At 38.9% G+C, this 144,179-nt stretch overlaps 2 protein-coding genes and 1 pseudogene across 2 annotated transcripts; 1 reads left to right on the top strand and 2 right to left on the bottom strand.

Moving 5' to 3' along the window:
- The first annotated feature begins 37,572 nt into the window (after nt 1-37,572).
- MED21 (mediator 21) lies at nt 37,573-39,863 on the top strand. Its single transcript, XM_078998490.1, has 5 exons — nt 37,573-37,817; nt 38,094-38,403; nt 38,679-38,756; nt 39,080-39,131; nt 39,624-39,863. The coding sequence occupies exons 2-5, from the start codon at nt 38,119-38,121 to the stop codon at nt 39,698-39,700; spliced, it is 492 nt and encodes a 163-aa protein (XP_078854616.1). The 5' UTR covers nt 37,573-37,817; nt 38,094-38,118; the 3' UTR covers nt 39,701-39,863.
- An 879-nt stretch (nt 39,864-40,742) lies between these two features.
- Nucleotides 40,743-44,581, bottom strand: LOC145050191 (polyadenylate-binding protein RBP45-like). Its single transcript, XM_078998483.1, has 7 exons — nt 44,189-44,581; nt 43,155-43,629; nt 41,810-41,871; nt 41,602-41,732; nt 41,411-41,507; nt 41,137-41,313; nt 40,743-41,007 (listed from the first exon to the last, which is right to left on the bottom strand). The coding sequence occupies exons 1-7, from the start codon at nt 44,498-44,500 to the stop codon at nt 41,005-41,007; spliced, it is 1,257 nt and encodes a 418-aa protein (XP_078854609.1). The 5' UTR covers nt 44,501-44,581; the 3' UTR covers nt 40,743-41,004.
- A 5,437-nt stretch (nt 44,582-50,018) lies between these two features.
- On the bottom strand, nt 50,019-107,740 carry LOC145066905 (uncharacterized; annotated as a pseudogene).
- Between the last annotated feature and the right edge of the window lie 36,439 nt (nt 107,741-144,179).

Genomic DNA, 144,179 nt, shown 5'->3' with positions numbered 1-144,179 from the left:
ACACCCTATACATAACAATCTCTTAGATACCATTCCATACTCAAAAACCCTTCATGGGACAATCTATGTCAAAGTCAAAGTCAACATCCAGTCAAAGTCAACCCTGAGTTGACTCAACTCGTCGATTCACTCCCTGACTCGCCGAGTTTCCATACTACTCACAGTCGTAATAAAAACGAGTCAACTCGTCGAGTCCTCCTACAGACTCGCCAAATTTTGTCCTTCATAGAATCGGGACAAATTGAACCAACTCACCGAGTTCCTCATGAACTCATCGAGTTCTTCTGTCTGATGCTACATCTTAATGGAGTAAGCCTCTATTCTTCAGATCAAAGCTCCATACCTCACATGTACACTGGAAATGCCCTTTTTAAGGGTAAAGTTTCCAACTTTAACCGCTAATACCCTCATAGAAAGGATTTAGCTCAAACCCTAATTCTTTAGGACCTAGATTTGGTCCACAAGCCAACAATACTCCAAACCAAGGCATATACATTGAGATCTACACCCTAGATATCTAAATAACACGAAAATCTCTCAACTTTCCATCCATGCATGGCCTTTTGGAGCTTAAAAGGCCAAAGTAACATAATATAGCTTGCATGGGGCTTCAATAGCCATAAAGTTTGCACCTTTATGCCATGAAAGCCCTTCATGGCTCTAGATCTGAAACTATACATACTTGGGATGTTCAATTCCCAAGGATCAAGCTTCTTGGACCAAAAACCCACAAGAAAAGGTAGAAAGGAGATCTAAGAAGCTACTAAGAAAGTTTGAGACTTGCTTACCAGAAATCATGAGGAAGAAATGAATTCTCTGGATCTACTAGCCCCTTCTTAATCCCCCTTGATCCTCCTTCAACAAGCTTCAAAACACACAATAATCACTCAAAAACAACTCACAAGCTCATACAAAGCACGAGGGTTTCGTGGATTAGGGTTTAGGACTTGGAGGCTGGAAATGAGGCTGATATGTGGGGATTAAGATGCTTAAATTGATAGGTTTTGAGCATTACATCAATCCTATGTGCGCATGCAAACCCTAAAGCTTTGGATCTCGGTTTTTCTGATTATACATGTAAATCATTCAAAGCTTGTAGACCCTAATACTAGCATACAAAAATAAAAAAACAATAACTAAAACAAGTTTAGATTATTACCTTTCAATTGTAGCAAGAATCTTCAACCCTTGAGAGTTTTAGTATCACAAGTGTAATACCTCAAATTGATCACAAACACCAAGGCAAGTTGGATGATATTTGGAGACAGGGGAAGGAGGCTCAAAATCGGCTCTGGATCTCTAGGGTTCAAGGTGTAGCTGATTTGCGAAGCCCTGGAGTCCTATATATAGGTGAGCTGCTAGGGTTTCAGTCAAACCCTAATTGGATTGCTTAGGCCTTAAGCAGTCCAAACTCCAAAGGAACCTTCCAGAATGAGGCCTTGGACGAATTCAAGGTGGGCTTCCCTCCTTAATTTCGTCCACCCCTTTCTAAGGATCCTCAACCCAAAATCCAATTATCTTATAATTGGAATTCTAGTCCCCTAGGTTCAATTAATATCTTATGATCGCAAAATTAATTTCTTAATTAATTCTTGACCAATATTAATAAACCAATATGATTTCTCTTTTAATATATTATTCATATAATATATTAGTAAACCATAATAACTTTTTTCTCCATTAATCATCCAGTCAAGTTGCTCTGGTGAAGTCAACACAAAAGGACCATGCTACAATTGGGTCAAGTACATACCAAATATAGTTATGGGCTTAGACACCTAATCCAACAGTCTCCCACTTGGATAAGTCTAATAACTATAGATGCAAGTACGACTTCAAAATCCGATTAGCAATCGTAGCTCTCAAAAGCCGTTGTCAAACTCTGACACGTCCTTTAGATAAGGGATCGTATAGTCCTCCTTTCTCAAGATATCGTGTGAACAATTACATGGAACATAATCATATTTATTATCCAGAAGTTTGTTTCTCGATCTCTGATTCGTCTGACATAGAACTTAATTGAACACATTAATTCAGTCCTGATCGAGCCCGTCACATAAGTCAAACCAAATCATCGAGGGGCCCAAGATATCGCTTTTACCCTCGTAGGATAAAAGGAATAGATAAATTTCGATTTATATTCATTTACTATTTACTCATCAAATCATACACAACAATGTGTTTTATGAAATCAAGTTACTGATGCGTTTACGCATTATCAATGCACAACCAACTTGCAAACAATAAACATATATCTAGGTTTAAAAACTATATGATACTATCGTCTCACAATCACTCGTGATTAATTTCATGAAGTGATTCAAGTGAGCGCGGGTTTAATACAATACTCAAATCATATTTCAAGAGCACTTATAAACGTTGCAACAATCTTTTGCTTTGACTAAACACTTAGATAATCTACAAGCCAATTCATGATAGACTTCTTTCATACCTACTTCCAAAATATGAACGACTGTGGATAGTTTAAATAATCTTATTATTTAGGAAGTCAAAACATGCAAAGTGAATTAATAGTAAATAATTGACACAAGACAGTAACATTACTTACAAATAATACTCCTTTATTTAATCATCAAAATATCAATTACAATTTATCTATTACAAGTTTCTATGGCTATCTAATTACTAAAACCAATATCGTCCTTCAGCCCAATGCTCCTAGCGTGCTGCAAGTGCTTAACCCTACTCAGTCCCTTCATAAGGGGATCTGTCGGGTTATCCTCGGACGATACCCTCTTCACTACGAGGAGTCCCTCTTCTACCCTATGTCTAATGAAATGATTTTTCCTGTCGATATGCTTGGATCTTCCATGATCCGTCGGTTCCTTGGTTAAGGCAACCGTACCTTCGGTATCGTAGAAAATCTCCATAGGCTTCTTTATGGTTGGCACAACTCCAAGGTCTCCGATGAAGTTCTTCAACCATATTACCTCCTTTGATGCTTCGCTCGCTGCTATGTATTCTGATTCGCACGTTGAATCAACTACAGTCTCCTACTTGGAACTTTTCCAAGTCACTACTCCTCCATTTAGGGTAAAGACCCAGCCTGACTGAGAGCGAAAGTTGTCTCGGTCGGTCTGAAAGTTGGCATCACTATACCCTCGCACTCTCAATTCATCACTCCCACCGAGGATAAGAAACCATTCCTTAGTCCTCCGAAGGTACTTAACAATATTCTTGATTGCGGTCCAATGTGCTCTACCAGGGTTCCCTTGATATCTGCTGACCATGCTCAAAGCGAAGACCACATCAGGGCGAGTACACGTCATAGCATACATGATTGAGCCAACTGCGGAAGCATAAGATGTTCTGCTCATTTATGCTATTTCTTGGACTTTTCCATACTAAAACGCTTTAGTACCTTATCCAAGTAAGTACTTTGACTAAGTCTTATTAGTCTTATACTCATGTTTCTTACTATCCTTATCCCAAGAATATAAGCAGCTTCTCCGAGGTCCTTCATAGCGAAGCACATCCCAAGCTAGGACTTAACTTCCTGCAGGGTTGGGACGTCGTTTCCTATGAGTTGTATGACATCGACATACAAAATGAGAAAACTAACTATACTCCCACTAGCATTGACATATACACAGGACTCATCCTCGCTTCGCAAGAAACCAAACTCTTTGACTTTCTCATTGAAACAGAGATTCCATCTGCAAGACGCTTGTTTCAATCCATAGATGGATTTCTCAAGCGTACACACTCTATTAGGGTGTTTTTCATCGACAAAACCCTCTGGCTGACTCATTTAAACATCTTCAGCCAACTTCCCGTTAAGGAAATCGATTTTGACATCCATCTGCAATATTTCATAATCATGAAATGCAGTTATGGCTAGCATAACCCTTATAGACTTTATCTTTGCAACTGGTGAGAAGGTCTCATCATAGTCAACTATAGGAGTTTGATTAAAGACTTTCGCAACCAATCGCGCTTTATAAGTGTGTACTTTCCCATCCATGTCGGTCTTCATCTTGAAGATCCATTTGCACCTGACCGTCTTACGACCCAGTACATTGTCAACCAAGTTCCAAACTTGATTTTCATACATGGACTGAATCTCGCTGTCCATAGCCTCTTTCCACTTTGCAGACTCTAGGCCTGCCATGGCTTCCATGTAGCTATTAGGTTCATCCAAATTTACTAGTGTACTATCACTAATAAACGTATCACCCTCAGCAGTTATATGGAAACCATATTGTAACACCGTAAATTTTCAAATAAAATTTTCATTTAAAATCGCATAATTCTCATAACACATTTCACAAAAATCTCCTTTATTTAAATTACAAATCGCAACTGTACAACTATTTTATTTTAAATCCAGGATCTTCAAAACATAACTCTTTCACTGGTGTGTACAATCAAACCGGTGCCTTCCAGCGATCCTGAGAAAACCTGAAACACATAACACGGTAAGCACGAACCTTAGTGAGTTCCCCAAAGTACAATGCACAAATAATTAGCCACTCGAGGCTATAGCTCTGTAAGACCCTCTGGTCAATGTGTCTCAGTGGGACCCTCCAGCCCCACTACTCGTTGGACCCTCCAGTTCGGTCTAAGTGAGAACCCTCCGGTCTCATAGCTTGTTCGACCCTCTGATCCGGTCTCGGTAACACATAACATAGCATATATATCACACAGACAAAATGCATAACTCAAGTAAGCACATAAGACCCTCTGGTCACACATAAATACCACTCAAGGTAAAGTATAGTGAGAAGACTCACCTCGCAAGCTAGCACGTAACAGTCTCGTACTCGAAAATCTCGAACTAGCCTCCGCCTAACACATAGGATAACATCTATAATTAATACTCTATTCATACTCAAATACACCAAAGGCTATTCTTTATCTCTGTCTAACTCTTGAAGTGGATAAAAGACCATTTTACCCCTCCATGGTCTCCATTACTCGTGATTAACCCAACCTCAAAGTCAATAGAAGTCAAACTCGAGTCAACAGTCCATGTTTGACCCGACTCGCCAAGTGCACCTATGTGACTCGCCGAGTCCTCTCGTTTCCTCAGAAGTATCATGAAGTTCCATCTCAACTCCTCGAGTTGACCCCCAACTCGCCGAGTTATCGCACGATCAAGCTCATCGAGACAAACCCTCACCGACTCGTCGAGTCAGGCCATGGACTCAGCGAGTCCCTTCGATCAGATTCCTCACTCAGACGATTTAAAGCAAATCCATCACTCCAAACACTAGATCTACCATCCTAAGGGTCGATTGTCACGTAAAGCTCCAAGCTTTACGTTTAAGCATGGCATATAAGACTCATAAATCCAAAACATGCTCCCACAAGGGCTAGATGTACAAAAGCTAGACTCTAGCTCAAAAAAGCTCGAGTCTTTGGACTCACAAGGACACTTATAGTCCAGATCTGATGTTCCAATATCAATCCATGCACCAATCACTCTATGACACAAGATAAATGGAAGAAAACCCTAAAGATTCCCTAAACAATATCTCATAAGGAAATGATCAAGCTAGCATTTGTTTACCTCCAACTGAAGCAAAACTCTTAAGAACCTCTGGATCCAAAAGCCTCCTCCTTATCTAAGCCTTGATGCTCTCCACTTCTTCCTCCAAAAGGTCACAACATGCCCAAAATTATGTCTCTTCTCTCTTTTAGCTGCCTCTAAGCGATTAGGGTTTCTCTCTAGAGGTAAGGAGGTTGATGAGGCGGCTTAAGGTCCTTTAAATAGGACCCAACCCCAAGAAATTAGGGTTTCTCTGCCCAGCACCTACTCGACGAGTCGAATCTCTGACTCGTTGAGCCCATTCATTAATGTCACGCGGACAACTCGACTCTACTCGACGACTTGGACTCACAACTCACCGAGTCACTCCACGAATCTCAAGTTTAAACACCTTAATGCACCTGAAAGTCTGGATGTTATAATTCTCCCCCACTTGAATTAGATTTCGTCCTCGAAATATCTTCTCAACAACACATAGATCGAACCCAATAACCCGAAAAGCACCACTGAAAGGATCTCATACCACACATATGTGTTTTTCCATGTACACCTGAATCCAAATAGGAACTCCCAAAACCGGAATAAGACAGACCCTTCTGCCACTACGATACCCCCTTCTGACTCTCGAGAATCTGGAAACTCTAGTGGCCTATCCCACTGCTAGACCACCCTCTCAAGATATCACCATGTTATTCTCTCTTCGAATGATCGACCCCGATAACTCACTGCCCCTCTGATTCTCTCGTTGTGGCTTGATAGAAAAGGTCAAAGCCCAAAAATTGGCTACCGATCACTCATACCAGACATACAAAACAATCCATATCATACTCCAAGAACGAAAAGGTCAAATTACACCAGAGACCCATCCACTGTACTGCAATTGAAACCCATCTGAAAAAAAAACTCTCAACACCCTGTCCTCAGACACAAGAAAAATGATCATGCTTTCTCAGAAGTATCGTGTGACATCTTACAATCATAATCCCTAGCTCCCTCTCAGATATCCCTCTCAACACTGAGCATCAGGTCAACCCCTGACCCAATAGGTGGACCTCCATAGCTTACCCTTCGCATGCCCCAATACGTCTCACTGACTTACTTCTAACAACAATTATCTCGGCCCATTGTGACACACAAGTCACGAAGTCCGCTTTGCCCCAAGCGAATACTACATACCCAACTGAAATCGTCTCACCCTCGACCTTTATCGTCTACTACTCATTAGCTCCATGCATCTCCCGGTCCTTCCCATACAAACAAACTGACCCACTCAGGTCTAACACATCAGATGACGCAAAATACCCCTCAAAATGAAACCCATATTTGAATCAGGGATCTCATTTGCCTATTCAATACACCACCAAAGCCATACTCAAACTCGAGAGTCTGGTCCGGAACTGAATTGGAACTACTCGTCCTAATGAAGAACTCAACTCATGACCCATGACCCGCAACTCACGCGTACATCACTTCTCCAATTCCTTTCGATTGCGATAACCACAACTTAACTCAGAATATAACGATTCCTGAAAAATATGGAGTCCTCAGTCATGCCCCTGGTCTGATCACCCCGAAACTCAAAGAATAAGGCTACCCAAGCCTAAAACTCTTCTGTGCCATCCTCTGACTAGCGAATAATACGGCTCCCCGTAGAATCATAATATTCCCTCTCACTAACCCATGAAGGCTACGGCCCCCCGCAGGCCTACGACACTCTCTTACTAACTAATGAATACTACGGCTCCCCGCAGTATCACCACACTCTCTCACTGACTGGGGAACACTACAGCTCCCTGCAGTATCATAACACCATCTTGCTGACTAGTGAGTACTACAGCTCTCCGCAGTATCACAATACCCTCTCGCTGACTAGTGAGTACTACGGCTCCCCGCAGTATCACAACACCCTCTCGCTGACTAGTGAGTACTACGGCTCTCCGCGGTATCAAAACACCCTCTCGCTGACTAGTGAGTACTACGGCTCTATGCAGTATCACAACATCCGCTCGCTGACTAGTGAGTACTACAACTCCCCGCAATATCACAACACTCTCTCACTGACTAGTGAGTATTATGGCTCTTCGCAGTATCACAACACCCTTTCGTTGACTAGTGAGTACTACGGCTCCCTGTAGTATCACAACACCCTCTCGCTGACTAGTAGGAACTACAGCTCTCCACAGTATCACAACACCCTCTCGCTGACTAGTAGGAATTAGGTCACAACATTCACTAACTCACGCTTCACAGTCTAACATAGATAGGTACACACACCCACCCAGGTTAAACATCACTACTCCTGACGACCACTGTCGGGACAAAACACTTTTTCTCTCTGCAATTCACATTCTCAGATAACCCCGCTTAATGTCAATTAGCTGAAAGGGATCCCACTGGAACCGTAGAAACCTGATACGCCACTCGCCATCTCATAACTCAAGTCCCAAAATAATCCGAAATTTAGAACATCATACTCGAATACCTCGTTACACTATCACAAAACCTCACAATGTCCTGCCTCATCCACCGATCTCCTACTTACGGCATCATACACAGATACATCAATGCATTCCTTCAAAATCTCATAACTAATCTTCATTCACACAACACGTAACTCCGGAATATTCCAACTCTCAAATGAATCACGGAAGGAGCGTCAACGAATCAGAACACATTGACGAACATCTGAAACTCCCTCCTCTATTTCTCAAAATCCCATGCAATAATACCCATACCGAACCAGAAACTGGTTGCCCAATCAACTCCTACCCTTCCCAAAGTGCATATAACAACCCATACATTGAACAAGAAATTATCAACCGTCGAAACTATCCTTACGAGCAATCACACGGTCTCGACCGACAGCCACCTACTGTGGAGACACTCATCCTTCCCTTAACACATACAACATGCATTATCTCACTCTGCCCTCGCCTCGACCCCAATAACCCTGGCCTCATGTGTTTGCACAGTAGATCTCCATAACCATTTCTCTAACCGCACTTGAACGGATCGCTGATCCCCTCAATAGAATACCCAATTCTCCCCCACTCAGGGTTCGAACCATCACCGATTTGCATGCCAACAATCTATTACATAGACTGTTTCACCAGGTATATCACACTTGACTCTTGAAAAGTACTACGCAATTACTCAAGGACCTTCCCAATGGAACCAATCAATCTCCAAATATCCTGTCACTAACCAAAAATCTCGAAATCCTCCCAATGCGGGAATAATCATAAAAGCAAGAGACCTCACTCTCATAGCCGATACACAACTTAGGCAACGAAAGCCACCGCCCCAAAAATGCTCCGCTTGATTACCTGGCACTGCTGCTAACACATGCCCTACTATACTCAAATAGGGTATATCCTTGTCCTTGATCATCTCAGTCACCACTGATGATCCTCTCTTACTATAATACTACCTTGCGGTAGACATACTGCCCAGATACTCTGGTGAAACATCGCAACCAACGCTACCCCACAGGGTTTACCTCCAAGCTCAGAAACCGAAAGCTCAATAACCCTTCTGCTTCTCATAGAAAATAGCACAACTCTGGTCACAGAAAGTGGCATATCCGCTATCGGCCGATTGCTCAACTTAGATCGTAATCCTCCAATAGGCACCATCTATACTCTTCCTTGAGTCTTACACCTCCAACTGACATCTCACCAAAAAAAATCTCTCGGAAACTAACTCGGTTTCCCTATCAGGGTATGCTCCATTGAAACTCGTTCAGCATGGCCCTTTGGCCCCACACACTATCACATATTATATCAGTCTAATCAATCACAACAGGATAACTTGTAAAACCAGAAGCACTAACCACTACGATTAATGGTACTCGAACCATGTGGCCACCTCTCAATCTGCTATGAATCATGGTACCTAAACCATGTTATCTCCTCTTAATCTACTACGAATCATGGTACTTGAACCATGTTTTCTCTTTACAATACGCTACATAGAACTTCTGGAATTCTCCCTGTTTCAAGTACGGGTCCTCTGCTTTCAGTAGTACGGGCCCATACTACCTGCCACATCTACCCATACTTTCCACACGGATTGTCCCAGATTTCCTAAGTAACCGCTCAACCTTCTCGATCACCAATCCCGTTAAACCTCGTCGCTCCCCAGCGAATACTTTCCTTTATTAGTGCACTCAGCTGACTATGGTCACTCCCTAGGCTCATCCTAGGTTCTCTCACTCTCTGCCATCAGTTGCTAAAGAACTCCTTATGATGCCAGCCATCTACCTCCTGAATATCGTCATATTCACTTAGTAGCTGACTCCCATCATAAAGAGTTCCACAAAGTACGAAGCAAGCGGCATTTTGGCATCGAATAATCTCTACCAACATGTAAAACCACTCTAGGTTATTACTCCACTTGCTCTACTCACACTTAAAAGGTATCACCGAACTCAAGCAACTCTACCCCATGCGGGTGTCTGACTACTCTCTCAGTAGGCTGCTCCAATGCTCATCTAGGTATCTCTCCTAGATTACTCCTCTAATAAAGCACCTTCTCTAGGTGATCTCTACTAAATACTCATACTCAACTCATACTCAAAGCAAATCACAGATAGCAGCAACTTCTAGGCTAAGGCATCACAAATCAGGCCACTCTAGTCCTAAAATATGAAATACCTAGCCTATTCTCTAGCATGCATCACTAATATCTCAATAATATCTCATAACACAAAATAAATAAGGGTATTTTGGGAAATCACCGTTTGGGCTCTGGCTGATTGTACACACTACTCCAACTCATTTTCTCTTAAACTCTTTCTCATTTTTAGAAAAATTATATCTTTTGAAAAATTTTCTCAAATCCTCAGTTTAAGTCCAAACATACTTGGAGGTGCATCTAAATCCCTCAAACGAAGGCTCTGATACCAACTTGTAACACCATAAATTTTCAAATAAAATTTTCATTTAAAATCGCATAATTCTCATAACACAATTCACAAAATCTCCTTTATTTAAATTACAAATCGCAACTCCATAATTGTTTGATTTTAAATCCAGAATCTTCAAAACATAACTCTTTAACTGGTGTGTACAATCAAGTCGGTGCCTTCCCACGATCCTGAGAAAACCTGAAACACATAACACATAACACGGTAAGCACGAAGCTTAGTGAATTCCCCAAAATACAACGCACAAATAATTAGCCACTTGAGGCTATAGCTCTGTAAGACCCTCTGGTCAATGTGTCTCAGTGGGACCCTCCAGTCCTACTGCTCGTTGGACCCTCCGGTCCGGTCTAAGTGAGGACCCTATGGTCTCATAGCTCGTTGGACCCTCCGGTGCGGTCTCGGTAACACATAACATAGCATATATATCACACAGACAAAATACATAACTCAAGTAAGCACATAAGACCCTCTGGTCACACATAAACACCACTCAAGCTAAAGTATAGTTGTAACATCCCAAGTTTTGGCATTTGTAGTTCTTGGGATTGGATGGGTGAAGTCTTGAAGAGCCTAAGGACTAAATTGTAAGTTTGGGGTCAAAAAGAGTACGTTGCGCGTACATGAGGGTACGCTGAGCGTACTAGGGCGCGCCTTAGTACGCTGGGCGTACACTTATGTACATTGGGTGTGCTCATATCAGGAGGAAACCCTAATGTATGGACTTAGGGGCTATATAAACATTTTTATGGTTCATTTTCCCTGCTCATTCTCAGCCTCCATCTCCCAGAGACATCCCTAAACCCTAGTTCTTGTGTGAGAGTGTGAGTGGTGGGTATTTTGAGCACTTGGAAGTAAAGGCATTGCACCAAGAGGTTGGGAAAGGAGATTGGCTTGAAGATTTGAAGTTGGTGTGTGTTCTAGAAGCTCGAGAAGGTAAAAAGCTTGGAACTTTATTCTTGTATGAGTGAGATCTAGTTATGTTAGCTTCATGGAATCATTCTTGTCCCAAAAGTCCCAAAATGGTGCATGTTATGATTTGGACGAGATGAGTTGTCCTTTCAGGCTCTTGAAGAGGTTTTAAGTGTTAAAAATGAGGTCCCAATGTCTTAAGGTGTCCCATGAATACATTAGGAAGGTCTTAATGGATTAAGACCTTAGATTAAAAGCTTTCTGGACGTCCAAAGTGATAAAATTCTATGCTTTATGGGTCCTAGGAGAATTTGGTCGATGGATCTGAAGTTTGGGCTTAAGTGCTTAAGCCATTAAGCACTTATGTGAGTTTTTGTCCAGATCGCATACGCCCAACATAGGCAGAAGTACGCCGAGCGTATCGGGTCAATGGCCCGTTTTCTGGTCAACAGGAGTCGAAGTACGCCCTGCATACCAGAGGGTTACACCCAATGTATGCCCTCTGTTGGGCTTATGTTATTTGGGCTTCGAGGGGTGGGAAACCTATGGACTAGTTGGGCTTAGACCTTTGCTGGACATTATGGGTAAGGTGTTTTTGACCAAGTCTTGGTGTTGGATATTGGATGTAGGCCCAATTTGACAATTGGGCCCAGTTTGGAAAGTTGGGCCTTATTATATGGACTTGGATCATAGGTTTGGTTTTGGGCCTTGGCCCCAATTAGGGGAAAGCAAATTGGCTTTTATTGTATGAATGATTCTTGGTCAAGGATTATACTCCCGTGTGTTGACTCATTATTTGCTATTCTAGATAGTTCGGGATTGTCGGTGAGTCGGTGGTTCGGGAATCTGCTTCTTCAGTTCAGATCGGCATTTCAAGGTGAGTTATTCTCACTATATCAACAAGGTCTAAGGCACCAAGGTCGGCCCTTTTCCTGGTATATAGGATGGTATATTATTAGTGATCTGCGTTAGGTCGGTATCTTGGTATATAGGATGGTATATTATTAGTGACCTGGGTTAGGTCGGTATCCTGGTATATAGGATGGCATATTGTTAGTGACCTGGTTTATGTCAGTATCCTGGTTAGGATGTTGTTATGTCATATGATCTGTTATGTGATTATATGTTATATGTGCACATGGGTGTTTTTTGGGGGTTGGGTTGAGGCGGGTCCTGCTTTGTGTTGTAGGCCAACATACCCAGGGCGGACCAGATAGACTGCAGACCCAGAAGGGTATATTGTCAGTCCGAAGGCCCAGCGAGCGGTCCGGATAGGCTGAAGGCCCGAAAGGGTGGTCCAGACGTGTCGAGGCTTGGGGAGTGGACCAGGCAGACTGAAGGCCCGGTGCGGGCGGTCCAATCATACTGTAGACTCAGGGAGTAGACCAGGTGGACTAAAGGCCTGTTACGGGTGGACTAGCCACAATGCAGACTCGAGATGCATGGCTGTTCTGCGTTTGTTATATGATATGTTTATGATTATATGAGGTTGGTATTTCGGGGGTAACTGATATTGCCGTATTTATACACATTTTTTAGGCAATATTGATCTACATTTTTATAAATAATTTGGTTATTTGCATAGAATTATGGTACTTATAAGGATAAATTGTTATGTGCAGCCAAATAGAAGTATTTTCAAAGAAAGGGACCAGAAGTGACAATACTTGGAACTTTGGGGGACTTGAAGAAAAGAAGGATGAAAATTCAGTAAACATCGAGTTCACGGCCCGAGGAAGTAAGATTCACGTCATAAACATGGAATTCTAGAAGATGAGCATCCGGGTGAAGGAATCCTTGCCGAATACGATAACATCGAGTTCACAACGTGAGACTCAAATTCTCACGACGTGAACGGGAAATTTGGAGATATTATAAATACCTTTGCCCATTATGAAAAGAGGGACTTTTGGCTGGCTTAGAAGGGTTCCTGGAGACGAAATTTAGAGGAAAAGAAGATCTAGAAGCTGGTTTTAACACCAAGGAAGAAGAAGTTCATAATTTGGTTTATAGATTGGTACACTTAAACATGTCTTTGATTACAGTTTTTGTTTGTTTAGCTATTAGGATGACCAGCTAAATCTAGTTGCTTCTGTTAGCTAGATGAAGCTGGAACTCATGGTTTTAATGCATTAGATTTGACTTTACTTGTTGGTGATATGCTTGTGTTAATTGATTTTACCTAGCATGCTTAAATTAATTATTTGATTACTTTAAATTCTTGTTCTGTGTAGTTAGTGAATACAAATCTGCATGAATTTGAATACCTAATAATATAGTGAACACTAGTTTATTAAAGCTAAGATCAAACTGATCTTAGATAAGTAATTAAATCATTGAATTAAGTTGTGTTAGAGAACTCATATTATGACTATAATTGTGTTTTGATTAATCAATCTTACATGGCTCCAATCTCATTTAATAATTGATTATGTGTTAAGTATTGTGTGACCATACATAGATTTACATGAAATGATTAATAATTAGTAGATTTAGAACTAAATTGCTAATACTTCATTAATTGGTAACCAACAGTAATAGTCATAGCTAATGTATAACCATTGAGTGAAAGCGAATTCGAACTAACAAAAGTGTTTTGTTTATTGATTGAGTTTTTGTTAAAGAATTAAGTTCATCTAAACTTGAAAAATTAGATAAAAACCCTTCCTATGTTAGTAATTAGGTTTGTTTAGCAGTAAATAAATTAATTAGTCAACACCGTTCCCTGCGATCGACACCCGACTTACCAAACTATCCTATAATTCGACTAGGTACACTGCCTAGGTGCATTTTAGTTAGTTAAGTTAGTTAGGTTATAAATTATAAAATTAGTGGGTACTTTCATGCACATCAGTAACTCACTAAGCCTTCGAGCTTATATTTATCAATTTTGTTTCAGGTTTGGCGGATGACCGCAGGAAGGCGAAGGTGTGAGCGTACACTTTCCTCAATTTATGATTATGATTCTGGGAACTCTGATATGAAACTGTTTTGGAAACCTTTCTGTAATAACTATTGGCATTTTAAAAGTTTAAATTTTGGCATGATTTTATGGGTGTTACAATAGTGAGAAGACTCACCTCGCAAGCTAGCAAGTAACAGTCTCGTACTCGAAAATCTCGAACTAGCCTCTGCCTAACACATAGGATAGCATCTCTAATTAATACTCAAATACACAAAAGGCTATTCTTTTTCTCTGTCTAACTCTTGAAGTGGATAAAAGACTATTTTTACCCCTCCATGGTCTCCATTACTCATGATTGACCCAACCCCAAAGTCAACAGAAGTCAAACTCGAGTCAACAGTCCATGTTTGACCCGACTCGCCGAGTGCACCTATGTGAGTCGTCGAGTCCACTCGTATCCTCAGAAGTCTCATGAAGGTCCATGTCAACTCATAGAGTTGACCCCAACTCGCCGAGTTATCGCACCATCAAGCTCATCGGGACAAACCCTCACCGACTCGTCGTGTCGGGCCATGGACTCGGCGAGTCCCTTCGATCAGATTCCTCATTTAGACGATTTAAAGTTGATCCATCACTCCAAACACTAGATCCACCATCCTAAGGTTCGATTGTCACGTAAAGTTGCAGGCTTTACGTTTAAGCATGGCATATAAGACTAATAAAGCCAAAACATGCTCCTACAAGGGCTAGTTGCACAAAATCTAGACTCTAGCTCAATAAAGCTCGAGTCTTTGGACTCACAAGGCCACTTATGGTCCAGATCTGAGGTTCCAATCTCAAGCCATGCACCAATCACTCTATGACACAAGATAGATGGAACAAAACCCCAAAGATTCCTAAACAATATCTCATAAGGAAATGATCAAGCTAGCATCTTTTTACCTCCAACTGAAGTAAAACTCTGAAGAACCTCTGGATCCAAAAGCCTCCTCTTGATCCAAGCCTTGATGCTCTCCACTTCTTCCTCCAAAAGGTTGTTTAGGGAATTATGTCTCTTCTCTCTTTTAGTTGCCTCTACGCGATTAGGGTTTCTTTCTAGAGGTAAGGAGGCTGATGAGGCGGCTTAAGGTCCTTTAAATAGGACCCAACCCCGAGAAATTAGGGTTTCTCTGCCCAGCACCTACACGGCAAGTCGACTCTCTGACTCGTCAAGTCCATTCATTAATGTCACGCGGACAACTCGACTCTACTCGACGAGTTGGACTCACAACTCGCCGAGTCTGGATGTTACACATATAGTACAGGTGGAACACTAACTCTACTAGAACGTCTAAGAGGTTAGGACTCGTCAATCGATTCAACAGGAGTTTCCTCCTCGAGTTAATCGCCAGTGTTCGAGGTTCCCTCATCGCTTGATTCTTGAAGCTCTTCAAGATTAATTTGCCTCCCACTGTCCTCTTGGCATATGAGTTCTCGCTCTCAGAAAACCCCTCTCCTCGTAATGAAGATAACATTGTCACTCGGTCTATAGAAGAGATATCAAAGGAATTCTCCGGATAGCCGATGAAAATACACCACTCACTACGAGGTTCAAGCTTGTCGTGAGTCTATCGTCTTACGAAAGCCTAGCAACCCCAAACCTTGATATGTGCCAACGAGGGAGCTTTCCTTGTCCACATCTCGTGAAGTGTTTTGGCAACCTTCTTAGTCAGGACTAGATTAAGGATATGGGTGGCAGTCTCTAAGGCATACCCCCAAAATGAGACAATTAGTAACTTTATTGTGTTTGGGATTTCGTAATCCAAGAGATCCTTGGCGAATGGAGATGTTACGCTACGTGACAAGCAGTCTTGGTTTGGGGTAGGAAAGGCACCCTGTGAGTTATAATGTTGGGCAGTTATGTAGGGTTGCATGAGCAACTTTTTATATCCTGGAAAGTGGCCAGGGTTTGGACCATAGAATGCTTGTTATGGGAATGGGAAGGTTAAAATTTGGATGGACAGTAAGGGTGAGTTTTGTGCAAGAGGATTATTGGGCACAAGTTGCTGGCATTGCGGGATTATGGTGGACAAAGGTATGCTTGTTACGAGTGGAGGTGTTTGGAAAGCCATTGTTTAGTTGCTCACCATCTGATTTAGTGGTGGTGTCTGGAAAACCACCAGTTGTTCGCCTGCCATCTGGTGAAGCGGTGGTGTCTGGAAAACCACCTGTTGTCTGCATGCTATCTGGTTTAGTGGTGGCGATTGTAAGAAAGTCGGTGTGGCGTTGACATCTTGTAACATCCCAAATTTCAAATCCAAAATTTTCGTTTTTTAATTAAGTAGATTATAAAATATTTTGCTGAAAACATTGTTGATATCAAAATAACTCCATAAAACCATCATACATGTCTCACGTCATAAGTAGCAATAAAATTAGAGTACAATCCCTTAGATCTAAAATGCGGAATCCTGTGTAAGTGTGATGTGCAGCTACCGCGCCGGCTCCTTCCCCTTCGCTGAAGAGGTACCTGAATCAAAACTGAAAACTGTAAGCACGAAGCTTAGTGAGTTCCCCCATCATACCATACATACAATTACACATACTATCAGGCATATTGGGTTGCCCGGCCTACCCCATGCCAGGCATACCAGGGTGCCCGACCTACCCCATGCCAGGCACACCAGGGTCCCCGACCTACCCCGTTGAGCATACCGGGGTTCTCAACTTACCCCTGTCATACATACCGGGGTGTCCGACCTACCCCTCGGTCCTAACAACCAAACTTGGGGACTATTCCCCTCTTACCGCTACTAACATATAAAGCATACCACCTAGCACATAAACAGTTCAGGTAGCAGCACACCTGGATGAATATCATAAAGACAATCATCTAACATACAACTCCTACCGGTGGGCCGACATTGTGGCCTTAGACCCACCGTTACTGGAAGCTAACTCACCTCGTACAGGTGACTGTTGATAAACTGGGTGAGGAATCTTTGTTTGCTGCTCCGGCGACTCTCCGGCTATAATTTCCATAAAGACACTTAATCAAAATATGATAACTAATCTTAGGGTAAAATGACCATTTTACCCCTCTGGCCCAACTGGACATACCGAAGTCCCAAACCTAACTTATTAAGCCCAACTCTCGTGTAGCCCCTTTAACGATTCCCTAAGGGCCCACTGACTGACCATTTACTGAATTAGGCTTTATTCCCTAAATGGCCCAAAATATTCAAGTCCATCATAGTAATTCTCAAGGGCCCAATACTCGAGTCCTAAGTCCTTAAGTCCAAAATCATGTTTCACAGTATGTCATGAGGCCCAAAAGTCTAGGCCCATTTTCTTTGGTCCCAAAAGTCCATTAATTCCCGTACTATTGGCGTATGCGCGGCGTAACGAGCATGTACGCCCAGTGTACACCGTCTTGACCAAAGGTCATGGATTTGACCTAGTACTCAGCGCGTAACGAGGAGTACGCCCGGCGTACTGGCCAGTCCTCTAAAGGCTTAATTTTTGACTTAAACCAGTAAGTCCTTTCGTCCAAACTGTAGATCCAGGTCCTTTATGTAACATCCAACATTTCGAACCAATTTAAACTTTTAAAACATATCAAGTTCATCAAAACATTACAACTTTGTTTTCAAAATATATTGATTATCAGAGTTTTTCCCAGAAACATAAACATAATAGGAGGAGTTGTACGATCACGCCTTCGCCTTGCCGCGATCCTCTGATGTACCTGAAACAATAAGCTGAAACTGTAAGCCCGAAAGCTTAGTGAGTTACCCCTAAAATACCGATACATATACAGTCCACATAGCAATATCAACATTAGCATAGAATATCAATAAAACAGAACAGCATATACTGGGTCTACAGCTTAACAAGCTGGACTACCCCTGGGCCCTCAGTACGAGTCTGGAATGCCTACCGGGCCCTCAACTTGTATCTGGAATGCCATCGAGCCCTCAATATGAGTCTGGAATGCCTACCGGGCCCTCAGCTCGTATCTAGAATGCTCCCGAGTCCTCAATATGAGTCTGGAATGCCTACCGGACCCTTAGCTCATATCTGGCATACTCCTGAGTCCTCAGTATGAGTCTGGAATGCCTACCGGGCCCTCAGCTCATATTTGGCATACTCCCGAGTCCTCGGTATGAGTCTGGAATGCCTACCGGGCCCTCAACTCATATCTGGCATACTCCCGAGTCCTCAGTATGAGTCTGGAATGCCTACCGGGCCCTCAGCTCATATCTGGAATACTCTAGGGTTTGTTGGCTACCGCATGGAGCAGTACAACCTCAACCCAACCCACATAACATATAACATAACTACTGAGTATGCAATAATCATATAACATCACAGGTAGTCCTACAGGTCTACCTAACTGGCATAACCACTAGCATGCAACACAAACTCATACTCAACATGAAAAACTACTAGGATAACATATCCAATGGGTCGGCCTTCGTGCCTTAGACCCCTTAGTATAGTGAGGATAACTCACCTTGCAACTGTCGAACCGAATCACAAGAGCACAATCCAGAAGCACTGCCTCAAACTCCAACACCTACATCCATCAATAATCGTTGATATAAATATCTAAATTACCATAATACCCCTGAAGGTCAAAGTCAAAGTCAACCTTCCTGATTGACTCTACTCGCCGAGTCAACCCGTCGACTCGCCGAGTTCTCATGTCCAGAAAACTCTCATAGCACGACTTAACTCACCGAGTCGCCCCAAGACTCGTCGAGTCCAACGATCTCTGAGTTCCATCCTGACCAAATCACTGAGTCCCCAACCGAATCACTAATCCAAGGCTTTAACTGAAAGAGGTTAGGTTATGCGAGCAGATTCGCCGAGTCCAAGAACAGACTCGCCGAGTTCACGACAATCTTCAATAGACTCGCCGAGTTGTTCTTCCAACTCGTCGAGTCCAAGCTCATCATCATAAGACTCGCCGAGTCACCCATGCGACTCGCTGAGTTACTATGCGACTCAATGTCTGATCTCTAGCCCGACTCGCCGAGTCATCTCCCAGAATCGCCGAGTCCATACATGCATTCTCATAATCTCGAGTCACAGAGCTACTCCTTTGCTCCAAACAATAGATCTGGGTCTCTAGGGTCCATTAGCAACATAAAGTTGCCACCTTTACGTGCTTCTTGCCCCATAATACCAAAAACCAAGCTAGAAAGGTACTTAAATCTTGAGGAAGGGCTTTTGCATAACAACTAGAAAGGCTTTCTGCATCAACGATCCATATAGAACTCAGATCTGGAGTTTCAACTCCAGATCTAACTCATGCTTCAAGATCTCATCAATATTTCTCCAACCAAACCCTAAAACTCCATGAAAATGGAACTAGAAAGGAGAAGGCCAAGGATAACGATTCCTTACCTCCAAAATGATCACCCACTGAAGTATAATCCGGATCTCTTCAAGTCTCCTTGATCCAAGCTTCTTGATCTTCAAGATCCCTTCACAAATCACTTCAATTTGCTTCCAAGTCTTCTCACAAACAAAATTAGGGCTTCTGGATCTCAAAATGGTAGCAAAGAGGCTGAGGGTAGGTTATAATGTGCTTTATATACAGCACAACCCCTGGGATTAGGGTTTTCTCCCTTCAGCACCAATTTGTCGAGTACAAGCCGCCGACTCGGCGAGTTGGCCACTTAAACCTGTGACAAATCCCGCTCCGACTCGGCGAGTAAGCATGCCTACTCGTCGAGTCCCTTTCCTTAATTTACAATTTAAGCCCTTCAACAGCACCTCTGGAATTTGGGGTGTTACACTTTAAGACATCCTAGTCCATAAAGTCATGAACTTTATGTGCTTGCATGAAAGGTTGGGGTCATTACATGACTTTGGTCCATCTAACTAGCCCCAAAGCCCACTAACCCTTGCATGGTTGTTGCTTAACCATCAAGATTCGATTTTTATGACCCCTAGTGCTTCTAGGAGTCCAAAAGGATAGGTAGTATGGTCTGAAGGCGTCAAGATGCAAGAACTCTCAACAATGGAGTCCAAAAGTAACTTTAAGCACTCCCAACAACAAATCTAAAGAGATAATGGTCAAGGTGGGAACTTGATACCTCAAATGAGTCAGAAATGGTGCTACTCTTCTGGATTTACAAGCTCTTGGTGGATCCTTGCTCCTTCCTCAAGTTCCTTTCTCTTCCAATGCCCTAAAACTACACCAAATGCTCTCCAATGGCTAAGAACACACAAAAGTAGGCTGGGGTTTTCGTGATGACTGCTTAAGGGTGTTAGGGAGGCTGGTCCAAGGTCAAAACATGCTTTAGATAGGGATAAGTCCCCAAACTTAGGGTTTAAGGCACTGCGCGCGTACACTGCGTGTAACCTTTGGTACGTTGGGTGTACGCGGTTAAGCCCGCGTCTTGGATCCTGGATTACACTGGGAGTACCTGGGGGTTACACCCCACGTTCGTTCGTCGTCAGCCCTATCGTGAAGGCCCAAAGGCCCAACTCCGAATTTATAAAATCATTTCCCTTAAATAAATACAATTTCAATACCTCATAACTCCCGTGCGCTACACATCTTCCACCGCTGGCGGTGTGGTGCTATTTGATATCACCGTTAATTGGGGTGTTACCATCGGAGTGCTTTGTGTTGATACGACGGCGGGGGAAGTTTTCCCTTCGACAGCCGCTCGTTGTGGTATAGTTGTTGGAGCGGTGGTTACCGTCGAGGCTCCTTTTTGTGGCGTTTCACTGGTGATTACTGTGAGAATCGGGGTGGTGGTTTGTTCCAACGACATCATAAATCTAATGGGACTGGTTGGTGTTCCAATAGTTCCCCCAGTGTCGTCGGACGCCATTCTTTCACCGATGAAGAGTTTGCTTTTGGTTTGTTTTTCGTCACACTACATATGGCGCCAAATGATGTGACCTGGTTCCACAACGATGGTGCTCTATGCCTTCAATTATTCCGGTGGACCTGCAAGGTCACAACGAGAAAGGATCGTCAGCCGTTTTTCTAGAAGGAGGCTTCTGGGAAAACGCTTCAACGGTCAAGTCATTGGATAGACTTGGGGTTGTATTGTGAGTAAACTGAGAGAGAATTACTTACTTTCCAAGGCCCAAGGAATGGGCTTTTATACTGAATCCTTCTTCTAGTCCGTAGGGACAAAGGCGTCAGATCCGACAAGATCGGGGACGCTGATTGGGCGATCATGCTCCTTAATTTGTCAGAGTCAATGATTGGTTCAGGCAGTAATGCTATGAGCATCTTCCTTGTCGCTTGAGACCATTACATTTGTCCCGGAGTGGAAGGCGCCCTTGGCAGGGCCGAGCCTTTCTCCGCGGGCGCCCTACTCTTAGGGGCACTGACAGGCGCTAGGTTCCGTCAGACTTAGCCTACCGGGCGCGACATGCCTTGGGGCATTCCCTGGTGCGACCAGCGTGACTTCTTCGTGTGCATTAGGGAACTTCATTACTTATATTAGTAAATGGGTTGTTTTGAAAAGTTTAAATTGGTTGTGAATTTTGATAGGTTACAAGAGGTCCCTTTATAGAAATGGGAGAAGATCACCATGGATTTCATCACGAAGTTGCCTCAGACTGCAAAGAGTTTAGACGCTATCTGGGTGATTGTTGATCGGTTGACCAAGAGTGCTCACTTTTTTGCCTTTCAGGAGAGCTCGTCGGCTAAAAAGTTAGCCAACATTTATGTTCGCGAGGTGGTTGCTCGCCATGGGGTTCCTACAATGGTTGTTTCAAACCGTGATGTCTGTTTCACTTCCAGATTTTGGAAGAGGTTCCACGAGGGATTGGATACCCAGTTACACCTTAGCACCGCCTACCATCTACATACGGATGGACAGAGCGAGCAGAACATCCAAACGCTCGAGGATATGTTGAGGGCATGTTTCCTACACTTCAGTGGGATTTGGGACTCCTACCTCCCTTTGGCTGATTTTTTGTATAACAACAGCTATCACGCAAACATTGGTATGCCATCCTTTAAGATCCTCTATGGGAGAAAGTGCAAGACCCCGATTTTTTAAGGAGAGGTTAGCCAAAGGGTCATGTAGAGCACAGAGATAGTGCTCAAGATGACGGATCTTATTCAGCAGGTTAGGGAGGAGATTTCACACAACCCAGGGTCGCTAGAAGAGCTACGACGACCGACGTCGAACTGAGTTAGAGTTTCAGGTCAGGGATATGGTACTTTTGAAGGTCTGGCATTGGAAAGGCGTCATCCGAATCAAAACGTGGAGCAAGATCGGTCCCAGGTTTATAGGTCCTTTCCGAGTGATAGCTAGGTTGGGCAAGGTAGCCTACTACTTGGACTTACTGGAAGAGCTTAGTCGGATTCATAACACCTTCCATGTATCCCAGTTATGGAAGTGTGTGGCAGACAAGACCATTGTAGTACCCTTGGATGATATACAAGTGGATGACCACCTAAATTATGATGAGCAGCCAGTAGCGATTGTCAACCGAAAGACGAAGACTCTACAGAACAAGGTGGTGGACTTAGTGAAGGTGCAGTGGCAGCACCAAAAAGGATCGGAGTGGACTTAGGAACCTGAGGAGGAGATGCATACCCATTATCCTGCTTTGTTTGAGACTGAGGACTTCAAGGGTGAAGTCTAATTCTAGTGGGAGATAACTGTAACATCTATTGCAGGTGCTCGATCTTTTAATGTTTGATTTAATTAAGAATGAAAACTCAAAATTTAAGAGGGTCATGGAGTGAGAGATGGTGTCTCACAACATGACATGCGACGGAGACATGTTGCCATTTTTAAGGCTCACGACGTGACACATAGGTACTCACATCGTGAGATCATGCTAACTCTAATCCCATTTTTACTCCCTATTTAAGCGAAGTGATAAGCTAGAGTTTGCATACCCTAAGCATCCATCACCTCCTTCTTGCCCAAAACATTTCTAGCCTCCATTGGTGACCTTAAAGAGCTCATTTAGTGGTTTTTGCCTCATTGAAGAAGAAGAAGACCCCTTGGATATATTCTTTTGGCTATCCAGCTCCTACCTCATCTTATTGTAGTTCCTTTGGACCTTTGTAAGTCATAAATCTCCTATCTTTATCTCTTATGCATGCTAGATATAAGATCTATGCTTTCCTTTTCATGGATGGGTTGAGTAGCAAGCATGGGATCCATAAAGTTAGCAACTTTATGGATTATTGAGGCATTTCCTTTTAGTAGGAGTTCAGGTCTGAATTTTGGAGTTGGTTTTAGACTCCAAGCATGAGTTTTGATTCCATTATCTTCTTATTGACCTAGTTAGTGTTCAAGTCATGCATTGGGCATGCATGACTGAAAAGCTACGATTTTTATGGTCCTTAGGGTTGGGGAAGACCCTCTTAAAAGTCTCAAGGAGTGGTTTAAGGGATTAAGAGCTTAATGCTCAAATTTTTCCATGACGGATCTCACAATGTGAGGATGGCTACTCATGATTATTTTGTCTTTTTTAGTCACGACGTGACCTATAGGTGGTCACGACGTGACCGTTGCCTGAAGTTGACCATGGTTAACTTTTTTCACCATGGTTAACCTTTAGGTCAAACTAGGGTTTTAAGGATGTAGGCTGATAGGGTGTGACTTTACTGTTGTTAGGTGTCTCGTTGCTTCTGTCTGTCACACCCCAAAATCGAGAACGGCGGAAACGTTCTGGGGCGGAGGACGTCATGTATAGTATCACAACACAGTATAATAGTAAACAAGTAAACAACATCATCAATTGCATTAAATATATAATTTTAATACCAGTGTGTTATGTAGTATATAAGACACCAAAGCATGAATCAAAATATAAGATGAGTCTTGTGTGCGCTCCATCTTCTCAAAAGCTGGCATTGGTACCTGTCTACTGATGACCTGAGAATACAAGTTATTTTGAAAGAGTTTATCAGCATTAAGCAGGTGAGTTCATAATTATTTAGTGTTTATGTTTGTATCAAAATGTTTGAACCGTTGTTTGAAGTACGAGTTTGTAAACGTTTATAGTAAAAGTATGTGAATGTTTGTAAGTGTTTGTAAAAGTTTGTAACTCCTAGAAAATCCTATATTTTCTACTAAAAGTAGCCTTCTACCAAGGCACAACTGTTTTGTATGTTTGTTTCTTGTAAAAGTGTGTAATTTTTCCCAAGTGTAACTATCATTATCAAAATATAATTTGTACATTAATGTTTAAGTGAAATGATCACTAAATAAATGTAACGGGTAAATTAATGTAGTACTGTAGTGTTGTATTATAGGAACTACTGTTGTACTAACTACCTTAAACCGGATTTATATCAAGGTATTATGTGATTAATTGTACCATACTATCGACTGGAAAAACACGACAATGTAAGTCATCAAAAGGTATGACATTTGGCACCCGCAGACCTGCAAGTCCGGCTGTAGCTAGCAGCAAGGTGTAGGATAGTCAATCCAGTATATATCTATACACAAACTCACGCTCTCCCTCCAGGAGATTCTGGTTACAACTCAGTCCATGACAATGAAGGCATGCTCCGATATAGTGGATCACATGTATGTTAACGTTATTCTTGTATATGTAATGTATTGTTTCTCATCATATTATCGTTGTATATGTGCTCATCCTAGTATAGTTGTATATGTTTTCATCATAGTATAGTTGTATATGTTCTCATAGTAATAATTAATGACTCATGAATGAACTTACTCTTGTATTTTTCATTGAACTGGAAGTAGTAAGTAGTATGAATCTAAACTATACCTATTATAGTTTATTAGTAAACTTGTTTGTATGATTGAATGTACTGATCTGAGATAAAAGTCTTTATATCTATACATATATACATAACATATAACTAAGGGTTCAACGACACTCGGACAAACAACCGGGTACTTTAAGACCACAACCAAACAAGGATAGGAAGTAAAGTGGGTTATCTCTCCTAAGTCCTTCAAACCTTATTTATATAACTATATATGTAATAGACATGGTTTTAACAATATATAAGTTTGAAAAATGTAGAAGAAAGGTTTAGTATACAAAAGTAAATTTGATAAAGAGTTTGATGTGTAAAATAGTTTGATAAACAGTTTGAAGTCATTTGTTTGGTAAAACAATTTAAAGCATGAAAAATCCATTTGCATGTTAGTTATTAATCACATGTGATTGATCTAATAACTAACATGGTTCAACTTGTATTCCCCCCATAAAGCATTTAAAAACATTTAAAAGCATTTCAAAGGTTAATTAAGGGGTATGAACTCACCTGTAGTGAGTGGTTTGTTCGGAAGTGTCGGACAAGGTGCTAGGTGTCAAGTGAAAACTTGAACACACACAATGGTCCTAGTTAACATATAATAAACATATATGTATCTAATTAGTTAATTAACAACTAATTAATCAAGACAAGACACCCTAGGACATGGAAACACTTTGATTCAAGTGCTATAGGTACCAAAGGGTTGCATCTAAGGGTTGTATGGCATGGCATTGGAGTTTATGGCCCATGAACAACTCCTTATGGAGTTTACGGCCCATGACCATTTCCTCATGCGTTTATGGCCGTAAACTCATGGTACTAAGTGCCATTTTGTGTTTTGAGGTCTTATAAGTCATGATTGCACATCCAATGATCAAGTCCAAGCCTTAGGAAAGCATTAGGGGCACATTAAGACCACTTTGTGGAGTTTACGGCCAAAGGACCATATCCTTATGTGTTTATTGTTGGGTTTTGAGCATTCTAACACTACTATGGTGTACATGCAACCCCATAAACCTTGGATTTATGTTTTCTCTATTATACATGCAAATAAGAACTTTCCAAGGCTTAAATCCTAACTAGCATATTATGAAGCAACTATACTACAAAGACTAGTTAGATGACATACCTTTTGGTGTTGCTTGATGACTTCAAGCTGTAAGAGCTTAGCCCCAATAGTGTGGAAGCCTCAAGTTGAATCACAAATCACCAAAACACCTTGGAAGACTTTAGAGAATATGGATACTTGGCTCTCTCTAGTGAAATCGGCTAGCCCTTTTTAGTGTACCCACACTAGTGCCAATTTCACCAACCAAGGACATCTTTATATAGTGTGGAGGATTAGGGTTAAACCCTAATACCCATGACCTTTCATTTCCTAGGATCCATGGGTTAAATCTCCATGGACTATCCATGAAGACTTAGCCCAACCTAAATGAACTTGGCCCACTACACATATATAGCTAAGAGTCCATATTTAATTAGTTCATTTTGATCACTTAATTAATTATAAATTAATTCTTGATCAATACTAATTAAATAATATGATTATATTAATATATTGGAACTTATAATATATTAATATAAATCATAAATATACTATTCTCAAAATACTATCCATATAAATTGTGTCGATGAAGTGCAACCCAAATGGACCATGCCGGGTTGGGTCAAGTACATATCAAATATAGTTATGGACTTAGACATTAATCCAACAGTCTCCCACTTGGATAAGTCTAAAACTATTATTGAGTATGACTTCAAAACCTAACTGGCAATCATAGCTCTTAAAGCCGCTGTCGAACTCTGATCTTGTCAACGAACTTGTCCATTAGATAAGGGATCATATATTTCTCCATTCTAGATATCATATGGACTAAGACATGGATTATAATCATTCTCTCTGTCCATTTGTTGTTTCCCGATTTCCGATTCATGACGACTGACTGATTGAACAAATCAAATCAGTCCTGGCTTGGCCAAGCACTCACATGTGTCATCATTAAATCATCGAGGGGCCCACATATATCGCTTTTATCCCGAAGGTAAAAGGAATGGATAAACTTCGACTCATATGGCTTGTTCTAATACTTGTTGAATCATACACAAAGGCATGTTTTATAACACCGAGTTACCGAATGCGTTTTCGTGCAATCAATGTACAACCAACTCATAGTAACAACTCATATCTCTAGGTTTGAAGAATATAAGATATTATCGTCTCATGATCACTCGTGATAAAATCCATGAAGTTATTCCAATGAGCGCGGGTTGAATCCAATACTCATAACTTATGAGCACTCATGAGTGTTGTAGCCCTTTGTCCAACATCTTAGACCTCTACAAGCCAACCCATGACAGTCTTAATTCATATCTACTTCCAACATATGACCGACTGTGGATGGTTTGAATAACTTAGTCATTCCAGAAGAATAACCTAGTTTATTCTGGAAGTCAAAACATGCAAAGTGAAACACAAGAATAAATGAATCAAATATGGTATCAAACACTATGAATATAAATAAACACTTTTATTTATCACCATACTGATTACTCATTATTCATTGTTTCGGTTTTATCAACTTTATACTTGAATTAAAACATCAGTTGTACCATGCTCCAAGCATGTACACTATGTTTTCTAAACACTAGTCATGTCACACACCAAGTATGCATACTATGTTTGTCTATGATCTTTACTTTACGAAATAGACCAGTTGAACATAACTTCAATGATTCTCATTTCACAGTCCCAATTCCTTACTGCAAATGCAAGAATTCCAAATTCATGCCATTTACTGAAATCTGTTAGATTATAAACTTATATGCATTGATCCTCTTGTAATGATTATGCACAAATTCACAAAGACTTGACAACAATCATTACAGTGTATTCCAAAGGAGATAAACTCCTTAGAAACATCCTTCTTGCATTAAGTTTCCTAATCTTACAGATTGAATACTTTCTAACTTTGAAACATTTCCATATTCCATTTTGACTATCACTTCCGAACAAGAGTTGCCTCTTTTCAGACTATGTCAATATGGTCCTTCCAAAGTCAACACTATACTTCCAACTGTCCTTGAGCAACCAATCCTTGGTAAACCTTAGATTGTCCTCAATAATTACTTAATCATTTTAGTCATATCCACTTCTAGACCTTTTCCCTTCTTAATGCCCCAGGCATTTGGAAAATTTTAGAAAGGATGAATATAGCACATGTAATCGATCCTATATCCGAAACATATGGGACACGATTCATGATGTCTCACATAAAGACTAAACCAGGCTTTTGCTATAATATTTCCATTTCTATTTTCCAAGTTCTCATAATTCAGATTATGAAAAGGGATGCCGTAATCATAATCGAATTTTAGAACGCAAATAATGAACCCATACATAGAATTTCCTTATGTTAAGCCATTCCAACATGAAATTCATATATATATATATATATATATATATATATATATATATATATATATATATATATATATATATATATATATATATATATATATATATATTCTTGACTAAATACGATTAAGACCTCAATCTAAGCTTTTAGATTTGAGATGAAGTATAATTTCCTCTCCCTTAATTATAGCAAAACAAATTTTCCCAAATGAGACCTTTTGTTTTCTATAATTAACATTGCTAACTTGCAACCTTTATTATGCTCCCACTAACATGATGATTAATAGCATAAGACTTATGCTCCCACTAGCTTCGACATGTACCCAGAAATCAACTGGACTTCAAGAAATCAATACTTTATTGACTTTCTTACCAAAGTTCAGATTTCTGATACTTGATTGCCTTGATAAGACTTTATCCATGTCATACACCTCTCTTAGATAGCACACATGTGTGTCTAAACAATTTCAGAACTATGAAAAAGGATGTCGTAATCATAGTCTAAATTGTTTATACCTTTTGCCATTTCTCATAAGTCAATGTTAGTGTGTCGGTTAACCACGCACGCTCCACTAACGAATTTGAGAACTGCAAATATCACAATTGCTATCTACTTAAAATCTACTTAGTGAAAGAGTTTCCTTACCATCATTTTCATGAATCGAAGAGAAACCTTATGACACTTACATTTTATGGTGTAAGCGTTCCTATCCATGTGAATTTGTCAAAACCATAACCACATGACTAGGTTAGTGACAAATCCTAACTCATATGGATTGAACTTGTGCAATCTTAACTTCTTGCCACCTGGCAGCTCAAGGGCCTGCCATTGCTTCCAAGTAGTTATCCAAACAATTGAGAACATGTAGAACTCAAATGTATAGCCAATTTAACTGGAATGGGAACAGAAATGTTAACACGATATGTTATAAACCTCTAGTTGTGTGCTAGTGATGAAATACATGTTTTTGTTCTTGATTACTTCTTGAAACCCTTTCAGGATCTTTTAGACTCCCACTGTCTCCTTGACCTATAAGATTTTCTTGCCAAATATTCAAGAGATAGTGTGTAGATTCTAATCAAGACAGACACTTAACACAATTAGCCTTAGTTGATCTTTGTTTTATCCAAAACATCACAACTTACCAATTTCAAATGTACAAGAGTAGAAAACTTTTACTCTTACATTTGACAAGTGTTTTAAACCTTCTTTAAGACATGTCACTCAAGTTACAATCATAGAGTATAACTCTATGAACTGTTTTCGAATGAAGTATGAATCATCTTCTTGATTTAACCACTTCAACAATTCATAACTCATCTTCTTAACTCTCAGAATATACTTAGAGGATGAATTGTGATAAGGTCTCAAAATCATTAAGATGATCTTAAAACATGATACTAAGGACTCTCCCATCTTTTCAGATTTGAGAAACTTTTATCCTTCTGCCTAATTTGATTCTTCTTATTCGTTCTGTCATACATTGAAAATTTTTTCAGTGCTTCAAAATTATACTTAAGCTTGTAAGTATAATCATATTTACTAAACCTTAGTAAATCATGACGAATAGTCTTATCCATCTTTTGTGGTGGACTTTGATAAGTGCACAAGAAAGTGTACTTGATCCCTTAGTCCTTCTCTTGACTCACACATCCATGTGAACAAGCAGTTAATCTTAATTTTCCAATGCTCGAAAGTTCTCATTCATCATACTATACAACTTGCATGATTCCAAGTTTCTATCCAACTGAAACTTGGGTGATGAGAATCTTTCCTTATTTGGTAAATTTAGACACTACCACAAATGAAAGACTCAAATTCATATTTCCAATGTTGCTATCAATGGAATCATATAAGCAACATCTTTTCCTTTTTCTACAAATGTCATTGTAAGGATATTTTATAATAAACAAAAATAAAAACTTTTCTTTTATTTTAAAACTTTGTGGAAAAACTAATCCTTACAATGCAAATGTATATGAAAACTTGTTGTTATCTATTCCTAAGCAATCTATCATAACTCTTAAGCACATGCTCAAAATTCTGATCACCGAACCATGCGATCCATCTTCGCGATCAGAATCAGCATATACTTCCTTTAAGTTTCTTTACTTTTCTTTGATTCTTAAAACATCAACATGTGACCCAGCCACATCATGTAATAAGAATCTCCAAGTAGGAACTTAATAGAGTTAGACAATGGAATTTACCTGAAATAAAGTCAAACTTATTGACTTTACCATCCTTAGGTAAGTTTGGCAGTTTCATAACCAAAGCCCCTTCCTTTGGCAATAGAAATATATGGACCTTTAGGTAATAGTACATGGGACTATCTCAGACTTAGCCTTTCTCTTTACCATTTGGTCAACCAAGTTGACTATGGCCAATCCCTTTCCATTGGGAAGAGAATGCATTTCTGGATTTCCTGTGTCACTATTGTCCTTGTCCATAAAGTTTTGGGAAGTTGATCTCCTAATCAAATTTGCTTTACTAGTACATTAAATCATTTCTGATTTAGTAGCACCAAGCAAATAGATAAGATAATTAAGGGTCTTGTCATAGTCTATTTCGTAGGAGTCCCAAAGGAACTCACTATGTGACTTAGAAAGTGATTGAACCACTAACTTTCTCAAGACTTTGACACCCAACTCTCCTGACTTGTCAGCATGTGACTTCATCTCCAAGATGTGATCACACCTAGACCTTGCCTTGCCAATAGGGCTTGAGTGACCTTGAACTTGTGGGTTAGGGAGAATAATTGGAGGAGGTGAAGGAAGTGAAATTCCAATATATTTGGGAAGATCATAGATGTCTGAACTTGACATCTCTTGGGAGATATTCAAGATAGTTGATTTAAAGTCCTTAATATAACACCCAATATGAAATAATAAGGCTAGGACCCTACAAACTATTTTATAACTTAGAAGAGGGATGCCGTAATCCAAGCTATAAAATATTTGAAGGTAGGTGAATGAAGATTCACCAATTTCCACCAAGATAAACAAAATGTATTATTAGGTTTTAATTGGATTTGAAACTCCTAGATCTTTGAGATTCATTGAACTGTTCAATGGCATGTTTCAATCTCGAGTGTGCCCTTCAGGTTTTGTGACTGGGATGCCGAGGATCACAAAACAAGGTGTGAAGTAACCATGCAAATTACTTGGTACCCTTAAGTGTTTACCCCTCAATCGATGTGCCGGTTAACCACACATGCTCCATCGATACTATGATAAACATTAAGTTACCCTTTGCCTACCTTGTTAAATACGAGTTAGTGTGCCGGTTAACCACACACGCTCCACTAACCGACTTAACCAAAGTGCAAAGTGTAATTTCATGGATTAGCACCTTATTCACATTTTCCTAAGTAACTAAGATTGGGTATTATTAAGAGTTTAGTTACATAGTATTTATCATTAATACTTTTAATGAAGGGATAATTATAGTCCTGTCAAACCCGTTCGGCTAACGACCCTCCACCAGTCAAGGAAGCGGTAGGTGAGAGTGGACACCCATTAAACTGCCATTTTATAGGCAGTAACCTTATACCCCCTTATAGACCGGCTTCATGAATGAGGCCTACTAACGGTAAGACTGACTTTACTCTTATACATATATATACATATATATATATATATATATATATATATATATATATATATATATATATATTATTAACTTATAATATTATAAAGTATAAGGGTTGAATTTTAACTCTTTAAAATTCTAAGGGCTTAACTTGGAATTAAAGTATTAATAAAAGAAAACTTTTCAAATTCCAAAACTTGAGGGCAAGTTTTGAAACTATTCAAAACTCTTGGATTTTCATAACTTATGAGTTTTAATTAAAGTATTAAAACTTTTAATGAAGAGACTCTTGGATATCCATAACTTGAGGACAGGTTATGGAGCCATAAAAACTATTTATAAGAAAAGTCTCTTCATTTTTTTTTATAACCTAAGGCACTTTTATGAGTTTTTAAGATTCATAAATGTGACTTTTCATATAACTTGAGGACAAGTTACAAAAACACATTTTATGAACAACTTTTAGATTAATTTGGATTGAAAACATCTAACACATATTTTCCATTAATCTAAAAAATAACTCATAAAACAAGGAAACATAAAACTTTTGGTAATCCATAACTTATCGAGTTAAATGTTTGTTTTATGATGAAACTTTTCATGTTCCATAACTTAAGAATAAGTTATGGAATTCTTTAAAACATTAACACCAAAATTTGTAACTCCATAAAAACTTTGAATCAATCTTTTTTTAAACCTTTTCATATCCATAACTTATGGAGGTTTTAAAAAACTCTTTAGATCAAACTTTTAAAACTAATAAAATAATCATATCATTTTATCCTTTACTAAATTTGACCTAATTCAACTCATATAGCAAATGATTCAAATTTTACAAATAATTAGTTTTTCACATAAAAAAAAATTATCTTAAAATTTGATAAACGTCATGTTTTTTTTCCTTTTTTTTCAACTTTGAAAATAAAACATTTGCATCAATATAACAGAAAACAACTCATGGCTCTGATACCACTGTTGGGTTTTGAGCATTCTAACACTACTATGGTGTACATGCAACCTTATAAACCTTGGATCTATGTTTTCTCTATTATACATGCAAATAAGAACTTTCCAAGGCTTAAATCCTAACTAGCATATTATGAAGCAACTATACTACAAAGACTAGTTAGATGACATACATTTTGGTGTAGCTTGATGTCTTCAAGCTTTAAGAGCTTAGCCCCAATAGTGTGGAAGCCTCAAGTGGAATCACAAATCACCAAAACACCTTGGAAGACTTTAGAGAATATGGATACTTGGCTCTCTCTCTAGTGAAATCGGCTAGCCCTTTTTAGTGTACCCACACTAGTGCCAATTTCACCAACCAAGGACATCTTTATATAGTGTGGAGAATTAGGGTTAAACCCTAATACCCATGACCTTTCATTTCCTAGGATCCATGGGTTAAAGCTCCATGGACTATCCATGAAGACTTAGCCCAACCTAAATGAACTTGGCCCACTACACATATATATTTAAGAGTCCATATTTAATTAGTTCATTTTGATCACTTAATTAATTATAAATTAATTCTTGATCAATACTAATTAAATAATATGATTATATTAATATATTGGAACTTATAATATATTAATATAAATCATAAATATACTATTCTCAAAATACTATCCATGTAAATTGTGTCGGTGAAGTGCAACCCAAATGGACCATGTCGGGTCGGGTCAAGTACATACCAAATATAGTTATGGACTTAGACATTAATCCAACATTTACGGCTGTAAACTCTCATGGGGACTTGTTTTGATTGTTGTTTAAGGTCTTAAACACTTCTAGGAAGGATCAAGGTTGGCATCCAAGGCTTAGGAAGGGACTAAGGTCCATTTTACCACCTTAAGAGGGGTTTACGGCCCAAGAACATCCTTGGCCATAAAATCCTTTGTTCTTATGATATTTGATGATTTTAAAGTTTTATCAAGTTCATATTAAGCACACAAGAAGCTAGGGCAAGTGTACTTACAATATAGAAGCTTGATTTGGTGTTTAAGGTCCAAGAACACTAGTGTGTGTTCTTGGTGTTTTGAAGAACACTTGAAGATCTAGCTAACAATCAAATATGAATGGATGAAATGATGTATAACAACTAGATGTTAGGTTATAACAATAAATCAAGTCGAGAAACACTTACGTTTTCGGAAGATCGGGTGAAGAACGGGATGATAGTTGAGAGAGAATGGGGAGTAAACTTGAGGGTGGAAGTGAGAAATGGGGAGTTTGGGGAGTAAACTCATGTCTAAGCCATGCATTCACGACCACAAGGGAGTTTACGGCCCAAACTCTAAAAGTTTGGCCGTGGACTCCTTATTAGGGTGCATTTGGTGGGTTTGCTACTTCAAGACCCGAGACGGTACTTCCTTTCCTTCGTTCGTTTAAAGAATAAACACTAAAAACACTCAAACGAACTTTTAAATTGGCTAACAATTATTAGAAATGTAATTGACTTTTAATTGAAGCGATTGACTTTAGAGTTTGTCCAAATGAAAATTTCGGGTTGTCACACTATCTACCTTGTATATGAGAGTTTTTTGTATTTTAGCTGCTATCCGCGAGGTGAGTCTTCTCACCACTTTTACCTATGTGGTATTTATGTTTATGACCATATGGGTCTTTATTGATGGTTGTTGTCTTATCTGATTTGAACTGCTAATAACTTTGGGATTGTGAAGAATCCCTAGGGTTGCTGATAACCCCTGAAACTTGTTGTAAATCCACATGGCATGCTATTAGCCCACTGGGATTGCTGATAATCCCCAAAATTGCTAATAACCCATAGTTGTTTATTATTGTTGTGTTGTATGGATATTTTGGGAGGGACTCACTAAGCTTTATGCTTATAGTTTTGGATTAAATGTGTTTCAGGTAGCTCAGATGATCATGTAAATGTGAAGGTGTGACTGTACACTCCGGCTTGCAAATCTTTTATAATTTCCACATTTTGGTACTCTGATTTTGGATGATTGTATTGATACACCTGAGATTTCTTGTTTTGGTTTTTTATGATACTTGGAGGTTTTTGCTAAAATAAAAATGAAAATTGTGTTGTGAATTTTGGGTTGTTTCATGTTAGATCCCTTCTTTTATTTTATGGTTTTACATGCCAGGTGTTGCACGTTTGTTGTTTGTTTTTTTGAAGCGAAAACATCTGAAGTATGTGGACCACATCTGCAAGAGGTGGACAAAATGGCTGCAACATGTAAGAAAAAGTTTGTTTGTTTTTTTCCGTCTTCAGGTTGCTACAATAAACTGAAATTAAACATGCAATGGTTAAAAATAATTCTAAATCAAAATTTTATTTAGTTTAATGCATATAAAAATCAAATATAAAGATCATTGTGATGATGACTTTTAAAGACGTTTATATAAAATAATTAAACATAATATTTGCTAAATAATAATAAATAAAATTGTTAATTTAGCAAACAACATATTCATTTTGTTAAATTTCAAAGACAATGATTATTTTTCAGGTTAGCTTCAATAAAGTTAGTAATTTTAGTGATTAACTTTATAATTTAATACTCCCTCTGTCCCAAAATATTGTCCACAATTGACTTTTGAAGTCTTTCTATGTCAACTTCGACCATAAATAACTTTATTTGTGTTATATAATTGTTGATGAAACTTATAGCAATGAAAATACATTTAAAAACAATCTATTCATATATCTTGCATAAAAAATTATATAACAAAAAGTAAATTATTTAAGGTTAAAGTTGAACAAAAGAGACTTAAAAAGTCAAACATGGACAATAATTTTGGAACGAATGAAGTATTTGGTTATAGATAATTTAACAAAAACAATATTTATATGAAATTTACCAAATAATTTTTGAAATTATGTAAAATATTCTAATTGTTTATAATATTTTTCATAATACTATTAAAATAATAAACATACTATTGAAAAAAAATTAAAACATATCTATATTGATTAATATAATTTAAAGTAAGGTAAGAAGTTTGAAAAGAAGGGTTCAGTGTTGCGCCACACAGCACACACACAACAATTTTTAAATAAAAAGTCTTTTAAAAAACAAACGGAAGCAAAAGATAATCGCAACAAAAGATCAAGTGTTGTACCACTAAACTAAAAATAATCAAAAAGTGCTTTTTCTTAAAAAAAAAAAAAAAAAAAAAAAGGGGGGTGGGGGGAATAACTCTGGAGGGTAACCAATTGCTGCGTTTGTTCTCATTTGGTGATTTTCCTTTTTTGTACCCAATATATCATCGAACTTATTGTTTGTGTTCACCATAACTCTTTTAACCGGCTATCACATGTGATAGTCGGTCAAAGGGTTATGGTGAACACAAACAACAAGTTCGATGGTATATTGGGTACCAAAAAAAAGAAAGAGACCAAATGAGAACAAACTCAACAGTTAGTTACCCTCTTGAGTCATTTTCCCCAAAAAGTTAAATGAAATTAAAGCTACAAAAGTATGAAAGATTGCAACCTTCTTTGGTCATAACGTACATGAAGAGCGTTTCAGAGGGGTAGCTTCGTCAAAACATGATCTATGTTATGCTTACTGTGATTAGCTGTCAACAACTCTCTACAAAAAGATATGACTGTGTATGAGATGTATCTTTATCAACATAAAACGTTTACCTCAAGGTATATTATGGTGATTTTTCTACAAAAGCTGCATGATCTTGTACATATTGATGTTGTATCTTATTCCATGAGTTCAATCTTAAAGCCAAGTAAACTAAAAAAATCACAACACTTGTGATTCCACTCGTTTGTAGACTTGTCCAGAATCCATGATACGATAAATCATTTGATTGGAAATGTAAATGTAGTCATGAAATGCACCTGCTCAATCAAGATTCCCCTAATAAATATTCAAGTGTCTTACAAAGTTGTACATGTATCAATAATGCTCTTTTGTAGGTTATGTTTTGAAGAGAAGTAAGAATGAATCTCATAAAGTCATTAATATGTGCAGAAGATGATGTGAGATTTTTTTTGTAAAGAGTAAGGGGAAAATAACTCATGAATTCGATCTTAAAACCAAATAAACTCAAAAATCACAACACTTGGGATTCCACTTGTTTGTAGACTTATCTGATATCTATGATAAGATAACTCATTTAATTGGAAATGTAAATGTAGTCATGAAATGCACCTGCTCAATCAAAATTCTCGTGGGTTATGTTTTGAAGAGAAATAAAAATGAATCTCATAAAGTCATTATTAATATGAGCATGAGATGATGTGAGATTTTTCTGTAAAGAGTAAACGGAAAATAACTCATGAGGGTAGCCAAGTGTTGAGTTTGTTCCCATTTGTTTTTTTTTTATATCCAATATACCATCAAACTTGTTCTTTGTGTTCATCATAACCATTTGACCGACTATCAAAAGTGATAACCGATCAAAAAGTTATGATGAACACAAGTAAAAAGTTCGTTGGTATGTTAGGTAACCAAAAAGAAAAATAAAATCAATAGTCACTTAAAAAAAAAACAAAAAAAACAGCCCCTATAAGCCCCAATGTTATTGACGCCTTTTAATAAGAGTCCAGCTTAAATCTTTGTTTGTCAGCATCTTATTTTCGCAAATTAATAAGAAAATACACTCTTATTCGGTAACAGTCACCAAAAAAATAAACGTTTCCTAACCCTACCCTCGTCTTTTTGCAGCCATCGAAGAACATAGCCTCCACCCCATCCCTGCATCTCGGACGTCACAGAGGACCGGCGCCGGCGTCGCACCGCACCTCGCACACCGCCGGCGTCTCTCAGTACGTCGCACACTGCCGCCGTCGAGCATATCCGTAGCACAGCACACCTAATCTTCTGAAATCGGTACTCTTCTTCATATGTTCTTGCTGAAATCGGTTCTAAACTTACTGAAATGCTTCTAACCGGTTGTAAAAGTTGCTGAATTGTTATATTATTGATGAAATCGGTTCTAAAACTTGCTGAATTTATGGTTATGTTGCTGAAATTATTTCTTTGGTTTGATTTTGGTGAAATGTTGCTTAAGTAATTTAATTTTTTTGATGTCCTCGCTGAAGTTTTTGATTTCCTAGACGTTATATTGTGGTTCTCATTTGAAATTTGGTATCTGTACTTATACAGCTACGAAGCCTTAAAATTGAAGAGAATGGACATAATATCGCAATTACAAGAACAGGTAAACACCATCGCAGCAATCGCCTTCAATACATTCGGGACATTGCAAAGAGACGCACCTCCTGTTCGTCTCTCTCCGAATTATCCGGAGCCTCCTGCACCTGCTGCCGGTGCCAGTGCCGCCACCGCCACCGCTGCACCGCCCACTGCTACTAACACTGTGGCTGCTAATCCCACCACCGAAGAATCTCCCAGTAATAATATCGCCGAACAACCTAAGCTTCTGAGCGCTGAACTTGTCAAAGCTGCTAAACAGGTGCCATAATTGTTTCCTCAAACAGCATTTTTTTATTTTTTTGTGTTAATTCAATTCACCACTTTTGCTATTGAAAGACCAAATTAAAAATAAGTGTGGGACTATGGAAAGCCTCATTTCAATGACTTTCTTTCTATGACCTATGTTAAGTCATTCTTTTTCTTTGTGCATTAAATAAAAAAAACACCCTGAAAGTTAAATATGATGATTTTCTCTTAATGCCATTTATTATCTGCCTGCAATTAACATATGATATCATATGATGTGGTGTGTAGTTTGATGCATTGGTAGCTGCTCTTCCCTTGTCAGAAGGAGGTGAGGAAGCTCAGCTGACAAGAATTGAACAACTCCAGGTATAAACCCCATCAATGTAATATAATCCTTTTACCAATATACCCAATGCACTTTATTTTTTTACTCATAATAGCTATGTATTAACATTTCCTTACTCTGAGTAGCAACCTACTTTACATTTTTTTTTATTGATAATAGCAATGTGTAACTTGAAAATAGCAAAAAACTTTTAACCGATTATAGCAATATGTATGAGATAAAATACTTTTTTTAAAGTCGAAGAGTTTTATGTTGCTTCAATTTTGCCAAAAGATTATAGTAAAATATTTCAAAAGTATGATTGAAGAAGAATTTATATAGATGGATACTTGTGTGTGTGTAGGCTGAAAATGACCTTGTTGGCCAAGAACTTCAAAAGCAACTTGAGGCTGCAGGTTTGTATTTTTTTTTTTTTTCTATATGGTTTACATAATTGGTTTCTTTCTTTCCTTTTGAGTCCCATGTTGATATTTTAGGGTAAATGCAAGATGAAATAGCATCGTACGTTTATTGATTTGTTTACAACATTGTAGTTTGAGAAATCTACCCGGTTATATAGCAAGAAAATATGATGCGTATAATAATAATTGTTTTACACTGCTATGATTGGTATAATAATGCTTCAATAAGAAAAAAGCTTGCAAAGAAAAAAAAAATTGCAAGTAGAATGAAAATTATATTTTAATAGAATGAAATGAAAGAGCAAATAAATGGAAGCAATGTTAATGTTGGTAATATCCCTTTGGAAAAACTATGTTTAACATTAGAGGATAGTTTTTCCATTTCCCCCAAGTGTGTCTAGTTGTTCTATATATAGTCTTATTCATATTTAATTATTTAATAATACCTAATGCTAATCTTAATGGGTTGGTTGTTGTTGATATCAGAGAAGGAATTGAAACAAGTGCAGGAATTGTTCAATGAAGCTGCAGATAACTGTCTCAACTTAAAGAAACCCGACTGACTAAATATAATTATTATTATTATTATTGCATTTTGCATTTTGCACTACTAGTGATGTAGTAGTAACAGTGTCTGTACGGATGATTAATTGGTAAAAAAAGCTGTGTAATTCACTAACCTATCAATATTAGAAATGTTTAACCTGGTTTGGGTTGTTAAGCTCATGGGCTTTCTGTCTATCTATTAGTAGAAAACTACTAGCCTTTTTGTTTGTAACAGTGCTTGTTTTATGAGCAATGAGACAAAATTTGTAATATTTTGACAAAAACTTGCCTTTTCATTTCCCATTTGTGCAAAAAAAAAAATGTATACACTTCATCCTCATCACTAAAAAAACATCCTTAAAAACTTGTCTGGTCAACACATATAAAAAACTCACTCTTGTTTGTGCAAAAGACATTAATGCCCTATCCATCTTCATCAACGAAATTAGCCTGAAAAAACATGTCATTTGATTCTCATGCTGATCATTGTAAATAGTTCTACAAGGTTCACCCAACGTCTTACATAGCAAACCCGCCCTTCAACTTTCTCTAGTATGTAAAAAAAAATTCAATCTCCCATGTGGCTATGTTCCATTTCAATGCAAAATAAATAAATAATGTCTATGGTTTTTTAATTTGGTCTGTTTGACAGGCTATTGCCCAATTTCTGCTGACTAGGCATTTTTTTGTTTACTGTGTACACATGGACGCTTAGGTGGCAAATGAGACCGTGTATATTTGTAAACACTGCCGAATGCTCCATTTTATCAAACAGAAGGGGCTACTGCAATATATAAGTCGGAATAAAACTTTGCATGTAAATGAAAATTGCAACGAGTTTGAGTAAAGGTGATTAACCCATGTCCAAGCTAATTGGATGGTGAGAATTTCAAATTCCTTGTGTTTTTGGTTTAATTAAAACCCATGTTATGATGATTTTGTTATAGAAGATTCAAGATCCTTTGAACATCATGCCATAGGAGCTTTATTTTGATACTAACTATAAGAAGTTGAAGGTACTTTTTTGACAATTAAAGCTGTGGAATATATATGCGAAGATTAAAACTGTGGATCACCATTTCCATTGTTCAATGCCTTGCTTCAACATAAAAAGTACATCAAGATTTACTTTTGTTATGAATTCCACTTCAAGCAAATAAACAATAAACCAACCCCTAATTGTTAACAAGCAAAACATACAAATAAAAGTCGACTTAAGTAACAGAAGCAACTCAAGAATTTTTTTAAAATGTAGACGATTACTACAATGTTGTATTTAATGCACTTTGGTGTACTTTATCCTTCATCCTTCCACACCATATCACTGCACCATCCAAATTATCACATCAAAATTAAACAAGGTAGGTTTGTTTTTCAAAGTATCATTTTCTCAAATAAATTTATCCAATCATGTTTAAAAAAAATATAGAAATAAATAAAAATGGGTGATTACCTGATGATGTGGCTGTTGTTGTGGATAAGCAGCAGCATATCCAGCATAAGCTCCACCACCATGTCCTCCATAATACATATTATTTGGATCTTGTGGTACTACAGGAGGAGCAGGAGCATACCCTCCATAACCCTCGTATCCATAATATCCTCCACCATTGTATTGACTTTCTTGACCCTGAAATTCAATAAATGCATCATTCAAATCTTATTTATTATAAGTCCATTGTATTGACTATTGAGAATAATACTAAATTAAAAAAAAAAAAACAAACCTGTTTATTTGAAGGACTACGACCCCACGAAAGTCTAACAGTCTGTCCACCTAATTGAGTTCCTTGCAGCATACGCAATGCTTCTTCAGCACAGCTTCTGCAACATATAAGACATATTTATTAATTCTTCATTTATTATACTTGTATTATTTATTCCTTATAAAAATAAAAAGTTTGCACAAAAGACATACCTATCAGCAAATTGAACAAAGCCACATCGTTTTCCAGCAGGGATTTTGACATGGACTAATTGTCCATGTTGGCTGAAAACTTGCCTTAAATGTTCATCTGTAACATTCGGATCCAAACCACCAACAAATATCTGCAACCAAAGTTTTTTCAAACTCATGAGAATTTTGTTTCTATGTCGTGTGGACTCTTTTTAAGCAAATCACTCACAGTTGTATTATTTGGATCCTCCTCACTCTGTGATCCCTGACTAGTATTATTCTGGTATGAAGCTGCAAATAAATAAAAACTCATGTCAACTAAAGTGGTTTCAATTAAAAAAAAAAAAAGTTACGACTCAATGGGGAAAAAGCCTCTTTCTAACTTTTCTCTATTAAGTTATCCTTTCTGCATAGGGTCAAAAAGAAATACATATATATTTATATAAATAGCTTCACAGATTAAATGAAATCATGTTTTCATTTTAGTCAAAAAGAAACAACACCTTCAAGAACTTATACATAAGTAATAGCCATTTGTTGTCAACTTGTTTTATCTAAAGCTAATTTACATTATGCACAACCAGAAGAAGCAATGAGAACACAGTAACAAGAGGACATTATGCCCCTATTCAAGCCTGTAATATATATATATATATATATATATATATATATATATATATATATATATAATGAGCCTACCTACATAGACTAAATAAACCCTGAAACTGAAGAGTTTTCTTTCTCAAATCTCTCAAATATATATGACATACAGCCCCACCCCCTTCTGAAACAAAATAGAATGCATAATGCTAATGCCAACTGCAACTTTTAGCATCATGGGAAAGTGAAACTAACAAGAACAAGATTATGATAAACATGTAATTTAGTGAATGAGAAGTCTTCACAGAAAAGGTAGCTCTAAACTTTAGAGGTGAAGGAAATGAGCATTAAAACCTTAAGAATGGGAAGTAAAAAAAAAAATAGAGAACGATGTAAGCAAGAAGTAAAGCGATAATTGGTGGTTGTTGAACGAAATAGGCGAAAAAAAAAAAAGATCACTTGAATGGAAGGAGGGATCAAAATTAAAAGGACTTGAAAAAAGAAAGTAATTTAACTACAGTATAATGTCGCCTTGAGGAATTGAAATAAAATGGAAAGGGCAATTAAACGGCTTGAAATTTAATACTGACCTAAACAAGGCCACCCACTACAGGGGTAACTATTTCAGCTGAAATCATTGCCACAATCTTACATGATAGAGCCCCTTGATGCCCTGCTTTGAGATAACATGAGCTCTAATAAGTTTATGCATGTTTAATACTTCATAAAAATTTAATGCCCAAAATTGCTCTAAGCACGAGAAGGAAATGACTCTGCCAGCTGGCGATTCTCTTCAAGAAATTTGAACACAATACTGAATGAACTGAACTTAATAAACAAAACTGCAACGTATGTTTTCTAAGAGCTAAGGGTCCAAACCAAACTCCAAAAGAAATAAACATACAAAACTCAAGAATCATATCATAAAGTTGTCAGTGTAATAATACCATGAAAACAAGATCAAGATGTTGTACCTTTTGGATTCTGTTGTCCGCCAGTAGTGTTTTTGTTAGCAGCTGGACCAATGCGCATAGGTCTGGTTGAGCATAAGCTTCCATTCATCTCAGTCATGGCGCGTATTTGTTCAGTTTCATCTCCAAACTTGACAAATCCATACCCTTTTGTGCGCCCTGTCATTCGATCAGTTACAACTTTTGCACTTCTTACAGATTGATAATGAGCCCTAAATGTCTCCTGTAATGTATAATCTGTAACATCAGCTGCTAAGTCCCCAACAAATATGGTGAAATCAGGTGAACCATCTGCACGTTTTTCACCAACTCCAAGAGAAGCCCAGTTCAGTCTGAAGTTTTGTTCAACATTTGGCATGAGAGTACCATTGTATGTCTGTAGATGCCTTTCTGCAGCACCTCGGTTAACAAACTCAATGAAACCATAACCTTCAGATTGTCCACTTTGCTTGTTACGGATTACTTTGGCAGATAGGACCTGCAACCACAGACATCAATCAGGTGTGTAATTCCCCTCTAGTCATAAATACAGCAAAAGATACATGAAAAATGTACTACAGGTGCAAAGTTAGCTTCTATAGAATGTAAATTTGAAGCAATCCTTTACATTGGGGTTAGGTAAACTTTGAACTGCATGTCAGTGGGCTTTTTTCAATTTAAAAACTGATATATTCTACAGTGTTTATGTTGTAGCATGGTTTACAAAGAGAATATTGCAAGAAAATCCTTATTAATGGTGCATTAGAAAAGTTGCGAGCCAATACTGCACCAAATACACACATAACTGACAAAAATAGTCGTATTTGTAACAATATATCAGAATTATTCCACATTCATAAACCCGTTTTGTTACCAGCACTGTATATTTTGCTCACTACAATATGGTATACCTCAGAAAGATAAATTGCTTTTTGATGTGTATAGGGCATATGTGAAAACTGAAAACTTTGTGATCTAATAAACGAAAATAATCTGTCGCAGAAAACTACAAAAAAAGCATAAAAATTAAGAGGTAATCGGAAAAAAATCATACATACCTCGCCAGATTGGGCGAAACAGCTGACGAGGTACTGTTCTTCCATCCAATACTGTAGATCACCGATCCATAGCGTACGGATTTCATCGGCGCTAGCTGGTTGATGATTTGGACCAGCACCTGTAGGTGTTGCTGCTACAGAGTACTGAGGTAGAACGGCCGCAGCCGGTGGTGGTTGCTGGTTGTATGTATACATATGTTGCGGCTGTTGTTGATGGAACTGTTGCTGTGGAGGCGGTACTTGATGTTGATTCATCATCATCCATTGTTGTTGGTACCTAGGATCCATGACCGCCGTTGTTCCTGGTTGCATAACTAAACCCTAGACAGAGAGACGAAAGAGATCAAAGAGAGATCGTGATTTGAGGACATAACGACGACGTAAGTAAGGCGCAAAATCCCAATTTTGTGGATTTTGCATTTTTACCCCTTTGTCTATATTTATCTTGCCATCCTCCGTCTTCTCCGGTTATATGACTAAATTGCCCTTGTGTGTTGTTTTGTTATTATTTACTTATTACTTATTATCTAATAACCGGTAAAAAAAACTCGGGCTTCGCCCTGAGTCGGTTTTTTCATAGTAAAACTATCACCCGAATACTCTATGGTTAATTTTTTTCAGATAATCACCCCTTCTAAAAACTTAATCTAACATTATATTGCTACGTGGTTCCCCAGACGCATGTATGGCTACGCGTCTGTGGGCTTCTTCTAATGAGCAATCACTGCAACACGCGACATGACATTGAAAAATCTAGGTTAGAAAACCATACTGAGGGTGGACCATCGGTATTGGTCCCTGATGCCTAAGTTATAAGTCATATTTAGGGCATAGATATTGGATATAATAGAATTGCGAAGAGTTTGCTTACCTTCTTTGGATTGGGCGGAACATTTCTTTATAGTTGGGGCTTAGACTAGTCCATGGTCTCTTCTTATGGGTTTTACATTAGTCCTTACGTCTAAGGGTAAGACCTTTTTTATTAAAATAGTCTTGTTTTTTCTGTGTTTCCAGGGGATGCTTCATAGGGTGTGTACGCGAGTAGGGTGATTCCTGCCATACGTGTTCGGTATCTGTAATGCCCCAAAAAATACCGAGTAAAAATTTTATTTTTTTAAATAAGTTAAAGTCATTCATTCATTGTTCCAAAAGACGATCAGAGTCAAAGTATTCTCAAAACATTAGAGTAATTTGTAAACATTCAGTGCGAAATAAAACTCTAGGGGATGTAGTGTGATCAAGTCGGGGCCCTTCCTTTTGAAAAGAAGTACATGAAACCATAAAAATAAACCGTAAGCACAAAGCTAAGTGAGTTTCCCCAAAATGTCACATACAATACACATATACATATAACATCACGTGGTTGTATCAGGTCCGTATTAACCCCATATGACATCATGTAGCTGTGTCGGGTCCGTATCAACCCATATGACAACAACTAACTGTGGCGGGTCTGTATCAACCTCGAGCCCATAATGACTCTATATAACAACACGTACCTATGCCGGGTCCGTATCAACCCTATATATATATATATATATATATATATATATATATATATATATATATATATATATATATATATAACATACAACCATAACAGCAAGAGTCACAAAGACGACAAGTACATACAAGCATATCAGTAAGTGTCACAAAGACCACTATTATCCTACAACATAATCCAGTGGGTCAGCATTGGTGCCTTCGACCACAAGCAAAATGAAGAGACTCACCTCAATCTGAGATAAACCGAAACATACACGCGTTGCTACTACCGGGTTCCTCACACTGAACACATCTAAATTGTCCTTAATTAATAGTTAGGACAAATTCCCATAACTCAAGGCCCAATTCATATATCCTCATAACAATTGGTAAAAGGCTATTTTACCCTTCCTATACTTGGCCCAACAAAGCAAGGCCCCAAAATAGCCTAAAATCCATTCAGATGTGTACGCCCAACGTACCAACCTGATACGCCTAATGTACGACACTGAAGCCCAAAATCATCTCCAAACCTCTTAATGCCTTAAGAGAACATGCATAACTTCCATATTTTATTCTTATGGGTCATCCCAAGTCATAAAGTTCCTTACTTTATGACTTTGCATGGCTTAATGGCACCCAAACCAAAGCCTTAAATCTCTAACTTCAACAAAAGACCACCCACTCATGCATGGAAGGAATATAAGGACCAATATCACATTTTTATGGTTCCTAATAACTCCATAATAGATAAAGTTTCCAACTTTATCCATTATAATGGTCCAAATAACCAAGATATTGTCTTTTAGTCTTAAAGGGACCAAAAGTGCATCTTTTTCAACTTAATACATCAAGTTCAAGTCTCCAACATTCAGATCTGAATCAATATGATGTTTAGATGGATAAAGTTTCCAATTTTATCCATAATAAGGTCACAAAATTTCAAGATCTAAACTTTATGCACTAAAGTGACCAGAAGCTCATAATAACCAAGAGTAGCTAGATCTATCAAATGCATCATCAAGATTCAAACTTTATACTTGTAGAAGAAAGATCAAGTAATTAAACCTTTTCTAAAATCTCATTCTTAGTTACTTTAGGAAAATGTGAATTTGATGCTAACTCATGAAATTTCACATTGCACCTTATTGGTCATTAGTGGAGCGTGTGTGGTTAACCGACACATTGATTGGGTGATAAATGACATCAAGAGTACCAAGCTAATTTGCATGGTTATTCACATCTCGTTTGTGATCCTCGACGTCCCAGTCACAAAGTGAGAGCATAATCAAGATTAAACATGCCATTGAATAGTTCAATGAATCTCAAAGGATCTAGGAGTTTCATTTGATTGAAACTGGTAATTGCTTGCCTACCTAAAATAGATTTGAATTTGATTACGACATCCCTCTTCATAATTCGAATAAAAAATATGGATCTTAGCCTGAATTTAAATTTTGGGTTAACAATTAAGAATTAAATAAATCAACTAACTTGAATTTTCTTTTCTCCCTTTATAGATGTCAAGTTCTGACAATTATGGTCTTCCTCATCCTTTTGGAAATAGTTTTCCTTCTGAAGATGATCTCCCACTTATCGATCAAGGTGAAAGAACATTCCCTTCTTCGAGCGTTGGTGGAACTGGAAATCTTCCTCCACCACCTCCAGTGATTCTCCCAAACCCACGTTTTCGTCAAACTGAAAAGTTCAAGGTTACTCAAGCCCTATTGGCATGCAAACACCTAGATGGAAATTTTGTGTGTGCACATGTTCTAAACATGAAGTTGCACATTGACAGATTGGGAATGTTGGGTGTCGTTTTCCCAAAGGAGTTGGCTGTTGACTTGGTTCTTCACTCGCTTCCTGAGTCATGTAGTCAGTTTGTTAAGGACTACTATTTGTTTGACAACGACGTGACCCTTATTGATCTAACATATTTGCTAATTGTTGTTGAAGCAGAAATGCTAAAGTTAAATGGTCAAACATATATGTTTGAAGGATCAATCTCCCAAGTTTCCATGGACAATGACAACATTGGTAGTCCATAAAAGGTTAATTTCTCTTCCCAATGGAAAGAGATCGGCCAATGTCAAACCGTTTGACCATATGGTAAAGATAAAGGCAAATTCTGATATAGTCCCATGTGTCATTCCTGAAGAGTCCATATGTTTCTACTGCCAATTGAAGGGACATTGGATGCGAAGCCGCCCTGTCTACCTGAAAGATCGTAGAGATAGTAAAGTCAAGCTGTATGACTCTACTTCAGGTACATCCATTATCTAACTCTATTAAGTTCCTATTCATAGATTCTTATTACATGATGTGATAGTCACATTTTGATGTTTTGCAGGATCTAAGAGAAAGAAGGAAGCTTAAGAAGAAGAGAGGGTTGAATCTGATCGTGTGAGATGGATTTCAATCACATGGTTCGAGTGCTGATTAGGAGTTGTGATAGTTTAATAGATTGCTTAGGAAATATGTGATTTCCATATATTTGCATTGTAAGGATAATTTTTCCGCATTATCAATAAAGTAAAATTTTGCTTCGTCTTATTTATTTACTTTATATATCCTCGCAATGGCATTTATGAAAATTGGTGGTTATATTTCTATTATTAGAAATGTTAAATATGGATTTGATTCTTAGTTATGTCGTTTGTGGAAATGTCATAATCAACAAAGTGAAAAGGAATTCTCATCACCCAAGTTTCAGTTGGATAGAAACTTGGAGCCATACAATTCGAATTGTGCGATGTATAAGAATCTTGATATTTGGAAGATTAATACCAATTCGTTGATCACATGTTTGTGTGAATCAAAGTGAAGGACTAATGGATCTAGTACACATTGATGTGGACTATTTGGATCCACCACAAAGGTTAATAAATCTATTCGTCATGATTTGCTGAGGGTTCAGTAAATATGGTTATACTTATAAGATTAAGTGTAATTATGATTCTTTGAAAGGTTTCAAAGAATGGCATAACGAATATGAAGAATATGTTAGGCAAAAAGATAAAGGTTTCTCTAATTTGAAAGGAAAGGAAAATACTTTACTATCATGTTTTATGATCATCTTAATGATTATGGAACTATGTCACAATTGATCCTGTAATGCGTGTTTCCTGGTACGCATTTAATTATAACTTATTTACTTTTGTAAAGCTACTCGACGAGTTGGGAGCCCCAGACTCATCGAGTAGAAACGAGATTGTACGCGGGGTTTTAAGCAATCTACTCGATGAGTTGAGAGCCCTCAACTCGGAAATTAGGTCCGCCAGAGTGAAACCCTAGTTTCAAGGTTTTACACCCTATTTAAGCATCTTAAGCCCCACCTTATAGACTCATTTCCAGCCTCCAAATCCCAAACCCTAATCCAGGAAACCCTAGAGCATTTTGTGAGTGTGTGAGCCATTTTTGAGTAATCTTTATGTGTTCTTGAAGCTTGAAGAAGAAGAAGGAGCTAGAAGGTTCAAGGAGAAGATAGTAAATCTAAAGACTTCCTTCTATCCTCATCATTTTCTGGTAATCAAGTCTCTAACTTGGCTATTAGTTCACTAGATCTCCTTATTTTCCATTTTTGAGGGTTTTGGTCCAAGAATCTTGACCCTTGGGATATGGACGTCCCAAGCAAGGGTCCTTTCAGATATGGGATCATTAAGGGTTGTAAAGGCATAAAGGTGCAAACTTTATGCCATTGAAGCCCTCATGTAACCTCTAAGGTGTTGGTTTGGCCTTTTAAGACCAAAAGCCCATGCATGGAAGGAAAGTCTGAAACTTTAAGTATCCATTTGGTGTCTAGGACCACTACTAGAAAAACAACCTTTTACGACGCTCATTGTGCGTCGTAAAGGGCTCAGACGACGCGCAAATACGCGTCAAGGAAGGCCCTGTCATAAAGAGAGACGACGCGCATTTATGACGCGCAATTACGACGCGTGTTTACGACACACAACGCGTATCAAGAAAGGCCCTGTCATGAAGGAAGACGACACGCATTCGCGTGTCGTAACCTTACGTCGCGCATGTTAATGACACACAATGCGTATCAAGAAAGCCCCTGTCAAGAAAGGCCATGTCATAAATGAAGATGACACACATTTTTGCGTATCATAATTTTAAATGTTTAAAAAATATATTTTTTATAGTTTTACCAATTTTCAAATTAAATTTGTATTTAATGTCTCATAATAGAAAATAAAATATCATATACAAAAAATACAATGCATTGCATAAAATTTAATTTCATACAAATAATCATATACAAAAAATACAATCCATTGCATAAAATACAATCCCTAACTATCTAACCTATTATTACATTGCTATTAAGGGACACTTTGTTTCAGATATCATGTAAAAGACAAATCCTCCATGTCAAAAAATTTGTTGTTGTCCATCGAGTGTAGATGACAAATAATGACTTGAACAGTAGCTGAAACCAAAAAACTTTTATTAATCACACAATCAAAAAGCTGAAACCAAAGAGCTTTTAATTACACAAGAAAAACACATCATCATGAGAAACTACTAACCTGCCCTGAATGGAGGAAGTAGTTTTCTCCAGCCAACTTTGTTGGTGTGGACTGATAAAAGTTATAGCATGTCCTAGCAAGCTGCAAATAATACATATCCAAATTATTAGCAACTAAAAAAGCAACAAAAATAACAAACCTCTTCAGCCAGATTCAGGAACTTTCATTGAAGAGATAAAAAGAAAAGAAAAGCAAAGCAACGATGTACTAAAGCAAAGATTCTTCCATAACCAACTGAAATGTCCATATAAGTCTTAGTCCCCATTATTATCCTAGGTGAAACAGTATGATTCTTAAGGAAACAAATTTATTGAAAGCAAAAACTGAATGAATGAATGAATGAATAATTACATACTATCAAGATCAAGAAATTATTTTTTTAACCAGTATTGCAGTTAGCTGATAGATCCCAAAGGGTACGGTACTATTTACTTCCAAACATTGATAATATTGGAACTTGAACCCAAGAATTTGTGAAGCATTAGACTGCAAGAAATGCCCAGAACAGAAGAGATAGGATAATGTACAATTAGCCTTTCAGAAAAGGCTTAGATAATGCATGCAAATTTATTCTGACCTTGGGGAATTAGGAAACTTCCCCAATTAACCTATTTTCACCAAGGGAGATCACCAATCAAAACGTAACTTCCCAAATTTATTCTGACCTAAAAGTAAATAAGGAAACTTTTAAAAACAAAGGAATTAATTTTTTTTGGCAAGGCAACCAAACAGGCCAGCCATGGAAAGGAATCTTAAATTCCAACACCAAGCAAACATGCCCAATGATTGCAATTCTTTTATAGATCTCATCCCTTGAGAAACTATATTGTGAATCATGCACCCTTATAATAGCCTTTTAGTCGTTAATCGAGCATATTTAAGTGTTGTACCTTGGGGAAAACAGGGATCAGGTTCAAGAAGACATTGTTATTCGGCTGAAGTTTGAAACACTCCAATACCTAAATCAGTGAGTACAGTTAACTCAAGTACCTCATTTATTTCAACTTCAATACAAAGTCAAAACAACCATAAAGGGTAGAACTTACAATGTCAAACACTCGGTTTGGATCCAAATTGAAGAGCCCGATTAACAACTGCAAAGAATCAATTAGTGAAAAGCAACAACAGCTGAACAGGTATGGGACAAAGTAGGAGGTCAGAATATTTTTTTAGAAGATGTCAAACCTTGATTATGACAACCGTCGCTGCTGATGTATTTTCAGAACAAATTTCATTTTGTTTCCTTTTCTCATAACATCAATCACATAGTAGATATCTCCTTCTGACTTAGACCTTGAGACTTAAACATCCAGCCAACCTTCTTCATAACGACCACAAATACCATTTTTTTTTGTAAATATATTTTTTATTGGATACAAAGTTGACAAGACACAACAACCACAAATGAGTAGATAAATGTGGATTAAAAAAAAGACGACTATACCCTTCAACAACAACTTTGCTAAAATGACCAAAGGGAGATGATAACTGACTGGAGTAAAAAAGAGCTGCTAATAGCTTTTTTGACTTTTACATTTATAAAAAAGTTTTATAGAATTAGAAAATGTAAATGGAAAGAAACACATTTTTAAGCAACATAAGTTTGATGAAAATGAAAGTAAACAGACCTGATCATTTTATTCTGCTTCTTTTGTAGGGGATTTCCCGGATTCTGATGGTTATTCAGCACCACAGTTTTGTCTACTGCATTTTGTTCTGAATGGATAGTTTATGTTGTTACATTGATCACACTTCCAGCTCCCATTAGGCATATCTCCTTCTGAAAACAAACACGTTATCATTTATGATTTATAAATATCAAAGCTATGATTTCCAAAAACAAAATTTAACTTACTGGAGTTCTTTCCTGACTTTGAAGCCTGGAAACAAATTCAAACAAAAAAAAAACGATTTATCATAACATTTAGTCAATTGTTGTTTAAGAAATACAAAAGATGAAACTAGGTGTAAAGAAAAAAAATATTAAATACCTGAGATCCTGGCTTAGGTGTATTGCATTTTCTCATGTTACAAACTGTCCTAAATGAGAAATTCACATTTCCACAATCAGGGCATACCCAATCATTGTCGCTTTTTCCATCTAAAATATAAAATAATAATAATAACATTAGCCATCTGTTCATCCAAAAATAAAATCGACATACAAAATGTTTTCAACACCTTTCTTTGCTTTCTCTTCTGGATAAAACCCAGGTCGTAGACCCTATCAATTTTCAAGGGTCAAAACAGTCAATTCATTATAAATTTATAACAAAAAGATTTTAATACTTATATAACCATACCATTGGAGTGTGGCCCAAAGGCAAGTATTGGTCCATCATCAGAGGTACTCCATACATACCAACTGCAAATATATATATATATATATATATATATATATATATATATATATATATATAACGATTATAAAATGAGAAAAATAAAAGTTATTATATTTAGTGTACCTATGATTGAGCCACCAGAGTAGGGGGTGGGAGGGGTCTATAGGGGCTGCTGCCTCCAGAAAGGAGAATTCCATAACTATAATGATAAGCAGAGGGAACATGAACATCATAAGGAGATGGCATAGAGAGAGAGGAGCCATAAGGTTATACACCAATATACATTGATGAAGGTGCACCAGAACCAACGTAATGACCAACAGTAGCAGATGAATACCCTTGTGGGGTCTGCATTGCCTTTCCACCAGATTTCTGCAACACAGTAAAACTATTAGTTGTAGTGTTGTACAAGTGTAACAGAAGTTGCAAATTACATAAAGAGGGGACTAAAATGAAACAATAAGGGCTAAATGGTGTATAATTATAAACAAAATGTGAAAATTACAGAATTATGATCTGCTGGTCTAGGTTGTGTACAATTGCGCATATTGCATGTTGTCTTGAAAGAGAAATTCACATTTCCACAGCTAGGGCAAGTCCAATCATCTTCTCTACGACCCCCTGTTTATTAAAATAACTGGTTATGGGTATTATAGAAACACTAAATTACAAGTGAATTCTTAAGTCATCAAACCTTATTTCCTATAATTATAGTTCATTCTAATATTGTGAATTGGTTTATATCTGAAACTGTATAGTTATCGGTTATTCCCTTATACCCAAAGCAACTCCCATGAATTCTGAAGTTAACCAAAGGCATTCACAATCGTCTAGAAAGGACTAAAATTCAGGAGGTACTCCATAAAAAAAAATTCATTTTGTTGCTGCTGATGTATTTTCAGAACAAATTTCATTTTGTTTCCTTTTTAAAAATTGTGTATAAAAAAGTTTCAAAAGCTAATTAATAATATATATAGATAGATATTAGATAGTACACACACAAAGTCATATGAAAAGGAACTGCTTGCATTAGCATTCAAATTGAAAATGAAAGATGAGTTTATATAATCATATAAAATCCCTCAGACATCTGCTTCTAGATGCGAGATCAGTTCACCCGTATACTCTCCAAGATACTCATCTTTGCAGACAGAGTTCTAGGGATATGAAAATTTCAAACAAGTCATTAAATTTGTTATTATAGGCAACATGTATTTAAAACAAAAGATCAACTTTAAACAAAAACTGAAAAAAAACTATCTAGGGCTATTTTCAATGATAAGGGCATTTATGTCTTTTTACCTTACAAGAGACCTACTTAGGCTTCTCTCACCATCATACCTCCCCCATTTATGTCTTTTATGATAATCAAGGTTCCTACTCCTAATGCGGGTCCTACTTTCTCTGTCCCTTCCATAATATTTGTCCCTACTTCTGTTGCGACTTCTCCTCCTGTAGCCCCTGTATTCATCTCTATACCTGGAACTACATCAAGTAAACATCAAAAAATGTCCAAAATGGAAAATGGAAGATGGATAATTGAATTGAAATTTACAAACCTGTAAGTGTTAAACCTGATCAAAAAAATGTAAACATGGAAGATGGAGAATTGAATTGCAATTTACAAACCAGTTTAGCATTTTTCAAGTCTTCTAGTTGTTGTTCTGTATTCTTTCATGGTGTCTTCTTCGGTCTTTGGAACTACCTTCACCTCATCAAATTCTTTTGGTTGATATATCTGGTTGAGATAGATAAAAAGATTAGCATTGTTGAGATATGTTTATGAAAGAGAAATTCAGAAAGATGGAAACCTTCCTCTGTTCACTAATGAGATAAGCAAACTTTTCAATATTTGGAACTGCAAGAAATTAGGGCATGAGATGGTTGTGGAAATGTCCAGGAGCAACTTTCACTGCTTCATTTGCTTTCTCCAGCTTGTCTATGGTCTGAGTTTAACAAAAAAAAATTCTTCAATTCATATTGAATAATAGTAAAGTTTATACAGAATACATAGAGGTAGGAGGTAATTCGGTAAGATGTACCCAACGCACGATGTTAGAAGTTTAGAACCAACTTAATATAATAAAATTGACTAAAATTAATGAATTGAAATCGTGTATATGGTTCTCTAAAGTGATCGCTACCCCTTACAATTAAGATATACACAATTAATTGCTAGAAAATGTGAGATTTTGTTACCATATATTGAGTTGACGCAGCCAACGCACAAATGCTGTTAAGTCGGCATTCCAAAACTTTAATCGGTGTTCCCAAACTTCAATCGACGATCTAAATCATCGTTCCTATGTTCCAGATACACGAATAAAGGTAAGTTCGGTTCAATTTTAAAATCATTGGATCATCCAAGACGTGTTCCCAAGCGTTCGGTATGAAATCGTATCCCATATCCAGTATGCGTTCTTACTATGGTTCAATATACCCCTAGAACAACTTAAAGTTTAAATTAAAGCTATAAGTTAGAGATTTTCACACTTACGATAACAATTACGGAAATAAAGACGTTTGAGATGGAGAAAATAGTGGAGAAAAGAGAATATTTGCCACCGTTGACCGTTGTATAGCTGGTGCTTGGCTGGTGCTGAGCTCCAAAAATATGAAATGGAGAAATAATGAAAGGTAGATAGAAGATAGAAAAAACAAGGATGAATGATAGATAGAAGAGAGATCTAGAGTAGAGAGTATCAGAGAGGGGAGAGTGGATTGCAAGGATGAAAGATAGATAGAAGATAGAAAAAACAAGGCGGGTTTTCAAAAATTTGGGGATTTCGTTTCCCCCTTGTCTAATAAAAACGCGTTTCATTAAAATTATAAAGCGACAGGTACAGACGACGCGCGTTTAAGATAAAGCGCCCTCCGTGTTTTTAATTTTTTTTCTTGAGACACTAATTAAGGGCACGCAATAATGCGTGACGTAAATCCTTAAATTTTTTGGAGAGATAACACTATTTTAAGGGCACGTCCTTTTGCGTATCATTAATCAGCACGTGTCGTAAAAAGCGCGTCATTAAAGGTCTGTTTTCTAGTAGTGGACCTAGATATCGGTTTTCATGCTTTGGGTTTGGGTAATAAGGCTTTTGGACAAAGATCTATGTCCTAAAGAACTAGGGTTTTAGCTAAACCCATTAAGAAGGATTATCAACGAGTAAAGTTTGAAACTTTACCCTTAAAAGGGCATTTCCAGTATGTAGATGAAGTATGGACTTTAGATCTGGAGAATAGAGGCTTAATCTGTTAAGATAGCCCAAGCAGATAGAGGAAATCGATGAGTTGAGTCGTGTTATCTTGTTTCAGCTTAAGGTTGAAGTCGACGAGTCTATGAAGGGACTCGACGAGTTGATTCATCAAATCGTGACTATGAGTAGCTAGGGAACTCGACGAGTCAGGGGGGTGACTCGACGAGTTAGATCGCGATTTTAGGGTTCTAGGACTCGGCGAGTTTATGGAGAAACTCGACGAGATGAGTCAACCCAGAATGTTGACCTTGACCAGGGGTAAAATGGTCATTTTACCCTTAGAAGGATTCTCAGCTTTTGACTAAGTGATTATTGTGATAATGATAGTCGGGGAGTCGTTAGAGCAGCCATCAGAGATTCCTCACTCAAGATTTCAGCAACCATTTTGAGAGGTGAGTTTTCCTCCAGTAGGATGGGATCGAAGGTACCAATGTTGGCCCGTTTATGTATGTTAGCTTATGTCGGACTTAGGTCTAATGTCGGGGTTAGCCCGATGTAGATATATGTTTCCGGACTTTGATTCGATGTCAGGGCAAGCCTAAGGAATGTTTGTATGCTTGATGTCTTCGTAATTCTTGCATGTGTTTGTTTATATGTTCCGGACTTCGGTCCGATGCCGGGGCAAGCCCAAGGAATGTTTAGTTATATGCTATATGTTCTATGTTTCGGACTTTGGTCTAATGTCAGGGCAAGACCGAGGAAGGATTTAGCTTATATTTTCATGGTATATGTTGTGATATGTTATATGTATACCGAACTTCGGTCCGATGTCGGCTGCGATGCCAGATTCGTCCGATGCCAGGCGGGGCCCGAAGTAGTGAGCAAGGCCCAATGTATGTGGTTATGTGATTATGTGTATGGTATGTGGTAGTTTGGGGAGACTCACTAAGCTTCATACTTATAGTTTTCAGTTTTGGTTTTAGGTACTTCCGTTAGCAAGGGGAAGAGCTCAGGATGACTGCATGACACACACCACAACTTTTAGCCTGGGATATTTACTCTGATTTATTTGACATGTGATTGATATGGATACACTTATTTTGACATTGAGATACTATCTTTTATATTTCGAATAATGAATGTTAGTAATTCTGGATTAATTAATGATTTTAAAATCGAAATTTTTAGACCGTATTTCTGGGATGTATCAAGTTGGTATCAAAGCCTTGGTTTGAGGGATTCGGGCACACTCTCGGGTGTGTCTGAAATCAAACTAAGGACTTGGTATAAAAATTTTCAAAGGAAAATCATTTTTATAAAAAGGATCTTGAGAAAAATAAATGAACTTTGAAAAAGAGAAAAGGGTGTGGTGCATGCAACCAGTCGAGCTCAAGTAAGTACTCCCAAATTACCCATACAAGTTTATGTTATGATATGCTTATGAGAACTGCATGCTAGATTAGGACTAAGGATCTAGGAATGATGCCTTATGTTCCTGTTATATGTGTATCAACTTTATGAATTGCATGCTAGTATAGATTAGTCAGTGATATGATGGCATGATTAGGATATGCTTGATTATGTTTACTCGATGCTCGGATGTTGTTTGCTTTGTGCTTTTAGGAGTCTTAGTTATCTTTTGCTAACTAGTAAACAAAATGTTAAGTTACATATTGCAAGGACTAAATAATTTCAGAAGGTTAGGTCTAGCTCTATTTCGTAGCTCTTGTTTGAGTCCAACCGTTGTAGGGTAGGACCTCTCATTTGAAGAATTATCTAGTATTAGTGATATGTAATGGTATTCGCGAGCTAGTTAGGGGGAGGTAGCAGGGACTTCTTATGCAGCTGATGGCAGAGAGTGGGATGGTGATTACCCTAGGGCAAGACTGGGATGAGAGTAGCGCGTGAAGCAGTAGTAGTAGAAGGGACTTGGTGAAGTCAAGGCAGTTCTTGTGGAAAGTATGGATAGATGTGGAAGGTAGTATAGGCCCGTACTACTGAAAGTAAAGAATCCGTACTCGAATCAAGGAAAGCTGAGATGAATCCAAGGAACTTGTAGTATATGTGATCCCTCAAGATATGATTAGTATTATAATGTTTGTTATGATGTGTTTTCATAATGGTGGTATTATGCACTAGACCAGTCGGCAGTTCAGGCGCCGGTGAGGGATCAGTCTCAGGCTCTGGAGCCAGGCAGCCAGACGATCAGACGAGGGAGTTCATCTCCTCTGAGTTCACGCACAATATTCTGGATCAGACTCCTGTGATTCACCGCCTACGTGCCCTTTACGCCCAGTCATTCCGAAGAACAAGGGTATTATGGAGCTTCTGGATGAGAGATTGAGTGCCTTCCACACCGAGGTGGCGGCCATGATGGGGTCGCGCACACTGACATTTAGGGAGTTCAGGGCCTGCGGAGCTCCTGATTACCATGGGGCTCAGGACCCCATTGCAGGTACCAGATGGTTGGCGAATGTCGCCAATGCATTTCACACCAGAAGATGTCCCGAGGGGCAAAAGGTTCGACTTGTGTCCTGTCTTCTGAAGGACAGGGCATGTGAATGGTAGGAGGAGGTCGGATATGCCATTGGTGATGATGCAGCTCTTGATGCTACGACTTAGAGTGACTTTTCGGCCAGGTTATGGGCCGAGTTTGCTCCTGTGATAGAGGTGCAGCAGCTTGCTAGGGAGTTCCAGGATCTCCAACAGACGACTAAGACGGTGATGGAGATCACCGTTATGTTCAGGGAGAGGGCCCTTCTCATTCTGCGGTACGTGGTGGACGAGGGGACGAAAAAGGCCCGATATCATGAGATGTTACAGAGTGATATCCGCTAGTTTGTGAGTCGCTCCAGCTGCAAGACGTTGGAGGACATGATTGCTAGGGAGGGAGAGAGAGAGAGAGAGGGAGGGAGAGAGAGAGAGAGAGAGAGAGAGAGAGATTTGGATGTGGAGATGGAGAGGAAGAGGAAACCCGAGGAGGTTCAGTCAGGGAGTCCGGGCAAGAAGCCCAAAGTATCATACCACTGGCCTAAGAGCTAGCAAGGTCGCAGCCGTTGTGGTAAATATGACAAGTTGCACGAGGGGACGTGCAAGGCAGGGAGTTCAGACTGCTTTAAGTGCGACCGAACTGGACATGTGAGTAGAGATTGTACAACTACTACTACCACCACCACAGTATCAGATCTGATTTGCTTTCAGTGCAATCAGAGGGGATATAAGCGGTCCCAGTGCATGAGTTTAACAGCAACAGGGCAGGTGGTAGCACCCGTTCCTGCTACATTGAGAATTACCGACGGCCGCCAGGGCCGGGCGGATGCGCCAGTGGCGTAGTTGACAGCAGAGGAGGCACGAGCAGTTCCCGACGTGGTGATGGGTATGTATCTTCTCTTTATGTCTTTATTTGTATTGATTATTGCTTATGTTTATGTGTTTGTTATAAGATCTTTCTTAGTGAACGGTATATCAGCCTTGGTACTATTTGATTCGGGTGCCACCCGATCTTTTGTGTCGCCCGCACTCAGCAAGCGATTCACATGGGATCTTGGAGAGCTAGATTGCCCGCTTGATGTGGAGATAGCAAAAGATAGGACCGTCAGGGTTGCAAGAGTTCACCGAGGATGCACACTGAAGTTATTTGATGAGCAGTTTTTGGTAGATCTAGTCCCTATTCCCCTACGAGGGAATAAGGTTATAGTGGGTATGGATTGGTTGAGCCGTAATAGGTCAGTGATCGACTGTGAGTAACAACTAGTGAGGGTTCAGAATCCTAGTGGGGGAGGGTTAGTGATCCAGGGCAAGAGGTCGCAGGGTGGATTAACTCTATGCTCAACAGTGAGAACGAGGCACTGCCTTCAGCAAGGTTATGCGGTTTTGTTGCCTATGTCATGGATACACAGGATAAGGGTAAGGCGACAATCGATGGAGTAGCGGTAGTGCAAGAGTACTCTTACGTATTCTCGGAGGATTTACCTGGGATACCTCCGGAGAGATAGGTTGAGTTTAGGATTGACCTAGTCCCAGGTGCGGCTCCAATAGCCAAGGCACCATATCGATTGGTTCCTCCCGAGATGTAGGAGTTGTCTACGTAGCCGCATGAGCTGCTAGACAAGGGATTTATTAGACCGAGCAGTTCGCCATGGGGAGCCTCAGTCCTTTTTGTGAAGAAGAAAGACGGGTCACATTGCATGTGCATAGACTACCGGGAGCTGAATAAGGTAACAATGAAGAACCGTTATCCCCTCCGAGGATTGATGATTTGTTTGATTAACTACAAGGCGCATCTTGGTTCTCCAAGATTGATCTATGGCCGGGTTATCACCAGATGCGAGTCAGAGATGATGTTGTGCATAAGACAACTTTTAGGACTTGCTATGGTCACTATGAGTTTGTGGTGATGCCGTTTGGGCTCACCAATGCTACAGCCGTGTTCATGGACCTCATGAACGCGCGTGTGCATATCGATGCTGGATCGGTCTGTGATAGTCTTCATTGATGATATCTTGGTCTATTCTAAGACTTAGTAGTAGCATGAGGAGCACCTGAGGGAGGTGTTGGAAACACTGAGGAAGGATAGACTTTTTACAAAGTTCTCCAAGTGTGAGTTCTGGTTACGCGGGGTGTAGTTTCTTGGGCACCTCGTCAAGTAGAAGGGTATTCTGGTTGATTCGGCCAAGATAGAGGCCGTGATGCAGTGGGAGATTCCGAGGTCTCCAACTGAGATTCAGAGTTTCTAGGGTCTAGCGGGTTATTACCGGAGATTTATTCAGGACTTCTCCAAAATCGTTGTTCCTTTGACCAGACTAACCAAGAAGTCGATGACCTTCTGTTGGGGGCCTGAGCAATAGGCAACCTTTGATACTCTCAGACAATGTTATGTGAGGCAACGATTCTGAATTTGCCGATTGAAGTCAAAGATTTCGTAGGTTACCGTGACGCTTCGATTACGAGCATGGGTGTGGTATTGATGCAGCGGGGTCACGTGATAGCTTACGCTTCGAGAAAGTTGAAGCCTCACGAGGCTAACTATCTGAAACATGATTTAGAGTTGGGAGTTGTGGTTTTCCCCCCTCAAGATTTGGCGACATTATCTCTATAGGGTCCGTTGTACCATTTACACGGACCACAAGAGTTTGAGGTACCTCATAGATCAGCCAAACCTAAACATGAGGCAGCGTCGGTGGTTAGATGTGGTGAAGGATTACGACTGTGAGATCCTTTACCACCCGGGCAAGGCTAATGCGGTGGCCGACGCCCTGAGCTGTAAGGTGGTAGCAGCCCCGATTCGAGACATTTAACTGAGGATAACAATGATTACTCTATTGTTGGAGCAGATCATGGAGGCGCAGGTTGAGGGCCTGAAGGAGAAGCGTCGGAAGTGCGAGCAGATCATAGACCAGGTGGCCTCCTTTAATTACGAGTGGCATGGGTTGTTGACCCTACATGGGAGGGTCTGGGTACCGTATTGGGGTGGAGTATGGCATATTCTGATAGATGAGAGCCACAAGTCCAGATTTTCCATCCATCCTAAGGCGATGAAGATGTACAGAGATCTTCACCCTGATTACTAGTGGCCCTGCATAAAGCGGGATGTAGCCTGGTACGTGGAGCGATGCTTGACCTACAGGAAGGTCAAGGCCGAGCATTAGGGCCCCCACAACAAGTTTCAGCCGTTAAACATTCCCAGGACCGCACGTGGAAATGGGAAGACATCACTATGGATTTCGTTACAAATCTTCCTAGGACCGCACGTGGAGTAGATTCGATATGGGTCATTGTGGATCGGTTGACCTAGAGTGCTCATTTTATCCCGATCCAGGAGAGCATATCGGCCGAGAAGCTGGCCGAGATTTACGTGCGTGTGATAGTGGCACGACATGCAGTGCCTGTGTCGGTGGTGTCAAACCGAGATGTCTGTTTCACTTCCAGATTTTGGAAGCGGTTTCACGACGAGATGGGTACTCGTCTTTATTTCAGCACCACTTTCCGCCCCCAGACGGACGGACAGAGCGAGAGGACGATTCAGACTCTTGAGGACATGCTACGTGCATGTGTTTTGAATTTCAGTGGCATTTGGGATCATATCTTCCGTTAGTATAATTTTCATATAACAACAGCCACTACACCAGAATAGACTGACCTCCCTTCGAGATGCTCTACGGGAGGAAGTGTAGGACCCCAATGTATTGGATGAGGTCGGTCAGAGAGTTGTGGGGAGTATTGAGGTAGTACTCAAGACTACAGAGCGGATGTAGTAGCTCCGGATTAGGCTCCGGACTGCTCAGAGTCGGCAGAAGAGCTACGTCAACAAGCAACATTCAGACTTGGAGTTTCAGGTGGGCGATATGGTCCTTCTGAAGGTGTCCCCTTGGAAAGGTGTCTTCCGGTTCCGGAAGCGGGGCAAGCTGGGCCCCATGTATATCAGCCCTTTTAGGGTTATAGCCCGGGTGGGCAAGGTAGCGTACCGATTGGATCTTCCAGTGGAGCTCAACTAGATCCACAACACCTTCCATGTTTCCCAGCTACGGAAGTTTTTAGTGGATGACTCAGCGGTTGTGCCTCTAGTAGGAATGGCAATCAGGCGGGTTCGTGACGGGGGATGGTTTCCCAAACCCGCCCCGATATCTTTTGGGTATCTTATTGGGGCGCCCCATTGGGTTTCAGGTTTTCCCGTCTAGTTTCGGGTATCTTATCGGGTTTACAACAATTCACAATGAAATCTTTATTCCGTTTTAGTGTACCCTGACTTCTTATAAAAAATACATGTTTTAGCATCTCTTTTAAATTAAAAATATGATTCATCACTTTAATAAATTAATTGGACGTTATATTAAAAATTATTTGATTTAAGTTTAGTGTAATATGTCAAAACATAAAAATGATCATTCACACCAAATTGTTAATAACTAAAACGATTGTCGTCAATAAGTATTTTATCTTTGAACGCGTGCAATTAACATCAAAAGATTTCGAACATATATATATATATATATATATATATATATATATATATATATATATATATATATATAATCAGGGCGGGGCGAGGATAACCCACTCCCTGCACGAACCCAATAAAAAACCTGATAACGACTCGTTACCCGACTCGAAATGATCAGGTTTCGGGTTTCCCTGTCAGGTTCAGGCTTTTTTGCCATCCCTAGCCTCTAGAGGACACTCAGGTTGATGACAACCTGAATTACATCGAGAGACAAGTAGCTATTCTCGATAAGAAGACGAAGGAGCTGAGGAACAAGAGAGTTGAGGTGGTGAAGGTGTAGTGGCAGCACCACAAGGGTTCAGAGTGGACTTGGAAGCCCAAGGAGGAGATGAGGGAGCACTACCCGGAGTTGTTTCCAGATGTAGCAGACTTCGAGTACGAAGTCTAAGCGAAGTGGGGGAGAATTGTAACGCATGTTTCCTGGTATGCATTTAATTATAAATTATTTACTTTTGTAGAGCTACTCAACGAGTTGGGAGCCCCAGACTCGTCGAGTAGAAACGATATTAGACGCGGGGTTTTAAGCAATCTACTCGACGAGTTGAGAGCCCTCAACTCGGCGAGTAGGTCTGCCAGAATGAAACCCTAATTTCGGGATTTTGCACCCTATTTAAGCATCTTAATCTGTAACACCCGTGTTTCGGGGCTATGCATTAGTATAGTGATGTAATAGTCAGGTCAACCGTTGTAACCTATTTTAAAGTAATAAAGAAGAATTATTTGAGTATTATGTGAATTATGTGAATTTATATGCTTATTACTTATTTATAAAGTTATATTTAATAAAGGATAAAAATAAGCATCAAAATTTAAGTTTTGAATAAACCTGATATCGATACATGAAGTGGTAGTGGTCGTGACAAGGATTCCAGACATATAAAGAACGACGAAATTCGAGTTATAACGAAGGAGTTGTGACCTGTCAAAGTTTCGCGACAGAACCAGCACAACATTGTGTGACGTAAATAGTGAATTTACGATAGATTGATTTTTAGCCTTAGCAATGTAAACGAAAGTCGTAGTGTTCGTTAAACCGAGAGTGTGCATAAAAAGAACGTCCAAATCTGACTTCGTATGAGGTTGTTATGATTTTTCGAAGTTTTGGCTTAACAATATACAACCCGGAACTCAAATATTAGATAGGACAGTTTTAGCCGACACAACCTAAACGAGAATCGAAGATCTTGTTAATGGCAGTGTAACGGTAAAAAGACAGACGAAAACGGATGTCGGATGAAGAAGTTATGGATTTTTAATGGACTAATTCTGTCCCGGCCTGTTAAAAATATAACTTTAAAAATAAAATCAAAATTAGCTGAAGGAGTCTAAATGAAAGTTGTAGAGTATAGTCCCGCCTACACGTGGATATAAAGAACGTCGAAAACGGAGCTCGTATGAAAAAGTTACAAATTTTAGAAGTCGAGTATGCGATTTTTGAAGCTGTTGCGAGATTGATGATGTGGCACGATCCCATCCGTCCCTTGCTCCCCACGGTCCTCGCTTCCGATGATGACATGTCTCGCTTCGGACGCCCATCATACAGGTACGCTTCGCGTACGAAGCTCAGTATGCCCAGAGATCTCGATTTCCTCGGTCTGCATTAAGCCACGTCTCCCCAGCAGTCGATCGACGCGTGTTGTATTATCTTCGGTGTACGCCCAACGTACCTCGGACTACGCTCGACGTAGTGCGAGGCTAGGTGCCTATAAAAGGCATGCGAGGGTTGCCACAAGTTCACACCATTCCAACCTTTTCTTTCTCTTTCTAGGTTCTCTCTCTAGCCCTTAACCCCCCCTAAAGCCTAGGTAAACCCCCTAGCACCCGAAGGAAGCCCCGAGGCTCCCGAAGCCTCGAGAAAAAGAGACTTCGGTTCGGAAATGCTACTCCAGCGAAGCCCGGTTTTTGATAAAAACCCGTTGTAAGTGAGCTACGCCTACACCATTTTAAATATAGCTTTTATTTTAATATAATAACATTATTATGAACCTATAAATAAGATTTATCAGTGATTCAAAGTCGTTATATTGATTGATCTGCTTACGGCGATGATGTCTAGGTTGTGATTTAGTGATGTATTTAAAGTGGGATTTCCAAACAGTATACTTCGTATACCAAACGGACCTTACCTCCGATATGATCTTACCTGGTTGTTCCTTACTTGATAGATCATGAAGTAGACTCTGAGTTAATGATGAATCTAGACTAATAATTAGTCACAATGAATATTAGACTAAAATCTAGTGATAATGATACTAGGTTTCATCGAAAGAAAATAAATTAATAGAAGCGCAGCGCTGTCTAAGTTCGGAATCACCACCTTAACATGTGAGTGCATAGTTACTTTCATCTTACACATAGATATGAAGTATTTTATATAAATTACGTGCTACGTGTGCATATTGTCTGAGTACTTGCTGTCTATGCTGGATGAAAAAAATTTATACATGTTTTGAATGATAAACTGTATATATATTTTATATCTATAAACTGTGTTGGGTAAAACATGCGTAGATGTAATAGACCATGTGTGATAAATTGATGTGAGGCCTCTATGTTTTAAGATGATCCAGTCGTCTAGTGAAGTATAGATGACATCCACGGACTATTCTAGACAGTCTAGTGGAACGCTATCAAGCTCGCAACCTGTAGGGATTAATTTGAACTTAGTGTTCACCAGCAGTACTCCATCCCCCACCTGGTTGCCTTACTTGACATAAATTGATGAGGAATCCCCAAAGCAGTGTTGTCACCCCGATGAAAGTCCTTAGACTAGGTCCATTGTGTTAGATGTTTTAGGGACGTAAAGTGAGGATAACGGAAACAGGTAATCAGGTTTGTTTGGTTTGATAAAGTTAATAAATTTATTTATTGTGGGTTGAAAACCCTATGTGCTCATCAGGCTCCCAAGCCTGACCCACTCAGTTTCTTGTATTACAGGTAGTGGCACTCGAGCATAGATGTGATGTCTTGGATGAGGGATTACAGATTATAGGCCTGTAGATATAAATAATGTAGTAACGATTATATTGTACTGTTTATCCTTTTGATATGTAATGACATCCAAAGTTTTTAATGAAATACATTTCTTTGGAAATGCTTTGATAAATCTTTATCATGTTTTATTTTGGGAACAAATTCCATAACACTTTTCTTTAAAATGTTACTCTGATTTTTAAACAAGCATAAACAAAATCGGTCTTTTCTGACCGTGAAAATGGGGATGTCACATAATCCCTACCTTATGGCCTCATTTCCAGCCTCCAAGTCCCAAACCCTAATCCAAGAAACCCTGGAGCATTTTATGAGTGTGTGAGCCATTCTTGAGTAATCTTTATGTGTTCTTGAAGCTTTAAGAAGAAGAAGGAGCTAGAAGGTTCAAGGAGAAGATAGTAGATCTAAAGACTTCCTTCCATCCTCATCATTTTCTGGTAATCAAGTCTCTAACTTGGCTATTAGTTCACTAGATCTCCTTATTTTCCATTTTGAGGGTTTTGGTCCAAGAAGCTTGACCCTTGGGATATGGACGTCCCAAGCAAGGGTCCTTTCAGATATGGGATCATTAAGGGTTGTTAAGGCATAAATGTGCAAAGTTTATGCCATTGAAGCCCCCATGCAAGCTCTAAGGTGTTGGTTTGGCCTTTTAAGCCCAAAAGGCCATGCCTGGAAGGAAAGTCTGAAACTTTAAGTATTCATTTGGTGTCGAGGACCTAGATCACGGTTTTCATGCTTTGGGTTGGGGTAATAAGGCTTTTGGACAAAGATCTATGTCCTAAAGAACTAGGGTTTTAGCTAAACCCATTAAGAAGGATTATCAACGGGTAAAGTTGGAAACCTTACCCTTAAAAGGGCATTTCCAGTATGTAGATGAAGTATGGACTTTGGATCTAGAGAATAGATGCTTAATCTGTTAAGATTGCCCAAGCAGACAGAGGAACTCGTCGAGTCCATAGAGGAACTCGACAAGTTGAGTCGTGTTGTCCTGTTCCAGCTTAAGGTAGAACTCGACGAGTCTGTGAAGGGACTCGACGAGTTGATTCATCAAATCACGACTATGAGTAGCTAGGGAACTCGGCGAGTCAGGGGGTGACTCGACGAGTTAGATCGCGATTTCAGGGTTCTAGGACTCAGCGAGTTGATGGAGCAACTCGGCGAGTTGGGTCCACCTAGAATGTTGACCTTGACTAGGGGTAAAATGGTCATTTTACCCTTAGAAGGATTCTCAGTTTTTGACTAAGTGATTATTGTGATAATGATAGTCAGGGAGTCGTTGGAGTAGCCATCAGAGATTCCTCACTCGAGATTTCATCAGCTAGCTTGAGAGGTGAGTTTTCCTCTAGTAGGAAGGGGTCAAAGACACCAATGTCGGCCCGTTTATGTATGTTAGCTTATGCTGGACTTAGGTCCGATGTTGGGGTTAGCCTGATGTAGATATATGTTTCTGGACTTCGGTCGGATGTCGGGGCAAGCCCGATGAATGTTTGTATGCTTGATGTCTTCGTGATTCTTGCATGTGTTTGTTTATATGTTCCGGACTTTGGTTCGATGTCGGGGAAAACCTGAAGAATCTTTAGTTATATGATATGTGTTCTATGTTTCGGACTTCATTCTGATGTCGGGGCAAGCCCGAGGAGGGATTTAGCTTATATGTTTATGTTATGTGTTCATGTTATATGTATACCAGACTTCAGTCCAATGCCGGGCGGAGCCCGATCCCGAATTCGTCCGATGCCGGGCGGGCCCCAATGTAGTGGGAAAGGCCCAATGTATGCTATTATGTGATTATGTGTATGGTATGTGGTAGTTTGGGGAGACTCATTAAGCTTCATACTTATAGTTTTTAGCTTTGGTTTTAGGTACTTCCGCTAGCAAGGGGAAGAGCTCGGGATGATTGCGTGGCACACACCACAACTTTTAGCATGGGATATTTACTATGATTTATTTGACATGTGATTGATATAGTGTAACACCCCGAATTCATAAGGTGAAGAAAGGAAAGAAAAACCCCAAGTCAAGAGGTCTACTCGTCGAATCTAGGGAGGAACTCGACGAGTAGGAGCAGATTCTTACGTCGCGGGTTAAGTGACCTACTCGACGTGTCGGTGGACCGACTCGGCGAGTTGGTCTGGGTTTGGAAAACCCTATGTTCGGGACTTGGTACCCTATTTAAGCATCTTATTTTCTTCTATTGGTCTCATTTCCAGCCTCCAAGACCAAAAGCCACATATCTCAAAACCCTAATGCTTGTGAGCCACTTTTGAGAGAGTTTTGTGTTCTTGAAGTCAAGAAGAAGAAGAGGGAACTTGAAGGCTCAAGGAAAGGCTTGTGGATCCAGAAGTAACTTCCTAATCTCATCACTTTCTGGTAATCAAGTCTCTAACTTGATCATTAGCTCATTAGATCTATTCTTTTCCCCTTTTTATGAAGATTTTGGTCCAAGAATGGTTGCTTGTGGGATTTGGACGTCCCCATGAAAGATCTTTCAGATCTAGAAGTATTTAGGGTGGTTAATGTGACATCCCCAATTTCACGGCCAGAAAAGACCGATTTTGTTTATGCTTTGTTTTATAAAATCAGAGTAATCTTTTAAAGATAACGGTTGCGGAATTTGTTCCCAAAACAAGACATGATAATAACTTATCAAAACATTTCTCAAAGGGAATGTATTTTTCATTTAATAATAAAACCTCGAGATGTCATGTTCCGATACAGACATATAAGCATAAACAAAACTTACATTTAATTACACAATTGATTTATATCTCCTTTAAATCTCTCTGTGAAATATGTCTTCGTATTAATACCTGTGATACAAAGAAAACTGAGTGGGTCAGGCTTGGGAGCCTGGTGAGCATATAGGGTTTTCATCCCACAATGTTATATCATATATTTATAAATATAGAACATTCAAACTTGCACAATTTCACCATATAAAGGCAACTCTTAACCCACCCCATCGATCCTCACAATGACGCGATCTAAACTCTCGTATCTAAAATTTTCCTCTTTACCTGATCCCTACTCATGGATCTAAAACTATCCTCTTCACCGATCCATACTCACGGATCTAAAACTACTTGATCCATACTCACGGATCTAAAACTAACCTCCTGATCTGATCCATACTCCCGGATCAATAATTGTACCCAATCCATACTCCCGGAATAAGTACAATTAACTATACCCTAACCCTGATCTGATCCATACTCCCGGATCAATAACTGTGCCCAATCCATACTCCCAGACTAGGGACAATTAACTTAGTCTTAATCCATACTCCCGGACTAATAACAAGTTTTATCTCTTTACCTGATCCATACTCCCGGATCTAAAATTAACCTCTTGTTCTAATTCATACTCGCTGAATAACTAGATCAACATCAACAACATCGGGGCCTCTCATCTGTTTCTCACACATCAACTATCTACCCATGTTCCACCCAACATATTAGTAGATAAAAATATATATTTTGATACATAGTTTAAAACCTGTATAACATTCTCATTCAATACCTATTCCACATAACAGATGAGGCACACTCCCATAACACGTATTTCGTATAAAATACTTCATAATTATGCGTTAGAAGAAAGTAATCACACACTCACACATATAAACAACAATATACTTAATACACTCGAACCATACTTGTATTATTATCGTGTTTATGAAAGGTAGTATACACTCACTTGATCAGAAGATGATCGGACAGCACTACGACTTACATAAGTAGTAATCCACAGCAGATCTGGAAGATCTCCACAAAAATCGAACTTCTCGCGGGCAGAGCTTCGGCTCGGGAACCGCACTTTTCGGGATCTTCGGGATCTCGGGACTTGCCTCGGGGCTCGAGAATAATACCGGGGCTTCGGGGTATTTCCGGCATGCAAAATGATGCAAAACGGGAGAGAGAAGAGAGGAAATTAGCAAATTAGCCGGCTGCCCTCGCATCCTATTTATAGGAGGCTGGAGCCTCGGAGTACACGGGGCGTACTGCAGTACGCAGCGCGTACTGCTTCCGAAATCGTCACTGCATGCGTCATCCGAAGTGTCGACACTCTTCGGAGTACGCGGTGCGTACTCGCGTACGCGGGGCGTACGTCGGATCGGACCGCTGACTCCTCTTCGGATAATGCCGGATTTAATGATTTAATTTAAATACAAAATAACTAATAAACTTCGGAAATTCATATCTTCTTCATACAAACTCCGTTTTCGACGTTCTTTATATCCACGGAAAGGTGAGACTACGCTCTACAACTTTCGTTTAGACTTCGTCGGCTAATTTCGACTTTATTTTTATTATTTATTTTTAATAGGCCGCGACAGAAAAACTTCGTTATAAATTCATAACTTCTTCGTTTGACGTCCGTTCTCGCCTAACTTTTTATCGCTTCGATACCAACAACGAGACCTTTGATCCTCGTTTAGATTGCTAAGGCTAAATACCGCTCTAACGTAAATTCACTTTTTACGTTGCGCTGTGTCGTGCCGGTTCTGTCGCGAAACTTCGACAGGTCATAACTTCTTCGTTATAACTCGGATTTTGGCGTTCTTTATATGCACGGAAACCTTGTGACATATAATACAACTTGGTTAAGATTAATCCTTCTAGATAATCTTCCATCAAAAAGTCATTTTTGACTCCTATCGCCTCTAAATTGACTAGCCCTGATGTACGGGCGTTACAGTTAAGGCATAAAGGTGGAAGCTTTATGCCATTAGAACTTCCCATGCAAGGTTTAAGAGGTTGTTTTGGCCTTTTGAGCAAAAAGGGCCTTGCATGGATGTAAAGCCAATAGTTTTGCGTGTTATTTCGACCCTAGAAGGTTAGATCTGGGTCCTGGATGCTTTGTGCCCAACTGAAATTATCTGAATAGAATTAGACCTAGAGGGACTAGGCGAGTCGCTCATAGGACTCGGCGAGTCAATCCGTTTTCTTGCCCAAAACCATTCTGTTAGTGGCTGTGTGTTGAGTTGGAAGATGACTCAACTAGTTGGGTTCATTAGGGACTTGAAGATCATCGTACTCGACGAGTTCAAGGATGAACTTGGCGACTCCAAGGCAATATCCCTAACTTATGAAGATCGATTCGACGAGTTTAAGGGTGAACTCGGCGAGTCAGATGAAAAAAGGGTCCTGACGTGTTTAAAGGAGAACTCGACGAGTAGGATCGGAGTCCAGAAGTAATAGGTGGATTATGGGACTTGACGAGTTGGTGGATCAACTCGGCGAGTTGAAGTCAACTCGGAGCGTTGACTTTGACCAGGCCTGACTTTTGAGGGTTTTGTAGTCTAAGTGTTATTTTGAGTATTGATAGTTCGGGGAGCCGAAGGATCAACACTTTAGGAGTTGCCGGTTAGCAGTCAGAAGTGTTTCAGCCAGCCTTCAGAAGTGCGAGGTGAGTCTCCTCACTGTGTGCATGGGTCCACGACCACAATGTCGGCCATTATGTTTATGTTTATGTATAGTAGGAAGACTTGGGGGTTAGCCCTAGGCACTTATTGTTATATGTTCCGGGTTACAGCCTGATGTCGGGCGAGGCCCGAGGAATGTTAGAATGCTAGAGGTCTTTGTGATTCTCGCATGTGTAGGTATGATAGATTCCGGAACGAGGGTCCGATGTCGATGTAAGCCTGAAGTATGTTAGATGGTAGTATGTTTCCAGACCGGGAGTCTGATGCCGGGGAAATCCCAAGGAAGGTTCTTATGATGTATGTTAGATTATACTTGTTGTCTTTGTGATACTTGTATGTTTCTGGTAGGGAGGTGAGTGTGGGCAAGGTCCCTTATCTCATCACTAGCTAAGTATGATAGGGTTCCATATCTCAATATTAGTAGAGTAGGGGCGAGGCCCGTGATAGGAAGGGAGTGAGTGTGGGCGGAGGCCCGTATCTCACTACTAGCAGGAGTATGGACGGGGTTCCATAACTTCTCAGTAGTAGATCAGGGGTGGGGCCCATGTTAGGCGAGGCCTTAGATCAAGGTACAGTTCGGGTATGATTATTTATGTGCTAGTATGTTATTTGACTGTATGTATGTGTTTAGCGGGCGAGGCCCAAAGACAGGCGGGGCCTAAGAGAGATAAATTTGTATACTGAGCGGGGCTCGATGCCAGGCGGGGCCTGATGCCGGGAGAGACCCGATGCAGCAGGCGGGGGCCCAGTATGTGGTTATGTGTATGTGGTATGTGGTAGGTTAGGGATCTCACCAAGCTTCGTGCTTACAATTTTCAGCTTTGGTTTTAGGTACTTCCGGTAGCGGAGGGAAGAGCTCGGGATGATCGCATGGCACACACCAAGAAGTTTTAGCCTGTGATGTTTTACTCTGATAATTAGAACATGTTTTGAAATGATACTCCAATTTGATATATCAGTCTTTAGTTATGGTTGAAATGATTTGCTACTTATGGTTTTATTAATGTTTTAAAAATAAATTTTTGGTCATGACTTTTTGGATGTTACATATGGATACACTATTTTGACATTGAGATACTATGTTTTATATTTCGAATAATGAATTTTAGTAATTCTAGATTAATTAATGATTTTAAAATCGAAATTTTTGGATCATATTTCTGGGATGTTTCAGATCCTCTAAGTAAATCCTAGTTAAATTGTTTTGACTAAGAAGGGGATTTGATAATTGTTGGAATAGTTTAATCAGGTAATGATTCATACTTCATTTCCAAATCAAATTTTAGAGTCACACTCTAGTAACTACATATCGTACCTTGAAGCCCATCTCAAACTAAGTAGGTTTGTAACACTTCATGAAATGAGGAGAATAAATGTTTTCTTGATCTAGCACATGTGAAATTGGTAGTCGTGATGTACCAATTAAATGAAGTGTTGTCTTGATAAGAACCCTAAATTTTGAATATTTGTTTTTGCTTGTCGAGGAATGTTCCTTAACATAAAAAAAGCTTATATGTTAAGAATTCAGTGGGAGACTTATTAATCTTGAATAGTTTCAAGACTCAATCAAGAATAAACCTTTTTAGTTAACACTAGCACACGACCTGAGGTTGAGTACCTATCGTGTTAAGCTGACACATTCTTGTTTCTTTGCATCTTCCAGTAAAGTTGAATGTGTGAGTTCTATAAGTTCTAATTTGATTTCAATAGGTAGAGCACATTGGTTAGTGAGAGTACATTGAACAATGGAAGTGAGCTGCTTGACAACATGGAAGCATTGGTAGGCCGTTGTGCTACCAGAAGGCAAGAAACTAAGAATAAACAAAGTTCAGTCCATGAAAGGAAAACTAAAATTGTTTTTGGTTTGTCCTCAACCTTATTTTATGATTGTAGGTTGGAATTGATAAATTCACATGGATAGGAACACATACACCATAAAATCTCAGTGGTAAATGTTTTTGCTCTAATTCATGAAAGTGATTATGAGGAAACACTTTCGATAATAGATTTTAAATCTGATTGATATCATTATGGTTAGTAGTTGTGATAATTTTGTTCTCAAATTCATATATGATTATGACATCCCTTTTTCATAGTTCGAATTATGAGAATTGGCAAGAAATAGTTTGAACGTTCATGAATTATTGCTATAAGTTCTGAAAGGGTTTAAACACACACACATGCTGTCTAATGAAAGGTGTATGAGCTTGAGAATTCTAGATGAAGACTTATCGAAGCACCACGTATTAGAAATCTGAACTTTAGTAAGAAAGTCAAGAGCATTGATTTTCTAGAAGTCCAGTTGATTTCTAGATACATGTCAAAGCTAGTGGGAGCATACGTGTTGTGCTAATGGGAGTATAATTGTTATGGTAGCAAGAGTATAATTATTATGGTAGTAGGAGCATAATAGTTATGGTAAGTATTTCAAGTTAGCAATACTATTTATCGGAAACAAAGTTTTGAATTTGCAAGTTGCTACATTTGAGAATTGTTTCGCTATAAAAAGTTATAAGGGAAATGATACTTGTAATTCATTCCAAATCTAAAAGTTTAGATTTAATGGAACTTACTCATGAACATATATGAATATCGTTTTGAAATGTTTCAACATAGGAAATTCTATATATGGAAATTGTAGGGTCCGATGGGTGTTGCGTCTTGGGCTCGTTCCTTAGTCCATTTTGTCTCCGGATTGGGCCTGTCCATCCGTGAGTTATTTCTAGGGTTTAGTATTTATAGATGCTTGCATGCATCTTAGTACGTAGATTTTGAAGTCGATTATTTAAAAGATATTATCTTTATCGTTTGTAACCCTAATAGCCTTTACAGCGGAAGTTCTTTGTCGAGCTCTGCTGAGGCTTGAATCTATTGAATCATTCGACATATTTTGATTCATTCTTGGGTTTGATTTTTCTGTTTAACGTTTCTGTGATTAACCTGTTCAAAGATCTAAACGATCAAAGAGTTTCTTAACTCTTCAATTGGTATCAGAGCAGGAGACTGTGTAATTCATACACATCTCTTCTGTGAAAGAAGTGATTAGGGTTTATTCCGCATTCATTGATATTTATTGAGCCGTCACTCCATAATTGACGTATCTCATTATTTATTCATCTTGCCCTAATATTACATATTACAAAGTCTGATCTTATAACAGGTTAAACGATCAAGCATGGACGATTCTCAATCCAATCCTATTAACATCTCAAACAGTATATGATCTACAACCAAGATTCCAATTCTCTACACTCAAGATTACGAGGTATGGACGCACCACTTTGAAGACTACGTCATTGGATCTGAAGATAATTGGTATCTGATATGGGAAGCTATTATATCTGGCCCATTTGCTCATTCAGGAACATCTAGAATCATTAAAACTCAAAAGGAGTACAATGATTTGTTGAAAGACGTGAAGGATGTTGCTCAGGACGAAAAGGAGAAGTTTCAATGCAACATTAAGGCATTGAGACTAATTCGATTCGCTCTTCAATCCGACACGTTTAGATTGGTGAGTTCTTGCAGTACAGCAAAGGAAATCTGGGATCGACTGCAAGAGCTGTATTCCACAAATGAAGATCTGGAGCACTCAATTCAGACTTTACTTCTATCTGAATTTGGAGAGTTCAAGCAGAATCCTGATGAGATTGTTACGCAGACATTTGATCGCTTCAATCATCTTCTCAACAAGATGATCAAACATGATATTGAAAGGAAGCTCATCGAACAGAAGGTCACTTTTATGAATGGCCTAAGATCCGAATGGAGAGCTGTTGTGTCAACGGTTAAAGCACACGAGCAGTTCAAATCATACTCGCTGGCGAAACTGGTGGGGATTCTGAAATCCCAGGAAAAGACAGTGCTGCAAGAGAAAAGCGTAGTTTCAAATCTAGGGTCTCTGGCGCTTCTGTCCAAAGGAAAGAGTGTAGCAGAAGACGAAGAGGATCTAAATCTGGGAGATCACGATCTGACAGCCGAAGACTATGCTATGATGGTGTCAAATCCCAGAAGGTTCATCAAGAAAAAGTTCCCTACCAACAAAAATCATAATTGGCAGGGAAGCTACAGTTCTGAAAAGGTGAAAGATGAACCGAAGGTTGAGGAATCGAAAAAGGAAGCGAAGGGTGAAGCTGACTCTGGTGTCGGTTGCTTCTACTGTGGTGGAAAAAATCACTACGCAAAAGATTGCGTGCTGAAGAAGATGGCAGAGAAAGATGAAGAGAAAGATGAAGAAGCAAGTCTTATGAAAAGACTGGAAGAGATAAAAAGGAAGAAAGCTGCTACTAATCCCTCTATGAATGCTCTTATTGTGCATGGTTCGGTAGATGATGATGAGTTTGGTGGCGTGCAGGTGTGGTCGACTGACTCAGAAGACGATGAAGTGAGAAACCTTCTCATGGAAAGGCTTATGTTGCAAAAAGTGGTGAAACTGATGGAAGATGTCTTATGGTGACAGATGTATCTCAGATGAGGGGATACAACACTAATGGTGGAAATGAAGAGGCCAAGGAGCGAGAGGACTTGTGCTTTACAGCGAAACCTCTTAGTGTGTAGATCAGTGAACTTGATGAACTGATCAAGAAGGTACAATCTATTTTTGTTTCATTTAAAATTCCACAAAAATCATATGAAAAGGAATTAAATAACTTGAATTCAAGAATTTCAAATCTAGATAGTTGTTTAACGCAAACACGGGTCACGAATTCTAATCTAACTGACCAAATAAGCAGGGTGTCATCTAAGAGTAAGGAGCGAAGGATGTGGATAGAGCAGAAAGATTTGGAGCTGATTAAGTCTAGGGATGAAAACATTTATTTGCAAAGAGACAATCTCAAATTGTTAAAACAAAGGAATGTTTTTTGTTTGATTGCCAAAAGGCTTTATGCTAACATTACTCAATTGCATCTAAATTGTGAAATAGGGCAGAAGATACATCGCATGATTCTACCCTTCCTTGAGTTGAAGGAGGATGAAATTGATGCCGAAGCATACAACTGTGAATGTGTTGTATCTTCCAATGATGTTAATCCTACTTACATGTATGGTCTGGACAAAATAGAATCTTTTATAAAGTCCAAAGACTATAAGGACATGCTTAAAAATCTTTTGGATGAAAATGATAAGTTGAAACTCAGGACCGAAACCATACAAAAATTCGACTCATTGAGTACCAATTTGAGTTCAGAAAACAAAATTGATGTTGAAAACGTATCTGAACTTAATGAGGACGATGATATGAGTGAAATTTCTGTAGAGGACGAAGTTGACTGTTCCGAGTTCATCAGGAGCGAGCCTGAAAACCACAAAAACCTAATTTCTGAAAATTCTGTGGAATTCGCTTGCTTATCCAAAACTAAGTCCCCAATCCTTAAAGAAAAGGCCGTTGTGTTTCAGAAGGTTAGAACAACTCCTAATAAGGTGTATAAGGTCACAGGAGTAACCGAACATCAGACAGCCGAACTCACTGCCATAGTAAACGAAGATAATGCAGATGGCTGTGATGAGTTTTTCTGGTCAGCACCGATAGACAACGCAGACGAAACAGTTGGTCTGTCGGAGCGAACATCCTGGAAGGCCAAAGGTAGATATGTGCCCGAACCTCTGAATAAGCCTACCAACTTTGACGTACCAAGTACCAGTGGCACAAAAGAGATTCCAGTGGAAGAAGTCACCTCCACAAGCAAAACCTCTTCCATGAAGAGTGAACCGGTTGCTAAGAAGCTGAAACAAAATGCAAATATCCACAGACAACCGAAATAGATGAGAAATCAAAAACAGCAGAGAAACCTGAGATACAAGAAAAATCTCTCAGAGCGAAAGCAGTTTTGGCGCTCCCAAAATCCTCACTACACTTACCTTGATAAAGATTCTAAGTCAAAAGGAGAAGAAAACAAAAGTAAAAGGAACTTCGAATCTCCGATTCAAAAGAACCAGAGAAAGACTTTCGGGCCACACAAAGAACTGAACCGAAAGGATAGGTTCGGTCCCGAAAGCAACAACAACTGAAAAGCTAGTTTTGGTCCGCCAAATAACAACAGGCAAAGACCTGATTTCAGTCCATCAAGCTTTTACAATAAAAGACCCAGTTTCGGACCACCAACCAACAACACCCAAAAATCCAGCTTCGTTTCATCATCAAACGGCTACCGAAGGTCCAGGTTCGGTCCCTCAAATGACCACAACCGAAAGGGTCATTTCGAACCTCAAGTCAGGAAAGATTCTCATTCTAATTTCTTTTCCTCTAATTATTCTCGTTCTCAATCTTCTTCTAAGCCCAATTTTGTTCCTACACAAAATTCAAGATCGTCAAAGGATTTGAAAGGAAAAAGGAAGATTTCCTCAGCTAAGGAAGACCGAAAGCAGGCTAAAGTCCAAACACCAGAATCTGAATCCAAAACACTTGCAACTAATTCTAATAAAATTAAAGTGTTTACTATTAAAAGAAAAGATGAAACAACCTTAATAAAACGAACATATCTCGTTGATGTTTCTCTTACTATTTCTGTTTCTATGAAAGGCTCACGTGGACCCAAGAAACTTTGGGTTCCTAAATCTGTTTAATTTTTGCAGGTTATCAGTAACGAGCAGTTTGATGAAGAATGGTGCATAGACAGCGGTTGCTCACGTCACATGACAGGAAGGAAGGAAGAGCTAAGGGAGTTTCGATCACTTCAAAATGGTGGCAATGTCAAGTTCGGTAACAACTCTTATGAAACAATAAAGGGTTATGGGATGATAACTAATGGAGACTTCACAATAAGGAAGGTGGCGTATGTAGAAGGGTTGCAGCATAATCTCATCAGTGTATCTCAGCTGGTGGGAGGTACCGGTCTCAAAGTTTCATTCGACGACGAAGGTTCAGAAATTATAGAGAAGAAATCCAACAAGGTCATTCTCAAATCAGATCGAAAAGGCGAAATGTTTCCTCTAAATCTCAGACCAATCAAAGGGAATCCAGCCATATGTCTTTTGTCCAAAGCTCATTCAGACGAAAGTTGGTTGTGGCACCGAAGGCTTTCACATCTCAACTTCAAAGACATCAACAAGCTTGTCACCGGCGGTCATGTTCGGGTTCTTCCATTGCTCAAGTTTGATCGTGAACACTTGTGCGCTACATGCGAAATGGGGAAACAAAGTCGCCAAAGTCACCCATCGATTATAAACACAAAAGTTGTTGAACCACTTGAGTTGCTTCACATCGACTTATGTGGTCCATCATCAATCGAGAGCATTGGCGGTAACAAGTATATCCTTGTTATTGTTGATGACTTCTCACGTTTTACTTGGGTATTCTTTCTAAAGCACAAATCTGAGGCGACTCCCAAACTGAAAATCTTTATTAAGCAGGTCGAAGTGCAACTGAGGAAAGTCGTTCGAAACATTTGGAGCGACAATGGATTGGAATTCAAGAACAAAGCATTCGAAGACTTCTTCACAGAAAAAGGGACCAGTCACAACTTCTCAGCCCCTTATACATCTTAACAGAATGGAATTGTCGAAAGGCGAAACCGATCCTTGTGTGAGGCGGCCCGAACCATGATAAGTTTTGCCTCTCTTCCCTTATACTTCTGGGCTGATGCTATTGCTGCAGCATGTTTTACGCAGAATAGGTCTTATCTCAACAAGCGTTTTTCTCTCACTCCTTATGATATCATTAACAACAGGAAGCCGAATGTCAAATTCTTCCATGTGTTCGGTTCCAGGTGCTTCATCTTCAACTCCAAAGAACATCGCAACAAGTTTGATGTTAAAGCTGATGAAGGAATCTTTCTGGGATATTCTCTTACTTCAAAGGCATACATGGTTTTAAATAAACGTTCTAGAAGAATTAAAGAAACCTATTATGTGAAGTTCGATGACAATTACGTCAAGAAACTAAAGACTATCGAAGAAGCAATTGGAGAGATTTTCTCTCAAACAGGTCAAGTCATAGCCTCGATTGCTAATTTATTTGACCAGTTCGTAGACTTATTTGATGAACCTGAGAAAGCCACTCTCTCGGAAGCCAAGGCAGCAGACAACAAAATCGATCATCTGAAGCAGACTGTCGAAGATGCAGCCAAACAAATGGGAGAAGAAGAACCAGTTCGAAACGAACCTCCTCAGAGCGGCACTTCGGTTGAGGGGGAGAATCAATTCTCTTCAAATCAACAGGACTCACATATTCAGGGGGAGAATCCAATATTTGAAGCACCCGAAATTCCTGTAGCACCCGAAAGTCCTGTAGCACCCGAAAGCCCAACTACACCTGAAAGTCCTGTAGCACCCGAAAGCCCAGCTACACCCGAAAGTTCAGTAGCACCCGAAGGTCCAAATCAACCTGAAGGTCCAAATGATTCATCATCTGTCGAGGGGGAGAATTCCGATATGTTCTATGATGATGATATTCAATCAGAGTTGGAAGAAATGGTCAATGCTGAATTGGATCCATCCTATGATCCAAACTATCCTCCACTCACCAAATGGACCAGAGATCATCCTGTATCTCAGATAGTGGGTAATGTATCTGAAAAAGTCCTAACCCGATCTCAGGTGAAGGCAAAGCAAACTTCCCTATTCTCCAAAGTAGAGTTCTGCATGTTTAATTCTTTCGTGTCCAAAGTTGAGCCGAAGACCGTCAATATTGCCCTTGATCATTCTGATTGGGTCCAGGAAATGCAAGATGAACTCAATGAGTTTGAAAGAAATAAGGTCTGGCATCTCATTCCAACACCGAAAGACGCCTCAGTCGTTGGTCTCAAGTGGGTATTCAGGAACAAAATGGACAAGGAGGGGAATGTAATCCGGAATAAGGCTCGGCTAGTGGTGAAAGGTTACTGCCAGGAAGAAGGAATTGATTACGAAGAAACATTTGCTCAGGTAGCAAGGCTGGAATCTGTTCGAATATTTCTTGCCTATGCTGCACACAAGAACTTCGAGGTCTACCAAATGGATGTGAAGTGCGCTTTTCTGAATGGGGAACTTGAAGAAACGGTTTACGTGGAGCAACCTCCTGGTTTCGTGAATGAAAAACATCCAAATCACTGCTACATCCTAGATAAGGCAGTTTATGGTCTGAAACAAGCACCTAGGGCATGGTATGAAACACTAACTAAGTTCTTAAAGATGTCTAAATTCAAAGAAGGTTCGGTTGACCCAACCTTCTTTCGTAAAAAAGAAGGTAACCACCTTATGATAGTTTAGATCTATGTCGATGATATCATCTTTGGCTCAACGAATCCGAGCCTAACAGCTGAATTTAGAAAGCTGATGGAGACAAAATTTGAAATGAGCTCAATGGGTCCGATTAACTTTTTCCTTGGTTTAAACATTATACAGGGACCTGAAGGCATCTTTATCAACCAGGAAGCATATACCAAGACTCTTCTTTCTAAATTCGGCATGATGGGAGATTCAAAGATCAAAGTACATATGGCGTTCAGTACCAAGCTCACACCATCCTTGGAAAAACCGGCAGTTGACATAACGCTATACCGCCAAATGATTGGTTCCCTGATGTACCTCAAAGCTAGCAGGCCTGATATAATGTTTTCTGTGTGTTATTGTGCCAGGTTTCAAGCAAACCCTCGTGAACCGCATATGCTGGCAGTGAAGAATATACTCCGGTATTTGAAGCGAACCACCTCTCTCGGTCTCTGGTATCCTTCAAACTTAGGTTTCTTTGTTCAAGCCTACTCAGATGCAGACCTTGGAGGATGTGGTTTAGACAGGAAAAGCCCTACATGAGGCTGTCAATTCCTCGACGGGAAGTTGGTGAGCTGGCAATCTAAGAAACAAACATGTGTTTCTCTGTCTACAGCCGAAGCAGAGTACATTGCAGCCGCTTCTTGCACATCTCAAGTGATCTGGATCCAAAGACAACTCCGGGATTATGGACTCAATATGAAAAAGATCCCACTATATTGTGACTCAGAAAGTGCAATTAGGATCTGTCATAACCCAGTGCAACATTCCAAAACCAAACATATTGCATTGAGGTATCACTTCATTAAGGATCATGTGGAAGATGGAAACGTAGAGATTCACTTTGTTCAAACTACTGATCAACTGGCTGACATCTTCACCAAAGCCCTTCCTGAAGCAAGTTTTAATAAAATTCTACAAGGACTAGGTATGATGGAATCGGAGTCAGTACCAAAAACACCTTCTCAAAACTAAAAGTTGGAAGCGAAATGAACCGATCGTTCGGTCTATTTCGGGTTTGGTTCGCATAGGTACCAAAATGAACCGAACGCTCGGGTTCGGTCCTATTGTACTTGTCTTCGCTTATCTCTAAAAGGTAGTTTCTTTGGTTGTAAACTATTTGTACACTTATTTTCCGATTTTTTTAAACATTTTTTTTAAACCGAAATGAACCGAGCGTTCGGTCTATTTCAGGTTCGGTTCCAAATTTTTTTTTTGTTTGTTTTATTGTTGTTTTTCTTTAAATCAAAATTTCATAAACTCCAAAAATATTTTTTTTATCTTTACTTCTGTTTGTTTTTACCGTTTGTGGATGATCGATGGGGCAGGTATCATTCTCACACTTTTTAATAGTTAAGTGTCCCTAGAAGCATGCTGCTGCATGTTGTCCAAAGCCTCAACTGATTCTGAATAAAGCCTTACTGACCTGGTATATACAAACCTTGTCTTCCCAATTAGGCTATTACATTTATTCTAATCATGAGCTACCTTACTGTTTTCTCATATGAGATAAGAGTTTTCTGCTTAGTCATTATTTTAATAGCAGAGGTACTTTGGTTTCTTTACACCATCTCAAATATTTTTCTCCATCATATTCGCTTCATACACGTAACCCTTGAGACTCTCAGAAATTACCACTGAGGTTTATGGTTACACAATTTCTGTGTTTATGATCTTAGTTTCGTGCCACTACGTGCTAAGTGAAACCCACAATTCAATACCTACTATGCATTGATGGTGAACAATTAAATTTGCTCTAGTTTTCACTCATGAATTAACGAATTCACCCAAGTGGTTGTACCATGAAATCTCTAATTTTTCTTTGTGTGATTCTTATGAAATTGTTAAATACCATAACATTTCTTCCCTTAGAATCCAATTTTAATTTTTTGTTTGAGATTTCACCTAAAAGTATTTTCAACATGTCACCTAAATATTCTCCACACCTACTTGTTCAATAGACCACATTGGTCTCACGAGTACTTTAGTCGATTTCTGTCTTATGTCAAGATCAGGAATTCTGAACTGAAGCGAAAGCCTCCCAAATTAGCCTTATTAAAAGATGCCTTTCAACACTTCTTAATTAGTGCTTGATCGTAATTCAACGGGAAACCACACAAATACTTTAAGGTCTCTCTTGACTTTGAAGGAAGAGATTCGTGCCCGGGATCCACTATTTCGTGTCTTTATTGACATCACAATTTCCCACATATGTGTTGCTTTATTTCTTTCTATTTGACACTCTATGCACGAAAATCTTTTTGTTTTTCCATAAATCTGGTTTCGTTAATTATAAGCTATTTTTTAGCTATGGGATTTAATGTTATATTCTAAACGAGATGTGGTTATTAATGCTACACGTGCTTACCTTTATCTATGAAGACAACTCATATTAAAAGGATAAGTTGCTGACTCAGCCGAAAGTCTAATCGTTTTAGTATTTCAAATGGCGCTTGATGGGAAGGCGTGTGAAAAGGAATCGTTTTAGTATTTCAAACGGTGCTTGATGGGAAGGCGTGTGAAACGGAAGAGTTTTTCTCTCTCCTGCGTAATCATAGGGGTTCTAAACTGTCACGCGTTAATCACCTAAGGAAACGCTTCATATTTTTAAGAAGATTTGGGAGCAGATTCTTCTCTCTCTTCTACCCACAGTATAAAGGGTAAATCCTAAAGTCTTTTACCTCTTTACTGCACCAAATATTAAGAGAGCAAGAAACGATCACTTTCTCCCACTGTTCATCATCTTCCCCCAAAACTACTCTTCAATGGCGGACTCCTCTTCAGTTCGTGCTACCTCCCACATTCTACCTATCCATCCTCAACAAAGCCTGATCATTGATCTCACCCCACAAGTCTACGATGCTTTCATGTTCCCAATCGTGGAGTGTCTCAAGCACTCTCCACTGGTTCCAGCACTAACCAAGGTCGAACTCGTTCCAATAGAGTGTTTGTCACAGATCTTCTCAACTGCCCACTATGACAAGTCTGTCGATCGAATTTTCTTCGACATTCTTGATACCAAGTCCTCCATTTCCAAACAGCGATTCTGTTCGCTTCTAGGGTTTGAACCTGATGAGTCTAGGGTTAACCCTGAATCCATTCCTGTGGGACAATTGTTCTCCATGTTTTACAACATGGGTTATACCGAGATTCTGACCACCGTTACAAAGTTCAAGAAATCATGTTTACCTCCTCAGTGGAATGGTTTCTTCACTGTGCTGTTCAAAGGACTATCAGAACGAAGTGCAGGTTCTGATGGGGCAAGCCAGCTGTTCATGACAATTCTCTATGGGCTGTACCACGGCATCAATCTAGATTATGGATCGGTTTTATGGCAGCAGTTGATTCAAAGCCTTGAGTCTACTTCTCGCCATTATGAGATCTCTTATGCCAGATTCTGGACGCTGATCACAAAGTGGGCAATGGACAAATATCATGTCCCCATCGTTGCTGATTCTCCACTCTCCACGATTGGAATTTTCCACACAACGAAGATCATAGTGTCTGATTCCTCTAAATTTCAGTTCGTTGGCTCAATTCCTGAGTCAATGTATGTGTGTGTTCCAAAGGACAGTCGCATCATCAGAACTTACAAGGAGTTTCTTCGCTCAGGCCCCAGAGATCTCACTCCTGAAATGATTCAATCCATCCACGACGCTGATAGGCCTGCTCCCAGGGGAAAGAAACAAGACAAGGGGAAAGACAAGAAAGTTGTCAAAGGAGCGAAAGGTCCTTGTCCAAAGAAGCGAAAACCTTCCAAGGCAGCTCAATCCCCTCCACCAAAGAAGAGGAAGACTCAGCCCAGGCGTAAGCTAATTCTTGCCTCCTCCTCCAGTGAATCAGAGGATGAGAGTTCAGACTCAGAAGAGTCACTTCGAGGTAACACTCCTCCACGTTCGCCTTCACCTGAGGTACATGTTTCAACTGCACAAGTATCTTCTCCTCCAATCTTTATCTCCATTTCCATTCCCCCCATAACCTCCACTACTCAAATACCACCCACCTCTATCCCTGTACCACCTCCTGTTTTCACTGAAGCTACGACAACAACCACCACTGGAGTTCGAACCAACGTATCTGATACGGGGGCTCATACTTCAACACCCAAACACACACCCGCTACCGAACATACATCCACACCTGAACCTGCTACCACAACCGAACCTCCACCCTCACCTTCATCTCCAAATCACTCTGCAGAAGATGATGAACCTTTTCTTGGAGGAGAGGACATGATGTTTGACTCGGTCTACTACAGTCCGTATCAAGTTCAAAGTGATGATGACGAAGATGCTCCTGTCACCAAGAAGCATCTCAAGGAACTTCATGAGAAAATCGATAGTCTCATTGCTTCCTCCTCATCTTCCTCTCGGTCCACTATCTCAGAGGCTGCTATTTAGGGGCTAGTTGATACGTTCACCAAGGCTCATGAAGCCTCCATCAGCTCTGCCACTGCCGCTATCGACGCCTCTACCAAGGCGTGTGCTGCCACGACCGAAAAAGTCAAAAAACTATTTGTTGATGCTAATACTCTTTTGTAGTCTTTACAGGGAGCCGCTGATTCCAATGCAGCGAAGCTTGACTCTCTTGTCGAGAAGCTGGCTACTTCATTTGCCTCCGAACTGCAGTCCTTTGCCAGTCTTTGTCAGTCTCTCAACGATGACAATAAATCAGTCCAGGCGACTGTTGAGGAGCGCTTGACAAAGCTGCAAGAAGATCTCGCTTCAGAAAACTCAGTGATGGATGCTCTTGCTCGCAAGACTAATGCTCTCAAGGTCAAGAGTCTTCATCTTTTCCAATCAGAAAAGGAAGTTGCATCTCTCCGATCTGAGCGTGCGGTTATCTCATCGTGTGTTTCGGATGTCCACGCTGCCCTCTCCAACATCATCGAAGCACATGATCCTATCCTGAACTACTCTGTGAGGCGTACTCTAGCTGAGAAGCTTGCTCCTGCCCTTGCCCTATTAAGCAAACTTGAAGGGCTTCTTGAGTTCGTGGCCCATCCGAAACAAGGGGGAGAAGATGTGTCTCAACCGCCTCCTACTTCCACAACAACAAAGCAACCGAACCTCCTCTAGCAGGTCAAGCCTCAGGTTCGGGTGTTAAAGACAAAGGAAAGAAGATTGCTGAAGATAGTGACGATGATGATGATAAAGAGACCATCGCTGATCTCTTGAAGAAACAAGGCCAGGAAAAGGATGTTGACATGAGCGCTCGCGTTGCCAGAGAAGTCGAGGCGAACGAACGAAAAATGAAGGAGGCTCATGATCTTCTTGAGAGTAGAAAAAATCTATTTCCTCCGTGGACTCTCGAGAAGCTTATCAAAGAGGCAATTGAAACTCCTAGCATCTTGTGGCTCAAACCTGTGATTTCTTTGGATCAGATCAATTCTGTCGACTCTCAGTTCGATATGCCACTGACCCGAAAGGCCTTCATTTTCCATGCCTTTGATCATGTTGCTGATGTCCCTCATCCTCACCCAAAGGTTGATAGGGAGCTTGTTGAATTCTATCTGAGGTCTGCTCAACCTCAGTATCAGACATGGAGTGCTCAGAAGATCATCAACGTTCGGGTCCTCAAACCGTTTCGTGAGGAGAACTTCACAAACGTTCGGTTCAAAGTGCTGAGGGGTTCTGCTAAAACTGAACATGCTATATCACTTGCTGATCTTCCCAACCTGAATCCACATGATTGGATTATTTTGCATAACATCCTCCTCACCAACGAAGCTGAGTATGGGCCAATCATCGATCAATTCAAAAGGATGCTTGTATGCTACATCATGGAGGTTGCCAAGATGGATCAGGAGATCGCAAGTATCTTCAAGTAAAAGCCTACTATCTCTCCTGTTGGCTCTGCAAGTGATTTAAATATGATGCAGATGGGAAGAATCGACCCGAAGAGGAACTCTGTCATGTTCACAAGGAACGAAGGCCAAAAATGCCTATTCGCCTTGGCAGATAAGCAGCTATACACCACTGCATGCTTGGAACATGTTCTGGGGATCATTCATCGATGCAAGCAGAATTCAGCAGATGACAAGAAGTATTTTGACGACATGATCCAATGGTACATTCGCTTCAGACAGACCATCCTTGCCCTCATTCTGCGTCTGTTTGAAACCACAAAGAAAGTTCCTGCAGCTGGACCCAACAAGCCGAAGTAGAAGTCTCGCTCCAATTGACGCAAAGGGGGAGATTGTAGGGTCCGATGGGTGTTGCGTCTTGGGCTCGTTCCTTAGTCCATTTTGTCTCCGGATTGGGCCTGTCCATTCGTGAGTTATTTCTAGGGTTTAATATTTATAGATGCTTGCATGCATCTTAGTACGTAGATTTTGAAGTCGATTATTTAAAAGATATTATCTTTATCGTTTGTAACCCTAATAGCCTCTACAACGGAAGTTCTTTGTCGAGCTCTGCTGAGGCTTGAATCTATTGAATCATTCGACATATTTTGATTCATTCTTGGGTTTGATTTTTCTGTTTAACGTTTCTGTGATTAACCTGTTCAAAGATCTAAACGATCAAAGAGTTTCTTAACTCTTCAGAAATATTATAGCAAGAGACTGATCAAGTATCGTGTCTTTATGTAAGACATTATGTTTCGAATCCGGTATGCTTCAGATATATGATTGATTACATATGCTATAATATTTACTTGTTCTAATATTTCAAACTTCTAGGACATTAAGAAGGGAAAAGGACTGGAACTGGATATGACTAGAGTTGCTGAACAACTTTTAAAGGACAATCTAAAGTTCGTTGAAGATTGGTTGCTTATGGACAGTTGGAAGTATGGCATTTGGACGGACCATGTTGACATGTTTTAGATTGGGATAATTCTTGATCAGAATTGGTTGTCATATCGGATTATGGAAATGTTTCCATAATGGGAGTTGGTAATTAGAACCTGAATGTGAGTTAGAAACCTTAATGCAAAGAAGGTGTTTAAGGAGTTACCTTGAATTCGATACTTCATTACCATGAAATTGTTTTAAGTAACAAAGTTTCAATGGAGCATTTTTTGACATCGTTGGCAAAGTATTTGTGACTTCTAGGCCACGTCATCACAAAATGATCATTACATGAAAGGTTAGATTCTAATACATTTAGTGGTGATCAGAATTTTGGAAATTCTTACACTTGTAATATGGATTTGGAATTGTGATATGAGTATCATTGGAATTATGTCTAATCGATCTATTCACAAAGAAAGGACCATAGAGAGACATAGTATTCATGTTTATAACATGGCCTGACTAATGTTTAATTCAAGTGTTTGGTTGATAAATCGAAACATTATACAATTAATAAAGTCTAAATAATATGGTGATTAAATAAAAGGAGTTTTATTTATATTCAATAGTTTTGAGACCATATTTAATTAGGTTATTATTGTTGGATTAATGTCTAAGTCCATAACTATAATTGGTAAGACTTGACCCGACCCGGCATGGTCCATTTGGGTTGCATGGCATCATGCACTTGGATAGACTATAATGAGAGAAATAAGACACTTATGGTTATTAATATATTATAAGTTCTAGTATATTAATAATAAGAATAATAAGATTATTTAATTAGTATTGATCAAGAATTAATCTAGGATTAATTAAGTGATCAAAAGAAGACTAATTAAATATATGGGTTGATTGTGTAAATCATCCATACTTGTATAGTGGGCTAATGCTCCATGGATAATCAAGTTGGGCTAAAACACATAGGATGGTCCATGGATGCTCCATGGTGTATTTGAACCCATGGATCCAAGGAAATGGAAAGTCATGACAATTAGGGTTTACCCTGATTGTAACACTATATAAAGATCTTATTCTTGACAAAATCGGCGACTAGTATCATTCTAGAGAGGGATAGCCAATTTTCATGAAGTGTAGAATTCTCTCAAGTTATTCCAAGTGTATTTGGTGTTGTGTGAACCATTTGAGGTGTCACACTTGGGGCACCAGGCACTCAAGCTTCATGAAGACTTTCGATATCAAAGAGGTATGTATTCTATCTTGTTATATTTATTGTTTTGTATGCTAGATTAGGATAATACCTTGGAAAGTTCTTATTTGCATGTATAATAGAGAAAACATAGATCCAAGGTATTTAGGGTTGCATGTACACTTAGGAGTGTTAGAATGCTCAAAACCCAACAGTGGTATCAGAGCCTAGACTTGTTTTCTAGTTATACTTGCAAATGGAGCTGAAAAATCGAGTTTTGATGCTGTCTGCCCAGCAGACTCGCCGAGTCCAAGGCAAAAAGCATCCAACTCGCCGAGTTGGTTCGTGCACTCAACGAGTTGGACCCCCAGACAGCATAAATTCGACTTTTTTGGCTGGAATTGGACTATGAACATTACCCTAAGATGTTTTTGAACTTATAAACTTGTTTTTGATGTGGTAATGTTCATGCTAATCCAATTTCAAAGATAATTGTCAATGGATTCATGTTTTGTATTAGTTTAAGGTTTAGACTAATTACATGAAAAAGTTTGATTTGAATTATCTTGTTCTTATGAGTTGCTTAGATTAATAGAAAAGTTGAGTAAAATAGTTGTTTTCAATCCAAATTAATCTAAGAGTTGATTCTAAAATGTGTTTTTGTAACTTGTCCTCAAGTTATATGAAAAGTCACATTTAAGTTTCATAAAACTCATAAAAGTTGGCAAAAGTTACAAAATGAAGAGTCTAGTTCTAATTAAATGGTGTTATGACTCCATAATTTGTCCTCAAGTTATGGAGGACCAAGAGACTCTTCATTAAATAATAAATTAAAAAAAAGTGTAACCTTAATTAATTCCATAAGTTATAAAATAAAGAAAAGTTAATTCTTTTATTAGTTTAAAGTCTTCCATAACTTATCCTCAAGTTATGGAACTTGAAGAGTTTTTGGATTAAAACTACTTTAAACACATAAGTTATGGAATTAATTAGTTTTGAATAGTTTCAAAAACTTGCCCTCAAGTTTTGGAATTTGTAAAGTTTTCTCTTATGAATACTTTAATTCCAAGTTAGCCCTTAGAATTTTAAAAGTTAAAATTCAACCCTTATACTTTATAATATTATAAGTTAATAATATATATGTATAAGAGTAAAGTCAGTCTTACCGCTAGTACGCCTCATTCACGAAGCCGGTCTATAAGGTGGGTATAAGGTTGTTGCCTATAAAATGGCAACTTAATGGGTGTCCACTCTCACCCACCGCTTGCTTGACTGGTGGAGGGTCGTTAGCCGAATGGGTCTGACAGGACTAGAATTCTCCCTTCATTAAAAGTATTAATGATAAATACTAAGTAACTAAACTCTTAATAATACCCAATCTTAGTTACTTAGGAAAATGTGAATAAGGTGCTAATCCATGAAATTACACTTTGCACTTTGTTTAAGTCGGTTAGTGGAGCGTGTGTGGTTAACCGGCACACTAACTCGTATTTAACAAGGTAGGCAAAGGGTAACTTAATGTTCATCATAGTATCGATGAAGCGTGTGTGGTTAACCGGCACATCGATTGAGGGGTAAACACTTAAGGGTACCAAGTAATTTGCATGGTTACTTCACACCTTGTTTTGTGATCCTCGGCATCCCAGTCACAAAACCTGAAGGGCACACTCGAGATTGAAACATGCCATTGAACAGTTCAATGAATCTCAAAGATCTAGGAGTTTCAAAACCAATTAAAACCTAATAATAAATTTCGTTTATCTTGGTGGAAATTGGTGAATTGTCATTCACCTACCTTCAAATATTTTATAGCTTGGATTACGACATACCTCTTCTAAGTTATAAAATAGTTTGTAGGGTCCTAGCCTTAATATTTCATATTGGGTGTCATATTAAGGACTTAAGATCAACTATCTTGAATATCTCCCAGAAGATGTCTGGTTTAGACATTTAGGATCTTCCCAAATCTCTTGAAACAAGCTTTCCTAAATGAAGATGATGTCCCTTGGAAATCATACTTCATTCACCTCCTCCAATTATTCTCCCTAACCCACAAGTTCAAGGTCACTCAAGCCCTATTGGCAAGGCAAGGTCTAGGTTTGATCACATCTTGGAGATGTAGTCACATATTGACAAGCCGGGAGAGTTGGGTGTCAAAGTCTTGAGAAAGTTGGTGGTTCAATCACTTTCTAAGTCACATAGTGAGTTCCTTTGGGACACCTATGAAACAGACTATGACAAGACCCTTAATGATCTTATCTATTTGTTAAGATCAACTTCCTTAAAACTTGATGGACATTGACAATAGTGACACAGGAAATCCAGAAACGCATTCTCTTCCCAATGGAAAGGGATCGGCCATAGTCAACTCGGTTGACCAAATGGTAAAGAGAAAAGCTAAGTCTGTGATAGTCCCGTGTACCATTATCAAAGGGTCCATATGTTTATATTGCCAAAGAAAGGGGCATTGGTTGCGAAGCTGCCAAATTTACCTAAGGATGTTAATGTCAATAAGTTTGACACTACTTCAGGTAAAGTCCACTATCTAACTCTGCTAAGTTTCTATTATGAGATTCTTGATACATGATGTGACTGGGTCACATGGTGATGTTTTAAGGATCAAAGAAAAAGTGAAGAAACTTAAAGAAAGAATATGCTGAATCTGATGGCGTAGATGGATTTCTATCGCATAGTTTGAAGATCGGATTCTTGAGCTACTTCTTAGGAGTTATGAGATATTGCTTAGGAATAGATAACAAGTTTTCATATGGATTGTAAGGATAAGTTTTTCCACATAGTTTTAAAATAAAAGGAAATTTTTGATTTTATTTATTTTAAAATATCCTTACAATGGCATTTGGGGAAAAGTTGTTGCTTATATGATTCCATTAATAGCAATAGTGGAAATATGAAATTGATTCTTTCATTTGTGATAATGTCAAAATTTACCAAATAAGGAAAGATTCTCATCACCCAAGGTTCATTTGGACCGAAACTTGGAATCATGCAAGTTGTATAGCATGATGAATGAGAACTTTCAAGTATTGGAAAATTAAGACTAATTACTTGTTCACATGGATGTGTGAGTCAAGTGAAGGACTAAGGGATCGAGTGCACATTCTTGTGCACTGGTCAAGTCCACCACAAAAGATTGATAAAACTATTCGTCATAGTTTACAAAAGCTCAGTAAATATGATTATACTTACAAGCTTAAGTGTAACTCTGAGACATTGGAAAAAGGTTCCAATGTAAGGCAGAGCGAATAAGAAGAATCAAATTAGGCAGAAGGATAAAAGTTTCTCAAATCTGAAAAGATGGGAGAGTACTTTAGTATCATTTTTATGATCATTTTGATGATTTAGAGATCTTATCACAATTCATCCTCTAAGTGCCTTCTTATAGCTAAGAAAAGGAGCTATGAATTGTTTAAGTGGTTAAATCAAGAAGATGATTCATACTTCGTTCCAAAAACAATTCTTAGAGTCATACTCCAAGATTGTAACTTGAGTGACATGTCTGAGAGAAGGTTTATAACACTTGTCAAATGTAAGAGTAAAAGTTTTCTACTCTTGTATGTTTGACAAAGGAGTCTTATATGTCAAGAGAACAGTGGGAGTCTTAAAGGTCTTGAAAATCTCAAGAACTAATCAAGAATAAAACCTGAAGTTCTTCACTAGCACACGACTTGAGGTTTATAACCTATCATGTTGACATATTCTGTGCCCATTCCAGTTAAAGTTAGCTTTGCATATGAGTTCTTAGAGTTCTCAATTTGTTGCACAACAACTTGGAAGCAATGGCAGGCCCTTGAGCTGCTAGGTGGCAAGAAATTAAGATTGTGTTCAGTCCATATTAGTTTGGATTTGTCATTATCCTTGTCTTGTGACTATGATTTTGATAATTCACATGGATAAGAACACATACACCATTAAATCTAAGTTTCATAAGGTTTCTCTCCGATTCATGAAAATGATGGTGAGGAAACACTTTCACTAAGTAGATTTTAGCTAGATAGCAATTGTGATATTTGCATTCTCAAAGTCGTTAGTGGAGCATGTGTGGTTTACCGGCACACTAACCTGGACTTGTGAGAAGTGGCAAAAAGGTCTAACCATTATGATTACGGCATCCCTTTTCATAATTGTTTAGACACACAAGTGTGCTATCTAAGGGAAGGTGTATGATTTTGATAAAGTTTTATCAAAACAATCTAGTATCAGAAATCTGAACTTTGGTAAGAAAGTCAGCTGATTTCTGAGCACATGTCAAAGCTAGTGGGAGCATAAGTGTTATGCTAATAATCATCATGTTAGTGGGAGCATGATAATTATGATAAGTATTCCAAGGTATCAATGTTAATTATAGAAAACAAAAGTTTCAATTGGGAAAGAGTTGTTTTGCTATAATTAAGGGAGAGGAAATTATACTTCATCTCAAATCTATAAGCTTAGATCGTGAGGTTTTAATCATTTAGTCAAGGATATATATATATATATATATATATATATATATATATATATATATATATATATATGAATTTCATGTTGGATTGGCTCAACATAAGGAAATTCTGTATATGGGTCCATTATTTGCGTTCTTAAATTCGATTATGATTACGGCATCCCTTTTCATAATCTGAATTATGATAACTTGGCAAATAGAAATGGAAATGTTATAGCAAAAGACTGGTTTAGTCTTTATGTGAGACATCATGAATCGTGTCCCATATGCTTCGGATATAGGATCGATTACATGTGCTATATTCATCCGTTCTAAAATTTTCCAAATGCTTGGGGCATTAAGAAGGGAAAAGGTCTAGAATTGGATATGACTAAAAGGATTAAACAATTGTCGAGGACAATCTAAGGTTTACCAAAGATTGGTTGCTCAAGGACAATTGGAAGTATAGTGATAATTCTGGAAGGACCATATTGACATAATCTGTAAGGAGGCAACTCTTGTTCAGAAGTGATAGTCAAAATGGAATCTGGAAATGTTTCAAAGTTAGAAATTATTCAATCTGTGTAAGATTAGGAAACTTAATGCAAGAAGGATGTTTCCAAGGAGCTGATCTCCTTTGGAATGCTCTGTAATGATTGTTGTCAAGTCTTTCTGACTTTGTGCATAATCATTACAAGAGGATCAATGCATATAAGTTTAGAATCTAACAGATTTCAGTAAATGACATGAATTTGGAATTCTTGTACTTGCAGTAAGGATTTGGGACTGTGAAATGAGAATCATTGGAGTTATGTTCAATTGATCTAGTTCACAAAGTAAAGATCATAGACAAACATAGTATGCATACTTGGTGTATGGCATGACTAGTGTTTAGAAAACATAGTGTACATGCATGGAGCATGGGACAACTATTGTTTTAAATTCAAGAATAAAGTTGATAGCTGAAACAGTATATAATGAATAATGTGTAATCATATGGTGATAAATAAAAGGTGTTTTATTTATGTTCATAGGTTTCGATACCATATTGGATTCAATTATTATTGTGTTTCATTTTGCATGTTTTGACTTCCAGAATAAACTAGGTTATTCTTCCGGAATGACTAAGTTATTCAAACTATCCATAGTCGGTCATATGTTGGAAGTAGATATGAATTAAGACTATCATGGGTTGGCTTCTAGAGGTCTAAGGTGTTGGACAAAGGGCTACACCACTCATGAGTGCTCATAAGTTCTGAGTATTGGATTCAACCCGCGCTCATTGGAATCACTTCATGGATTTTATCACGAGTGATCATGAGACGATAATATCTTATATTCTTCAAACCTAGAGATATGAGTTGTTACTATGAGTTGGTTGTACATTGATTGCACGAAAACGCATTTGGTAACTCGGTGCTGTAAAACGTGCCTTTGTGTATGATTCAACAAGTAGTAGAACAAGCCATATGAGTCGAAGTTTATCCATTCCTTTTACCTTCGGGATAAAAGCGATATCTGTGGGCCCCTCGATGATTTGATGATGACAAATGGAAGTGCTCGGCCGAGCCAGGACTGATTTGATTTGTTCAATTAGTCAGTCGTCATAAATCGAAAATCGGGAAACAACAAATGGACAGAAAGAATGATTATAATCCATGTCTCAGTCCATATGATATCTAGAATGGAGGAATATATTGTAACACTCGTGTTTCTAGCCTAGGCATTTATATTGAGTTGATAGTCTAGGTTATCCTTTGTAACTCATTTTGAAGAAATGAAAAGGAATTATGTGAATATTATGTGAATTATGTGTTTTATGCTTAATTATTAGGGATTAATTAATTAAGAATAAAAATAAGCGCCAAAAATTAAAGTGTGAGATAGGCCCAATATCTTTACATAAAGTTGTAGTGGTCGAAACAAGGATTTCGGGGATATAAAGAATACCAAAATCCGAGTTATAACGAAGAAGTTATGACCTGTCGAAGTTTCACGACAAAACCGGCACGGTGCTGAATGTCGTAAAAAGTGAGTTTTCGATAAACTACTTTTTAGCCTTAGTAATCTAAACAAAAGTCGTAGTATTCGTTAAACCGAGAAGTTCGATAAAAAGAACGCCCAAATCTGACTTCGTATGAGGAAGTTATTATTTTTCGAAGTTTCAGCGTAGCAGTAGACAGCTAAAAACTCGAATTTTAGATCGAGCGATTTTTAGCCGACACAACCTAAACGAGAATTGAAGTCTCGTCATTAGGAGCACAACGGTAAAAAGTCTGACGAAAACGGACATCGGATGAAGAAGTTATGAATTTTTAACGGATTTCCTGTCCCGGTCTATTAAAAATAATAATATAAAATTTAAAGTCAAAATTAGCCGACGAAGTCTAAACAGAAGTTGTAGATCGTAATTTTAGCTATGCGTGCATATAAAGAACGTCAAAAGCAGAGCTCGTATGCGAAAGTTATGGATTTTAGAAGTTTTGGCGTGAAAACCGAGAAATTTCGCATAGTCACACTTTGCCACGTCACCCTCGCTTAGAATGTGACACGTGTCCTGCTGAGTCACTAGGCTGCTGAGTCACCAGGCTGCTGAGTCACCGAAACTGCTGAGTCATGCGAAGCCACGTGTCGTCTTCTGATTCGATCGAGGAGGAGGCCCAATCCGAAGCAGCCAGCTCCCCAGCCGAAGCTTCGCCCTGCTGCCGCGTGTGTCCGAGCCTCGCTTAACCTAGCTCCGAGCCTCGCAGGTGCACCAGTAGACTCCGGTCCACTTAGAAGCCGCCAGCGAGCCCTCGTCATTAGGAGCACAACGAGAATTGAAGGTCTCGTCATTAGGAGAATTTAAGCCTCCAGCGAGCCTCGCTTAAACGAGAATTGAAGGTCTCGTCATTAGGAGCACAACGGTAAAAAGTCTAACGAAAACGGACATCGGATGAAGAAGTTATGAATTTTTAACGGATTTCCTGTCCCGGTCTGTTAAAAATAATAATATAAAATTTAAAGTCAAAATTAGACGACGAAGTCTTAACGGACGTTGTAGATCGTAATTTTAGCTACGCGTGCATATAAAGAACGTCAAAAACGGAGCTCGTATGCGAAAGTTATGGATTTTAGAAGTTTTGGCGCGAAAACCGAGAAATTTCGCATAGTCACACTTTGCCACGCCACCCTTGCTTAGAATGTGACATGTGTCCTGCTGAGTCACCAGGCTGCTGAGTCACCGAAACTGCTGAGTTATGCGAAGCCACGTGTCCTCTTTTGATTCGACCGAGGAGGAGGCCCAATCCGAAGCAGCCAGCTCCCCAGCCGAAGCTTCGCCCTGCTGCCGCGTGTGGCCGAGCCTCGCTTAACCTAGCTCCGAGCATCGCAGGTGCACCAGTAGACTCCGGTCCACTTAGAAGCCGCCAGCGAGCCCTCGCAGGTGCGAGCCATGTGCGAGCCTTTGCCTGCAAGCCTTCTCAGCCGTTGGATCAGAAGCTTATCAGCCGTCCGATCAGAAGCTTCACCCTATAAATAGAAGGCTGCGAACCTTCTCGGATATTTTTAAGAAATTTCCACTTTTAACCCCTAAACCCATATTTTCTTCATCTTAACATCCCGCAAAGCCCCGGTATCGATTGTAAAGCCCGAAATACCCCACGAAGTGCCCGAGAAGCCCGGAAAATTTATGTTTTCGGTTTCGAAGCCCGACTTTTGCAGAGCCCGGTTTCTCAATAAAACTCCCGGTTTTATTAGAAACGATCGTTTTAGGAAACGAATTGCTGCCCGATTTTCACCAAAATATGTGAGTGTGTAGTTACTTTCAATTTACACATAGATATGAAGTATTTACCTTGAAATACGTGTTATGTGTAAATATGCTAATTGTTTATTCGAGGTGACTCTTGAATTGATGTTTTATACAAGTTTTAAATTGTATATGCTTTTTATCTACAAAATATGTTGGGTAGAACATGGGTAGATGAAATAGTTGATGTGTGTTAAAATGGTGAGAGGCCTCGATGTTGTTGTTGTTGTTGTTGTAGTCATCTAGCGGAGTATAGATGACGACCACGGACTTTCTAGATAGTCCAGTGGAACACTAGCAGGTTCGCAACTTATAGGTGTTGATGAATTAAATGTTCATTGGCGTACTCCATCCCCCTCATGGTTGCCTTAAGGACATGTATGGCTGAGGAAACCCATTAGCAGTAGTGTCCATCCCGATGATAATCCTTAGGCTAGGTCCCTTGTGATAGGTGTTTAGGGACGTAAAGTGAGGACAATAGGAATGGGTAATCAGGGTTATTGTTGATTGGTGAACTTAATAAGTATATTATTATTGTGGGTTGAAAACCCTATATGCTCACCAGGCTCCCAAGCCCGACCCACTCAGTTTTACGATTACAGGTAGTGGATCCCGAGCTTAGTCGGAGGACGACGAGAGATTTTTGGATTATAGGCCAGTAGTTGTAAATAACTGTTGAAAGGCTTATAATGTCTTGTTTATGCTTTTAATCTGTATCGGAACATGACATCCCGAGGTTTTGATATATATGGAAAATATATACCTTCTTAATGAAGGATTTTGATAAACTTTTATCATATGTTGTTTGGGGACCAATTCCGCAACATCTTTTAAAAAGATTTCACTGATTTTATTTTAAAAAGCATAAATTAAATCAGTCTTTTCTGGACGAGAAATATGGGGATGTCACAGTTGGTATCAGAGCATTAGTTTAAGCGAACTAAGAAATTGTAGAATTTCTAGACTTGAACTTAGAATGCTAAGTGATGATTGTGAGATGAGTGTCTACCATATTTTAGACACGAGCACTAGTTTATTTTAGGGAAGATGCCTAAAATGCCCTTATGTGCTAAATGCTATGTGTTTGCCATGTGTGCCATTATTTGTTCGGATCTATGGTCTGTTGCCGACCGGATCTGGAAACTTTATGTGTGTAGGATTCTAAGCGTATGATTACGAGATTAGAACTAACATGTAAACGTTTCGGAGTGATAAGGGAATTGACATGTCTAACAAGAATAAAGACCTAAATTCGCCTTATTCGGTATATAGATTGTAATGGCAAGAACTCGGAGTGGAGCTGGAAATGCAAACAGAAACCAACAACCTCAACCCCAAGTGGTGGAACAGGTGCCTATAGTAGGAGCTGCACCCGAACCCATCACCATGGTTGGAGTACGAACTATGATTCAGACCATGTTGGCTGAACAGAGGGAGGAATTGAGGCAAATGCTGCTGAACGACAGGGATGAACCTTCAGTTCCTGTTGAACAACGTGAACTAAATGACGATCGATCTGAAGAAGGGAACAACAGTAGATCGGTTGGTCATAGTGAACTGCTTGTGGTTGGGAGGAATAACCACGGGGGTAGAATTGAGAGAAACGGGTGCAAGTATAAGGACTTTATGACTTGCAAGCCATCGACCTTCAATGGAAAAGAAGATCCTGTCGGAGTAATGGACTGGATCTCGGAAATGGAGTTGGCTTTCATGACTTGTGATTGCCAAGGCAAGTTACAAACTACGTTTGCAGTACGTCAGTTCAGGGGTAGTGTTGCTCGTTGGTGGAGCACTTTGGGGAAAACCCTAAGCCCTAAAGAGCCACTGCAATTAACTTGGGCAAATTTCTTAGTGCACTTCAAGAGCAAGTACTGCTCGGCCCAAAATGTACTTGAGTTAGAAAACCAATTTCTAACGTTGCAGATGGGGAGTATGATCGTTGACGAATATACGAATAACTTCACAGACAAAATGGAGTTTGCTTTGCGTATTGTCCCAGATAAGTTGGCAAAAATAGACAGGTACGCAAAGGGACTTCCATGGGAGTATGTGGTGCCAGTACGTCAGGCACTTACTTTGGAGGCAGCTATCTGGGCTGCCAAGTCTGTTGAAGATATGATAAAAGGGAGAACCGCCAGCAAGGTCGAAGTTGGCAAAAAGAGAAAATTTGAAGGAACTTCAGGTTCCAATAAAAAGAAAAAGTTCTTGAAGACTGGTTCGAGAAAGTTTGGAGGAGGAACCGAAGCCAAGTGGTGTGACAAGTGTAAGAAGAAACATGCTGGGAAGTGCAGCGTGGAAGTCACTTGTTACAAATGTGGAAAGCCAGGGCATTATGCCAATGAATGCACCTTCAATAAGAACGTATGTTTTGGGTGCAATGAAGAAGGGCATATTTTGAGGGACTGCCCGAAGAAGAAGGACGCAACAAAACCCAATCTACCACCAAAGCCGAAGGCGAGGGCCTTCCATATGACGCTCGAAGCTGCGAAAGAAGAAGCCGATGTCGCTTCAGGTACCTTTCTCGTAAACGAATTGCCTGCCCAAATTTTGTTTGATTCTGGAGCCAATTACTCCTTTATATCGCATGAATTTGGTAGAAATCTAGCTTTGCCTGTAGATAGGCTAGTTAATGCCTTATTAGTCGAGATTGCTAGTGGCAAGTTTGTACCTGTTAGCCATCGTATGAAAAACATTCTCATTGACTTGGATGGGATTAAGTTCCAAGAGGAATTATTGCCTATCGAGTTAAATGGATTCGACATAGTTTTAGGAATGGATTGGCTTAGCGCCAATGATGCAGAAATACTATGTAGAAAGAAGATAGTAAAAGTAAACCCGCCAGGGAAAGAGTCGTTTATGGTGTATGGAGACAAACGCAGAGTAAATTCTAGAATCATTTCCCTAATGAAAGCCAGAAAGTGTTTGGCCAAGGGATGTACATCATACCTAGAGTTCGTGATCGATGCTAAGGAAAAGAAGGAGGTGCAGAATATTACGGTGGTGTGTGATTATCCAGAAGTCTTTCCCGAAGATCTTCCCGGATTGCCCCCTGATCGACAAGTAGAATTTCGTATCGACTTGTTACCAGGAACGACACCGATAGCGAAAGCACCTTATCGATTAGCGCCAACCGAAATGAAAGAACTTATGACACAACTTCAGGAGTTATTGGACAAAGGTTTCATTCGACCTAGTTTATCACCCTGGGGAGCCCCTGTGTTATTTGTAAAGAAGAAAGACGGAAGCATGAGAATGTGCATCGATTACAGAGAGCTGAACAAAGTGACGATAAAGAACAAGTACCCGTTGCCAAGGATCGATGACTTGTTCGACCAGTTGCAGGGTTCGAGCTATTTCTCGAAGATAGATCTTAGGTTGGGATACCATCAACTAAAGGTGAGAGAGCAGGATATCAAAAAGACTGCTTTTAGAACGAGATATGGACACTATGAATTTTTGGTTATGTCGTTCGGACTAACCAATGCCCCAGCAACTTTCATGGATTTGATGAATAGGGTTTGTAAACCATTCTTAGATAAATCCGTGATAGTATTCATAGACGATATCTTGATTTATTCGAAAAGCAAGCAGGAACATGAAAAGCATCTACGTGAAGTGCTAGAAGTCCTGAAAAAGGAGAAGCTGTATGCAAAGTTCTCCAAGTGTGAATTTTGGATTCAAGAAGTCCAATTTTTAGGTCATGTGGTTAACCAAGAAGGAATAATGGTTGACCCAGCAAAGATTGAAGCTGTAATGAAGTGGGAACAACCAAAGAGTCCTACGGAGATTCGAAGCTTTTTAGGATTAGCTGGATATTACCGAAGGTTTATCCAAGGCTTTTCTTCGATTACTACTCCATTAACAACTTTGACCCACAAAGGAGCTACTTATGCTTGGAATGAGAAGCATAAGGAAGCCTTTAAGAAGTTGAAGAAGAGATTGTGTGAAGCACCGATTCTTTCATTGCCTGAAGGAGTTGATGAGTTCGCAGTTTATAGCGATGCATCTGGAGTTGGGTTAGGTTGTGTTCTGACCCAAAGGGATAAAGTGATCGCGTATGCATCGAGGCAATTGAAGGAACATGAAAAGAACTACCCCACTCATGATCTGGAGTTGGCAGCGGTAGTATTTGCCTTAAAGATATGGAGGCATTATCTTTATGGCACCAAGTGTAAACTTTTCACTGATCATAAGAGTCTTCAATATCTCTTTAATCAGAAGGAATTGAACATGAGGCAACGATGCTGGCTAGAGTTACTCAAGGACTACGACTGTGAGATACTTTACCACCCTGGTAAAGCAAATGTTGTTGTTGATGCTCTCAGTCGAAAGGTAAATCTTGAAAATAAAAGGCCAAGAGCGTTGAGAATTGAAGTTGTCTCGACAATTGTGGAAAGTATAAAGAAAGCTCAAGAGGAAGCTTTAGAGAAAAGTGACCGAAAGGAAGAACTTTTGGACAAAACGTTAGTATTCGGTACAAACAACCAAGGGTTGAAGGTATTCCAAGATAGGATTTGGGTACCTAAAACGGGCGGAGTCAGAGATCTTCTGATGGAAGAATCTCACAAGACCATGTACTTGATTCATCCCGGCAATACAAAAATGTATAGGGATCTAAAACCCTATTATTGGTGGCCGACGATGAAGCTCGATGTTGCTAAGTATGTGGCCGAGTGTGTAACTTGTGCTAGGGTTAAGGCACAACATCAGAAACCGTATGGGAGTTTAGAACCTTTACCCGTACCCATGGGTAAATGGGAAGACATCACCATGGATTTTGTGACTAAACTACCCAGAACAAGGAACGGTCACGACATGATTTGGGTGGTCGTTGATCGCTTCACTAAGAGTGCGCATTTCATAGCCGCCAAAGAGAAATGGTCTATGGATAAACTTGCGAATTCTTACGTGAAGGAAATTATGAGGCTTCACGGTGTTCCGTTAACGATTGTGTCCGATCGTGATAGCCGTTTTACCTCAAGGTTTTGGAGGAGTCTACAAGAGGAATTGGGTACCAAGTTGTGTTTGAGTACAGCTTACCATCCGCAAACCGATGGTTAGAGCGACCGAACGATTCAAACATTGGAGGATATGCTGAGAGCATGTACCCTAGAATTCCAAGGTAACTGGGATGAACACTTACCTTTAGTAGAATTCTCCTATAATAATAGTTTCCAATCAAGCATTAAGATGGCACCTTATCACGCTTTGTATGGGGAAAAGTGTCGAACGCCATCATGTTGGCTGGAAGCTGGGGAAAAGCAGTTTATGGGACCTGAAATAGTCCATGAGACTGCTGAAAAGTTGAAAGTGATAAGGGAAAGGGTGTTAGCTGCTCACGATCGACAAAAGAGTTATGCTGACAAGAAAAGACAACCGATATCCTTCGATGTTGGAAATTCGGTTTCACTTAAAGTCTCGCCGTGGAAGGGACTTATAAGATTTGGTAAGAGAGGGAAGTTGAGTCCAAGGTTTATTGGACCATTTAAAGTTCTTCAGAGAATCGGGAATCAAGCTTACAAGCTAGAGTTACCGGAAGAACTAGAGGGTATTCATAACACCTTTCATGTGTGTTATTTGAGAAAGTTCACAAGAGATGTGCCCGACATAATTCCGATTTCTGAGTTAAGGTTGGATGAAAACAAGAGGTTGATCGAAGAACCTAAGGCAATCATTGACCGTAAGACTATGAAGTTACGACGCAAGATGGTCGATTTAGTGCTTGTGCGCTGGAAACATACGAATGGACCAAATCTCACTTGGGAAACGGAGAGTGACATGACGAGTCGCTACCCGTAGTTGTTTGGTGATATGTGATTCCGGGGACGGAATCATCCTAAGGGGGAGAGAATTGTAACACTCGTGTTTCTAGCCTAGGCATTTATATTGAGTTGATAGTCTAGGTTAACCTTTGTAACTCATTTTGAAGAAATGAAAAGGAATTATGTGAATATTATGTGAATTATGTGTTTTATGCTTAATTATTAGGGATTAATTAATTATGAATAAAAATAAGTGCCAAAAATTAAAGTGTGAGATAAGCCCGATATCTTTACATAAAGTTGTAGTGGTCAAGACAAGGATTTCGGGGATATAAAGAATACCAAAATCCGAGTTATAACGATGAAGTTATGACCTGTCGAAGTTTCGCGACAAAACCGACACGGTGCTGAATGTCGTAAAAAGTGAGTTTTCGATAAAATACTTTTTAGCCTTAGTAATCTAAACGAAAGTCATAGTATTCGTTAAACCGAGAAGTTCGATAAAAAGAACGCCCAAATATGACTTCATATGAGGAAGTTATGATTTTTCGAAGTTTCAGCGTAGCAGTAGACAACTAAAAACTCGAATTTCAGATCGAGCGATTTTTAGCCGACATAACCTAAACGAGAATTGAAGGTCTCGTCATTAGGAGCACAACGGTAAAAAGTCTGACGAAAACGGATATCGGATGAAGAAGTTAAGAATTTTTAACGGATTTCCTGTCCCGGTCTGTTAAAAATAATAATATAAAATTTAAAGTCAAAATTAGCCGACGAAGTCTAAATGGAAGTTGTAGATCGTAATTTTAGCTACGCGTGCATATAAAGAACGTCAAAAACGGAGCTCGTATGCGAAAGTTATGGATTTTAGAAGTTTTGGCGCGAAAACCGAGAAATTTCGCATAGTCACACTTTGCCACGTCACCCTCGCTTAGAATGTGACACTTGTCCTGCTGAGTCACTAGGCTGCTGAGTCACCGAAACTGCTGAGTCATGCGAAGCCACGTGTCCTCTTCTGATTCGACCGAGGAGGAGGCCCAATCCGAAGCAGCCAGCTCCCCAGCCGAAGCTTCACCCTGCTTCCGCGTGTGTCCGAGCCTCGCTTAACCTAGCTCCAAGCATCGCAGGTGCACCAGTAGACTCCGGTCCACTTAGAAGCCGCCAGCGAGCCCTCGCAGGTGCGAGCCATGTGCGAGCCTTTGCCTGCAAGCCTTCTCAGCCGTTGGATCAGAAGCTTCTCAGCCGTCCGATCAGAAGCTTCACCCTATAAATAGAAGGCTGCGAGCCTTCTCGGATATTTTTAAGAAATTGCCACTTTTAACCCCTAAACCCATATTTTCTTCATCTTAACATCCCGCAAAGCCCCGATATCGATTGTAAAGCCCGAAATACCCCACGAAGTGCCCGAGAAGCCCGGAAAATTTATGTTTTCGGTTTCGAAGCCCGACTTTTGCAGAGCCCGGTTTCTCAATAAAACTCCCGGTTTTATTAGAAACGATCGTTTTAGGAAACGAATTGCTGCCCGATTTTCACCAAAATATGTGAGTGTGTAGTTACTTTCAATTTACACATAGATATGAAGTATTTACCTTGAAATACGTGTTATGTGTAAATATGCTAATTGTTTATTCGAGGTGACTCTTGAATTGATGTTTTATACAAGTTTTAAACTGTATATGCTTTTTATCTACAAAATATGTTGGGTAGAACATGGGTAGATGAAATAGTTGATGTGTGTTAAAATGGTGAGAGGCCTCGATGTTGTTGTTGTTGTTGTTGTTGTAGTCATCTAGCGGAGTATAGATGACGACCACGGACTTTCTAGATAGTCCAGTGGAACACTAGCAGGTTCGCAACTTATAGGTGTTGATGAATTAAATGTTCATTGGCGTACTCCATCCCCCTCATGGTTGCCTTAAGGACATGTATGGCTGAGGAAACCCCTTAGCAGTAGTGTCTATCTCGATGATAATCCTTAGGCTAGGTCCCTTGTGATAGGTGTTTAGGGACGTAAAGTGAGGACAATGGGAATGGGTAATCAGGGTTATTGTTGATTGGTGAACTTAATAAGTATATTATTATTGTGGGTTGAAAACCCTATATGCTCACCAGGCTCCCAAGCCTGACCCACTCAGTTTTATGATTACAGGTAGTGGACCCCGAGCATAGTCGGAGGACGACGAGAGATTTTTGGATTATAGGCCAGTAGTTGTAAATAACTGTTGAAAGGCTTATAATGTCTTGTTTATGCTTTTAATCTGTATTAGAACATGACATCCCGAGGTTTTGATATATATGGAAAATATATACCTTCTTAATGATGGATTTTGATAAACTTTTATCATATGTTGTTTGGGGACCAATTCCGCAACATCTTTTAAAAAGATTTCACTGATTTTATTTTAAAAAGCATAAATTAAATCGGTCTTTTCTGGACGAGAAATATGGGGATGTCACATATATGATCCCTTATCTAATGGACAAGTCACTGACAAAGGTCAGAGTTCATCTACAAGGTCAGAGTTCGACAGAAGTTTTTGAGAGCTATGATTGTCGGTCGGTTCCTGAAGTCATACGCAATATTAGTTTTAGACTTATCCAAGTGGGAGACTGTTGGATTAATGTCTAAGTCCATAACTATAATTGGTAAGACTTGACCCGACCCGGCATGGTCCATTTGGGTTGCATGGCATCATGCACTTGGATAGACTATAATGAGAGAAATAAGACACTTATGGTTATTAATATATTATAAGTTCTAGTATATTAATAATAAGAATAATAAGATTATTTAATTAGTATTGATCAAGAATTAATCTAGGATTAATTAAGTGATCAAAAGAAGACTAATTAAATATATGGGTTGATTGTGTAAATCATCCATACTTGTATAGTGGGCTAATGCTCCATGGATAATCAAGTTGGGCTAAAACACATAGGATGGTCCATGGATGCTCCATGGTGTATTTGAACCCATGGATCCAAGGAAATGGAAAGTCATGACAATTAGGGTTTACCCTGATTGTAACACTATATAAAGATCTTATTCTTGACAAAATCGGCGACTAGTATCATTCTAGAGAGGGATAGCCGATTTTCATGAAGTGTAGAATTCTCTCAAGTTATTCCAAGTTTATTTGGTGTTGTGTGAACCATTTGAGGTGTCACACTTGGGGCACTAGGCACTCAAGCTTCATGAAGACTTTCGATATCAAAGAGGTATGTATTCTATCTTGTTATATTTATTGTTTTGTATGCTAGATTAGGATAATACCTTGGAAAGTTCTTATTTGCATGTATAATAGAGAAAACATAGATCCAAGGTATTTAGGGTTGCATGTACACTTAGGAGTGTTAGAATGCTCAAAACCCAACAATTATTGTGTTTCAATTCGCATGTTTTACTTCCCGAATAATTGGATTATTCAAAACATGCACAGTCGATCATACTTTGGAAGTAAGTAGTGAATTAAGACTGTCGTGAATTGGATTGTAGATTGTCTAAGGGTTTAGACATAGCAATGGTTTGCTTCAATATTCACGAGTACTTCTGAAATGGAGATTTGAGTATTTGATTAACCCACGCTCAGAGAATTACTTCATGGATTTTATCATGAGTAATTTTGAGACGATAATATCTTATATTATTGAAACAGAGACATATGAGTTATTGTTTACGAGTCAGTTGTGCATTGATAATACGTAAACGCATCAGTAACTTGATGTTATAAAATGTATTGTTGTGCGTGATTTGATAAATGAATAGTGCAAGCATATGAGTCGGAGTTTATCCGTTCCTTTTTCCTTAATGGTAAAAGCAATATTTGTGGGCCCCTCAATGATTTGATGATGATATCCAAAGCGCTTAGCCAAGCCTGGACTGAATCATTGTGTTCAATTAGTAGTTTGATTTCAGTTGTCATAAATCAGAATCAGGAAACAAACTTAGGACATAGAGATTGATTATAATCCATATCTCGTGTACATATGATATGTTGTAGAATGGAGGAATATTTGACCCCTTATCTTAAGGACACGTAACTGACTAGGTTAGAGTTCGACAACGACTTTTGAAAGCTACGATTGCTGGTCAAATTTTGAAGTCATACTTGCAATCATAGTTATTAGACTTATCTAAGTGGGAAACTGTTGGATTAGGTGTCTAAGCCCATAACTATAATTGGTATGTACTTGATTTGATAATAGCATGGCCCTTTTGGGTTGCCTTCACTCTAGCAGCTTGTCAGTATGGCTTTTGGAGAGAGAGAGAAAAAGGTTGAATTTATTATTTGGAATAATAAATTGATTTATTAATGTATTATGAAAATAATATATTCATTAGAAATTATGTTATTTAATTAGTATTTAATCAGAAATTAATTTGGAATTAATTTTTTGATTAAAGGAACTGATTAAATGTACATGGGTTGTTTTACAAATCATTGATAATTGTGAAACTGGTCTCTTTGACTCCTTGGATAGGAGTGGAAGAAAACTATAGGGTGGCCCTATAAGATTTTCATCCATGGCCTTCTAAAGAGGAGTCCATAGGCTACTTAGGCCTTAAGCATGGAATTAGGGTTTCCACCTGGAAACCCTAGCTTTGGGACTAAGCCACCTCATGTATAAAAGGGATGTAACCTCTTAGATTTTCGACCCTATACCTTAAAAGCTTAGTGGAGCCATTTTTTCTAAGTATTCCCTCCTCTCCGCTCTCATCCTCTTGCTAGTGGAGTTTGCGAGCCATTAGAGGTGCAACATTTGAGGCACTAAGCTTTCAAGAGTCAAGGATCTACAAGGTGTTATTGTTATTGCTACATAACAAGCAAGGTAAACATCAAAACCCTTTTTGTTATATAATTTTCGAAATTGTATGGTAGATCTTGGGTTTATTTCTTTGGTATTCAATTGCATGTTCAACTAGTGAAAAACTTATATCCAAATCAATTAGGGTTGTATGAACATATAGGTTGTAGTTATGCTCATAACACATCACTCAGGTGTACCTCCACCTGACAAATCACTCGAGACCTCCACAATGAACTTCATGACATAAGATTCCATAACCGATACCCAACATTGGTAGCCAAACTCCTGATAAACAGCCCACAAGAGACTTCTGATGCACAACCATTACTCCTAACTGCCCATATGATCCAAACCAGTTGGCCACTAAAACCTGTTCGTTTGCATCTTAATACCATTTAATAAGAGGTAGGTCTGAATCTGTAAGATTCAGACTGTTTGTTTACCTCTTATTTTGTGATCTTAATTTAAATTTTATCACCTACCGAATCAGACTTGGAAGCCTGTCTAAAAAGAAAAAAAAGACTCCATAACCCTATCTCTGTTCGCTTTTGCTTGCTTCTCGCTTCCATCATCTCATTATACTCTCACCACCGAAGACTTTCCTCCCATCGTCATCTGCCGCCGTCACCACCCTCCCAGACACCATCTCCTGCCGCCGCAACCCTTACCATCGCCGACTCTAACAACATCATCAGCTTCATTCGTTTTTCTTATGTTTTCTCCTATTTTCTTTTCGTTTTTTTTCTGATGTTGGTTCAGAATCACATTCTTCAAGTGTAGAAGATGCTTCCATATTTCTTCTCTTTTGTCTCGTTTTTTTACTATTGTTCTTCAAAATCGTACTTCTTCAAGGTTAGAAGATGTCGTCGTTTTTTTTTTTGATATTTCTAATCTGAAATTCTTCATTGATTTCTAAAATTATGCTAATTTCTGAAATGTATGGGTTGATTTCTAAAATATGTTGCGATGTTGATTATAATTTTACTGCTTTCTGAAAGTAAGTTGCTGATCTTGTTGATTCATAATTGAAATCTATTGGTGAAACTTGTTGATAATGTGTTTATTGATTTGTGCTAAAATATATTGTTCATTTGCTTAAATATGTTGCTGATTTGTGTTGTTATGTGCTGATTTGTGCTGTTTATGTGCTAATTTGTAATGATTTGTGTTGTTTATGTGCTGATTTTTGTTGTTTATGTGTTGATTTTTTGCTGTTATATGCATTGGTTTGGGTTGTTTATGTTCTGATTTGTGTTGTTTATATGTTGATTTGTACCGTTATGTGTTGATTTGTGTTGTTATTTATTGATTTGTTATTGAAAATTATACTAGACATGCCACAAAGAAGCCTACGATTAGTTGGAAGGTAGAAGCTAGTGAAAGAACTTTCCTAGAAGCATGTTAGCATGAAATTACAATTAATGGTCGGGATGGGGGTAGTTTGAAAGCACTCTCTTGGAGGATTGTAGCTTAAAAATGAGCAAAATAAAATAATTTTGTTGTGGACCAAAATCAAATGAAGAATCGCTACGATTACTTAAAGTCAAAGTTTTCAGCTTCGTTTAAGTTAAAAAAACAAAATCGGGAATGTTTATAATCCCTTTATTGCTTGTTTCGCAGTCCATAATTTCATAAGGAAGTGCAATATTCATGATGAATTATTTATGGCATCCGAGGAAAATATTGGTCAACCAGAATGGGGGAAGAGTGATGGCCAAAATATACAAGATATGGAATGGAGTTCACAAGGCAATGCATACATGGATAATTTGCGTGACGAGATTGCGAATCAATTATTTTCAAATGCTTCAAATTAAATTTTTAGGATTTTATTTGGATTTTAGTTTGATTTCGTGGATTTTAAAATATGTATGCTTGATTTGGATTAGTTTTTAATTTTGATTTATGTTTAATTTGGATTCTATATGATTTTTATATTTTTTAATTATTATTCAAGAAGTTCATTCACTTATTTTATGAATAAAAACATTGAATTCAACAAAAAGATAACATATAAGGGTAAAATGGTCATTTTTATCATTCAAATATGTAATTTAGAGGATCCAACCAAACAACATTTAAAAATTCAGATCTTAAGAATTCAGACCCTTTAGAAATTCAGACCTCTTAATTTTTCAAATCTTAAGAATTCAGATCCTGCCTTACACTCCCTAAGTCTCATATAACACCTCGACTCCCAGGTATATAACTTTACAGTTTTATGTCTATATCAGAAGATCTACTCAACGAGTTGGTGCCTGGAATCGTCGAGTAGGGATGCGTTTGGCCCCATAGTTTAATTGACCAACTTGACGAGTCGGTGAACCTGACTTGGCGAGTTGGAGCTGGAATGAGAAACCCTAATCCCCGAGGTTTTGGACCCTATTTAAGGGTCACTTACCCCCTTAGCCTCCCTTACAACCCCCTTGTGGGTCCATAAACCCTAAATCGCTGCTTACACTTCATTTTGGTGTGATATTAAGCGTGAAAGGTAGATTGTGGAGGGAAGAGCTTGAGGTGGAAGAAGTTGGAGCAAAGAGAGACTGTGGATATGAGTTCTACTTCATCCCAGCATCAATTTGAAGGTAACAAGCTGTTACCTTGGCTCTCCATTAGATAGATCCCTTGTTTCATGGGTTTAGAACCCTTTTAGGGTATTGTGGAGGTATTTCGCATTTGGGGCAAGATTTGAGGTTGCAACTTCAGATCTGGACCCCTTTAGCCCCTTATTGTCATAAAGTCTCAGCCTTTGTCAAGCTATGGCCCTTTCAATTGTATTAAGCTTCTTATTTAGCTTTTTTTTGACTCTTGAGACTTTGCATGCACGTAAAGTTTGCAACTTTACGTGATAACTAGGCCCTAGGAGGCTAGATCTACCATTTGGAGCTTTGGAATGGCTCAAAATCATCTGGATAAGAAATGGACTTTATGAACTCGACGAGTCGGATAAGGGAATTGACGACTCAGGAAGGGTTTTCCCGTTGGCTGGTTTCTGCATGGACTCGGCGAGTTAGCAGAGGACTCGACGAGTCAGTTAGGATTTCCCCGACTTCTGGACACGCATAGACTCGACGAGTTGGTCGGAAACTCGGCGAGTCAATAAGGGTCTTATGGCCTTCTAAACTCTTAAGGAACTCGACGAGTTGGGTCAACATGGACTGTTGACTTGGACCGCTGACTTTGAATTGGACCAAGGGTTGACCAGTTTGACCTTTGGGGGTATTTTGGTCATTTGGAAATTTATGGAAGTAAGTCATTGGTGGATGTAGGTGTTGGATTTGGAGCTGCATTTGGTTGAGTTGAGTTTATCAATTCGAGCTACTTGAGAGGTAAGTTATCCTCACTATATCAACAGGGTCTAAGGCACCAATGTCGGCCCTTATCAGATTTGTATCCAAGTTTATTGCATGATATGCTTATTGATTTACATCCTGGTATTTAGGATGGTGATATGCTTAGTAACCTGGTTAGGTCGGTATCTTGGTATATAGGATGATGCTATGTTAGTGACCGGTTAGGTCTGTATCCTGGTTGTAGGATGTTGCTATGATTGATGATCTGTTAGATCGGTTTGACTGTTATATATGCTAGCGTATGATATTATGTGCACATGTTTGTTTGATTGGGAATTGGGTTGAGGCGGTCCTGCTTTATACTGAAGGCCAACATACCCAGGGTGGTCCGATAGACTACAGGCCCAGGAAGGCTTGTCAGTCAGACCGAAGGCCCGACGAGCGGTCCGGATAGGCTGTAGGCCCTACGTGGCAGTCGAGACGTGCCGAAGGCTCGGAGAGCGGTCCAGATATGATGAAGGCATGCGAGGCGGTCCAGTCAGGCTGAAGGCTCATTTTGCATGCTCTTTGCTTATATGTTTATATGATATGGTTATCTCTATATGGCGTTGGTATTTTGGGGGTAACTTACTAAGCCTTCGAGCTTACATTTATCGATTATTGTTTCAGGTACTTCGGATGATCGCGGGAAGGCGAAGGCGTGACTGTACACTTCCTCGATTTATGATTATGAATTCTGGTAACTCTGATATGATACTATTTGAAAACGAGTTGTATTAACTTAATGGTTATAAATGTTTTAAAAAGTTTAAATTTGGCGTGATTTTTATGGATGTTACAAGTTGGTATCAGAGCCTTGGTTTGAGTGAATTGGAGGAAACAATCGTGTGTCTCCAGTCTCAAACTAAGGATAAGATTTTAAAATGATTTTTCTTAAAATATTTTTTAAATAATAAAGGAGGATGGAAGTGTATGATCAGCCGGAGCTCGCATACCTTACAAATTATTTTGTAACGCCCGCATATTCGAGCCAGTCAATTTAGAGACAATGGGCGTCAAAAACGACTTTTTTTATGGAATATTACTTAGAAGGATTAATCTTAACCAAGTTAAATTATATGTCACAAGGGTTTCGTACATATAAAGAACGCCGAAATCCGAGTTATAACGAAGAAAATATGACCCGTCGAAGTTTTACGGCAAAACCGACATGACACCAGGAATCGTAAAAAGTTAATTTACGATAAAATGCTTTCTAGCCTTAGCAATCTAAACGAAAGTCATAGTATATGTTAAACCAAGAGTGTGGATAAAAAGAACGTCCAAATATGATTTCGTATGAGGAAGTTATGATTTTTCTAAGATTTAGCATAGCAGTGCACAACCCGAAATTCGAATTTTTGATCAGTTGATTTTAACCAAAAAAGTCTAAACAAGAAATGAAGATATAGTTAATAGGAGTTCAACGATAAAAAGACAGTCGAAAACGGAGCTCGTATGCGAAAGATATGGACGAAACTTAGTCCCTACTCTTCGAGCGCGACGAATTCGATACAGTTTTGTAAATCTGAGATAGAGTGAGAATTAGCCGACGGGATCTAAATGAAAGTTGTAGTACTCGTAAATACCAACACATGGATATAAAGAATGTCGATAATAGAGCTCATATGCAAAAGATATGGACGAAACTTAGTCCCTACTCTTCGAGCACGATAAATTCGATACAATTTTGCAAATCGGAGATAAAATGAGAATTAGCCGATGAGGTTTAAATGAAAGTTGTAGTACTCGTAAATACCAATGCGTGGATATAAAGAACGTAGAAAACGGAGCTTGTATGCGGAAGATACAGATGAAACTTTCAAGGAAAGAGAACGTGCTCCATTCGGAATTTTCCGTGTCAAAACTCCCCCTCAACATGTGGCATAAACTTTGTGCTTCAATCCAAAAATCCCAAAAAAATATTCAATTTTTAGCTTCGTTCACGGACCGCCTTTGACAAAATTTCTCAAAAATGGGTAGAAATTGTCAATTTTAAAATTCTGTAGTGACCCGGTGCGCCCAAAACAGCAAAATATGCAAAACTCTCCCCTTTTTCCAAAGCTGGGTAGAAAGCGTCAATTTGCACAAACTGCAGGGGCCTGAAATGCATATTCTTCAATTTTCATCAAAATCAATCCTTTTTCAAATTTGGGTAAGAACCACCAAATTTTCGAAACCTCAGGGACTAATTTCGACAATCATGCCCTTTCGACTTCCAATCATACGAAGAATACCCCAAACATACGAAACTTCAGCCAATTTTCGAAGTTGGGTGAAAAGTGTCAAAAATTCGAAACTTCAGTTAAATGACGAAGTTTTCGAATACTCGAAGGTTCAAGGGCTTTTTTCGAAACTTTTGCTTTTCTTCTTCAATTTATACGAAGCATTGTGCCAATTATACGAAGAGTAACCCCAATTGTCAAAGTTGCCAAACATTCAAAAGGTTAGGGGTTGTTTTCGAAACTTTCTCCTTTTTCTTTAAAACATACAAAATTTTTAACCAATCATACGGAAATTTCATTTCTTCGTATGAAATCCTCAGCCTTTGGTATGAAACTTGTTACCACCCTTCGTACAAATTCACTATTTCCCCCTTCGTTCAATAAGAGTATCAAAACCATAACCCAAACATTCTTTGCTTTCAGTTTACAACCAAAATCGAAATCAACTTCGCCTTTTAACAAATAAATTATTCGATTTCAATTTAATAATCCATTTCGTTCTTCATCACTCTAAACCAAAACATCAGTCCTTCGTTTTACACGTCTCGATCATTCCAACTCATTCAATCATTCGTTCACAATCAAAGGTTCATTTTTCCCCAAACCAAACCCATAAACAAACGAACATTGACCCTTCGTTCTTACAGTTCTTCTCCAACTCATAACATTCGAATCGAAAAATCAAGCATCAATCTTTGAAATCCCGACTTCCAGTTTCATTTGACTCGTGCCCTTTTCCAATCTCATACTGTCACACCCCAAAACCGAGAATGGCAGAAACGTTCTGGGGCGGAGGACGTCATGTAAAGTATCACAACACAGTATAATAGCAAACAAGCAAACAACATCATCCATTGCATTAAATATATAATTTTAATACAAGTGTGTTCTGTACAGTTATAGACACCAAAAATGTAAATCTAAATAATAAGATGAGTCTTGAATGCGCTCCATCTTCTCAAAAGTTGGCCTCGGTACCTGTCTACTGAGGACCTGGGAATACAAGTTATTTTGATAGAGTTTATCAGCATTAAAGCTGGTGAGTTCATAAGTATTTAGTGTCGATGTTTGTGTCAAAATGTTTGAATGTTGTTTAAAGTACGAGTTTGTAAACGTTTGAAATAAAAGTATGTAAATGTTTGTAAAAGTTTGTAACTCCTAGAAAATCCTATATTTTCTACTAAAAGTAACCTTCTACCAAGGCATAACTGTTTTGTATGTTAGTTTCTTGTAAAAGTGTGTAATTTTCCCAAGTGTAACTATCATTATCAAAATATAGTTTGTACATTAATGTTTAAGTGAAATGATCACTAAATATATGTAAAGGGTAAATTAATGTAGTACTGTAGTGTTGTATTATAGGAACTACTGCTGTACTAACTACCTTAAACCAGATTTATATCAAGGTATTATGTGATTAATTGTACTATACTATCGACTATGAAACATGACAATGTAAGTCGTAAAAAGGTACGACGTTTGGCACCCGCAGACCTGCAGGTCCGGCTGTAGCTACCGGCAAGGTGTATGATAGTCAATCCAGTATAGATCTATACGCAAACTCACGCTCTCCCTCCAAGAGACTATGGCTACAACTCGGTCCATGACATTGAAGGCATGCTCCGATAGAGTGGATCACATTTATATTAACGTATTCATGTATATGTAATGTATTGTTACTCATGCTAGTATCGTTGTATATGTTCTCTTTCTAGTATAGTTGTATATGTTCTCATTCTAATATAGTTGTATATGTTCTTATTCTAGTATAGTTGTATATGTTCTCATAGTAATAAGTAATAACTCATGAATGAACTGACTCTTGTATGTTTCATTGAACTAAATGTAGTAAGTAGTATAACCCTAAACTATACCTATTATAGTTTATTAGTAAACTTGATGAATGACTGAATGTACTGTACTGAGACATAAATCTTTATGTCTATACATATATACATAATATATAAGTATGGGTTCAACGACACTCGGACAAACAACCGGGTACTTTAAGACCACAACCCAACGAGGACAGGAAGTAAAGTGGGTTATCTCTCCTAAGTCCTTCAAACCTTATTTATAAAACTATATATATGTAGTAGACATGGTTATTAAAAATATATAAGTTTAAAAATTGAAAAGGAAAGGTTTAGTATAAAAAGTGAATTTTGATAAAGCATTTGACATGGAAAATAGTTTGATAACAGTTTAAAGTCATTTATTTGGTAAAACAGTTTAAAGCATGAAAAATCCATTTGCTTGTTAGTCATTGATCACATGTGATTGATCTAATAACTAACATGGTTCAACTTGTATTCCCCCCATAAAGTATTTAAAACATTTAAAAGCATTTCAAAGGTTAGTTAAAGGGGTATGAACTCACCTGTAGTGAGTGGATTGGATTGAAGTGTCGGACACGGTGCTAGGAGACAAGTGAAGATTTGTGCACACACAAAGAGCTAGTTAACATATAAATACACATACATGTATCCAATTAGTCTATAAACAACTAATTAACAAAGTTAAGACATCCTAAGACAAGTTAAACACCTTATATAAGTGTTAAAAGTCCCAAGGATAAAATCTAAGTGTTGTAGGCACTACTAGAAAACAGCCTTTTACGACGCTCATTGCGCGTCGTAAAACGCTCAGACGACGCGCAAATGCGCGTCAAGAAAGGCCTTGTCATAAAGAGAGACGACGCGCATTTACGACGCACGGTTATGACACGCAATGCGTATCAAGGAAGGCCCTGTCATAAAGGAAGACGACACGCATTTGCGTGTCGTAACCTTACGACGCGCGTGTTTTTGACACGCAATGCGTATCCAGGAAGCCCCTGTCAAGAAAGGCCATGTCATAAATGAAGATGACACACAATTTTGTGTATCATAATTTTAAATGTTCTAAAAAATATATATTTATATATTTTTAAAATTTTAAATTAAATTTGCATTTAATGCCTCATAATAGAAATAAAATATCATATACAAAAAATACAATCCATTGCATAAAATTTAATGTCATACAATTCTATTTCTTACAATATCTAAATTTGCATCTAGTTTACTCTTTACATCAAATTCCAACTAAGTAAAGTTGTATCTTGCCTTTCATAATTCTTTAAGACTAATGCTCCAAGCAACTGATTATATGGATAAGCAGTTGTACATTGCCCCATCTCACTCAAGAATGCCTTAGCCAAATTCAACTCCAAGTCTTTACTGCATGGAAAGATAAAACAAATCTATGACAAACTTTATTTCATATTCATACATATGCTTACATTATTCATTAAAAAAACATATACCTACATCTTCTCCTAAAATGTTATTACATGATGCAAGTTGGCCACTTCATTGATGGATCACCAAAAGGAAGACCAACAATTGCTGTTAAGTTTCACAAGTATGATAAAATTTAAGAAAACAGAAGGGAAGATTTGTAAATTGTAATTGAACCTTCTCTGTGGATTCAGCTTTGTTCTCGGCTCCTAAAGTTTCAGTGGCGGTGCCTCTTGCTTGGCACCATATACAAGCTTCATCTAGCGGCTCCACAAGCTCTGTATCTTGAGGGATTTCCACTTTCATCCGTATGTCTGTCCTGCCTGTTTGTTTCATAACAACACACCATGATTTTACCTAATATTTTTTTTATTAAAGAAAAATAGATACAATGGTGAAGTGAAAGAGCATGTGGATAGAGACAGTTAATTAATTACCTGGTAACAAGCTGAAATGTTGAATATGATCCGCAGGAAGTCCCAAGACACCAAAATTTTAAGCAAACATTTACATACACCTATTAAAGATTCTATAAAACAAAATTTTATAAGAAAGAATGTTCAAAGAGAAGATGAAGATCAAATTCAACTCACTTTCCAAGATCTTTCTCATGTACAACAAGGCCAGTTCCAGTTCCTTCCAACCCTACACAAAGTATTACATCCAATTAGTAAGTAAATATAAGCATATCTTGTAGGGGTAAAATGGTAATTTCTGTAATTATATAACCAAACACAAATTACCTGGCAAAGGCTAGGCAGGAGACAAATCTAGCATTGAATATAGATGCATGACAAGAGTATAATATTAACAATAATAGACACATCATGTCAATGTTTATAAACCATGTCAAACTTATTGAGCAGTCAACTATGGCATTTCCAGTGAGTGACTCTGTATGGCCAAGGCAATAACTTTGAATCACATGAGCTCCATCTATAGGTTTCTTCGGGAGCGTGGTGACCTGTCATTTAGAAAGAAGATAAGAACATGCTTAAGAAAATAGTAATAATAATAATAATAATAATAATAATAATAATAATAATAACAATTATTATTATTATTATTATTATTATTATTATTATTATTATTATTATTATTATTATAATTTGGGTGTGAGAAGTTTATTATTACACGAATTTTGAAATCACCGTCAGCAGTAACAATGAACTTCCCATATGGTGAAAACTCCTAGAAGATAATAAATTTGTTACTAATATAACAAAAGAATAAAAAACTTGATGCTAGTCTTCTTCTTCAGCTGGCAAAGTCGGGCTGATTGCACAGCTTTCCTTTTGATGAAGTTCCAACATTTTCTTTTCAAGATTACAAAGCCCTACAACATCAAATATTCATCACAATCATCAAATCTAAGTTGAATTTAAAGAAGATTGTTTAGGAGAAAAAAAATACTAACCTGAACACTTGGTTGTAAGTTGTCTGTGGGCTATTCTCCAAGTTTGTGCACAACACATATTGCATCGTCTAACATAAAACAAATATAATAAACAAATATTCTTTTAATTAAATAAAACACAATTCAAATGAAATACTTACAACTAATAATTTCATAGTGTGCAACGACACAACTCTGTCATCATGATCGGCTGTCAACAATAAAGTTGGAGGGTATTGTCGGGAATTATAGAAGATTGCTCCCATGGTCTTTTCACATTATGCAGTGGCGAATACCTAATGAAAATGTTTTTTTTCTTAAAAAAAAGTTATTATTAGTAAATAACTAATTAATATTTTGAATAAAAATAGAGAATTTAATCAGGATAAGATAATGTTAGTCTCACTTGATCAACCATTGGAACTCTTCTTCTTTGTCTGAACAACCATAGTCAGAAGTCCACACATGACCTTTGTCCATTTTTCCCCTTTCAATCTATAAAAAGATTTGTTAGAAAGTATGGTGATTGGAGGATAAGAATGAAATTGAAAATTAAGAAACTTGCCTTGCTTTTGTCGATTTCATTGGCTTTATGTTTCATTACATCTTTGGTTTCATTGATTTTGCTCTGTAATACCAATTTGTGGAGTCTTTCTTCATGACTTTCCATCTCGATGTATTGTTTCACTTGGGCAACGGTTACATTTTCCTTGTGGCCAAGGGAAATGACTTCATCAAAAGCAAAAATCAGCTTAAAAGCATACTTGCAAATGCCTTCTTCATCTAGAGAGGCTGAAAACTCAGGGATCTATCCATTGTTAAGTCAATGCAATCAATAGAAAGAGAAACACATTTGCGTTGTGATGATAAAAACAGAATAATGCAGGAACTGAAAAAGAAACATGATGGGATTTTCTAATGTAGGAAAAAGGATACAACTTTGGAAAGAAGTCTCAGTGTATCAAGATCCTCAAGAATATTGCTTTGTTTGTTTGTGACAAGTAGCAGATATAAGCTCTCAATTGGCTGATACACATAGCGCACATTCTCTGTTTCAACATAGGTATGCTGTTTCCCACTTCCAACTAACTTAGGGAAAGCTGCAAGCTAGAAGCCCCTCGATTCTAATGTGAGACATGTCAACAAACTGCCTCGAAACAAGTGCTGTGAAAATTTCTAAGATTGTTAGCTAATAGCATCCACTTAAAGTATCATTCTGAATGCCTTAAAATAGCATACAACATTGCAGGCTAAAAAACAAGAAAAAAATGCAAATTTTATTGGTTTGGGGCTTTACACACTATGAAAAATAAGCCTTTTCTTATCTAATGAAGCCTTTTCATCAGTTGTTTTTATGTTCAAAACGTATTTATTCAGTTTTTAAGTTGCTAGTAAATGCCATCTTTGGCTCTACCCTAGACTCTAGAGGCTCAGGCTATATTGAGAATGGATGAACCTTGATTTGAACAATGATGAGTGTCATATACAAACGAAGATGAAAGTACCAAATCATAAGAATTACAAAAGAGGTAGTATCTTCACTGATCTAAGCCACATGAAATAAAATGGTACTAGATTAGCAAGTCAAATTCAGCTGCTAACAGGTCAACCCATGAACTAAATCTGTTATGTGAAAAGAATAGGAGTTTGAAAACATCTTCAAGCACAAAGCAGTTGAGTTTGTGTATTGGTTGTAGTTATTTTTCTTTGTTCTATTCATAAGCTCACTTAGATCTCCTGATGTGTTCATAAGTTCTACACATTTACACCAACTTAGATTATCTAAGAGCAAAAACATTAAGTCCATCAAACATTCTCGGTTGGTTGACATTCTATTTTCACATTCAGAAAAACTAAAGATAACAATCACATTCGAATCTGTTGCACGATTCAAACATAAAGGAAATATAAAGTGAACCAAACCACTCACCTTTAACTCTATGTTTCTATCAACAATTGAAAATGAGAAGGATAACGAACCAGGGGTAAGTACATTAAGAGGTGCATTTACAAGATCTTTTCCCAAAATTACCCCTGAGCAAACATGCTCTGTGTACTTGAGTTTCTTTTCTAACTCGGGTCAACCTCCAAGGTTAAGAAAGCCAATTGACTTGAGAGAAGGTTTCTTTGACTCGGATTTAAATCTGTTATCTTCATATGTCCCTAACAATGCACCTATAATCGAAAAAATGAAATTAAGAAGATATATAAATAAATAAATCTTTGAGTAACAGGAGGAGCATCAACAGGGTGAACTTTTGAACTGGATAACACTATAATTCTCTAGAAAGAAAGACAGGTGCTAACTTCTTTAATGACCTTAATATGACCAAAAAAACTATTTTATACCTCACCATAATCATGTTAGTATAGTATGAATCTGTAAGCAATACTTAGATCAAAATTTGAGCATTCAGGTTGTTATTTCTTGAATGGAATATACCAGTTGCTATTGTTGAGGCAGTTGTAAGCTTCAATCCAGGAATTAAGCTGACTCGTTTGGTTCCAAGACCTGAAAGAGATCTTTCGTTTTTCAGAAAGGAGAGAGATTATCAGATTAGGATAGGAAATCAGTCAAGTTATGAAATTAGGATAGTTTGTAATTGTGTATGTGTATTGCTTAATTTCTTAGACAGATAGACACACACAAAATGATAAGCAATTTGTCGAATAGTTTAAGGGCATTAATAATTTCTCGTCAATCTAGCTCCTCAGCCAAGAAAAAATCCGATACTGATAAGAAAAAACGAGGCCTCACCGATGATAAGAAACGAGACCCTAGTACTGATAAGAAGAAATGCGACCTTACCGATGATAAGAAGCAAAACCCTAAGGTTTTTCGGATGTTTCTTGATTTTCCAGAACAAGATAAGAACAAGTGTGGTGTGGACTTACATGTAAGGCTGTAGAGGGGTGAATAGGAGGCTGAGATCGATCCCGAGCGATGACAGAAGTTCAGCTACCCGAGAAGATGCTAAGACCGGAGAAGAACTCTTTTATGAAGTTCAGCATCACGAGCGAACTTGATAATTACCTGATGGAAAACCGAGAAGATGAAGGAAGATGAGACGATCATAGAAGCGAAGAATAAAGAAAGGGAAGAGATAGTTAGAGACAGCGAGGGAGGGCAGCATACGACAACGAAAAAGTTCATCATCTTCTTCCACTGCCTGGCGGTGTGTGATTCATGGCGACGACGTGATTAGGGCAAGAGGGAAACAACCATCGAAATCGACAATGCCATCTCCGAAATTGACTGTAAAGCACCTCCGTTCATCATCACCGGCAGATCCATCCTAGTCTCCCTTCTTTCCGTCACTTCTCACAATAGAGAAACAAGAGGGGAGAGTCGATCGTGAAGATGAATAAAAGAAGGTAGAAAAGAAAGGCGGGTTTTCAAAATTTTAGGGTTTCGTTTTCCCCCTTTATCTTCTCAAGGCGCGTTTCACTAAAATTATAAAGTGACACCTACAGAAGATGCACGTTTAAAATAAAGCGCCCTCCGTGTTTTTTTTTCTTGAGACACTAATTTAAGGGCACGCAAAAATGCGTGTCCACTATCCTTTAAATTTTGGAAGTCTGACATTATTTTTAAGGACGCCCAAAAATGCGTAACGTGAATCAGCGAGTGTCATTGTTTGCGCGTCATTAAAGGCTATTTTTCTTGTAGTGAGGGCATGGCTAGTGTGTTTGGGGTTCAAGGAATACTCCATTAGGGAGTTTACGATTTTGTGGTCATAACCAAAAGAGTTTACGGTCGTAAACCCTTGAGTTTACGGCCGTAAGCTCCCACACTTTTGACCATTTGTTGTTTGAAGCCTTAAAAAGTCCCTAGAAGCTTTTCTACTTGAAGTATGTGTCTAAGGAAGGAACTAGCGCACCATTTCACTCCTATTTGGAGTTTACGGCTCCTAAACCATTTTCCTTTGAGTTTACTAGCATAAACTCATAAGGTTTATGGTATTTTTTGGGTTTTCAAGCCCTTAGCTCATCAAAAAATGGATCCATGTTAGTTACTAAGGCATAGGAAAGGACTAAGCACACTTTGGCACCTTTATTTGGGGTTTACGGTCCAAGGAATTATTGGACCGTAAACACCTTGTTCTTAGTGTTTTTGGGACATTTGCTTGATGTATGGAAAGGTAACAAGCTTAACAATACACTATGGTAAGAGTACTTACTAGTTAGAAGCTTGAAAGGTGCTAAGGGCCCAAGAACACTAGTGTGTGTTCTTGGTGTTTTGAAGATCTAAGCAAAACATGAAAATGGATGGATGAAAAGATGTACAATCACTAGATTAAGTGATATACTAACTTGAAAGGGCTAGAAACACTTACTAGATTGAAGATCTTGAAGAAAAACTTGGATGATACTTGAGAGAGTTTTGGTGTTGTTCTTGAGAGTGAAAGTAAGAAGTGATGAGTTTGGGGAGTAAACTCATGCTTAAGGCATGAGTTTACGGTTTTTGGAAGAATTTTCAGCCTAAAAATAAAAGTTTGGCCGTGAATTTATTAACTACGTGGTATTTGCAGTTTTGAAATTTCAAGACCCGAGACGACACTTCCTTTCACCCGTTCGTTTAAAGAATAATTGTTAAAATAATCAAACGAACTTTAAATTTGTTAAAAATAAACAAAAATGAAATTGAATTATAATTTGAAGTGGTTGAATTTTAGGATTTGACCAAAAGAAAATTTCAGGTTGTCACATCATCCCCCCGTTAAAGGGAATTTCGTCCCGAAATTAAAGTCTAAGAAAATAAAGTATTTACAGATTCTAAGCGAATAGATGACGATATTTCAGTTTCATTTGATCCTCGCGCTCCCATGTGAATTCCGGTCCTCGCTTGGCGTTCCAGAGAACCTTCATAATTGGGATGCGGCTTTGCTTCGTCTGCTTGACCTCACGGTCCATGATCTGTACAGGTTCTTCCACGAAGTTGAGACTCTCGTTGATCTCGATCTCGTCGAGTGGGATTACAAGAGTCTCGTCGGAAAGACACTTTTTCAAGTTAGAGACGTGGAATGTAGAATGTACGTTAGAAAGTTCGTTTGTCAGATTGAGTTTTAAGCTACAGGGCCGATTCTTGCGAGAATCTCGAAAGGCCCTATGTATCTCGGATTGAGCTTCCCACACTTACCGAAGCGTATCAAGCCCTTCCAGGGTGAGACTTTCAAAAGGACTCGGTCTCCCACCTGGAATTCCAAAGGTTTCCTTCGCTTGTCAGCGTAGCTTTTCTGTCGGTCTCTAGAGGCTTTCAATCGTTCACGGATTTGAACGATCTTCTCTGTTGTTTCCCGAATGATTTCCAGGCCTGTGAGAGTATTGTCAGAAACTTGCCCCCTAGCTAACTGGGTGTCACCCACTTCAGCCCAACACAGAGGGGATCTGCAATTCCGACTATAGAGGGCTTCAAATGGAGCAGCCTTGATGCTCGTGTGATAACTGTTATTGTAGGAAATTTCGACAAGGGGTAAATGAGTATCCTATGCCTTCCTAAAGTCAATCACACAGGCTCTCAACATATCTTCCAATGTTTGGATGGTTCTCTCACTTTGTCCGTCAGTCTGAGGATGGTAGGCTGTGCTCATGTCTAGCCTTGTTCCTAGGGAATGTTGTAGCGATTGCCAGAATCTTGAAGTGAACCTTGTATCTCTATCGGAGATAATGGATATAGGAACACCATGCAGTCATACGATTTCCCTAATGTATGTTCTCGTAAGCTTCTCCATCTTGTCAGTTTCTTTGATAGGCAGGAAGTGTGCAGACTTGGTCAATCTATCGACGATGACCCATATGGTATCAAGTCCACCCATTGTCGTGGGCAACTTGGTTATGAAATCCATAGTGATCCGCTCCCACTTCCATTCTGGAATCTCTGGTTGTTGCAGTAAACCGGAGGGTTTCTGGTACTCGACCTTAACCTTTGCGCAAGTAAGGCATTTACTTATGAAGGTAGCAATCTCTGTTTCATGTTAGGCCACCAGTATAAATTTTTAAGATCCAGGTACATCTTATCTGAACCTGGGTGGACGGAATACCGAGTGTTGTGCGCCTCAGTCATGACCAAGTCTCGGAAACCACCGTGTTTCGGGGTCCAGATCCGGTCCTTGAAATATAAGGCTCCGCCACCCTTGGCTTCTAAGTTCTTATCCATTCGTCTGAGGGATTCACCCGCCACATGTTCAGGTTTCAAGGCTTCAAGTTGAGCCTCTTGAATTTGTGTAGACAAGTGTGAATGGATAGTCATCGTCAATGATTTGACTCTTCGACCAGAATATTCGTTCCGACTTAGGGCGTCTGCTACAATGTTGGCTTTACCCGGATGATAACGAATATCGCATTCGTAGTCATTGAGTAGCTCGACCCACCGTGGTTGACACATGTTGAGCTCCTTCTGATCGAATATGTGCTGTAAGCTCTTGTGGTCAGTAAAAATTGTGCTTTTTGTGCCATACAGGTAATGTCTCCAGATCTTCAGGGCAAACACAACCGCCCCTAGTTCAATATCGTGTGTGGTGTAGTTGACTTCGTGTGTCTTCAGCTATCTCGAGGCGTAGGCGATGACCTTACCCCGTTGCATCAGAACACAACCGAGCCCTTGATTTGATGCATCGCAATAGACAACGAAGTATTCTATCCCTTCGGGGAGGGATAGTATTGGCACGATGCACAAGGCTTGCTTGAGCGTTTGGAACGCTCTCTCCTGTTTCTCTTCCCAGTCAAAGGCCACACCTTTCTGGTTCAGTGTTGTAAGAGGTTTCGCAATGCGGGAGAAGTTCTGTATAAACCTGCGGTAGTAGCCAGCGAGACCTAGAAATTGACGAATTTCTGTAGGCGTCTTTGGTTCTGACCAGTTCTCAATGGCCTTAATTTTGGATGGGTCCACGTGGATTCCCTCTTCGCTTACCATGTGTCCTAAGAATTCGACTCTTCGGATCCAAAATTCACATTTAGAGAACTTCACATAGAGCTTCTCTGTTCGTAAAGTTCCTAGAACTTGTCGCAGGTGATCGCCATGTTCTTCCTTACTTCGGGAGTAGATCAGGATGCCATCAATGAAAACGATGACGAACTGAACCAAGTAAGGTCGGCATACTGTATTCATCAAATCCATGAAAACTGCGGGCGCATTGGTCAATCCGAATGGCATCACCACGAACTCGTAGTGTCCGTAATGAGTTCGGAAGGCTGTCTTTGGAACATCCTCCTCTAACACTCGTAACTGGTGATATCCGGATCTTAGATCAATTTTGGAAAAGTAATTCGCCCTTTGAAGTTGGTCAAACAAATCGTCTATGCGAGGCAGAGGGTAACGATTTTTGACCGTCAGTTTGTTGAGTTCTCTGTAGTCGATACACATACGGAATGATCCGTCTTTCTTCTTAACGAACAAGACTGGTGCTCCCCAAGGTGAGAAAATTGGTCTTATAAAGCCTTTGCTGAGTAGTTCGTTAAGTTGACCAGATAGTTCCTGCATCTCAGCTGGTGCTAATCGGTAGGGCGACTTGGCTACTGGGGTAGCTCCTGGGACTAAGTCGATTCTGAATTCAACCTGTCGTTGCGGAGGTAATCCTGGTAGTTCTTCTGGAAAGATGTCGGGAAAGTCGCTCACTACTGGAATGTCCTTTAGTTCTTTCGTTTCTAGGCTCGTATCGACAACGTGAGAAAGGAATGCACGATATTCCTTACGTAGATACTTTTGTGCTTGAATACTTGAGATAATACGAAGACTCGTACTGGGTTTGTCGCCATAGACGACAAGAGTTTCGTTAGATGGGAGGTTTAGACAGACTGCTTTCTTGTAGCACATGATCTCGGCGCGATGAAGACTCAACCAATCCATGCCGATGATGACGTCAAAGCTTTTAACCGAGACCGACATAAGGTCGATTGGAAATGAATGACTATATAGAGTTAAGATACATCCTAAGTGTATGCTCTTGGTGCTTTCAGTTTTCCCATTAGCCATTTCTACCGTGAATTGTTCTTTAAGTGCATGCGGTTGTTGTTTAAGTATGCGAGCAAATTTATGGTTCACGAAGCTTTGCTCCGCTCCACTATCGAATAGTATGCATGCATAAGAGTTATCGAGGAGAAACGTACCAGTCACCACCGTCGGGTCAGCAACTGCTTCCCCATGGCCTATCGCCAGTACTCTCCCCGCTCCACCAACATTCTTTGCTTTGGGGCAGTCCCTCTTGTAGTGGCCCACATCGCCACATCCATAGCAAGCCTGGCTCACGCCAGTGCCGGGGACTTGGGTAATCGGCCTCACCGGAGATTTGCAGAAACGCACAGTGTGTCCTTTCTTGTTGAAGTTAGAGCACTGCATTTCTCGGCAGGGGCCGTTGTGGTGGAAGTTGCATTTGTTGCACTTAGGCAAACTTCCAGCATACTGCCTCACCGGAGCAGTAGCAGCAGCAGGGGTTATCGCGGCATGCACAACCACAATTTGCTGCTTTTTGGTAGCTCGCTGTTTCTTCTTGTCATGCCAAAACTTCCGCTTAGTGTCAGCGGGTTTGGAGGGTTCCGAGATGGCCAGGGTTGTTGTCGCTGATGGGGATTGGACTCCATGGTCAATGAGTCGCTGTGCCAGTCGCTTGGCACTGTCGAAGGTAGCAGGGTTTGATGATAGGATATTTCCCTGATACAGAGGCACCAGCCCCCAAATGTACCTCTCGATCTTTTTCCCTTCAGTGGGAACCATATTGGGAAAGAGGGCCACCAGTTCGCTGAATCTGGCGGTATATGCGACTATGTTGGAGCCCTTCATAGTTAGGCTCCACAGCTCTTGTTCCAACTTCTGGATCTCGCCCCTCGGGCAGTACTCCTCAATCATGAGGTCTTTCATAGTTTCCCAGCCCATGTCTTTGGCCACTACGAGAGTTAGTGCTTTAACATGGTCGTTCCACCACGTCAGGGCTTTCTCCTCAAAGGTGCACGCGACAAATTTGACTTTGCTCGCAACTAGGCATGAACAAATTTCGAAGACCGATTCAGTCTTCTCGAACCATTGCGAGAGGGCAATGACTCCACCAGTCCCCTTGAAGGACTTCGGCTTGCAGTTCGTGAAATCTTTGTAGGAGCACTCTCTCGAGCGCACAGGGATTTCAGCATGAGTAAAGTCAATAGGGGTCCCACCTTTGCTGGTATCAGTGGAGTGATATTGAGCCATGGCAGTTGCCACTGCCGCAACTACTGCAACATTCAAAGCTGCGGTATCGATGACCGGAGGAGGAGGCGGTGGTGGTGGAGGTGGAGGTTTATGCCTTGTTAACTTGCGAGGAGGCATCTTTCAGCTGTAGTTTATAAACATGAACACAAATGTAAGAATCAATTGTAAACAGAGTGATAGTGATACATGGACTAAGTTTCCATAGTCCAACAGTTGAATGAGAGTATGTTTTGAAATAACAGCATAACAAAAGAGTAGGAAAAACACGAGAGTACATATTTTTCCAACAGATTAGATGACTGTCAATATTACTGGTATTATTGATGTAACAAGTTCAGGGAAAAATTGACCTAACAGTAGGTCTTACATCATACCATACGGGAAAATTTAGACAGTTCTTAGATTCTTAGTTAGAGTACTGAAAGTTAGGAATATTTTACAGACAAGTGCTACTTAGAGCACAGATACGAAAGGCTATTCCTTAAACAAAAGACAAAGATGTGCTAGACATCTTCTAGCGGCGATGGGAATTCCTCGGGCGAACCCTGAGGTCTGCCACTTGACGGACCACCTCTTGAAGGTGCCGCTCATGAGCCCTCTGGCGAACTCGAAGTTCTATGACTTCAGCACGGGAGGCAGCCAGTTGTTGCTGCAGGGTCTCATTGGTTCTCCTGGTCCTTTCCATTTCTTTTCCAAGACGGCGGATGCGGACTGTGTTGACACCAGAGTTGGCATCAATTTCCATGACCCGGTCGATGGCTGCTCGACCTTGTTCGACGTTCCGAGCAATTCTATGGACCATGACGGGCAGAGCTCGGTCCGCAGAGCCACCTTCGCTAACGTTGTAAAAGCTTCGGTCCCCAAAGTAAGGTAAGGGTTGACCCTGTTCGTCGCTCCAACGATTCAAGTTGGTTGCCCACAAGGGTGTGGGACCTGGAAAAGCTGGTCGGGGGTTGTTATTTGGGGCTTGACCTACTGGAGGTAGGTTGTTGACTTCAGGCTTAGAGTCAGATCCATCCGAGAAGCCTTCTTCTTGATGATCATCCAACGGAATTTGGTGCTCATCATCGGACTCTGCTTCGATCCATCCTGCGTTGCCTTCATTTGGAAAGTACGGGTCGCCATGATGGAATCCAACCATGATATCTACGCGATAAAGGGATATAAGAATCTTATATGAATAGACGTACTACTCAAGATAATTATAAGATGATCTTTATAAATTATGTCAACACTTGTATAGTGCATACCAGTTATATGGAAGTAGAGTAGGATAGGCCTTCTGTCACACCCCCAAACCAAGGATGGCGGAAACGTCCAGGGGTGGAGGACTTCATGTACAGTATCACAACAATATGTATAATAGTGCTCAAAGTAAATACAACCATCATAAATATAATTGAAAAAGTTACACCAAAGTATATGTTTACATGTTTCAAAATCAATTACATTATGATGACAAAAATAAATTGTTGACGGTTTAACGTCCCATCCTCAAAGCGCTGAAGTTTTCCTGTTTCACTGATTTCCTGAGAATACAAGTAGTTTTGAAAAGTGTCAACAATTAAGTTGGTGAGTTCATAAGAGTTTTGTTTGGAGTAGAAACCGTTTTCCTTTTTAAAAGCGATAGGATATGAATCCAGAAAATCCAATATTTTCTTAGTTAGGTGTAAACAAAATATTCCTATATGATGTGTTGATGAACCCTAGATTGACCCGTAGATTTCCTCTATAATCATCCAGCGTATATAAGTTATAGAAGATTTAAGTTAGATAATACGTCGAATGTAATGGGTCCGCCCTAGGTCCACAACCAAACGAGGAACAGGAGATGAGGCGGGCACCACCAATTCTAAGCCAATCCAGACTAAATTCTTGTATGACTCAAGCATATACGCTTAATGATTATAGTTGAAGTCTAACAATGCGAACCTTTAATGTGAATATAACCTATACATACCATAGTTCACCGGGGAGTAATAGAGATTAGTGAACCTGAACTATGCATATGATAGCTTATCAGAAGTGATGGTGAATATAACCTATATGATGTGTTAATGTATCCTAGATTGACCCGTAGATCTCCCCTATGATTGTCCAGCGTATATAAGTTATATAAGATTTAGGTTAGATAGAACGTCGAATATAATGGGTCCGCCCTAGGTCCACAACCAAACAAGGAACAGGAGATGAGGCGGGCACCACCAATTCTAAGCCAATCCAGACTAAATTCTTGTATGACTCAAGCATATACGCTTAATGATTATAGTTGAAGTCTAACAATGCGAACCTTTAATGTGAATATAACCTATACATACCATAGTTCACCGGGGAGTAATAGAGATTAGTGAACCTGAACTATGCATATGAATAGCTTATCGAAAGTGATGGTGAATTCCTTTCTTGTAATTAAGTTCCTAGGGTAGATGAAACATAAACTATACCTATTATAGTTTATTACTTTGTTTGTAATATGTATTTACCGTAACTATACCGATTATAACTAACGCGTTCGTTTGTGGGGGTATAATGGCTTAACTATACTTATTATAGATTATCTTAATCGTCCATAGCGGCAATAACTCTTTGGTAAGTGCAAGACCTTTAATATTGTGTTTGTTATATAAATAACCCTAAACTATACCTATTATAGTTTATCGATTGATTTCGTGGGAAATGAGCATAGGCCTTACTTGTCATAATTTATCAATGTCTATATTTTAATGGATATAGCTTCGTAATATCGTATATATATATATATATATATATATATATATATATATATATATATATATATATTTGTCATACTTGTGAAGGTGTAAATCCATTTGTTTTCTGATGTATGTCTATGTAAGAATACAAAATTTGTTATATATTGCAACTACACATAATCACATAACGATGTATACCTTGCTCAACATGTTACAAGGTGAAATGAAATTTATTGTGTTTTTCTGTTAATAACATTTTCTGTAACTGTTATTGGAAAAATTGTAGAAAAATCATAAAATGTCCAAATCAAGTTCTGTAACTTCTGAGAGTTTGTAAAATGAGTCTAGTTTGTTCATAATTTTTATTATAATTTTTAATGACCTCTAACTTGGGTGAAAAAGTCCATAATCACAGACTGGTCCGGATTGATGTTTGAAATGATAGGCAGTTTTGTAAAAATCACCATAAATTGTAGAAAAATCGTATGGAGATGTGCAAGTAGTCATTTTAAAGCTAAGAAGTGGAAATACATGCACCTAAAACAGTTTTGAAAACAAAAATGTTTAAGATGTCCAAAATAGTCCGTGAATGGAGTGAAACTTTTCTGATGAAAGCTGTTAGAAAAATGTAGTTATGTTCTAAGTATTTTAACTTGTATTCCCCCCCTAAAACTTGAGAAAACATGAAAATGTAGGGGTATGAACTCACCTTAAGTGTTTTCAGTAGATGATTGACGAAGAATGGAGGTGCTTAACTCAAGGACACTTGGAATGTCTTGAAGATTTCGAGAATCTAGCATGATAGTTATGGAGTTTGTATGAGCTATCAATGATTTGAGTAGAACGAAGTGTGAGAATCACAAGGAGGGTGGAGTACACTTACCAAGAGTGGAAGAACACTTGATGATTAGCCTTGAAATCGTGAGTTAGAGAGAGAAGTTGGAGAGAAAGAGTTGGAGTTCATTCTTGGTGAATTTTGAGAGTGATTGAAGAGAATGAGGAGAGAGGGTGTATGATCAGCCCTTAGATTGTGGGGGGGGGGGGGGGGGGGGTTACTTGTGAAAGGGAGTAAAAGGTACAAGGTATGGTGGAGAGGAGTGTGGGTTGTTATGGAGTGGGTGTGGGGGTTGCTTGCGTCATAACTAAGGTAAGGTCAACACTCTTCTTTTTGTACTTTACCAACTCCTTTTTAATAAGATTTTATCCTTAAAATGTGATTAAATCATTAATCTAGGGGTCTTATAATTAAAAATAAAGTTTTGGGTGAAGATCCTATGTTAAAATAATTAAAAATGGGTTTAAAACGCAAAAATACGCAAAAACGGGTGAAAAATGAACTTTCCCAGCGAGACTCTTCGGATCTCGACCGAGGCTCGGTCTCTGGGCCGAAGTTCGGTCAGCTGGAGCTCGGTTCGGACGCGGGAGGCTGAATCCGGAGGCGGGAGGCGAAGCGAAGCTCGGTCCGATGAGAAGCAGTTCGACGCGAAGGCAAGGGTTCGGTCCGAGGTCAGGCTAGAACCGAAGGTACTGTTGTGAACAGTAATGAACAGTACTTTCGGTTCGGATTTTCCTTCTACACGAGGTTCGGTTCGGACCTTTCTTCTTAGCATGGTTCGGTTCGGATCTCCTTCATGGCCGGGTTCGGTTCGGATGAACAGTACTTTCGGTTCAGCTCATGAACAGTACTTTCGGTTCAGCTCATGAACAGTACTTTCGGTTTGGACTCTCATGAATAGTACTTTCGGTTCGGTTCATGAATAGTACTTTCGGTTCCTTAAGGGGGGGTTTCGGTTCCTAAGGTCCGTTTTTCGCGTAGACTTCCGTTCTTGGGCTATTTTTCGCCAAATTCGAGGGTCGGGATGCCCCGAGTGATTATAGAAAGTTGGGAGAGATTTCGAGAGAGATTTGAGAGAGATTCCACATACTCAGAGAGATTTGGGAGAGATTTGACATTCTTGGAGAGATTTCACATACAAAGAGATATGTGGGAGAGACTTCACATACTTAGAGAGATTTGGGAGAGATTTGACATACTTGGAGAGATTTCACATACAAAGAGATATGTGGGAGAGATTTCACATACTTAGAGAGATTTGGGAGAGATTTGACATACTTGGAGAGATTTCACATACAAAGAGATATGTGGGAGAGATTTCACATACTTAGAGAGATTTGGGAGAGATTTGACATACTTGGAGAGATTTCACATACAACCAGATATGTGGGAGAGATTTTACATACTTAGAGAGATTTGGGAGAGATTTGACATACTTGGAGAGATTTCACATACAAACAGATATGTGGGAGAGATTTCACATACTTAGAGAGATTTGGGAGAGATTTGACATACTTGGAGAGATTTCACATACAAACAGATATGTGGGAGAGATTTCACATACTTAGAGAGATTTGGGAGAGATTTGACATACTTGGAGATAGAGTGAAAACGATTGAGAGAGGTTTCATTGGTGACCTTTTTGAGTGTTCGGCTTTGCAATGCAGGGTCCGTAAGTCCCGTTACGCCTTGTTTAAGGATCTTGCATACTCCCGATGAGTATGCAACATTGTTTTATCGGTTTGGCTCGCCACGTACCTCAGTTTTAGGTTAAGGAGATCTAGGTGTACGCACTTTTTGATTTAGGATCTCTCGTTAGAACAGAGAGTTGTTTAGGAGTTACTTATCATAAGCTCTAGCACTTACGGCAAGATGAGTGGACCGGTTTGACTTGTTGACTTTAGTTGACTTTGACTTGACCGAAAATTGACGGTTGTCACATCATCCCCCGTTAGAGGGAATTTCGTCCCGAAATTTGAAATCAGGAAAGGAGTTTGAAAATGACTAAGGTCGACTCTACATTATTTTGATTCTGACTAAGAGACGAGTTATCATACATGAAAACTTAGCTTATACACATTATGACATAACCAATACTGGGCGGATAGTAAAATGTGTGATTCTATTTCAGTTTCACATCCCAACGAGGAAAAGAAACTAAGTCAGAATTCTCACATTTTATTATCTACCAAGTATTTGTTATATATAACTGGGGAATGTATAAGCGAGGAAATCATAACAAATAACTTAGTAATTCTTCTTAATGAATTAGAGTTCCTAGTCAGGGCTAACATTGAACCTAGATGTATTTTAACCGCTCACCTATAGAGTGGAAGCATGTTCTCGGGAGTTTGACCTACATCCCTATGATGCAGTCCCATTGCGGAGTCGAAGCAAATTCATAGAATGGTCTTATGACGACCTTGGAATTTCCTATTGTTTATGCTCTCAGTTTAATTTTTGGTATTACTACTATGGATGCTTTAATCGATGCTAGAGTTAATCAAATAAAGAAATTTGGAATTTAAACGTCGGTGTTAAAAACACGTACTAATATTTGCGGGCAGTTCCGGGGTGGTCTCTCCTTCGGTGATCGCAAGCACCCTTCCACCACCACTGGCATCTCTTGCTCTTGGGCAGTTCCTTTTAAAGTGGCCTGTTTCTCCACATTTGTAGCAGGCTGGGCTTACTCCAGAGCCGGGGAACTGGTTGATGGGTCGTACCGGTGCCTTACAGAAACGGGTAGTGTGCCCTTTTCTATTGCAGTTCATGCAATGCAATTCTCTACAAGCCCCAGTGTGATGGAAGCTACACTTGTTACATTTCGGAAGGGTTCCAGCGTATTGCTTTATGGGAGTTGGCGTGGTGAGGGTTGTGGCAGCATGAATCGCAACAATTGGCGTGGTTGTTGGAGCGTCACGGCTGGCACGATGGTCGATGAGTTGTTGTGCCAACTCCTTGGCGCTGTCGAAGGTAGTTGGTCTTGAGGCCAATACACTATCATGGATCTGGGATGATAGCCCCCAAAGGTATCGTTCTATCTTTTTCTCCTCTGGGGTGACCATTGCAGGACAGAGGAGTGCTAGGTCATTGAATCGGGCGGTATAAGCTTCGAGATCCATCCCCGACATTTTGAGGTTCCAGAGTTCCTCTTCCAGTTTTTGCACTTCGCCTCTTGGGCAATATTCCTTCAGCATCAACGCTTTTAAGTTTTCCCAGCCGATGGAGTTAGCCACTGCAGGAGTAAGTGACTTAACTCGGCCATTCCACCAAGTAAGAGCTTTTCTTGTGAAAGTGAATGCCGCATACTTGACTTTGCTCGCTTCGGGACAAGCGCAGATTTCGAAGACTGCTTCGGTCCTTTCGAACCATTGCATCAGCGCGATGACGCCCCCGCTTCCGTCGAAAGGATCGGGTTTGCCATTCGTGAAGTCTTTGTAAGAACACTCCTTAGTGCGTCCTGTGCTGTCCCCCTGATTCGAGTTAGTATTCCCGGATCCGAAGCCGCTGGAACCATTTGTACCCATTTGCGACATTGCTGCCGCCACTGCTGCTGTTACGGCAGCTTGAAACATTATGGGATCAAACTGCGGAGGGGGCGGTGCTGTGCTTCCGGAGGGTCTGGACTTTTTCTTTGGTGGCATAGTCCTGTCATAAGTTGGTAGAGACGAACAAACGATAAGTTTTTAATAGTAGTGACAAGTCAGATGTTATCAAGCCAGACTTGTCTGTATTATGTCCTGACTTAAAAGTATTTTGTATGTAATTCATAACAAAGCCCCTATGAATGAATTTTAGTGGTAATGACTCAAATGTAACTTGTGATTTGTTTTGCCTGATCCCTTCCTAAAATCACTTGGTATATATTAAGAATTTCTTGGAGTTACCATATGTAAATTGTTTGTAATATAGGGTTCGAGGAAAATAGGTCTACATCTCATTACCGTAAGGAAGATTTTGGGCATTGCTATGGTTCCCTTGAATAGTGTAGTCTCCGGATTCTGAAGGATTCGTATGTCTCCATTCAACAACCTAGGTTGGTCGTGTTCTTCGTTGCAGGTTTCCAAGCATTCTACCCAAGGAGGCGTTGGGCTTTGAACAACCGAACGAGGGTTAGGATTCGGAACAAGGGCCATCAGGGTAGGTTTTCCACTTCAGGGTTGGGGTCAGGACCATCAGCAAAGCCTTCAGCTTGGTGACCATCCAAAGGGATTCGGTAATCACTTTATGGCTCCTCTCCGAGCCATTCAGTATTGCCGTGGTTAGGGTAGTACGGGTCGTCGTGGGGAAGGAATTTAGCCATAATATCTTCACGAGAAATGGGGATATAAGAAATAACTAAGTAGACGTACTAATTAGATAATTATAAGATGATCGTTATCAGGTACTTCAATATATTGCTTAGTGCATACTAGTCATATGTATTTGGGACAGGATAGACCTTCGAATAAGCGATCCTAACTCTAAATCCCCAATCCAACGAGAACAGGAAGTAAAGCAAGGACCCACAGATTCTAAGTCTATGACGTCCTGGATACATATAATTTTAATGTATCCACTAGGCAATTATTGACCTATTGATAAAAATCTATTTAGTTCTCAAATAAGTAATTATAATAACACCAAATACCCCTATGGTATTTCATTGTGGTAGTGTTGGTAAGTTTTTAGGCTTGTTGCCATATCACAACCATTCTTGGGCATGTGCTAATCACTCCTCGGACGGGCACAGTTGATCAGGCTATACCACTCCCAAGACTGACCATACATCCCCGAGCTTATCTGTGATATTCAACAATCATTACTTTTGTTTTGTTCTGGAACGATGTTGACCCTAGTATGTATGCATGCATGTATAATTTTAATAAGAAACTACTTATTTCTAAAAGTATAGTTGTTTCGAAAACATAAAATCAGAGACTCTAGTCCCAATGTATTTATAGTTTGTATATCTTATGTGGTTCGATATACTGAGTTCACTATAAACAATGCTCTGATACCAATCTGTCACACCCCCAAACCAAGGATGGCGGAAACGTCCAGGGGTGGAGGACTTCATGTATAGTATCACAACAATATGTATAATAGTGCTCAAAGTAAATACAACCATCATAAATATAATTGAAAAAGTTACACCAAAGTATATGTTTACATGTTTCAAAATCAATTACATTATGATGACAAAAATAAATTGTTGACGGTTTAACGTCCCATCCTCAAAGCGCTGAAGTTTTCCTGTTTCACTGATTTCCTGAGAATACAAGTAGTTTTGAAAAGTGTCAACAATTAAGTTGGTGAGTTCATAAGAGTTTTGTTTGGAGTAGAAACCGTTTTCCTTTTTAAAAGCGATAGGATATGAATCCAGAAAATCCAATATTTTCTTAGTTAGGTGTAAACAAAATATTCCTATATGATGTGTTGATGAACCCTAGATTGACCCGTAGATTTCCTCTATAATCATCCAGCGTATATAAGTTATAGAAGATTTAAGTTAGATAATACGTCGAATGTAATGGGTCCGCCCTAGGTCCACAACCAAACGAGGAACAGGAGATGAGGCGGGCACCACCAATTCTAAGCCAATCCAGACTAAATTCTTGTATGACTCAAGCATATACGCTTAATGATTATAGTTGAAGTCTAACAATGCGAACCTTTAATGTGAATATAACCTATACATACCATAGTTCACCGGGGAGTAATAGAGATTAGTGAACCTGAACTATGCATATGATAGCTTATCAGAAGTGATGGTGAATATAACCTATATGATGTGTTAATGTATCCTAGATTGACCGTAGATTTCCCCTATGATTGTCCAGCGTATATAAGTTATATAAGATTTAGGTTAGATAGAACGTCGAATATAATGGGTCCGCCCTAGGTCCACAACCAAACAAGGAACAGGAGATGAGGCGGGCACCACCAATTCTAAGCCAATCCAGACTAAATTCTTGTATGACTCAAGCATATACGCTTAATGATTATAGTTGAAGTCTAACAATGCGAACCTTTAATGTGAATATAACCTATACATACCATAGTTCACCGGGGAGTAATAGAGATTAGTGAACCTGAACTATGCATATGAATAGCTTATCGAAAGTGATGGTGAATTCCTTTCTTGTAATTAAGTTCCTAGGGTATATGAAACATAAACTATACCTATTATAGTTTATTACTTTGTTTGTAATATGTATTTACCGTAACTATACCGATTATAACTAACGCGTTCGTTTGTGGGGGTATAATGGCTTAACTATACTTATTATAGATTATCTTAATCGTCCATAGCGGCAATAACTCTTTGGTAAGTGCAAGACCTTTAATATTGTGTTTGTTATATAAATAACCCTAAACTATACCTATTATAGTTTATCGATTGATTTCGTGGGAAATGAGCATAGGCCTTACTTGTCATAATTTATCAATGTCTATATTTTAATGGATATAGCCTCGTAATATCATATATATATATATATATATATATATATATATATATATATATATATATATATATATATATATATATATATATATATATATATATTTGTCATACTTGTGAAGGTGTAAATCCATTTGTTTTCTGATGTATGTCTATGTAAGAATACAAAATTTGTTATATATTGCAACTACACATAATCACATAACGATGTATACCTTGCTCAACATGTTACAAGGTGAAATGAAATTTATTGTGTTTTTCTGTTAATAACATTTTCTGTAACTGTTATTGGAAAAATTGTAGAAAAATCATAAAATGTCCAAATCAAGTTCTGTAACTTCTGAGAGTTTGTAAAATGAGTCTAGTTTGTTCATAATTTTTATTATAATTTTTAATGACCTCTAACTTGGGTGAAAAAGTCCATAATCACAGACTGGTCCGGATTGATGTTTGAAATGATAGGCAGTTTTGTAAAAATCACCATAAATTGTAGAAAAATCGTATGGAGATGTGCAAGTAGTCATTTTAAAGCTAAGAAGTGGAACTACATGCACCTAAAACAGTTTTGAAAACAAAAATGTTTAAGATGTCCAAAACAGTCCGTGAATGGAGTGAAACTTTTCTGATGAAAGCTGTTAGAAAAATGTAGTTATGTTCTAAGTATTTTAACTTGTATTCCCCCCCCCCCCCCCCCCCCCCCCCCTAAAACTTGAGAAAACATGAAAATGTAGGGGTATGAACTCACCTTAAGTGTTTTCAGTAGATGATTGACGAAGAATGGAGGTGCTTAACTCAAGGACACTTGGAATGTCTTGAAGATTTCGAGAATCTAGCATGATAGTTATGGAGTTTGTATGAGCTATCAATGATTTGAGTAGAACGAAGTGTGAGAATCACAAGGAGGGTGGAGTACACTTACCAAGAGTGGAAGAACACTTGATGATTAGCCTTGAAATCGTGAGTTAGAGAGAGAAGTTGGAGAGAAAGAGTTGGAGTTCATTCTTGGTGAATTTTGAGAGTGATTGAAGAGAATGAGGAGAGAGGGTGTATGATCAGCCCTTAGATTGTGGGGGGGGGGGGGGGGGGGTTACTTGTGAAAGGGAGTAAAAGGTACAAGGTATGGTGGAGAGGAGTGTGGGTTGTTATGGAGTGGGTGTGGGGGTTGCTTGCGTCATAACTAAGGTAAGGTCAACACTCTTCTTTTTGTACTTTACCAACTCCTTTTTAATAAGATTTTATCCTTAAAATGTGATTAAATCATTAATCTAGGGGTCTTATAATTAAAAATAAAGTTTTGGGTGAAGATCCTATGTTAAAATAATTAAAAATGGGTTTAAAACGCAAAAATACGCAAAAACGGGTGAAAAATGAACTTTCCCAGCGAGACTCCTCGGATCTCGACCGAGGCTCGGTCTCTGGGCCGAAGTTCGGTCAGCTGGAGCTCGGTTCGGACGCGGGAGGCTGAATCCGGAGGCGGGAGGCGAAGCGAAGCTCGGTCCGATGAGAAGCAGTCCGACGCGAAGGCAAGGGTTTGGTCCGAGGTCAGGCTAGAACCGAAGGTACTGTTGTGAACAGTAATGAACAGTACTTTCGGTTCGGATTTTCCTTCTACACGAGGTTCGGTTCGGACCTTTCTTCTTAGCATGGTTCGGTTCGGATCTCCTTCATGGCCGGGTTCGGTTCGGATGAACAGTACTTTCGGTTCAGCTCATGAACAGTACTTTCGGTTCAGGTCATGAACAGTACTTTCGGTTTGGACCCTCATGAATAGTACTTTCGGTTCGGTTCATGAATAGTACTTTCGGTTCCTTAAGGGGGGGTTTCGGTTCCTAAGGTCCGTTTTTCGCGTAGACTTCCGTTCTTGGGCTATTTTTCGCCAAATTCGAGGGTCGGGATGCCCCGAGTGATTATAGAAAGTTGGGAGAGATTTCGAGAGAGATTTGAGAGAGATTCCACATACTCAGAGAGATTTGGGAGAGATTTGACATTCTTGGAGAGATTTCACATACAAAGAGATATGTGGGAGAGAATTCACATACTTAGAGAGATTTGGGAGAGATTTGACATACTTGGAGAGATTTCACATACAAAGAGATATGTGGGAGAGATTTCACATACTTAGAGAGATTTGGGAGAGATTTGACATACTTGGAGAGATTTCACATACAAAGAGATATGTGGGAGAGATTTCACATACTTAGAGAGATTTGGGAGAGATTTGACATACTTGGAGAGATTTCACATACAACCAGATATATGGGAGAGATTTCACATACTTAGAGAGATTTGGGAGAGATTTGACATACTTGGAGAGATTTCACATACAACCAGATATGTGGGAGAGATTTCACATACTTAGAGAGATTTGGGAGAGATTTGACATACTTGGAGAGATTTCACATACAAACAGATATGTGGGAGAGATTTCACATACTTAGAGAGATTTGGGAGAGATTTGACATACTTGGAGATAGAGTGAAAACGATTGAGAGAGGTTTCATTGGTGACCTTTTTGAGTGTTCGGCTTTGCAATGCAGGGTCCGTAAGTCCCGTTACGCCTTGTTTAAGGATCTTGCATACTCCCGATGAGTATGCAACATTGTTTTATCGGTTTGGCTCGCCACGTACCTCAGTTTTAGGTTAAGGAGATCTAGGTGTACGCACTTTTTGATTTAGGATCTCTCGTTAGAACAGAGAGTTGTTTAGGAGTTACTTATCATAAGCTCTAGCACTTACGGCAAGATGAGTGGACCGGTTTGACTTGTTGACTTTAGTTGACTTTGACTTGACCGAAAATTGACGGTTGTCACACCTTGGAGTAAGTGGCCCTAACTCCAAATCCACAACCCAACGAGGATAGGAGGTGAAGCAAAGGTCATAGATTCTTAGCCTATAACACCTAATTTATACAACCTTGGAGTATCCACTTAACGACTATTGACCTACTTGATAGCGACCTTTTTAGTTCTCAGATAATTTATTAAAGTAACACAAAATACTCCTATAGTATTTTAAACTTATGTTCTGTTCTAATGTTATCATTGTAGTAGTGTTGGAAAGTTTTTAGACTTGGTACCATATCACAACCATTCTAGGGCATATGCTAATCACTCCTCGGATCAACATAGTTGATCAGGCTATGCCATTCCCAGGACTGACCATACATCCCCGAGCTCACTAGTGATATTTAACAATTGTAATACTTTTGTTCTTGTCATTGTGACACTGATTTTAGTATGAATGCAGACTTGCATACTTAGTTAAATATTTTATTATTTAAAAGTATAGACTCTTGGCCAAAGTGTTTTAATCCCAATGGGTTTATAGTTAGTATATCTTTCATGGGTTGATATACTCAATTCACTATAAACAATGCTCTGATACCAATCTGTCACACCCCAAAACCGAGAACGGCGGAAACGTTCTGGGGCGGAGGACGTCATGTAAAGTATCACAACACAGTATAATGGCAAACAAGCAAACAACATCATCCATTGCATTAAATATATAATTTTAATACAAGTGTGTTCTGTACAGTTATAGACACCAAAAATGTAAATCAAAATAATAAGATGAGTCTTGAATGCACTCCATCTTCTCAAAAGCCGGCCTCGGTACCTGTCTACTGATGACCTGAGAATACAAGTTATTTTGAAAGAGTTTATCAGCATTAAAGTTGGTGAGTTCATAAGTATTTAGTGTCGATGTTTGTATCAAAATGTTTGAACGTTGTTTAAAGTATGAGTTTGTAAACGTTTGAAATAAAAGTATGTAAATGTTTGTAAGTGTTTGTAAAAGTTTGTAACTCCTAGAAATTCCTATATTTTCTACTAAAAGTAGCCTTCTACCAAGGCATAATTGTTTTGTATGTTCGTTTCTTGTAAAAGTGTGTAATTTTCCCAAGTGTAACTATCATTATCAAAATATAGTTCGTAAATTAATGTTTAAGTGAAATGATCACTAAATATATGTAAAGGGTAAATTAATGTAGTACTATAGTGTTGTATTATAGGAACTACTACTGTACTAACTACCTTAAACCGGATTTATATCAAGGTATTATGTGATTAATTGTACCATACTATTGACTATGAAACACGACAATGTAAGTCGTAAAAAGGTATGACGTTTGGCACCCGCAGACCTGCAGGTCCGGCTGTAGCTACCAGCAAGGTGTAGGATAGTCAATCCAGTATAGATCTATACGCAAACTCACGCTCTCCGTCCAAGAGACTCTGGCTACAACTCGGGCCATGACATTGAAGGCATGCTCCGATAGAGTGGATCACATTTATGTTAACATATTCATGTATATGTAATGTATTGTTACTCATGCTAGTATCATTGTATATGTTCTCTTTCTAGTATAGTTGTATATGTTCTCATTCTAGTATAGTTGTATATGTTCTTATTCTAGTATAGTTGTATATGTTCTCATAGTAATAAGTAATGACTCATGAATGAACTGACTCTTGTATGTTTCATTGAACTAAATGTAGTAAGTAGTATAACCCTAAACTATACCTATTATAGTTTATTAGTAAACTTGATGAATGACTGAATGTACTGTACTGAGATATAAATCTTTATGTCTATACATATATACATAATATATAAGTAAGGGTTCAACGACACTCGGACAAACAACTGGGTACTTTAAGACCACAACCCAACGAGGGCAAGAAGTAAAGTGGGTTATCTCTCCTAAGTCCTTCAAACCTTATTTATAAAACTATATATGTAGTAGACATGGTTTTTAACAATATATAAGTTTAAAAACTGAAAAGGAAAGGTTTAGTACAAAAATTGAATTTTGATAAAGCGTTTGACATGTAAAATAGTTTGATAACAGTTTAAAGTCATGTATTTGGTAAAATAGTTTAAAGCGTTAAAAATCCATTTGCATGTTAGTTATTAATCACATGTGATTGATCTAATAACTAACATGTTTCAACTTGTATTCCCCCCATAAAGTATTTAAAACATTTAAAAGCATTTCAAAGGTTAGTTAAAGGGGTATGAACTCACCTGTAGTGAGTGGATTGGATTGAAGTGTCGGACACGGTGCTAGGTGACAAGTGAAGACTTGTGCACACACAAAGAGCTAGTTAACATATAAATACACATACATGTATCCAATTAGTCTATAAACAACTAATTAACAAAGTTAAGACATCCTAAGACAAGTTAAACACCTTATATAAGTGTTAAAAGTCCCAAGGATAGCATCTAAGTGTTGTAGGGCATGGCTAGTGTGTTTGGGGTTCAAGGAATACTCCATTAGGGAGTTTACGGTTTTGTGGTCATAACCAAAAGAGTTTAAGGTCGTAAACCCTTGAGTTTATGGCCGTAAGCTCCCACACTTTTGACCATTTGTTGTTTGAAGCCTTAAAAAGTCCCTAGAAGCTTTTCTACTTGAAGTATGTGTCTAAGGAAGGAACTAGGGCACCATTTCACTCCTATTTGGAGTTTAAGGTTTCTAAACCATTTTCCTTTGAGTTTACTACCATAAACTCATAAGGTTTATGGATCCATGTTAGTTACTAAGGCATAGGAAGGGACTAAGCACACTTTGGCACCTTTATTTGGGGTTTACGGTCCAAGGACTTCTTGGACCGTAAACACCTTGTTCTTGGTGTTTTTGGGACATTTTCTTGATGTATGGAAAGGTAACAAGCTTAACAATACACTAGGGTAAGAGTACTTACTAGTTAGAAGCTTGAAAGGTGCTAAGGGCCCAAGAACACTAGTGTGAGTTCTTGGTGTTCTTGGTGTTTTGAAGATCTAATCAAAACATGAAAATGGATGGATGAAAAGATGTACAATCACTAGATTAAGTGATATACTAACTTGAAAGGGCTAGAAACACTTACTAGATTGAAGATCTTGAAGAAAAACTTGGATGATACTTGAGAGAGTTTTGGTGTTGTTCTTGAGAGTGAAAGTAAGAAGTGATGAGTTTGGGGAGTAAACTCATGCTTAAGGCATGAGTTTACGGTTTTTGGATGAATTTTCGGCCCAAAAATAAAAGTTTGGCCGTGAATTTCTTAACTACGTGGTATTTGCGGTTTTGAAATTTCAAGACCCGAGACGACACTTCCTTTCACCCGTTCGTTTAAAGAATAATTATTAAACAAAAATGAAATTGAATTATAATTTGAAGTGGTTTACTTTTAGGATTTGACCAAATGAAAATTTCGGGTTATCACACATACAATCCTTCGAAACAAAAACACGCTTTACTTTTCAGTCCCGATCTTTCAAAATTGTAACACCAATTCCAAATCTTTGACTTGATTTCTCGTTAAAACTCAGTTCTTCCAAACTCATCGACATCAACGGAATCAGTGACGCATGAGTACAAGTTAAACCAAGAACAACAACTTTGACTTTTTGTTTTGACTCTTCAATTTATCAATCAACCAACACAAATCCACAAATCTATCATCGATTTTCAAATCAATCAGAGAATAATTGATTGTTCTTGATCGATTTCACCCAAATCAAAGAATTTGATTGACAATTACTTGATCATCATCAGTTCGGGAATAGAAGAAATTATACCCAACCGATTCACAATTCCAACACAATAATCAAAGCTGATCAAATAATAGCGATGTCGAAACGAAATCAACTCTCAATTGTATAAAATCAAAATCATCGTTGAATATTCACTTCAGCTCATTCCCAATTTCTTTCAAGATAAAAAAGAACTTTATCGGATTTGATTTCGATCTCAAGCAATCAATTAATCTAAAATTTTCATATCGATTTTCAAGAATTTGTTAATATAATGAGATTGATTTACCAGCAACTACTCTCGAATCGAACCACTGAGAAAGATTGAATGAAGTTCATCGAAAAAAAGATTTACTCAGTTGTGATTGGGCTCAATTGTAAGGTATGAACAATAACGACTCAAGATTAATGTTAGGGCTCGAACCGATATCATGAACCATTCATTCATAAAATTTCATAACATCATGTTTTTATTTCACAAATGTCTCCCAAGATCAAAATACATCCAATCCCATGTGTGTGTACGAATCAAGCCGGCCCCTTCCCGCGGTCATCACTGGTATACACTGTAAGCATAAGCTTAGTGAGTTCCCCAAAATACCACACTAATCACATAATAGCGACTCGAGGCTGTAACTATGTTGACCCTCTGGTCAATGTGTCTCAGTGGGGCCCTCCAGCCCCAACTCTCTGTGGGCCCTCTGGCCGTAACTCTAGGGACCCGAAATTCCAAACTCTGTAACTCTGAATCATGCATATCACATATCACAATAAATCACAACACATAATAACATGCAATCACACTGGCATATAACTCTATAATACTCTGTCTCTTAACTCTATTACCACACTAGGCAAAGTATAGTGAGAAGACTCACCTCGGGTATCTCGGTAAATCTCTGATTCGGTAAACGCTGGCCTAGCCTCCGTCTAATCATATGAAAATAACACTCTATTTAATATAACTCTCAAAGGCTAGACTATACTCTCTTATGACACTCTCAGAAGGGTAAAAGACCATTTTACCCCTCTCATAGCTCAAAGGCCCCACAATAGACCATACCCTAAAAGTCAACCAAAGGTCAACTCTCCGGGTTACGCTGCGCGTACCAGATGTGTACGCTGAGCGTACCCGGCTGCATCTCAGAATCAGGGAGCACCAT

Source organism: Lactuca serriola, chromosome 1 (assembly GCF_051521515.1).
Source record: "Lactuca serriola cultivar US96UC23 chromosome 1, Lser_US96UC23_V15, whole genome shotgun sequence".
NCBI lineage: Eukaryota > Viridiplantae > Streptophyta > Magnoliopsida > Asterales > Asteraceae > Lactuca > Lactuca serriola.
This window is presented reverse-complemented; position numbering and strand designations above follow the sequence as displayed.

Excerpts from the sequence above, each read along its gene's own strand:
- MED21 (XM_078998490.1), top strand. The coding sequence starts at position 38,119 with ATGGACATAATATCGCAATTACAAGAACAGGTAAACACCATCGCAGCA. Across the intron at positions 38,404-38,678 it reads TTGTCAAAGCTGCTAAACAG|TTTGATGCATTGGTAGCTGC; the intron begins GTGCCATAATTG and ends TGTGGTGTGTAG. Across the intron at positions 39,132-39,623 it reads AAAGCAACTTGAGGCTGCAG|AGAAGGAATTGAAACAAGTG; the intron begins GTTTGTATTTTT and ends TGTTGATATCAG.
- LOC145050191 (XM_078998483.1), bottom strand. The coding sequence starts at position 44,500 with ATGCAACCAGGAACAACGGCGGTCATGGATCCTAGGTACCAACAACAA. Across the intron at positions 43,630-44,188 it reads GTTTCGCCCAATCTGGCGAG|GTCCTATCTGCCAAAGTAAT; the intron begins GTATGTATGATT and ends CTGTGGTTGCAG. Across the intron at positions 41,314-41,410 it reads GTAGTCCTTCAAATAAACAG|GGTCAAGAAAGTCAATACAA; the intron begins GTTTGTTTTTTT and ends ATTGAATTTCAG.